Source organism: Cottoperca gobio, chromosome 11 (assembly GCF_900634415.1).
Source record: "Cottoperca gobio chromosome 11, fCotGob3.1, whole genome shotgun sequence".
NCBI classification, from domain to species: domain Eukaryota; kingdom Metazoa; phylum Chordata; class Actinopteri; order Perciformes; family Bovichtidae; genus Cottoperca; species Cottoperca gobio.
The window spans coordinates 1,782,020-1,923,711 of NC_041365.1; the positions used below are offsets into that span (position 1 = coordinate 1,782,020).

General features: G+C 42.3%; 11 protein-coding genes across 19 annotated transcripts in view; 7 read left to right on the forward strand and 4 right to left on the reverse strand.

Annotated features, from left to right (window-relative positions):
* The first annotated feature begins 21,663 nt into the window (after nt 1-21,663).
* On the forward strand, nt 21,664-27,161 carry LOC115016019 (coagulation factor XI-like). The gene is made up of 11 exons (XM_029443687.1): nt 21,664-21,724; nt 21,825-21,981; nt 22,398-22,507; nt 22,603-22,765; nt 23,459-23,577; nt 23,670-23,802; nt 23,937-24,040; nt 24,629-24,788; nt 24,970-25,068; nt 25,394-25,640; nt 27,045-27,161. Exons 1-11 carry the CDS (start codon nt 21,664-21,666, stop codon nt 27,159-27,161), a joined length of 1,470 nt encoding a protein of 489 aa, XP_029299547.1.
* Nucleotides 27,162-28,473: 1,312 nt separating this feature from the next.
* Nucleotides 28,474-31,306, forward strand: LOC115015948 (coagulation factor XI-like). 4 transcript variants are annotated; one of them, XR_003833044.1, is made up of 6 exons: nt 28,474-28,654; nt 28,745-28,938; nt 29,334-29,443; nt 29,538-29,700; nt 30,480-30,598; nt 30,685-31,306. XR_003833044.1 is itself a non-coding variant. In XM_029443608.1 (6 exons), exons 1-6 carry the CDS (start codon nt 28,594-28,596, stop codon nt 30,813-30,815), a joined length of 741 nt encoding a protein of 246 aa, XP_029299468.1. In that variant the 5' UTR covers nt 28,474-28,593; the 3' UTR covers nt 30,816-31,306. The 4 variants fall into 4 exon arrangements, 1 of the variants encoding a protein (XP_029299468.1); XR_003833045.1 differs by having other exon boundaries at nt 28,834-28,938; nt 30,685-31,305; XR_003833046.1 differs by having other exon boundaries at nt 28,869-28,938; nt 30,685-31,305.
* Nucleotides 31,307-41,555: 10,249 nt separating this feature from the next.
* mfsd2ab (MFSD2 lysolipid transporter A, lysophospholipid b) lies at nt 41,556-56,870 on the forward strand. The gene is made up of 14 exons (XM_029443601.1): nt 41,556-41,785; nt 44,952-45,074; nt 46,324-46,448; nt 50,532-50,655; nt 50,866-50,944; nt 51,035-51,210; nt 51,342-51,432; nt 51,717-51,835; nt 52,083-52,166; nt 53,715-53,798; nt 53,993-54,105; nt 54,200-54,343; nt 54,700-54,876; nt 55,037-56,870. Exons 1-14 carry the CDS (start codon nt 41,696-41,698, stop codon nt 55,089-55,091), a joined length of 1,584 nt encoding a protein of 527 aa, XP_029299461.1. The 5' UTR covers nt 41,556-41,695; the 3' UTR covers nt 55,092-56,870.
* Nucleotides 56,871-57,846: 976 nt separating this feature from the next.
* On the forward strand, nt 57,847-59,137 carry LOC115015951 (SOSS complex subunit C-like). Its single transcript, XM_029443610.1, has one exon. The coding sequence runs from the start codon at nt 58,028-58,030 to the stop codon at nt 58,337-58,339; it is 312 nt and encodes a 103-aa protein (XP_029299470.1). The 5' UTR covers nt 57,847-58,027; the 3' UTR covers nt 58,340-59,137.
* Nucleotides 59,138-59,602: 465 nt separating this feature from the next.
* yars1 (tyrosyl-tRNA synthetase 1) lies at nt 59,603-64,985 on the forward strand. The gene is made up of 14 exons (XM_029443600.1): nt 59,603-59,745; nt 60,621-60,687; nt 60,774-60,920; nt 61,015-61,190; nt 61,318-61,447; nt 62,148-62,228; nt 62,533-62,625; nt 62,700-62,835; nt 62,946-63,031; nt 63,114-63,249; nt 63,376-63,503; nt 63,636-63,829; nt 64,091-64,232; nt 64,343-64,985. Exons 2-14 carry the CDS (start codon nt 60,631-60,633, stop codon nt 64,451-64,453), a joined length of 1,617 nt encoding a protein of 538 aa, XP_029299460.1. The 5' UTR covers nt 59,603-59,745; nt 60,621-60,630; the 3' UTR covers nt 64,454-64,985.
* Nucleotides 64,986-65,047: 62 nt separating this feature from the next.
* On the reverse strand, nt 65,048-100,693 carry nhsl3 (NHS like 3). Of its 3 annotated transcripts, none has more exons than XM_029443585.1 (10): nt 100,597-100,693; nt 99,480-99,950; nt 72,538-72,696; nt 72,239-72,282; nt 71,955-72,093; nt 70,979-71,086; nt 70,732-70,886; nt 70,437-70,634; nt 66,898-70,336; nt 65,048-66,216 (listed from the first exon to the last, which is right to left on the reverse strand). In XM_029443585.1, the coding sequence occupies exons 2-10, from the start codon at nt 99,709-99,711 to the stop codon at nt 66,176-66,178; spliced, it is 4,515 nt and encodes a 1,504-aa protein (XP_029299445.1). In that variant the 5' UTR covers nt 99,712-99,950; nt 100,597-100,693; the 3' UTR covers nt 65,048-66,175. The 3 variants fall into 3 exon arrangements, with proteins under 3 accessions (XP_029299445.1, XP_029299446.1, XP_029299448.1); XM_029443586.1 differs by having other exon boundaries at nt 99,480-99,882; nt 100,597-100,638; XM_029443588.1 differs by lacking the exons at nt 99,480-99,950; nt 100,597-100,693 and adding an exon at nt 76,052-76,116.
* A 10,085-nt stretch (nt 100,694-110,778) lies between these two features.
* sync (syncoilin, intermediate filament protein) lies at nt 110,779-114,731 on the forward strand. The gene is made up of 6 exons (XM_029443590.1): nt 110,779-110,888; nt 111,961-113,507; nt 113,592-113,806; nt 113,929-114,136; nt 114,297-114,421; nt 114,499-114,731. Exons 2-6 carry the CDS (start codon nt 112,023-112,025, stop codon nt 114,545-114,547), a joined length of 2,082 nt encoding a protein of 693 aa, XP_029299450.1. The 5' UTR covers nt 110,779-110,888; nt 111,961-112,022; the 3' UTR covers nt 114,548-114,731.
* A 304-nt stretch (nt 114,732-115,035) lies between these two features.
* On the reverse strand, nt 115,036-119,974 carry rbbp4 (retinoblastoma binding protein 4). 2 transcript variants are annotated; one of them, XM_029443603.1, is made up of 12 exons: nt 119,725-119,974; nt 119,000-119,147; nt 118,762-118,907; nt 118,343-118,516; nt 118,045-118,163; nt 117,773-117,933; nt 117,549-117,675; nt 117,283-117,360; nt 116,895-116,971; nt 116,655-116,712; nt 116,439-116,549; nt 115,036-115,898 (listed from the first exon to the last, which is right to left on the reverse strand). In XM_029443603.1, exons 1-12 carry the CDS (start codon nt 119,738-119,740, stop codon nt 115,836-115,838), a joined length of 1,278 nt encoding a protein of 425 aa, XP_029299463.1. In that variant the 5' UTR covers nt 119,741-119,974; the 3' UTR covers nt 115,036-115,835. The 2 variants fall into 2 exon arrangements, with proteins under 2 accessions (XP_029299463.1, XP_029299462.1); XM_029443602.1 differs by having other exon boundaries at nt 119,000-119,150; nt 119,725-119,973.
* Nucleotides 119,975-121,148: 1,174 nt separating this feature from the next.
* tert (telomerase reverse transcriptase) lies at nt 121,149-129,416 on the forward strand. The gene is made up of 16 exons (XM_029443589.1): nt 121,149-121,464; nt 122,065-123,379; nt 123,444-123,633; nt 123,717-123,870; nt 123,977-124,144; nt 124,329-124,490; nt 124,580-124,681; nt 124,767-124,852; nt 124,997-125,113; nt 125,777-125,848; nt 126,498-126,686; nt 126,777-126,903; nt 127,455-127,516; nt 127,612-127,736; nt 127,830-127,967; nt 128,216-129,416. Exons 1-16 carry the CDS (start codon nt 121,249-121,251, stop codon nt 128,317-128,319), a joined length of 3,327 nt encoding a protein of 1,108 aa, XP_029299449.1. The 5' UTR covers nt 121,149-121,248; the 3' UTR covers nt 128,320-129,416.
* On the reverse strand, nt 129,029-134,086 carry LOC115015945 (sodium-dependent neutral amino acid transporter B(0)AT3-like). The gene is made up of 12 exons (XM_029443604.1): nt 133,942-134,086; nt 133,466-133,606; nt 132,824-132,961; nt 131,994-132,175; nt 131,796-131,906; nt 131,599-131,711; nt 131,397-131,525; nt 130,648-130,804; nt 130,267-130,477; nt 129,803-129,956; nt 129,534-129,696; nt 129,029-129,343 (listed from the first exon to the last, which is right to left on the reverse strand). Exons 1-12 carry the CDS (start codon nt 134,081-134,083, stop codon nt 129,131-129,133), a joined length of 1,854 nt encoding a protein of 617 aa, XP_029299464.1. The 5' UTR covers nt 134,084-134,086; the 3' UTR covers nt 129,029-129,130.
* A 4,585-nt stretch (nt 134,087-138,671) lies between these two features.
* The window catches only part of LOC115015937 (sodium-dependent neutral amino acid transporter B(0)AT3-like), a 6,705-nt gene continuing 3,684 nt past the window's right edge, over nt 138,672-141,692 (reverse strand). For all 3 annotated transcript variants that reach the window (XM_029443595.1, XM_029443594.1, XM_029443593.1), the window contains 8 exons: nt 141,489-141,599; nt 141,292-141,404; nt 141,090-141,218; nt 140,833-140,989; nt 140,458-140,662; nt 140,199-140,358; nt 139,949-140,111; nt 138,672-139,789 (listed from right to left, as the gene is read on the reverse strand). In XM_029443595.1, the coding sequence (XP_029299455.1) occupies nt 139,577-139,789; nt 139,949-140,111; nt 140,199-140,358; nt 140,458-140,662; nt 140,833-140,989; nt 141,090-141,218; nt 141,292-141,404; nt 141,489-141,599 (1,251 nt within the window). In that variant the 3' untranslated portion in view covers nt 138,672-139,576. The remainder of the gene's footprint in view (nt 139,790-139,948; nt 140,112-140,198; nt 140,359-140,457; nt 140,663-140,832; nt 140,990-141,089; nt 141,219-141,291; nt 141,405-141,488; nt 141,600-141,692) is intronic.

Below are 141,692 nucleotides of genomic sequence, written 5' to 3' on the forward strand. Positions count from 1 at the left end.
CTATTATCTTACAAACTCTCTTCACCATATTTCTTCCTCATGACATTTACGATCGGACCCTCAGGAGCTTCTAGCTCCCTACACTGTTTAGACTAAACTCTCAGAAGATTCTATCTCCCTACTATTCGTCTGTCGACGATTATAGTCTTTCACAAAATGTCATGAGGTTTGAATATTTTTGGGAGAGGTGGGAACGGACAGCCATCCAAGAGGGAATCACGCCGGCCTTTTACAGAGGGATACAAAGAAGCCGTGACCGTGTGTGTTAAATGAGTTATGCTGACACTTCTTGACTAAAGTCTTTTATTATTATTTATTATTCTGAACGTAATCTATCATTAGCTGGTATTTTGCGGCTCTGTTCTGTTCTAATCATTTCTGTCTGCTCCAGAATTACACAAAAAGTCTACATATCTGTCATCCACACACTTATTAAACATGTTTTCTCAAAAACATATAAGAGACAGTTTTCTACACTCTACAATTCAGCCTCCTTTAATTGACTATGATAGTGTGTGTGTGAATGCAGATATACAACCTGGTTCCGGAAGTGTGGATCCCCGTTGCTGGGGAGTCATGTTCTCTTGTCAGTCCTTTTTCTCACGTCAGTCCTTTTTCTCACGTCAGTCCTTTTTCTCACGTCAGTCCTTTTCTCACGTCCGGTCTACAGTCTGGGGTTCTGGTTTCACCTTTTTCTTCTCTTTAGCTTTCCTCAATTCAATTGGATTTTAATTGTAATTTACCAATTTGTCTGCTGGTGCACGGTTTTAAATTTAGGTGCGCTTTAATTGCCGTCCTGTAGGTGGAGGTGTTTAAATTTTGTAAAGTTTCTATAAACTTTTAGTTGTAGTCTCAATTTTGTCCACCAGAGGCATTTAGCTATCAACCGGATGTGGGTTTTTTAAATTCCCCCCGGATGAAGAAGGATAGAAAATGGAGGTTTCTTTGTTCTAAATTTTCTCTCCTTCCAGTTTGGAGAAAACTCGCATTTTTGGTTTTAATCACTCGGTCACTACATCACTTATGCATTTTATTTCCACCCAAAATGCTCCAGCATAAGACTCAAGGTTTAGTTTATCACAATTTACTTTCACATGCCTCGTAACCTCAAGTAGGCGGAATTAGCGACCCAGCATCACGTGGCCACCGTTAGCTGGTCCTAATCTCTGAGGCCTTTCACAAAAACGTCTCCTTCTTTCACGTTTTTCCAACTTAAAACTACTTCACATACACTCCACGGTTCTCTTTGATTTCACAACCGTCCCCCAGTCAGTTTGAACAGTTTTCACCCGTTCTACAAACTCCAATGCATTAGCTAAATATCAACGCTAGCTTAGCCTCGCCTTAGGCCTGCTTTAGTCACACTTTACTCACAACAATACAACAATACAACAAATCTTAACATGTTTTACACTATGCTTGCCGCAAAGGAGATGATATACAACATCTGAGACTATGAGGCGATCGTCATCGGTTCTCACGTAATTCAGGATTATAATCACTATCCTCCTTTGGTAAACAACACTAGCTTCTAAGCCACGCTTCCCTTAAGTCTTTGAATTAAACTATACCTATCTGCCTTCCAAAGGACTTCTTTAACATTAAACTAACTAAGCTTTCTTAGCTACCTTCCTTAGGTGTTTTCGTATTAAACTATATCAATGCAAGCTTACCATAAGCTTTATCCGGTACCAGACCGGACACCCACTCTGGGATTTGTTTGATTAATATGAGCACGAGGCCCTAACCAGACTACGCTGGAACCCTCCATAGGCTTTTAATAAATATCGTTAACACAAATAATATTTTCGATGCTTGCTCTTATCACTTGTATTTCAACATTCAGGATTGCTTTTTATCGTTTAACAGCAGTTGTATTAGCTATGACCGTCGAACATTGTTGCTGGCATTCATTAATAAGTTTTCCTAGTCTACCTGCAGTGAATATTTGTTTCAACCGGTGTTCACTCTCACCTGATCTTTTGCACGTGCAATGAATACCAGTCAACGATGCTCGGCGATCGTTCTTCACTTCTCCTTTCGGGATGCCCACCCAGGGACGCCAATTAAAGGGTAGGAAAAAGCTGAAGAACTCGGAGCTTAAATGTCGAATCAAAACAGCAATCTCCTGGTGTAATCTATATATTTATTTAACGCAATAAGTCAAACAAAGAAAATATTCTCAGCTGAGGACACATTTCGCGTCGCCGTTTCCATAGACCGCATGGCTCCAAGAGCCCCATCGTTGCGGTCTCACGGCTCCGCTCCAGGTGTGTTCCGAGACATTTGAAATCATCGCATCTAATACAAGGAGTAGGCGTTGACCTTCTCCTCATTGGTCCCAGTTTGGCGCCAACACGTTCCTCCGTCGGCAGTCAGGAAGTAATGGTTTGTTGACCCGTTCTCTTAAAGGGGAAGTGCCCCTATGTTTGTAATACACTCAGTGCAGAAAATACATAATTGCAGAGAAACATATTCGTAGTGTAGATATATATATATATATATATATATTGATTGAGGTAAACAAATATATACGATAGTCTTTCCAATATGGATTAATTTACCTGACAGCACAAACCTCGACAAAGGTGAACGTGTTGGGAAATGTGCTCATTTGCTGAGAGTTTGATTGATATCGCTGTCATACCTGTCGGGGAAATATGAAGTTAGAGCAGCCTGTTAGCGTAGCTTAGCACAAAGACTGGAAACAGGGGGAAACAGCTAGCATGGCTCCGTCCAAAGGTTCAAAGATAATCAGCCTATATGAAGTACTTAAAACGAGCCCCACCTTTACCAGCTGCAACATCTAAGTGACACATTAATGCATTATAATCCAATAATATGTATGATATGATAGTCTGCATAGTGAGTACTTTTACATTTGGTACTTTAAGTATATTTTGATGCTAATACTGCAGTATTCTTTCTTACTTCTTCTATCACTGCTCACCGGTTCCTGAAGCAACACACCTCCACCAGTTTTTACTCTCAGCAAGAAAGCACGTAAGTGTATTTCCCAAAATGCAAAACAATTTATTTCCCACAACAAGACATGATTGAGCATAAAAACATGTATTATAGAAGAAAAGAAGTAAACACGTAAAGATATAAACGTGCAGGGACTTGACTGGTTCACTCGATGTGTGTAAGGAGATTATTTATTGCACTGATTGCAGGTGGAGAGAAGAGATGATAAATGCTGACCCCCCCTCCCCCCTTCTTCCTGGGTCATACCTCCCCCCGCCCCTGACCTTCCAGACTGATCAATGCACACCTAGTCTGGGACCCGCCCATCAGTGTGTCCTGTGGTGTCTGGCCCGCCACAGGTTCGCTTCATGTAATCTGGGAGCCCTGAGAGGAAAAGTGACAGCTGCTACCCACTGGATGGTCTTGACCTCCCACACACACACACACACACACACACACACACACACACACACACACACACACACACACGGTAAGGGAGAGGATTGCCTTTCAGTCCAGATGCTCATTACATCGAGCTATTGCACACCGAGCTGCACATACACACACACACACACACAAATCCTGTTTGTTTTCTAACTCTCCACCTCGTCACCAGTGCTTCCCTGTTTTTTGTTTTAGGAGTCAGTTCACCCAAAATGCAAAAATAAGAAAATGGCTCACTTCCCCTTTTGTGGTATCTAGCAATAAGATAGTTTCGGTTTTATTTGTCCGAGTTTATCTGAGATAAAGATGGAGGTGAATGGAAACGTGTTTCAGTAATAAGCTATTTTTATTCCTCTAATTTGTCAATTTGCATCATTTTGGTTTTAGCGCATCATTCTCCACCGGGCTACACCGTCCATTCATTCATACAATTAAAGGAGCAGTGTGTAGGATTTAGTGGCATCTAGCCAGGACGGGCTCCCCGTGTAGATATGAAGCGCTCATCAAGCTAACACTTCTTAGTTTCAGGTGGTTCTACACTAATGAATGGTGCATAATGCATGAATATTATTTACACACTGCTCCTTTAAGAGCAGTACCCACATAATAAAGTGTGACCGAAAAATAATTTCCTTTGAAAAACTCAAGAGTATCTTTTCTTTCCAAAACGTTGTCTTTGTTACTCGATGACTGAATACGCTGTCACTTTTCTCAAGGAAAAATGAAAACTGTTGTCACAGCGAGGTATGTGGATTATCCAGAGTAACAAGGACACGTACAGCTGCTGAAATAGTTTTATGAAATGTTCTCTGCGAAAGCCAGAAATCGCAAAACGTGGACAAACAACTAAATCAATTATAACTACTAATATGCTTTGTTATTTGGTTGAAATGCGTATTTAAAGGGCCTGGAACCTTTTTTCTCAATCTGCTTCTTACTGTGTGTGACGGTCTCCTACATGCACACACACGGTTCTGACAAAGCTACGAGGAAAAGTTTCCTCAAATCCTTATTTTCTGACAATTGAGGGATTGCATGTTGATGTTCACTGACCTGTCAATCACACAGTCAGCTTTGGTAAACTCTTAAAGATTAAACTTCTAAAGATCTGCTTCATTACGACCCATCCGGACCCCTCGGGTCGTCTGGTCCAGGTCGGCTTTATGTCCCCAGAGTGAAACTATGTTTTGACGCTCCATACTTCCAATGCATCCAGACGTTTGGTTTCAAATCAAATAAAACTTTTATTCTTGTATCTTATACCTGTCTTATTTTATTTGAGCTTGTTTTAATTTTTTCGTTTTCTTGCCTTTTCTAATAGCATTTAAATGCCTTGTTGCAAAAATGTAAATAAATTTGCCTTAAAAACTCTAATAAATAATACCTAAAAAATAATTTGTCCAACTTTTGATTGTTGCTTGTGAATATTTAATATTATAGAGAAATATTTAGGACTTTTAGTTTAGCTTTAAAACTGTTTATATGCCCTTTCCAGTCATGTGTGGGCGAACATTTTACATTTAACCAGAAAATCAAAGCAGGAAATACAGCACATTATCAATTATTACTGCCTCTGACTACATCTATTATCTGTGTGTATCGTCCAGAGTCCTGTTTCAGTACCTAAACACATCTGTGCAAAAACAACAGCTGTGTGTAATAAAGTTAGAAATTGATTTTAATCAAACGGCAACACGGCTAATGATTGGCAGTTATAGAAAAAGCCTCAAAGTGGTAGAAAATCCATTCAGCCTGATGAGGAAACAACTGAACGCTGAAAACAGAGAGTGAGCGTACCTCATTGCTTTCACATGACACGAGCACACGTCTCTGTCATGTGAATAGACAGGTAAATCAACTCTCCCTTTGCCCCCCCCCCCCCCCCACACACACACACACACACACACACACACACACACACACACACACACACACACACACACACACACACACTGGCAGCACTGATTGACAAGCTGTTGTTACTCAGTTGCTCCTCTTCTTTCTTTAGTGACTTTTGATGCATTCTGGGTAGAAATCAATTGTGGAGGAACAGGCTGTCAGCACAGAATGTACCCCGGAGAGAAATTGAGAGAGAGGTAAAGAAAGAGGGTGTGTGTGAAAAAGAGAGCGGTGTATATATATATATATATGTGTGTGTGTGTGTGTGTGTGTGTGTGTGTGTCATCAAGCAAGGGAATAACAAGTGTCTGCAGGAGAGGGGGAGAAATGGAGGGAAAAGATGCAAAATAATGAATTAGAAGGGGGTGTGAAGAAGGTAGAGACGTAAAGGCATTATATTTGAAGGGAGTGAGAGGGGAAGAGGGGGAGACAAAGGGGGGGGGAGAAAAAAGAAATGATGGAGATTAAGGGAGGTGAAGAGATATCAGTTCACAGGAACAGACTTGAAGGAAACGATGCAATTATGTAACTGATATTTGGCAGGGGCTGCTTTATTGAGCATTCTGGAAGCATTGCACACTGTTACACACACACACACACACACACACACACGCACACACTCTACATATCCACACAAATCATAGTAAACAAATACAAGTCTGCTAACGTTTCTTCGTTTTGCATTCACATTATGTAACGTGAATGCAAAATGTCTTGCAAATGATCAGTGTGTGTGTGTGTGTGTGTGTGTGTGTGTGTGTGTGTGTGATATCCTACTGAGCTGATTGTTTTGAATGCATCTGCAGAGCGAGGAAGCACTTCTTGTTCTCTTATATCACAGTGATGGAACAGGACAGCTGTTTTGAGAATTAGTGCGTCATTTTCAATAAATCCTGTTTCCTTTTGGCAGTAGTGGAATGTTTACTCAAATACTTACGTACGTACGCATTTAAAGTATATGTATGTATATATATATATATATATATACATATATATATATATATATATATATATATATATATATATATATATATATATATATATGTACTTGAGTATTTCCCTTTTTATGCAACTTTATACTTCTTAGCTTTGGTTACTTTTCAGATTTCATATCTTTCCTGTGCAGTGAAAGCAAACCAAAAAGTATATACAGTATCATTGTATATAGACTATAGTCATCTTGGCATGTAGGTATATAAGCATATTGTTACGACTCGGACACAGGGAAGGAAGACTCAATTGCACAACTCCAGACACAAAGGCAAAGTGTAGAATAAACAAAACTTCTCTTGCAAAAAAACAACAAAATAACTCAAAACTCTCACAAGGAGGATATACAAATGTTTCTGAAAAGCACACGTCATGGCACACTGGTAGTTGCACATGATCTCACAAGGATATGACCAGATGAACTGACACAAGACAAAGGGAGACAGGACAATTCATACAAGAGGTGAGTGTGCACAGGTGGAAACAATCAGGGCCGGGGCAGACGCTGACGATGGTGGGAAACCACACAAAGACAGGAAGTAAACACAAGACATGACACCCGGGAGGTGAACTCTACAAAATAAAAGAGGAACACAAATCCAGAGTCATGACACATATAAGTCTGTTGCCATCAATGCCGTAGATTAAACCACCTAAAAGTATATAAAGTATAACATATACAACATACACAATAATGCAGCAGTATTATCAATCCAAAAACATCATATATATATATATATATATATATATATATATATATATATATATATATAAACACTGTTAGTAAGGTTTTGAATGCTGGACTTTAAGTAAAGGATCTGAATAGTTCTTCCACCACTGCCTTTTGTTCATCTGGACTTTTATCGATGATGCAATTATAAATATAAAAGGTGTGTTGAGCACATGTGGCCTCCAGCTGGTGATGGTCAAAACATTATAAACAAAGCATTCAGTCGTGTTTTTGTGATGGAAATGATCTGTTTCCACCATGTTTGGTAGAACAAGTAGCCAAATTCTATTTCAAAGACAAAATACTATAAAACATTTGCTCTTTAAAACATTTGGAGCTGTATTAACTTGTGTGTTGGGAAACAGGGAGCAGTAAAAACATGATGTAAACACAACATAGACATCTTATAAAGTTGTTATTGATTGATTTGCCTCTCTGTGTCTCTGTGTCTCTGCACAGCTCTTTGGTACATTGCATGAATGCTGCACCACCCACTGTGTCCCCGCTGCAGCAGATCAGGACACACTGTTCAGCAGAGAGACATCTAGTGGTGAGATCTCATGCTCCTCACTGCTGGAGAGCGAGCTCCACTGGCACGCCGGCCTTGAAGCTGAAAAATCTGTTTTGTCTGCATTCAACTCATTACATTCTTTTGACGTGTGTTTTTGTACATAAGGTAGAAAATGTGGATAGCACTGACCACAAGAGGGTATGTAGTTGTCAAGGCAGCAAAATATATAAATGTAAATTCCTCCATGTACATTGGGGCGAGAGCTCCGTTGCTAATTCATACACGAATGTACAGACAAAGAAGTATAAAGTGCAGCTACATCCTTGAATCTGCACTCCGTCTCCTGACAGGAATGAAGACCTCACATGGCTTTTGAACACAGAGAAATGTGACCTTGACGAGCCGATACAGAACAGTCTATGTATGTGCAGACAACAACATCTTGGCGAACACTTTGATGCAGAGCAGATGTCAAAGCAACAGTCTACACAAAAACAAGACCCCTTTAAAATAACACCAACACCATAAAACACCACCGTGTCTTCAAGTGGCACTGCTCACACAAAGCTGAGCAGTTGACACGTTTAAAGCTGCACCAGTCAATGTAGTCGACAATAGATAGTATATAGATATAGATAGTAGACAATGTGTAACGCGAGAGGGGAAATATCACCTCAATCGTCTCTTTGTAGCATTTTAGCCTCTTTGAACACATTGTTTGGCTTTTACAGCCCAGAACGTTCCTGTTTTTGTTCGTCTTGTCGCTTCAGGCTTTGTTTTCTGCATCTTCTCACACGTACCTGCCCAGAACCGAACGACGGGCCGACACAGTTAGACACTAGCTGGTGAATGTAGCGGAGCTTTTAGCAACTGAAGAGCCAGATGTTTGCTCAGGAGTTGGAGCATTGGTCTTACATTAGCTTGGTGGTCAGAGCTTCACATTAAAGTGGCTGCTAGACGTGTAAATATGCAACTGTTAGATAATAAATTCACAATATTTAAACTTTTTGCATTTCCCTAAAGTGACCAAAAAGAGTTCCTCAGAGTGTCGAATGCATATATTTACAGTAAATGGCAACATTTGAAGCAAAGTGTCAAAATGTCTAAAGATTTGGAAATAAAACAATTCAGTGATTTCTAATGGCAACTTTTGATATTTCTATTCACTGCTTTACTCATGTGGAGCAACAATTAAATGTTTTTAGTAGATATAATGTGATTGTTTGTTCAGATCCTCACCTGGACGTCGACTTGTTCTCTTTCTAATTCAGGTTTCTTCTTGCAGCGGCTGCTGAATGCTGCTCCTGTGCTGCTCTGGCAGCCTGGAGGCAAGAGACGCAGGGGTGAGTGGTAACCTACAGATGGGCGCCCAGACACAGATAGGCACACACAAACACACACACACACACACACACGCATACAAACACACATGCATACACACAAAAGGGCCCTGCACCAGAGATCAAAAGAAGGAGTGTGGCTTTGGCTTGTCAGCAGTGAAGACTGATAGACCCAGGCATCTGTGTTGGAGGAAGAGTGCGTCCTCTTCATCACATTCACTAAATGCAATGCTATATCTGGGTTTCCTGGAAAGTTGGGACGGATCGCATCATTTAGCAGAAGCTAAAATGCATAATAAAATAAACGACCCGCACGTGTTGCGTTTCCTGTATGTGGTTTAACCGACTGACGTGGAGTTTCCACCGCGACAGCTTTGAGACGGTTGTTATTGAAAAGGAAGCGAACCCCATCACTGCAGATTAAATGGGAAAGCTGCCGTGTGTTTTCTTTCTCCATGGCCTCTTGTTAGAAATGTACAAGCTATGAACACAGTTGCCCAACACAACAGAGGAGGATAAGTGGAGATGAAAGGAACCGGGAGAGACCACCTCGCCTCATAACTATTCCTAATTAAGATTAATTGCCTTTTGAAGAGCGAGGGTAAGTCCTATTGGCCCTGTGGGTTTGATTTCCCACACAACAACGATTCACAAGGAAACAAAGCTGTCGACAGAGATCGCCTCACTAGTTAGTATTGTCTCGCAGCGCACTGGAACACTAGCCCCAGTGCCGCTCTTGTAACTTCCTTTCATGGCAATTTGATGTTCTGTAATAAAGTATGCACAAAAACATTACTCGCATTTTCTCAAGCGCCAAGTTACAGGAACCTTGTTGTTGTGAGAAGTTGTGTGTGTGCGTGCGTGTGTGTGTGTGTGTGTGTGTGTGTGTGTGTGTGCAGCTGAGTACTCGATGTAAAACCATCAAGCGGCATCATGTGTGCACATTTTGAACAGCAAAGATGTGGATATTTAAAACTAACATGCTGCTCAAAGTGACATTTCTACTAAAAACCGATTAAAAACAGTCAAAAAAAAGTTCATTTGTTGTCTTTAAGCCCTGATGACGACATTTGGGTTATTTCCACCTACAGCGGTTTTCATTATGTCCTCTTGAGATCAAATTGTGCTGCATGTGGCCCCTGAACTAAAATGAGTTTGACACCCCTGCTCTAGATAGAAGTAAAACATTTTACTACACGCACACACACAGTAAGATTATTCTCATGTATATGTAAAGGCGATGGACCACCTTCTATCACAGAAGCTCTTGTGCGCTGGAAAGAGAGGGAACATCCACATTTCTTTTTGTCTAATGGCAGACTAATAACTGAACCTTTTAGGGATGTCCCAGGAGAAGTGTGGGTGTTCCTCATCATTGTCCAGCATTTGGCGTTAGGTGTCTTCCAAATGACACATAGTGAGTGTTCAGCGCCCACACAATCTGCTGCTGAAGACCATATATTCATTGGGTGTCTCTGGGTCCCCCACCTCGCTACAAAGACTCTCCTGTCACCCCTCATAAACTCCTTACCTCCCCCTCCGCAAGCACAGAAACAGCCAGCAATTGTCCGTCACCATCCCTGCTGAGGAAGACACAATGGTTATCTTTAACAATACCTCCTCCAGCTCCTCCTCAAATGTAACCAGAGTGCGGCAGCCGCTGTGTGCGTGAATGTGTGTGGATCTGCCTCTTATTGTCCGCGGAGCATATGGCCTTCTGACATGGCAGGCAGAAGGTCACAGTCTAAAGGAATTCAAAACCTTCTGGGAATCTTTATGCCTCCCTTTCCTTTTTTAACAAACTTAGTTATAAGGCACTCATGCTTGAAAGTGACACACACACACACACACACACACACACACACACACACACACACACACACACTGTGTGAAACAGTTACCACAAAACATTTGATACAGGTCATTCAATTGGACCTGATTCGGTTTGATACACACATGTGAAGCTCATAACTGCAGCCGAGTTACAGTCTAAGTCCTGCTGATATAAAACCCTTTCAATGCAGTGATGGAAGTAACTAAATACTTGTACTCATATACTGTACTTAAACCTGCTTTAACTGACTTTAAGAGAACATGATGAACCTGTTAGCACAGAGTTGCTTATTTACCCTTCCAGCAGTCACATACAGGACTGTCTCAGAAAATTAGAATATTGTGATAAAGTTCTTTATTTTCTGTAATGCAATTAAAAAAACAAAAATGTCATACATTCTGGATTCATTACAAATCAACTGAAATATTGCAAGCCTTTTATTATTTTAATATTGCTGATTATGGCATACAGCTTAAGAAAACTCAAATATCCTATCTCTAAATATTAGAATATCATGAAAAAGTATACTACTAGGGTGTTCAACGAATCACTTGAATCGTCTAATTAACTGGAAACACCTGCAAGGGTTTCCTGAGCCTTGAAAAACACTCAGCTTGGTTCAGTAAACTAAATCACAAGTATGGGGAAGACTGCTGATCTGACTGCTGTCCAGAGGACCATCATTGACACCCTCCATCAGGAGGGTAAGACACAAAAAGAAATGTCTCAAAGAGCAAGCTGTTCACAGAGTGCAGTTTCAAAGCACATCCACAAAAAGTCTGTTGGAAGGGGGAAATGTGGCAGGAAACGCTGCACAACCAAGAGAGATGACCGCAGCCTTAACAGCATTGTGAAGAAGAGTCGCTTCCAGAATTTGGGGGAGCTTCAAAGACAGTGGACTGAAGCTGGAGTCCAGGTATCAAAAGCCACTGTTCACAGACGTGTCCGGGAAATGGGCTACAATAGCCGTATTCCCATGGTCAAGCCACTTCTGAACTCAAGACAACGGAAGAAGCGTCTGACTTGGGCTATGGAAAAGAAGCACTGGACAGTTGCAGAGTGGTCCAAAGTCCTCTTTTCAGACGAAAGCAAGTTTTGTATTTCATTTGGAAGTCAAGGCGCCAGAGTCTGGAGAGGAGCAAAATCCAAGTTGCTTGAAATCCAGTGTGAAGTTCCCACAGTCAGCGATGGTTTGGGGAGCCATGTCAGCTGCTGGTGTTGGTCCACTGTGTTTCATCAAGCCCAGAGTAAATGCAGCCAAGAGATTTTAGAGCACTACATGCTTCCGTCTGCTGAAAAGCTCTATGGAGATGAGGAATTCATTTTCCAGCATGATCTGGCACCTGCCCACAGTGCCAAAACCACCAGTAACTGGTGTACTGACCATGGCATTACTGTCCTCGATTGGCCTGCCAATTCCCCTGACCTGAACCCCATAGAGAATATGTGGGGTATTGTGAAGAAGAAGCTGAAAGACACCAGACCCAACAATGCTAATGAGCTAAAGGCCGCTATTGAAGCATCCTGGGCATCCATAACACCTCAGCAATGCCACAGGCTGATTGCCTCCATGCCACGCCGCATTGATGCAGTAATCCGTGCAAAAGGATTCCCAACCAAGTACTGAGTGCATTAATGGACATTTTCAAATGTTTGATTTTGTTTTGCTGTTATAAATCTTTTTTTTTTACTTGGTCTGAGGAACTATTCTAATTTTTTGAGATAGGATTTTTGAGTTTTCTTAAGCTGTAAGCCATAATCAGCAATATTAAAATAATAAAAGGCTTGCAATATTTCAGTTGATTTGTAATGAATCCAGAATGCATGACATTTTTGTTTTTTTAATTGCATTACAGAAAATAAAGAACTTTATCACAATATTCTAATTTTCTGAGACAGTCCTGTAGAAACCATTCCCATGTACAGTGTGCTGCATGTTATATTATAATAGCTACTTTGGAGATTAAAATGTTATGTGATATTATAAATCACGATGCATTTTGGAGCAGCTTCAAAATGTTGCGTAAATGTTGATCACGAGGGAAATAAGCTGTTGGCTTTATTGTGATTTATGTATTTATAGGTCACATATAGCCTTTTTATAATGTCAATAAAAACATTACATTTCTATTAATCAGTGATAATAATCTGATGTTATTGTATTAAGTACATGTGTATCTGATTCCCTCTTCTTCCCTTCATAGTATTGCAAAAGCAAATAAAAAGTGACATCTTGAGGACATTTAGATTTCCAATCAGGATCATTATGATTTCACAGTCAAATAAAAAAGCTTTCCTCACATGCTAATCAAGTTTGAGCACTACTGACATTTTGTTTTTCCGTTCTCTTCCCTTTTTATTGATCATTATGCAAATGTTTCAGTGAGATTTTCAAAATAAATGTCTTCAGCACTATACAGAAAACTTACTGAACCACGATCCTAAAAACTCTGTGTATTGTGGTATGTGTTAAACTGTTACTTTTGTGTACCATTAAACCCTCACACACACACACACACACACACACACACACACACACACACACACACACACACACACACACACACACACACACACACACACACACAGACAAAAAGACTAGCCAGATGTAATCAGGAGCCGATATCAATGAGGAGCATCCTGTTACATCTTAACTGTGGGGCGGGCTGGCGGGGGACACTACCCCTTGGGGGAAGGGATTAGAGGTAGATAGAGAAATGCAAATGTTTCTATAATCTTGGCCCATTGTATGTCTAAGAAAACAAAGAGTTGAGGGTGAAAGGAAGACAAAGAGATGAAGAAAATATAAGAGAAGAGCAGATATTGGTGGTGAAATATAACTGTGGTGCTGAGTTTGGGTAAAGAGATGCTTTGGGTCGGGGGGGGAGTGATCAGACCCCAGGGAGAGGCTCTGACGGTGGGCTGTGGTCTCTCAGGTGACAGGCTCTTGCCTCAGGGGCTCTCCATGTGTCAACCCCGGCTAGTGACAGATGTGTCTCTCTCTAAAAGCAATTGTTCACCACTAATCAGCAGATGATACTGTAACAGAGGAGGAGAGGGGTTACAGTAAAACAAAACAAAAAGAGAAGAAGAAGAAGAAGAAGAAGAAGAAGAAGAAGAAGAAGAAGAAGAAGAAGAAGAAGAAGAAGAAGAAGAAGAAGAAGAAGAAGAAGAAGAAAGAGAGAAGGAGAGGAGAGGGGGTTTGTTTTTTTATATATCAGTCTAATACTGCGTCTGTAATCGATCTGGTTTATTAAAACCTGACTTTTATACATTATATGTTTAATAAGTTTTTTATTTGATCATTTTGAAGAACTGAGAACAGCTGATACTGATATTCACCGTGTAATGGAGGGTCACACACACACACACACACACACACACACACACTGCTCTTGATTTTATGAACCTTTTTCTATTTATTTATAATCTCATTATTACTTGACGCTTTGGCAATAATGTCCGTGTTACTGTCGCTGCAGTAAGTGAATTGAAAAAATGAATGGAGTTTGCAAATATTCATTTACTTGCAGGACTTTTATCTGCGTGCTGCTCTTCGGAGTATCTGTGCACATGTTTGCATGCAGCTTCATTAAATGTAACATTGCACGGCATGTCTTTGTCCCTGAATCTGCTCTCCTCCACTCCCCCTTCTTGCAAAATACAGTGACCATGATGTGTGTGTGTGTGTGTGTGTGTGTGTGTGTGTGTGTGTGTGTGTGTGTGTGTGTGTGTGTGTGTGTGTGTGTGTGTGTGTGTGTGTGTGTGTGTGTCTGTGTCTGTGTCCCAACCATGGCAGTAAATCCATCTGTACTCAGGCTGTTATTACCCAACCTTCATCCGGGTGTATTTCTCCCATGCTGACACATTCTTCACGTGAGGATGGAGGAGAGAAGCCGTATCCATGCGTGGGCAAATTGTGTGCACGAGTCTGAGTGTGTGTATTTTTGCATGCATGTGCACATGTATGTGATTATACTGTATGTGTTTGTGTCCAGCCGTGTGCGTGTCTGTGCATGTGTGTGTGTGTGTGTGTGTGACTGTGGTGATGCAGTATCCTCCAGGGATGCAGATCCTCAGATCAGACCTGTAAATCATAGTGATTGATCAGACTTCTGCCCCTCCTTCCCTCATTCCAATCCGATCCCCCTCGCCCTCTCCTCCCACTCCGAGCCCCCTGGTGATTAATCACTCAGTCAGTCAGACAGGTAGCTGTGACATCATCCAATACTCCCAACCTCCTCACCCCTCACCCCACTTAAAGAGACACACTGAGAATTGGCGCTCAGCTAAGTGATGACAACAGGGAAAAAATCCCCCGCTGTGCACCCATCAGTCCCTGAAGTAATCATATTTTACATTCTCCGTCCACTTTGTGATACAGAGCGGTGTAATGAAAAGAGAAGGTTTGCACTAGAGATGTTTTTATTGCCAAACGAAAAGGAGATCATTTATTCAGCGTTACAAACATTGTGCATGTGTTCTTCATATTCTGTCAAAGAAACATGTACAAGCAGAGCAATTACAGGGGATGTAACCCATCTGTGTCCAAAGACTCTTTCCTCTTGAATTGAATCTTGAAGAGTACAACTTTTAAATCTTTGCCCATCAAAAATCACACTTTTATAGTCAAATGTAGGATTTTTGAAGAAATGAGGGAAAACGCTGACATTGTGTTTATTAAATGTCTTCCATATGATTTTGTTTTTAATGCATATATGTGAATATCTTTGATATTCAACTTGTTATGAGTTCATAGGTACCAAATACTTGATTGTGCTCGTTTCTGAGATACTTATCATAGAAATTACAGTTTAACCCATTTTGAAAACTTCTTCAGATTTCTCAAAGAAAACTTCCAAAAGGAAAGTCAGACACAGTTATATTTCTGAGGATTCGGTTCATAACGGATAGTTTATAAGTGAAACGGACATATTTATATTACTTTATAAAGCAGAGACAGCACACACAGAGTAGTTGCATCAGCAGATATCTTGTATTGTATTGCTGTCTTGGTCAAACGTACTTGCAGCTGTAGTCATTTATATTCTTGCTATACCATTTTCAGCATTAATATCCCAATGTCCTTTGAAAAGAGGAGGTGTGCTAATGTAGTCGCTGCACACAGAACCAGGGTGAACATTATTATTACTCACCCTGATTGTGTTATAATTGCTTTGAGTGTAGTATGTTGTTTCTCCAGTGAAGGTCGGGATCCCAGGTGTTGTGCCACCTTTCATCTTTCCTCTTCAGTCACACCTGTTAGATCTCATATCGTTCCAGATATGAGAGATATATCCTGTATGCAAAAACACTTACAGTTTGTGTAATCTGAACCTGGAATAACTGCATCGCACATGAACGCTCCCAACGCCGGTCACCAGCGCGGGAACATTGACTTTTACTGCTCCCTGCTGGGCGCGTTGTTTTCCTGCACGCAAGATCAATTATGGCGTCAAATGTACAGGTCAGAACCTTCTCTTTTGTTCTGATCCAAGTGACATTTTAGATTTTGTTTTACAGGCTTTATTCTTTACCAACATGTATGTATAAAACATCTGAAATACATTTATGCAACTTTTTATTTGTGTCTTTTAAGTTCTTTCAAAACAGCCATTCTACATGTTATCAATGTTACACACACACACACACACACACACACACACACACACACACACACACACACACACACACACACACACACACACACACACAAAGGAGGGCAAACAAAACACAAAAACTAATTAATACACAAAAGAATGAAAATTACAACGCCTAAAACATTTTCCAAATGCACCCGAATGAATACATCATACAGTTCAACACATAGCCTTTGTCTTCCACAACCTTTTAATGCAGTGAGGCCCTTAAAAGTTCCCAGTCACACTTAAATTTCCCCTTTGTATTGTTAATTCTAGCTATTGAGCATTCAAAGGAGTCATAAATTGTCTTAATGAAACCTGTCAGTGTTTATCTAAACTGTGCTTTAGTGACACCCTGTGGTAATAATCTTTTATCACCGAGAGGACATCATTGAGGGGTGTCTGGTGAGGGCTGCTCTGTGCCTTCTCCAACACATATCATGTAAACATGTACCAATCGCCTCCTCACATTTCAACCCTTTCTACCTCGTATCAGGCCCTTATATAACTTAGTATAACAGTATATATATATATATATATATATATATATATGTGTGTAATCTGGAAATAAATCAATTTACTTCTAATATATCTTATTGCCCAAGCAGCCAGTACTGCATATGATTATTGTTGGACATTTTATATTATATTTATGTTACGATGTAGTGAAGGTGTGGTGTAGGAGGACCCAAATGCAGCAGGCAGACGATGATTATAATAACAAAAAGCGAGCTACACAAAGCTGAATACAAAATACAAAATACAAAATACAATCCGAGAAGGAGACACCAGGTAACGTCAATGTACGAACTGACAGACACTAATCACAAGCACGAGACACAGCTGGGAGAGAAAAACACAAGGACAGGAAGTAAAGCAAGACACGACACAAGGAGGAGTGAAACTTCAAAATAAAACAGGAAACAGAAAACCAATCATAACAATTTATTACTGTATTGTAGAAGGGCACCTTCGTGTGTTCCCTTTATGATATACATATTAAAGAACTGAACCTGAAATGCTGCAATGTACTTCCGTAGAAGATAATTCCAGTAATGCAATACAACAGAAACATGTATATCTGGCTGTGTCAGTCAACCCGTGTTCTGCAGATACGTTTATCCAGGAGAGACGTCTGATCATCAACTCTCCAACCTCCATGAGGAAATAATGATAATAATAGACATTTTTCTGTTCATTTTTTATGTGGATGCATCAGGATATAGCAGTGGAATTATTAGTAATTCTGTGTTATGTTAGATGTTCAACATATATTATTAAATGTGTGCAAAATGGAGTGTAAATACAGAGATTTGGAAAAAGAAAATTGATCCACAGTTCAGTCCACACTGACGAGTTTTGAAAAAAGTGAACAGTGTTGAGAAATGCACGTAACAAATGTTTTAATTAGTGCAAATGATTGTGTGGTTGTGTTGGCCTCAGCAACACAGACACACAGTAGGTTCCTCTTGTGGGAAAATAAAGATCTGAATAATTTATCTTATTTTAAACAGTAGCTAAAAATAAGCTCATAAAAATCGCCCTTGCTGCACCATAGTGTCCTTGGAGTCACTCAAGGTTTATGGAGCAGCTTTCCAGGAAATACAAAAAAACAGACAGTTTACGTGACAATTTTATGGACTTTTTTTGTCCACAACTGATACTTCAGAGGCACTCTCTTCAGAGGAGAGACGAGCGGTCAGAGACAGCAGGAAACATTAACTAGAATATGTCTGGAGTGGCAATAAAGATAATGGCTAATGATGTCAGATAATGGTTTACTCTCGGAGATAAGTAACCCACAAAGAATACACGTGTATTGGAGAGTGTCTGAATCATACCTGTCAACCCTCCTGATTATCCCGTATTTTTACTTCTATCCCGTTTTTCTCCCTTTTAGATATTTTCCCGTAATTATCCCGTATTTTTAACCTTTCAAAAAAAAAATAGGCCTAATTAAAAAAGTGTAAAGTGGCCTCCGGTAGAGCAGGTGCCAGTATTATATTTAACTTTAGCTGAAAAACGTTATCCGCCAGTAAACACACAGAAGAAGAAAACAGGAACAATAACACAGAAGAAGACGAAAACATATGATGAGAGTCACAGTGAACGGGAGATAGATGGAGACGCAGTAGTACCTGCCAAACAAGTTAAAACTTTATGTAAGTACCTGAACAAATGCAGTGGTGGGCCGTCAGGGCCAGCAAGGCCTTCTCTGCTGGCCTAAACATCATCAGAATATAAATTACATTTTTATATATTGTTTCCACAAATATGTATTAAAATATTCTATATAGTCTATTCTCTTTATGTCATAGCTTTCCTCTTGGTTGCGCTGCTTCCAGCCTCAGATGGAGATTTGGAGGTCTGGCCTTTATGTTAGAGCTTTTATCCAATCATATTTCATCATGTGTTGCCAGGGTCCAAGAGATCTGCCCTGAGGCCTTCAGAATCAACAGTGCGGGCGCCTGTCGCTTAAAGTGAACGGAGATCAAAACTGTGGCGTTAACCAATCAGATGTCGAGTTGGGGACACCGGGGCCAGCTAGAAGGCGTACGATAACGTCAGCACGTGCACGTCTTTTGATTGGATACGCACTATTGAGAGGCAGAGCTATGCAGAGCTAGCAAACTTTAAACAAGCTCATTTGTGTTGATTTCTACAAGTTGTTTTTTTTCAACCCACAATGGCTGAAGGAGGAGAAGAGATCGATGTGGTCGCAGATATAATTACAACGCCATTTTCAAGACGAACTTTTCAAGAAAAGATAGACATCGTGAGAAGAGAACGGCTAACCCCGACGCTAGCGGGCCTATCACAGCTGGGAAAAGGGTTTGTCCGCCATTTTCAAATCACTAACTATGAGCGGTACCCCCGGCTCACAGCCTCCGAGAGGCACTGCACATTGTACTGCTGGGAATGCTATTTGCTACTAAATGTTTCGTAAATATGAATATAACTCTGTTGTTAGGGTGATGCAACTGCGTTTCTGTCTAAATGTATAGTTTATATAGCCATGGCGTCATAATGATGGTATTAAGAGGGGGAATAATTCAGGTAGGACTGTGACTTCACAAGGAAGTCCTCGTCGGGGGAAACAAAAGCCACACAACTCATCAATCATCAAATAAAATACATAAATCTTATAAACATGTCTGTACAAGTAATACATACTTTAAATAAACATGTATTTCCTGAATGTATATACTCGCCCCTTATGTGTTTACGTCTACGTTATTTGGAAATTACAATGTTGACAGGTATGGTCTGAATGTGTGTCAGCGATGTAATGACGTTCTGATATGGAGAGAAGTTCTGACATAAATAATAGAAACACAGCGTGAGCGGCAGATATGACGCACATGCAGGATCTCACAGCTTACAACTCAACAGGCTGCCACTGAACATGCAAACTCCAATTTCCTTTGACTGTCCTTGTCTATTTTCTCCCAAGGGGCCGAGGCAAACATGCCGGGGGGGGGGGTTAACACCACACACACACACACACACACACACACACACACACACACACACACACACACACACACAAATATCACACACATGTGTCAACACTCACAGAAGAAGACTCGTCACAGTTTCCATTCCAAACATAAATAAACCCTCCTGAGAGCACAACCATACACAGTCAGCTGCAGATACTGGCTGAGTTTTTTTGACATGACTTACCTGTATCAGTGTCAAAATAACCTTTAGGGAGTCTAAGGTGACCTCTGGCTAAATCATTACTCGCTCACACCACAGTGACCTCCCACACAGCACTGAGCACATGATCCACTACAAAGACAGGAACATAATAGAGAGCTCAGTCTGAGATGTGAGTAGGATGATGTGGTGTGTGTTCATCAAGTTGTGTTTATAGATGTTGTGAAGGCTTCTTTTTATTGCCAGGGATGAAATAAAAGGTGACGGTGCTTCGAACAACCAGATGAAAGCAGTAATAGAGTGTAGAAATACTCAGTTACGAGTAAAGGTCCTGTACATGTTAAAAGTACAAAAGTATTAGCATCAAAATGTATAAAAAGTAACATTTGGGGAAGAATGTGTTGAATTATAATCATTGCTGCATTAATGTGTTCATCACTGTTAAAGGATGCTGAAGGGATCAATAAAGTTTTATCTTATCCTGTAATAATACATGATCAAGTATTTGTTGATTACATTTTGTATTATTAATCTGAATCTTCAAAGTAACTGAAGCTCTCAGATAAATGTAGTAGCATCTGACTTGTTTTAGAAATACTCAAGTAATGTACAAGTACCTCAACATTGTTGTTAAGTTACAGTACTTATAGATAGAATCAGAATTTTAATGGTCACACATGCAGAGCACACAGCACACACAGTGACATTTGTTCACTACTAGGAGCAGTGGGCAGCTAATGTACAGCACCCAGGGAGCAATGGGGGTGAGGAGGGAAGGGGGATGTTCGGTGCCTTGCTCAAGGGCACCACAGCAGGGCAGGAGGTGAACTGGGACCTCTCCAAGTAGCAGTCACACTCCATTTTTTAGGTCAGGTCAATGACTTGAACCAGCTACCCTACGGCTCACAGTCCAATCCCCTACTGACTGAGCCACCAACGGACATTACCAAACTTTCAGTTTTGAGTGCTGTTAACACTGCTTTACTGCCTGGCTCTCTCCCTCATCTCCTGACAGTTAAAGTCGGACTCTTCCACAATATTAAACACTCTTCACTCAGTGCTCTTTCTCCTGAAGTGTTAAACATGAGAAGACTCAAGTCCCACGGTTGTCTACGATGTAATTTAATAAAGTCAAAAGTATTCAACAGAATCAATCAGTTCAGCTGAAAGGACAGATCACCTGCACCAACGTGTATTACAAGTATCTGATTCTGAATATGCGGTAACACAAGCAATTCACACAGTAGAGATGCTCGGGCAGGACAACAGGGAATACACATTTCTGTATAACAAATGGGAACAGAAGAACAGAGACACCAGACATGTTAATTACAACCAATAACATCAGTCTGCTGATTGCCTGATAATGGTCACAGTGGCACCCTACTGTCTGTCAAATGCAATCAGACACTGGGACATCAAACGTGTATAACAACCGTGGAGAAAACACAGGGTCAGTGACTGTAAGGCCAAACAACTTTATGGGGAGGTTGAGGCAGGGTGACTTGAAAAGTATAAAGGTGCAGCAGGTCAGGGGAGAAGCAAACTGTGAAGTCTTCGGCCAAGCTGCAGTTGCAGAACCAGCTCTTTCACTGCATCTGTTTCAAGAATCTTTATTGGCTTCAAGAAGACTGACTGAGAAGATGAAAACATATTTGAATTTGGTGGTTCTGCTGTCTCTCTGCAGCCTCTCCTTGGGTCAAGGTAATACTCATACACACTATATATTGTAACTTGAACACTTATAAGTAGAAGCATGTATGTATATGTATATATATATATTTCTACATGTGCATTTCTTTAGACTGTAGTCCACAGCTTTTGGAGAATATGGATTTCCCGGGAAATGACATCAAATTGGTCTACTCTCCTGATACTGACCACTGTCAGCAGCTTTGCACCCAGCACCCCTCCTGTCTCTTCTTTACCTTTATCCGGGCTGACTGGACCAAAGATAACAGGTACAAAACAAGCAGTACACAAGTAAGTACAAATACATTAAGTAAGTAATGCTATTTTGTGAATAGTGACATATTTTACAGAAAACAGGAAAGTGAAAATAACTAAATATGTTTTTTGTGCTGGATACAAAAACAATGTAAATGAAAAAATATACATGCACATTATCATCGAAGCTCTTTCACAGCCATATATTCAAGTTATTAAACTGCTGTATTTGCTTATTGTGTAATTTTCATGGGTACTTAGTATTTTTCTTACTATTATTTGGGTCTATTTGTTTTTGTTGCATTACATTTGATTTAGCTAATGTTTTTATCCAAAGCGACTTACAATAAGTGCAAACAATCACAATTACAACTGTGATAACCCTTTTCAGTTTATAAAAAGTAAAAAAGAAATCTACCCTTCTCTGCAGGCACTTCTACTGCTACCTCAAGACCACTTCCTCTGGACAGCCCAATGTGAAACTTCAACTACAGGGTGCCACCTCAGGATTTTCTCTCAAAGCCTGCGCCCCAGAACCACGTATGCTTACAACAACCGTCTTAAACCATTATGAGAACTATAAGTGAATTAGTGCTGCATGGTAACATGGCTCCTTCACTCTTTCTTTCTCACAGAGCTTTGTCTGCCTAAGGTGTACAACAACGTGGACTTCCCTGGGGCAGACTACCGGTCTTTGTTCACAGCAGACCATGAGGAGTGCCAGAGAGCCTGCACTCAGGACCCTGGCTGTCAGTTCTTTACTTTTTATAATGAGTTCATCACAGCAGAGAAGTCCAGGTAAAACTGGATCACATAATGTAACATTGCTTTATTGTCTCCCACTAGTTGTTACCAACTGGCAACCTCTGGGTCTGAAAGTGAAGCCAATGTGGAAGTGCTTTAAACCTGAATTCTCTCTAATGGCCAGCAGGGGGCGACTCCTCTGGTTGCACAAGAAGTCTGATTGTTTAGAAGTCTATGAGAAAATGACCCCACTTCTCACTTTATTTATAACCTCAGTAAACATTTTCCTAATGAGATACAGTCTCAATCGCTAGTTTCAAGTATTCTTCAATGCAGCATGATGTTCATTTTGTAAATGTCCCATTTAGAGTAAAATACAAATAATAACACAGGGTATGATTTAGGCCTAGGCTATCTAGTGATTGACAAGTCGCTACCATGGTGTTGACCGGTCTTGGTGCTTTCTGTGTTATCGTCTAACAACTCGCGTCACTTCGGGTTCCAAAAGAAACAAGATTGCAACGCCCAAAGTGCAAAACTTGTGACTACATCCATTTCTTATACAGTCTCTGTTTGTTACACTCATCATCTGATGCACATGGACACATCAACAGTGGTGGAATCTGGAGGGTTTTAGGTTTAAGCTTTAATTCAGTTAATGAGATGGAAGATTTTGCTCTGGCACCTGCAGGGTGGTGATGTGGCACAGGCTCTATAATGCCCTAACTATGTTATTTCATGTTTTAGGTACAAGTGCCACCTAAAATTCAGCTGGTCAATACCTGTGACTCCCATTGTCAAAAAAAAGACTGGTGTCGTATCTGGATTCTCCAACAAAATTCTAGTAACTCAACAGTCTGAACCAGGTAAACAAGCAGTCATAGCAGAAGCATTATAAAAACATCCTGCAAGTTCTTTTAAACATGCTTTCTTATTGTTTTTATTGTGTTTTGTACAGCATGTGAGAGCAAGGTTTTTCCAAACACTGGCACACTGGGAAATGAGGTCATGTTTATTTCTGCTGCCTCTCCTGGACACTGTCAGGCATTGTGTTCTGATCATCCATCCTGCACCTTCTTCTCTTTTGTCAGGTAGTCAAATATATATATCAAAAGTATCTTAACTGTCCTGATGTGGTTAAATATTTGGTTCTCTTTTTCAGTCATACCTGTTCTCTACTACATGTTATCTCAAAATTAAATTTTTCTTTTCTTTTTTTCCTCAGTCGTGAATTCAGTTGTAACCTGAAGAACAACAACAATGAAATGGTGACCATGGCTAAAGAAGGAACCACTTCTGGGTTACCATCACGCTTCTGTCAGGATGACAGTATGTATTACGAATTAACGCTAAACACATAAAGGACATGCTTTCAGTAGACCATCTGAACTACTTTGGGTTTGTGGCTCGACTAAATCAATCATTTATAGGGATGGTTCAGATTGTTTGAAATTGGGTTGTATGAGGTACTTATACATAGTCAGTGTATTACCTACAGTAGATGGCTTTCACAACGCCAGCACAAATTTGGTTAGTGAACCCAAAGTCACACAATAATACAAACAAAATGATCAGCGCAGCGGTAGACCAGCAACTTCCATGTTCTGAAAGAAAAAAATTACATTTATCAAAGGAGTCTGGAAGTTTTGAAAAGAGGGCATAGCTTTCTGTTTTCTCAGCAGTTACACTAAGAATTAAAACCCGTCGCTAGAAGTCCAGATCTAAAAACATTAATGGAATGTCAGAAAAACCTGTGTAATGAAGATGTTGTGGCAAAGTTGGACTTTGTCAAGTTTTGTCCGTACATTGTTCAATATTTTCAGAAAATAAAAAGAATAATTTAGACATGAATGTTTATCATTTCAGTTTGTTAGTGAAGTGTTTCTGTAGTTTAACCCTGTTCCTCCCTGCTAACAGACTGGGTTAAGGTGGATCACGATGGAGTCGATTTCTACGGGTCTGACATTCGCTCTGAGCGGGTGAAGGACGCAGATGCATGTCAGAGGAAATGTAATGAGGATCTTTCCTGCCAGTTCTACAGCTATACCAATGAAAACTTCTTTGATCATTTGTTCAGGTACATTATTCTTTATGCAATAATGCAAACCTACACAAATGTCCATTTCTTAAATACACATATACCAGTAATTCAAGCAATACCTGGAAATCATGTAACATTTACTCAAGCACTATTGTAGCCCCACTATTTTTTGACAACAGCTGTACAGCGGACAACAGATTCTGTTTTTGTGTTCTAGTGGTCGCTGCTATCACAAGCGGGCCATCACCATGCCTGCTCCTCCTAAAGTTACCAAACTGGCCAATGTTGTATCAGGCTTCCAACTGAGGAACTGTGTGTAGAGTGCTTCACACAAACACGCACACACACACGTCTAATACTTGGTCTGTTGGTTGTTCCTTATATCATTTGATTGCTGTTCAAGCTGTAATTGATTGTGTGTGCAAAGAGCAATAAAACAGTAACAGCATCAGTTTCAGCCTGATTTATTCTTTTGAAACTCAGTATTCACACAGTCGTCTTTTAGCCCACTTGTAACAGGCAGGCGAGATAATATGACAGATTATAAAATTTGCCCACAAGATTCTGCTGGGTCCTTTTTAATAGCCAGATAGTCCGGTCCCTTAGGATCTCCAGCGAAGCGCTCCGTGGTCCCCTCCCAGTGACCCTGTGCAGCGGATTAGTCGCTCGGGAAGCCGGCTGGAGTATTCGCTCGGGAAGCCAACTGAGCCGCTCGGGATGCCGGGCAGGAGGCCGGGACTGGGGGCCGGACTGGGGGCCGGAGGAGCCGCTCAGGACACCGGCGGAGCCGCTCAGGAGACCGAGCACTGGGGTCTCGATAGTCGGGGGAACACGGGGATCTCGAGCGTCAACAGGGACATGGGGGTCTCGGGAATCGCAGGGACTGGGGTCTCGAGGGAATCGCAGGGACTGGGGTCTCGAGGGGCGAGGGAATCGCAGGGACTGGGGTCTTGAGGGGCGAGGGAATCGCAGGGACTGGGGACTCGAGGGGCGAGGGAATCGCAGGGACTGGGGTCTTGAGGGGCGAGGGAATCGTAGGGACTGGGGTCTCGAGGGGCGAGGGAATCATAGGGACTGGGGACTCGAGGGACAGAGGGAGCACAAGGGCTGGGGTCTCGAGGGACAGAGGGAGCACAGGGGCTGGGGTCTCGAGGGACAGAGAGAGCACAGGGGCTGGGGTCTCGAGGGACAGAGGGAGCACAGCGGCTGGAGTCTCGAGGGGCAGCTGGGGGAACAGCTGTGGCCTCGAGGGGCAGCTGGGGTCTGCAGTGGTCCGGCAGCAGCCGGAGCGGATGTCTGCAGTGGTCCGGCAGCAGGGCCGGGAGTCCGCGGAGGTCCGGGAGTCGGCGGAGGTCCGGCAGTGGGAACTGAAGTCTGCGGAGGTCCAGCAGCAGGAACTGAAGTCTGCGGAGGTCCAGCAGCGGGAACTGAAGTCTGCGGAGGTCCGGCAGAGGGAACTGGAGGCTGTCGCAGCCCGGCAACAGAAACAGGGTGCTTCAGAAGGTTCAGAAAGTTCAGAAATCGCTTCTCTTCGAGCATCTCCAGCTCGGTACTTTTCGGCAAATGCTATGTGTCTGTTCTTGAAATGTCTTTCGACATTACATTTTTTGTTGTTAGCTAATTTCTCGCCACGTATCAAGCAGACAGGTAAACCAGCATCGTTGGCAGTAAAAGCAAATGCATCTGTCCACGCAGAAATAAAACTCTCTTTTTTCCTCCGAGACTTTTCTTTTTTTAGTTGTATCCATTGTTAGCTTACCGAGTTAGCCGGGGGTTGGAAACTCAAGATTAGTCACCTGCAGGGAAAGGCGCCGCGCTCGTAGACGCAGTAGAATGTGATGCATATTTTAGTGGACGAAATGTAAAAATTCAATTAAATGTATTTCAGTGTCACATTATCACCTCGAACTCCAAGATAAGACGGGTTCCATTTGAAAGATTGTCCACTGTGCAACAAACAAATACATAAAAATAATGTTATTTATTTCCAGGTTTTTTTTTGTCAAAGCTTCAGGGAGCCACTGCAGAGGGGTTAAAGAGCCGCATGTGGCTCCTGAGCTGCAGGTTGCCGACCCCTGCACTAGACCACTAGGCCATCACCGCCCGTGTAAATGAGAGCAATAGAATAAGATCAGATTGCTTTCAGCCTGCTTTACTAATTTGAAACTCAGTATTCACACAGCCCTGTTTTAGCCCACTTATAACAGATATTCATTTAACTTACCGGCAGGCGAGGGAATATGAGAGATTATAAAGTTCACCCTCAAGATTCTGCTGGGTCCTTTTTAATAGCCAGATAGTCCGGTGCCTCAGGATCTCCAATGTAGCGCTCCAGGGTCCCCACCCAGGGATTCTGTGCACCTCGTGATGCTGGAGGACGCCCTCAATCTTTTCGGGCGAGACTGGTAAAGGGGTGTGCACTGGGTCCATAATTGACCAAATTGTTCTGTCACAGGATGTGTTGGGACACAAATGTATAACATTGGAAATTAGCACCAGTTGGTAATCACGTTGAATATCAGAGCTCAGCGGGTACAACGCAGGACAGATAATCAGCACAACTACGTACTAAATCCCAAGCAGACGAACCAGTAGGTAGTGATGGCAGTGCCATACTGAAGCTTCAATACGTGCTTCAAACCCTGAACTACAATTCCATAGAACCACTGTTTCAAGGCTGGCTTCAAATCACGTGACATATGACGTCCGAAGCAGTAAGTGCTTCATTGCCTCAATGAATCACCAGACTGGTTCGCGGTCCAATCAAGTGATTCACTGGCACTGCCTCGTCTCGATTCTGACAGGTTGAGACAGTCTTGAATATGAGCGTCTCAACACTTTATAACCGCTCTAAACAATGCACAATGTGTGGGTTGCTGTTGAGTTGTTGGTATTGCGTTTGTATTGGTTCATTATGGAGCCAGCCAACTAGCGAAACAATTTGTGTGCACTTCAGCATCATCTGTTCCTTGTGCGCAAGTAAATAAACCAAATTATCTGTTGAAAGAATTATGTACCTCAATAAAAATCCCACATCATCACACCCTGCGATGTTCCAGTAGCTCAGCTAGTAGAGCGGGTGACCCACATTCAAAGTCCTTGCCGGAGTGGCCCTGGGTTTGAATCTGATCCGAGGCCTTTTACTGCACGTCATCCCCCTTCTCTCTCTCTTTCCATTCTTTAACTGTACTATCATTAAATTCATAAAAAGCCCAAATAATAATCGCCCCTTGCCATATTTTCCCAGCACTCTCTACTCAATACACACATTCATCAATCTTTATTTTTAAATAGAACATGATATTCAGTCTTAGTGTGTGTGTACATCAGAGAATTTTCAAGGCAAAGATACTTTAAATCCACTGCAGCCTTGCACTTCACCAGGAGAGGTCAGTGTACCTGAAGCTTCGAGTAAGGAACCCATTTTCGAAACAATTGGTTGAAGTGCTTCAGTGCTTCACAAAAGCTAAATTTTCCCATCACTACCAGTAGAGGACAGGTAGAAGGTGTATCAGAACTAGGCAGATGCTCAGAAAGCAGACAGGGCACGTTATCAGTCCAGAACAAAGTGCTGAAGCGTCCCGCATGAATGAGGTTGCAGGAGAGGCCTAAATACTGGCTTGATTGGAGATGAGATGCAGCTGGGGACCAGGTGAGCTGATGAGGTGGGAGTGGCTGGCTGGTGGGGTGAGGTTGAGGCAGGGTGACTGGTAAAGTACAAAGGTGCAGCAGGTCAGTGGAGAAGCAGACTGTGACATCTTTGGCCAAGTTGCAATTGTGGAACCAGCGCTTTCACGGCAGCTGTGTTTCAAGAATCTTTATTGGCTTTGAAACTGAGAAGATGGAAACATATTTGAATTTGGTGGTTCTGCTGTCTCTCTGCAGCATCTCCTTGGTTCAAGGTAATACTCATGTACATTATATATTGTAACTTGACCATTTTAAGTGGCAGAATGTAGTATATATGTATTTGTACATGTACATTTCTTTAGAATGTAGTACACAGCTTTTGGAGGATGTGGATTTCCCAAGAAACGACATCAAATTTGTCTACTCTCCTGATGCTGAACACTGTCGGCAGCTTTGCACCCAGCACCCCTCCTGTGTCTTCTTTAGCTTTCTCCGGGCTGACTGGACCAAAGATAACCGGTACAAAACAAGGAGTAAACAAGTGATTACAAATACTGTAAGTGATGCCTTTTTTTGTGAATAGTGACACTATTCAGAAAACAGAAAATAAAATGTGAACTCTGAAAATGGAAAAGCTGGACCTCAATTCCTAATGTCACAAAAACTTTATTTAAAAATGTTTTGATGGATGCAAAATGTAATTTAAATGAGAAAAACAAACTTTCAGATTATCATCTAAGATATTTCATAGCTGTACATTAGAGATATTTAATTGCTGTATTTGCTTATTGTGTAATTTTCATGGGTATTTTTCTATTATAATTTTTGTAGCAGTTCATTTAACTTAGCTGATGCTTTTTGTCCAAAGACTAACAATGAGTGTGAACAATTGCAGCTGATGACCCACTTTCCTTTTCAGAGTTTTTATTTTAAATCTGCCCCTCTCTGCAGGCACTACTTCTGCTATCTCAAAAGCATTCCCTCTGGACAGCCCTATCTCTGGATTAAACTACAGGGTGCCACCTCAGGATTTTCTCTCAAAGTCTGCACCCCAGAACCCCGTAGGCTTCCAACAACGGTCTTAAACCATTATGAGAACTATAAGTGAATTAGTGATGCATGGTAACACTCTCCTTCACTCTCTCTGTCTCACAGAGCCTTGTCTGCCAAAGGTGTACAACAACATGGACTTCCCTGGGGCAGACTACCGGTCTTTGTTCACAGCAGACCATGAGGAGTGCCAGAGAGCCTGCACTCAGGACCCTGCCTGTCAGTTCTTTACATTTTTAAATGAGTTCATCACAGCAGAGACTATCAGGTAAAACTGAATCACATAATGTAACATTGTTTTATTGTCTTCCACTAGTTGTTACCATCTGGCAACCTCTGGGTCTGAAAGTGAAGCCAATGTGGAAGTGCTTTAAACCTGAATTATTTCTAATGGCCAACAGGGGGAGACTCCTGGTTGCACAAGAAGTCTGATTGTATAGAAGTCTATGAGAAAATGACCCGACTTCTCACTTGATTAATAACCTCAGTAAACATTTTACTAATGAATTAGTGTCAATTGCTAGTTTAAAGTATTATTCAATACAGCATGATTATCATTTAATTTGGTCCCATTTAGTGTAAAATGGATAATAAAGCAGGGTATGATTTAGGCCTAGGCTATCAATGTGATTGACAGGTTGCTACCATGGTGTTGGCCGGTCTTTGTGCTTTCTGTAGTATTGTCCTAAAACTTTAACCCTTTCACAGTCTGTTAGTTCATGAAAGCTAATTGTAGCATTTTGGTCGCCTTAAAATGTCGTCTTAGTTTGTATTTTGCTCCACCATCTCGTGTCACTTCGGGTTCCAAAATGGCAACGCCCCAAAAAATGCCAAACTCGTGTCTACATCCATTTCTTATACAGTCTCTGGTTGTTGTACTCATCATCTGATGCACTGGATGCAGCAACTTTGCTGGAACCTGGAGGTTTTAGGTCTAAGCTATAATTCAACCAATGAGAGGGAAGATTTTGCTCTGGCACCTGCAGGGTGGAGACGTGGCACAGGCTCTATAATGCCCTAAATATGTTATTTCATGCTCTGTTTTAGGTACAAGTGCCACCTTAACTTCAGCTGGTCAATACCAGTGAGTCTCATTTCCAAAAAGAAGGCTGGTTTTGTATCTGGATTCTCCCACAAAATACAAGTAACTCAACAGTCTAACACAGGTACACAAGCAGTCATAGCAGAAGCATTATGAAAACATCCTGCAAGTTTTTAAGCATGCTATCTTGTTTTTTCGTGTTTTGTACAGAATGTGAGGGCAAGCCTTTTACAAACACTGCCACACTGGGAAAGGACCTCAAGGTTCTTCCTGCTGCCTGTCCTGGTCAGGCATTGTGCTCTGATCATCCATCCTGCACCTACTTCTCTTTTGACAGGTAGTCAAATGTATATCTAAGTAATTTAACTGTCCTGATGTGGTTAAATATTTGGTTCTCTTCATCAGTCATACCTGTTCTCTACTACATGCTATCTTGAAATGTAGACACTCTTACTTCATAAAAATAATCAATTTTGCAGTAATACCTTCCATTGTAACCTGAAGGACATAAAAAAAATGAAAGGGTGACCAAGGCTAAAAAGGAAGAACATCTGGGTCAGCTGGTTGACAGTATTTATGACTAATAAATGCTAAAACTGTCAAAGGACATGCTTTCAGTATACTCTCTAAGATGGTCACGCCACAAACTCAAAGTAGTTCAATCATTTAAAGCATGGGTGTCAAACTCAAGGTACAATTATATCCGACCCATGAGAAAATATTATAACTGGCCCACCAGTTTTAGAAATTAAATCAATGCATGTACAACCACGGGAACATACATATTTTTTTAGCCAACTACAGGCCGATATCTAACCTAGCCTTTCTCGCTAAAATCCTTGAGAAGGCAGTTGCAAAACAGTTATGTGATTTTTTTTTTTTTTTTGTTTTCTTATTTATTTTATTTTTACATAATAGTTTATTTGAGGTTTTTCAAGCTGGATTTAGAGTTCATCATAGCACAGAGACGGCACTGGTGAAAGTTACCAATGACCTTCTAATGGCATCAGACAAAGGACTTGTCTTGTTATACCTCAGTGCTGCTTTCGACTCTGTTGATCATGACATTCTACTACAGAGACTGGAATATTGTGTTGGCATAAAAGGAACCGCACTAAGCTGGTTCAAGTCCTATTTATCTGAACGATCTCAATTTGTATGTGGTAACGATAAATCCTCCATGACAGCCAAAGTCAGTCTTGGAGTTCCGCAGGGTTCTGTACTTGGACCGATTCTATTCACCTTATATATGCTTCCTTTGGGCAATATTATAAGGAACCACTCTATAAACTTTCATTGCTATGCGGATGATACCCAATTATATCTATCAATTAAACCAAATGAAACCAATCAATTGGCTAAACTTCAAGCATGCCTTAAGGACATAAAAACTTGGATGTCTAGCAACTTTTTGATGTTAAACACAGACACAACTGAAGTCATTATACTTTGCCCTAAACGCCTCTGAAACGCATTTTCTAATGACATGGAAGCTCTGGATGGCATTAATTTGGCCTCCAGCACCACTGTAAAGAATCTTGGCATCATCTTTGATCAAGATCTGTCGTTTAACTCCCACATAAAACAAATCTCAAGGACTGCCTTCTTTCATCTACGTAACATTGCAAAAATAAGACACATCCTGTCTCAAAATGATGCAGAAAAACTAGTCCATGCATTTGTTACTTCAAGGCTGGATTACTGCAACTCATTGTTATCAGGTTTTCCCAAAAAGTCGCTTAAGACTCTTCAGTTGATCCAAAATGCAGCGGCACGTGTATTGACAAGAACAAGGAAACGGGATCATATTACTCCTGTATCAGACTGCAGGGTTACTTGTGGTTCCTAGAGTCTCTAAGAGTACAATGGGAGCCAGAGCCTTCAGTTATCAAGCTCCTCTCCAGTGGAACCAGCTCCCAGTTTGTGTTCGGGAGGCAGACACACTCTCCACATTTAAGAGTAGGCTAAAGACTTTTCTTTTTGATAAAGCTTATAGTTAGGGCTGGCTCAGGTTTGCCCTGGATCAGCCCCTAGTTATGCTGCTATAGGCTTAGACTGCCGGGGGACACCTCCCTGCTCTCTTCCTTCTCTTCCTCTCTCCTCCCCTCCCTCTCTTCTTTTCCCTCTCTATCTGTATGCATTTATGTAAATGTATGTTACTAACTCATCATCCGGGGTATCATCCCCGGAGTGTCTGTCTCTCATGTGGCAGGTTGCCACTGATGAGGTTTACGTCAGGATCATGAATCGTGACAGCGCCTGCTAACCTGGTCCTGCTGGACACCGGGAAGCCTTTTTGACATTTTCCTGGATTCATCCATACTTTCTCTTTTTTTCAACACAACATAATTTCTGTCAAATGTTGTATTTGTACTATGTTGTTTATCCTGTACATAGGACATCTATTGCACGTCTGTCCGTCCTGGGAGAGGGATCCCTCCTCAGTTGCTCTCCCTGAGGTTTCTTCCATTTTCCCCCTTTAATTATGGGGTTTCTTTTAGGAAGTTTTTCCTTGTGCGATGCGAGGGTCTAAGGACAGAGGGTGAAACAGAAATGAAACTGCCCCGGGACAAACTGACGGGACTGATGAAAAGGTGGAGCGGTGAAAAGAGCGGATTAGTGGGCAGGATGCGGGAGAAGTTGCAGCTGACTGTGTATCACACCGACATGTTTGATGCATTGACAGCATTCCAAGCCAAGCTGCCTGTAGGAGACTCGGATGCAGCAACGAAACTTTGGTCACTACGTGTTTCCAAACACTGACAAACCATATCCACCGCTGAGTTCCCGACTGCGCATTTTCTGACTTTGCAGCTCAGAAATTAAAATTGAACAGCTCAGCAATCCGCTTGCAGTTGACGTGGAAAAGGCACTTGTGAACATTCAAATGGAGCTGATTGACCTCCAGTAGAATGACACACTCAAGACAAAGTATGACTCTGTGGGTGCTTGTTGGGAAAATATTCAAAATAACACCATGAAGTCAGGATCAAAATAAAATAAGAGTTTTAATCTATATTCTTGTAAGAAGGAGCTGAGTTTATACTTACAAAGGATGATCAAACTCACACACAGGTTGTAATGCTGTCGTGTTGCTCAGAGAAGCAACTGTCCCTGCTTCAGACATGGCAGACATGCCAGGGGGGGGTTGGAGGGAGAGAGAGAGAGAGAGAGAGAGAGAGAGAGAGAGATTCCATTCTAAACATAAATAAACAAACCCTCCTGAGAGCTCAACCATACACAGTCAGCTGCAGTCTGTGATGACGCTGCAGCTGCTTTTGTGCAGTGTCACATGACGAGTGTTCGATCACCGGAAACAATCCACGTGTTGCAAGATACTGGCTGAGTTTTTTTGACATGACTTGCCTGTATCAGTGTCAAAATAACCTTTAGGGAGTTTAAGGTGACCTGGCTAAATCATTACTCGCTCACACCACAGTGACCTCCCACACAGCACTGAGCACATGATCCACTACAAAGACAGGAACATAATAGAGAGCTCAGTCTGAGATGTGAGTAGGATGATGTGGTGTGTGTTCATCAAGTTGTGTTTATAGATGTTGTGAAGGCTTCTTTTTATTGCCAGGGATGAAATAAAAGGTGACGGCGCTTCGAACAACCAGATGAAAGCAGTAATAGTGTAGAAATACTCAGTTACGAGTAAAGGTCCTGTACATGTTAAAAGTACAAAAGTATTAGCATCAAAATGTATAAAAAGTAACATTTGGGGAAGAATGTGTTGAATTATAATCATTGCTGCATTAATGTGTTCATCACTGTTAAAGGATGCTGAAGGGATCAATAAAGTTTTATCTTATCCTGTAATAATACATGATCAAGTATTTGTTGATTACATTTTGTATTATTAATCTGAATCTTCAAAGTAACTGAAGCTCTCAGATAAATGTAGTAGCATCTGACTTGTTTTAGAAATACTCAAGTAATGTACAAGTACCTCAACATTGTTGTTAAGTTACAGTACTTGAGTAAATGTCCTCAGATACTGCTGAAAACTTAATTTTAATGCAGATATGTTGTACATATTTTGACAGTATTTTCTTTTCTACATAGTTTTATTGTAATTGTCTTCTATTCTATATTTTTATTTCTTGATTTTTGTACTTGTTATGTACCAAACACTAAAGCAACGTCCTTGTACGTGAACATTTTCCTGGCAATAAACTGGATTCTGATTAGAAAGTGATAAAAGACCACAGTGGAATTCTCCATCTGACACCTGCGCCACTGGACTGTGTGTGTGTGTGTGTGTGTGTGTGTGTGTGTGTGTGTGTGTGTGTGTGTGTGTGTCATTGCTTGACACTTTACTTCATATACTTTACTTACAGTTTACACCTATATTTCTTTATTTAATATTTATATTCATCTTTATATTTTAACTTCTCATTTTGCTTTTACTTGTGTGCTTTCCTTTCATTTTATTGCACCTTTTTTAATTTCTTTGCCTTGGATTTAAGATTTTCATTGCTAAATCCACACTCCTGTTGTGCATGTGACAATAAATCCTCTCAATCCTTTGACTCCATTGTTGGATTGAACCTGAGATCCAAGATGTTCGTACTTGTTAGCATATGATAAAACATTATTAATCTTGATGTGAATCAGTGTGTGTGTGTATCATAGTTGCCCTTTACTCTACTTTCCACATTACCTGCTACTGTCCACGTGGTACACACACACACACACACACACACACACACACACTGTTCCATGTATAAGAACATACAGTACGTTATTGATCTGGCCTCATTTATCTCATAACCCTAGATACAGTCTGCAGCTTCACTGCTAACCGTGATATTCTGAAAGTTAAAGACGCAGAGATGAACATTCATGCTTTCAGTAAAAGGTCAAGCCTCAACTAATTCAATTACATTCAATTGAAAAAATGTATACAGCATAAAATCATAACAGGGCACTTTTCATAGAGCAGGTTTATCCCGCACTCTTTATAATAACTACAGGTGCCAAAGTTTCCCAGTGCAGAGAACTCAACACGTCTGTTCTGCGCTTAATTGAGCTGAATGTCAGAGCGCTCCTTTAAAGGAAGAGTTTGACATTCAGGAAATACAGTTTGTCACTTTAGATGAGAAGATTGATCTGAGCCTTCTTCACATGGTATCAATCGTCTCATCAAACTCTCAGCGAGTGAAAGTTGTAGTAAACTTTTGATTTGACACGCCGACGCTCTTCGTGTTATTCTATTTCAAACAAATCGAGAGACGAGTCAATGTGAAACTTCTGTCTTTCCTTAAAGTCTTCACAGAATACCCTCTGTGATTGTGTCTTAGAGTCACATGCAAATTGTCATTTCATGCATTTATTTTTTACGAGGGAAAAATAAAAAGGCAGTGAATTCAACGACTGTCATTGGTTACAGTAACAGATCTTAGTGCTCAAACCTGTAAGAGCCAGTTCCCAACTGTGGTTCTGACTTTCAACCAGACAAACTTGAAGTTGTTATTGAGTTCAGGTAAAATCAGGAAAGTCAAGTCAAAGTGTTTATTAAGTTTCCCTGTACAATAAAAACTCTTCCTTCCACTCTGAACGCCGTTTATGAGGGAAACACGAGCCGTAAAGATATAAATACGAGAAAAATAAAACACATTATGTACAATATACAAAGTCTTGCAGAATATCTGTGCAAAAGTCTAAATAAGAAGGGCGGGGTGCAGAAACTGTTGCTGGTTATACTTAATTATCAAACTGGATTGAGCGACGAATATCAACTGTTGATGTTTTCATCCTGTTTTTATCACTAAGCCGACTGCACCACATATTTGTGTTTTCCCCAGTGTGAGTTTTATCCTCTTTTCTTTCTCACAAATCTCCTGTTCTCATTCGTTCCTCTCAGAGGTCCCTGGAGCTTCTCTTGTACCTGCGACATCTCATCAAGATACTATGTGAAGACGCGCAGCACTGTTGACATGAAAAAGATCTCTCTCAGTGTGAGCTTTTCACCGTACGGGCATAGTCTTTGAGAACATCTCGGTCTTTTCTTCTCTTCCTACCCACCTTATGAACCTTGCTGTGCGGAGAACACACTTTAAAAAGACAGCGTCTCTCCGATTACAGTCTCCTGCTGTAGTGCGATGAGATCATTCTTTTGTCTGTTCTTGACCCTGAGACTGTAAGCCTTCATGATGCTTTGGATAATCTACATTTAAAGTTGCAACATTTGACTGACTTAAGATCCTTTGTATTGACCTGACGCACTGCTCCTAAGAGACACATATAGTTTATTACCATGATATCATATGATTTCCGGGAATTGATGCACAAAGCAGTGTGAATGCATCCAGCATGGCTTTACGTAAGTCTTTCTAACACAACTTACACCTGAGCTCTATTTGACCCTGAGCTGTGAGAGCAGACAGACAGGTAACATAAACACAGTGACATCATCAGTCTGGGTGAAATGTCCCCATGCCAACAAAGTCCTGATAACAGCCAGGTTCAATGTTCTGTCACTCAGAGCCACACAGACAAGAAATATGAACTTTGAAACAATCACCCCAGTTTTCTACAACATGGTGTGAAGTGCGGTGAACTTGCATTATAACACCTTCCTCTCTGTGGGTTTCATTCGCAGAAGAGGGACAAAGTTTTCCAGTCAAGAAACAGAAAGCTCTGTGGCTGAAGAGCACTGCTGCACTTTATTACCTCCGCTAATTTGTTTGTCCAAAAGATTAGGAGCCAAAGAAGAAAACATTACATTTGTGAGTGAATCCAAATCAGGGGGCCGAATACACACATTATTTTATAAGATAGGAGGACTTGGCCTGGTCAGCGCTCTTCTAGCTGTTGGAAACAACATGATATGACATCATCTTATCTACAATTGACCGTGCAAAAATAAGAGTGGTATTCCCCTAAATATGATAATATCTGTCTTAAACGATGAAGCGTGGTGGAAATGTCTTTCAAGCTTTGGCAGCAGTCGGATGAGCTGTAAACAGAAATACCAGAGGCCAAACTATCGGCCCAACAATGACCTCCCCATTGGTACGTGACTACTTGGCAGGACAGGCAGCATTCTGATGGGGATTTTATGTTTAAACCGACGGCCTCTCACGCTCTGCAGATGAGTTCACTGTCACGCTAGAAGATGAAACTTTCTTGGCGTTCTCCATGTAATGAGGAAAACGAACCCCACCCTCCCAAAGGAAGACTGCTCCTTTTGGTTACAGAAATAACAATACCTAAGTCCTGCGTCAGTTCACCGCCGACGGTGTTAAGTGTTAATTTAGCTGCAAGTAGTGTTGCATCAACACAAACTCATATGTATGAATGCGTGAGGCCGGGCGAGAGACAGGGAGCAGCTTTATGTGCAAGTCCCAACAGCTATAAAACAATTACAGAAGAATTCCGACCAAGTATCGCTTTAATGACCTGATTTGATCACAGAAATACAAGTCAAAGCTTAAAGGGATAGTTTTTGAAGTGGGGTTGTATGAGGTAGTTATCCTCAGTCCTATGGGTTTGAATGCACTGTTTTATTTGTCAGTGTTTTTGAAAATAATAATAATAATAATAATAATAATAATAATAATAATAATAATAATCAGCTTTATTTGTATAGCACCTTTCATACAAGAATTGCAGCCCAAAGTGCTTCACAGCAAAAACACAACAATTAGTAGAAGATTAGACAGAATAAGAGCATTTACAGTACAATAATCACAGTGTTGATGTAAATGAGTGTGAAATAGCATTAAAAATAGTATGAAATAAATGTTTTAAACTATCAGAGCCACATTTTGAAAGCATAATGAAACAATTGACAAATATCATCAGCTGGTTCCAACTTATTAGAGTCACAGTGGCTCGGACTGGGAACAATTGAACATCTTCTCTGAAACCCAGTTCATGGGAAAATACCTAAACTCCTGGACACAAGGCACATGACAACTCCCCCCAGTTTGCGTCTTCACGTGTGTGTGTGTGTGTGTGTGTGTGTGTGTGTGTGTGTGTGTGTGTGTGTGTGTTGCCCTCGCTCCTAAGTTTCCATCCCACCTGTAGCTATTTATACCCTGCTGCTTGATTGACGCATGCGAAGCTCGACCTATTGCACGGCCTCTGCATTCACCGCATTGCATTTCTCCCTCGGACACACGCACGTATGTGTTTGGCAACAAATACACAGACTCACGTGGCTCTACACGCACACACACACACACACACACACGTTTCACACTGAGACACGATGATGTATTAATACATCCCGTACATGTTACGGTTGTCAAAGGTGCCAATGTGTTGTCTATCAACTGTCTTTGTGATGCTTCAACAAGCGATGTTTTCCCGGATCAATGTTTGTTGATTGGTTTGTTTAATGTTTTATGTTAGTGTGACTTTAACAGCACAAAGTGCACACTCAAACACACACTCAAACACACATACACACACAAATAAAAGCTCAAGCCAAATGACTTGCGATAGCAATCGTTGTGTCCATGCAAGGTTTTCCAGTGCGACTGTGTCCCTGCTTGCACTCATTTTACAAAAGTCATAGCACCACAGGCCAAACACAAAACATTTGTTCGTCAATCTGAATATCTCTTCTAAGTTACGCCCGGGATAACACAGCAGCTCCTTTGGGGATACACACCCAAACAGTTTCTTGTACTTTTTCAGGTTGCGGAGCTAAAAGAAATGGGACAGGTAAGGTGATCCATGGGAAAGAACTTCGCTGGATTAAGGTTAGGTTAGGTATCTCAGCATGCACAGTGCAAATGGGAAGGGACTTTGGCTTCTCAGTTGAGGACAAGTCCCCCTTGGTTTAGTACAGCTTTGGGAGAAACAGCACATTCATCAGCCTTTAGCACACTGTGTGTATTTACTTACAAGAAATGAGACGCTTGTCCTCGGTCAAACACGTAAGAGCTCTGTGAAAACATGGGGACAATTACAGGGTCTCTAAGTGAGATGTGCTGGTTTAACAGTAGCACAAGTCATAACGGTAGTCATTGCAGTTATACAGAAACACATGTGTGAGGTAGCCCAAGTACTAAGGAGTCAGGACACGAGTCTGTCACACAGAATATTTCATATTTATCTAAAGTTAGCTACCATTGGCCACCATCAGCTCCTGGTCATATCACACCAACCTCCCTTCCTCCTGTGCGTAATTAGCCTTACAGACAGACAATGTTGTTATTAGCAGACAGTAATATTTCAACATGCACACTTGACAAGAGAACAGTAACTCTTTGATCCAAAGGCAACATAACACATCCTTTAAATCATCCACCTCCTCAAAGGTGTGGAGAAATTCAGACAGCGATAAGTGACATTTTAAAAGATGAACAGTCTCCGTGCACTGCTTATCTGCTTGGATGCAGTTTAAATTGTATTACTGTTTATAATACACTTTGGGCTATTTGTATTCCACAGTAATACTGCCACCTCAATTCACCAGCACAACTTCAGCCGGGCCATATTACCTTATCTAATCTGCAGCATGTTGACACACATTGATTTGTCTGTACCATTAGAGACTCACACCACGTGTACATTGGCAAGGTCAACTATCAGAAGTTTAATAATACAGTTGTGAGAGTCCTTCTTAGAGGTGTGTGTGTGTGTGTGTGTGTGTGTGTGTGTGTGTGTGTGTGTGTGTGTGTGTGTGTGTGTGTGTGTGTTTTGATGGGAGGCATCAGATTTGTGCGCTCATACCTCGTGAGGCCTGTTGAAGTGTGTGTGAAGGTGGAAAGACTGTGTGCATGCAAAGGCTAACCACAAGTAAACTTTGCAAATATCTATACGTCTCCTGCAACCCAGAGGTTCCTGGTGGACACAAAGGTGAGTATTCAAACTAGTGGAGGTGTGTGCATACTGCATATGTATACTGTTGGCATGTGTGCTCAGCCAAAATGGGAACATGTACATGCAAAACAGAAGACGCTTTGCAAATACAAGCCTGTAAGTCAGAGAGTTTGATAAACCAGCTCGCCGCATGAGAAAGCTTGTTGTTTGTTCTGCCACACATGAGGAATCTTGTGTATTGCTTCCATTTAGCAGCCAGGCTAAATGTGTGTCTGTATTTAAAAGATGTCAAAACGGTCACTTTGAACCGTCTTCATTGATGGTCAGTACAGACGAAGGTGGTCACAGCAGTATGCAGGACTTAAAGTTCAACTAGAGCATGACTGACTAGAGATAACACACACACACACACACACACACACACACACACACACACACACACACACACACAGACATGTTTATTTTCCAAAACACGCCATTTGATCTACTTTGATTGTTACATTCGGATCATCTGCAAAATATCATTGAGCAACTCATAAAATATATTTTGGGCTTATCTGTAAAACACAGTTTGGACTTTGAGCGTTATAGTTTGTATTTCTAATCGAGGCATTTAGTGTGTCACCTGTGTGCAATATTTTCCAATATATCTATCTTTACTAGGTGATAATATTAAAGTAGGGACATAATAGATGATCTAATAGATAATAGAGCTTTATTGCTGCAGGCAAATATAGGAAATGTACAGACAAATGTATTTTTGAAGATAATATTTATGAGAATATGAGAAGAAAAAAATCTTCAATAAAGATTTAATTATACAATTTGACAGTATTATCACTTTTTATTTTTTATTTAAAAGTTTGTTTATTGATATGCATTATGTAACATTTTCCCTAGAGGCAGTCATGTAGGCTATTTTGAGCGTCAGGAGCGTAAACAGTAAAGCTCAATATATACTGAGAATTTTAAAAAAAGTATTCTACTTTAAAGATTTCATTACACAATTTGACTTTGTATTATTTTGTTGTGACATTTTCGGATACTTGTCAATAACGTAAACAAACTTTGATGAAGCTCAATCCAAACAACTTTCCAGATGACATATCTTTAGCTAAAGTGGGGGTTTCTTATTTTAAGTTTTTATGACTGGTGTGATGATGAAGATAATGATGATGTGTATGAAGCATGACTGGGGCCATGGACTGAGCGCCGCCTTCAGGGGGGCGGGGTGAAGGATGGGGTGAATAAGGGTGGGCGGGGCTCTATTATTTTTTTTTTACTACCAACACCCTCTCAGTTTTCAAACAGAGTGGAGACCACGAAGATAACGTAAGGACGTGTTTCCTCAAACCTTACCGGACGACCTGTTTGATATTTCGACTTTTATTTTTCAAGTTCACTTAAAAAGAAATCAGATTTTTTTTTTGTTGCTATGGCAAAGGGAGAGGGGGGTGAACAATACACCAACGCCAGTTTATTAAATAAACCTGTCAACTCGGATGGTGTCAAGCTCGCCGGGAAGGTGAGTTAATTTATGGATTAAAAAAGGATCGTTTCCCCACGGTTTTACTATATAAATAGCCTCGTCAGGCAGCACAAGATGTTACACGAACAGGGTGTGCATGTTGAACAATTGAATGAATGGAGCACACCGGTGAAGTGACATTTCGAGGGACTTAGTCATTTACTTTAGCTATGCGCGTGTTGCTCATTGTGATATTTCTTCCCACGAGTTGCACAATATGTATCTCAAACGTGACTAATTGAATTACAAAATCAATAATATTATTGATAACAAATCAATTCAAATTCAGTCAATACATATCAACATTAGCTTCCAACCGCCAGCTGTCGCTGAATATCACGATACATTCTTCAAATCGTTTAAATCATATAAACTAAAGCTTTGGACGGTTAATTATAGTAGATTTAAGTCTTTTTTTTTTGTTCTTAGACTGTAATGAGAGAGGTTATTGGTGAACTAATTTACCCCAGCCACAGAGCTGTATATAAATCCCGAAAATGCTACTCTTCTTTCTAACTGCTGCTTTTTAAATATTAACGTTAACGTTAGCTAACGTTAAGTTAGCTAACTAGCTAGCTTGCTAAATTAGCCACATACACTGGAATTCTCATTTGCATAATCGTCTCTTTTTAATGAATTTTAAATGAGTTACCTGAATATTTGCATCGACATTTGAAATGTGTCTCTCACACAACCCGCTGTATGATGTGGTCGACTGATAATAATAATGATAATATGAGGTATCTAACTAACGTTACATCCTACATATTAGTTTATATTTGACTTAATGGCCAAGTAGGTTTGTTGTAGTGCTGCGTTCAGGGGCTTCTCTGATATAAAAGGGACTCCATCTCTAACACTTGTTGGCATATATACGTGGATATTATATCAATATAAATAAATACAAATGTTTTGGTACGTCTTTCTGTTTCAGAAATCATGTGACACAAGGCTTTGCATTGTAGTAGCAACATGTTATGTTATTTCACTAACAGAATCAGACTAGCCTAATCTGACTAGTTGTTATGAGACAGCATTAATCTATCTCGTTTCAGTGTTGACTGTCGTACAATTGTATTTACCAAACGTATCCTCAGTTAGTAAAGAAAGTGAATTAATTTGGTTTTCCGTGTGCATTTTGGGGTGCAATGTCCATATCTCCGACAGCTATAAATGCAACAGGAAGTACACACCAGTGCGACGTGTCATACACAGATGGAACAGGCACACGATCGTTTCTTAAAATCTCATCCAAAATCTGTCATTGCCAATATGAACTGTTTAGAGTTTTTTTTGTCAATGTGCAACATTGATCAAAAACGATTTTGCTACTTTTGGACTATTTAAAAACCACACATGTTTCAGGATGTGCATTAGTGATAACATATCTGTAGCCTACTGGTAACATTGATAACACAAGTTGTAGCCTTTGGAGTAGTACTAGGAGGCTATTTTTCATGTATGGTTTACAGAACACTGTTGACACCTCCTCATTAGAGATACTCTGTGTGAAGTTCTCCTCTACCGTAACTGATGTAATTAAGATGGGTTATGCAAAAAGGAGTGTTTTTTTAAGTGGATTGCTTTCAAATCGTGTAAAGAGAATGACATTAAGTCAATCCTAACACATTTCTAGGATAGCTACTAAGAGACTAGAGCGGGGCAGGCGTGCATTTGTATGCACACTGGTAGAACAGGTGTAGGATAATTATGCATTGTGAAAAAGAGTTGTACTCTCACACACTGTCGGCTAAAATATGTCCAGGTCATAGACCTTCATCAGGCATAGACAACTCTTTAGTGCCCACTTTACAGCTGTATGGTTTAGTATGAGGGGCAATGTGCTGCATTCACCACAATGGAGGGTGTAACTTAAATCACCAGGTAGTTCAACTGGTGTAATGCCAACAAGCCAGCCATTGTGTGCAGTCACTAAAGTTTGAATAATTACTTCTATGTTTTGATGGTCGGTGTTGGTTTCTCTTTTCAGTCGGAGAGCTTTTTGTCACCTAAACAAATGCTGGGTTAGGTGTATCAACAACACAGAGGCTGGTTCATTCAGCCACAGTGATGTTTTGGGCTGTGGTCTGATCTGAGATGAGAGCTGTTTTCTTCTCATGCATATCAGTGACATTTACTTGAGCAATACTGAAATGTGCCTGCAGTAAAGGTCATTTGCATAAGCTGGGGATGCTCTCTTGAAACATCTTTTTTTCCTGAGGCTATACTATTCGTCTTCCTCACCAGTGATGGCAATGTGTATAACCAGCTGAAAAGAGAACAAAACACAACATTTTGATTGGTCAGGGAAGAGGGTGTGTTTTCATCCCTTTTGTGGTTAGGAGTGGTCAGAGCACTGGTCAAACTGGTAGGCCATTAAGCCAGTTCAGGCTACTGCCAAGGTGCTGTCACCCTGGCTTTGTGTGTTTGTTTGTGTGTGTGTGTGTGTGTGTGACACCATGGTGTTGTCATTCCCTGGCAGTAATCAGCAGAGACTTGTGTTGCTATTAGTGAAGCTGTTTAGTGTCTGTTTGTTGAGGAAATTATTACATATACAGTGGAGAAGAATGAGCACTTGTTAGAAAACCAAGGGTTTCTTGTTTCCCAGTGGCTGTCCCTGACTTCTGCCAAATACTCTACATGGTGGTTAGCTCTTTGCCAGCTGAACTCTCTGCTCATAAGACTTCATTCCTTTATCAAGCACTGGAAAAAAACGTGTTGTGTTAATCAGACTAGTAAGAAATATACAACACTCAAGATTGGAGATTAAATTGTTCAGAAAATAATTGAGGAAGTTTCCTATTTATAAGCCTGGTGTGGATACAACTGTGTGCCGCTGTATTGCAGTCACCCTGTTAGGATTGAATAGCTGTATGTCGACTCTGCATAATTGTCACCCTCCTATAATTACAAGGGCTAGGCCCTGCCTAAGCCTGAAAAGGTTTGCAGGCAGCTGCAATTACTTAGCCTATAGGACATTTTCTCCAAAAGTAAGTTAATGTTGAATGAGTAATGTGTTTTAATGTGTTCGGCATTATCTTCTCAGTTGATAGACAGGTCTGCCCTGTCCTAATCTGGTTCTACTTTTAGGGTCAATGTAGTTGCAAATGTTATTAAATTAACTGTGTTTTCTTTTGGCTCTTTCCTTGTTTTTTCTCGGCAGGAGAACAAGAACAGATTGTCAGTCTGCAACAAGATATGCTATGCCATCGGCGGAGCCCCCTACCAGATCACAGGATGTGCCCTGGGATTTTTTCTGCAGATCTACCTGTTGGACGTAGCTCAGGTGAGTTGGTTGAGATTTGTTCAAAACTCTATGATCACACCTGTCCAGACATTTAGCGTCCCTTTTTATAACACAGCTTAAATATAGCCCCCCTGATTCCCTTACAAGACCACCTCACTGGGAATGGGAACATACTGTGCATGCAATAGTGTCCTTTCCATACTCTTTGCTGTCCCGCCACAGTACGTGTGGTGACATTTACAGACTTGAGTACAGGGAGTTATATGTGCTCCTTCCTATGACCTCAAATGCTCTCACTCATAAGGACACATACGGGACATTGTGACTGCCAAAGCTCAGCAACAAAGGGGCGATTATCCTGAAATGAAGAGGTGGAAAAAGTTTCTCTGTTGTTTCTATTACTGAATCCATGATGTGGCTCCACTGTATCAAAAAGGCTTACCGGGGCTTGTTCTGAAAAAAGTTGGGGAGGGGAATGATGGTAGCGCGATGAGGAGGGCTCGCTTTAATGGGCTCTGACACTAATCTGATTGTTAAGGCCAAGATAGCGTGTAAGTCGACTGCTTCCCAGGGTTTGGCTTTGTCCGGCTACCAAGATTGTTGATTAAGAGTCTATTGGGTGACACAGCATGGAGCAGATTGTACAGTCAGGAGTCGAGCATTCATCTTGCCTGGCTTCCAGTCAGGCTTGTTGCCTCTGCGCTGAATGAGCAGCAGACAGGCTGAGCTGCCAAGTGGCACCTTCACTACTTCTATCTTGCTAAGTGCTGCTTTTTGACTATTGACTTAAACACAAGATAACTAAACACTGCTCACTGTAATGTCATGTCGTAAAGTACCACTGCTGACTGCTCCATCAAGAAGCTCAACGGTTTAAATATACAACCACAGAGGCTATGTATAGTTTGTCAGCTTGGTCGTGACATTTAGTGATTCTAGTGTCGATGGTGTACGTGTACAATGCCTGGTGTAATCTACTTTTAGGCTAGCTAAGGGATCGAATGTGTACCCAGGGATCGTTAAAAAGTTTTGAAAGGTATTACATTTATTCATCTAAAAATAAGGCCTAATTGGTATTACAATGTATTAAATCAATCTTTCAAAAGTATTAGAAATGCTAAGACATGGTTTGTAGGATCTTATTCATCTTTTCTTGCAATTAAAAAAATCTCAAAATAATTAATAACATCTGTTTTACATCTGTCTGCTAGCTAGTGACGAAACAAGGAAGTGTTTTATGTTACCGTTTTTACAGTTGCACTAATCTTTGGGTCTACTCCTTTGGCAGCTGGATCCCTTCTATGCCTCCATTATCTTGTTTGTGGGCCGAGCATGGGACGCCGTAACGGACCCCACAGTGGGCTTCCTGGTCTCCCGAAGCCCATGGACGCGCATCGGACGCATGCTGCCCTGGTAGGTCTACATTTACATGTTCGAGCTTTTAAGTAGATCTGGGTAATTTTCTCTTCTTCCTCTTCCTCCTCCTCCTCCAGCTGTAATGTTTGAGTCTCTGCCAAACCAGTTCCATTACCTTGTTGATTCCCAGTTATGTGTCATTGAAGCACTTATTCGAAAATGCCTAATGGGAGGCTGCTGTGAGCCTCGCTGAGTCAGAGCTGTCAGTGGTAGTTTTCCAACCATACATTGTACATGTGTCAGTGTTTTGGGGAGGGGCTTTGTGATCTAGACTGTTTGAATTACCAGCGTCCTCTCCAAGGAGGGGTTACGATGGGTCAGGCTGCTGCAATTATTTACTTCCTCATTGCCCACACATTCAACTGTATCCATTCAAACTCCCCCGCACACAGGCTATACAATAATATACACACACACACAGATGTACAACTGCTGCGCTGCACTCAGGCTATAAGTAAGTCTATTGAAAAATGCTTTTAGTTGAACCTTTTTAAGCTGGACTACTAGAGACAAAATGCAAAAGCTGAGTCTTTCTGTTTTTTTTCTTTTTTTTTTAACCAAACAAACATAGGGTTCCTGCAGGCGCTAGTCTTTCACATTTCCCACAGCACGGCCTTTGGCATGACATTGACAAATATAACTTCTGCCTGCTACAGAGTCTGACACCTGCGGCCAGCACACAACTTTCTAGAAGGAATTCCTCTGAACTGTTTGTTTATTTGATATTTTGAAAGTACTCTCATTGACTGAGTTATTTTTTTAATTAGACATTTTAAAAAATGACACCTAGTATTCCTTGGTTTCCTTTCCTTCCAGTACACTTTGACCTATTCCTGTGAAATCCCCTTGTGAAGATCAACATTAATGTTAAAATGTTGCCTTGCATCTCCGTGTGGCAGCCAGGCTTTTGGGGGGTGGGAGGCCTGTGGGGCTTCATGTCACAGAAAAGGTTACTGACCCTTTTTCAGCATCTACCTCTCAATCTCCGAGCAGCCTTCGTGGGTTTGTCTCATGAGTTTTCTGTGTGTTCGTGAATATTGTACATATGTTAAACTGCGGTCCCTGCATTGTCAAAACCTGCTCACACTCCTGAAACTCTTGGCCCATGTTTTAGTGGTACAACTCTGTTATGTAAGAGAAGTATGGTGCCAGGTGTCAGTGGTAGCTGCTGGTTACAGAAGTGGCTACCAGTCTTCTATCAACACAGAAGAAATGTCAGAGCGGCTGTCCCTTTAGTATTTTGGAACATGCAGTACCGGTGATCCAGGGTAAGGGTGACACTTTGACAAGGCACGGTCTTAATGAGCACTGCAGGGAGACGAGTGTTAAATTAGCATATTAACTCCCTTTACAGCCTGATTTTAAAAAACAAAAAACAAAAAAAAACCTCCCTCGTTGATGATGATGATGATGTGTTTATCTTGTGTAAGGAGAGCACAGTTGGGAGATGACGCCAGTCATGATGAACGTCTCATGAGGCGACCTCCTCAGTTTCCTGTGTTAATGTTCTCTTGAGTGTGCCTGCATTAAGAAAACACCTGCATAATTAATTTAGAATGCAAAGGAATGATCATCCTGTTGCTGGTTCGCAGTTCCACAGGAGTTTCTCCCAGATTCCTCTTTGGTGATGAAATCAAGATATGGCAGATATGGGACATGTATTGAAATAGCTTCTTGATCACCCCTCTGAAAACTACAGTGCTATAAGGGCTTTTCAAATGATTTGTAAAAGCTATTAATGTCCACATAGTTGTCACTGTGAACATATAGATGTGCATCTCGAATCACTTTAATAAAAAATAAAAACATTTCAATTCATGTTAATAAATAAAATTCAGTTGAATTAAGTGTAATTTAACTTGTGTGTGTGGGAGGGAGGGGTAAGGTCAGGATATTATTGTCATGTTCAGCTAACATCAAGATGCTGATTTCTCAATCTCATAAGTGGGTCATGCTTGTGCGAAGCGAGCTGCATCTCATCCATTTGTTGTCAGAGATGGGGCATGGTTGGGTGGGTGGGGGTGGTATTGTAGGTGGAAGAAAGGATGGAGGAATGATTGACCTGACCATGATGTGGTCGAACGTGGCGGTCGTAAAGATGTGAGGAGATGGGTGCGGTGCCTGAGATCAGCGCAGAAACGCAGCCAAAGCTGCTCAATCTTAAAAGCTGCGTGTGCTGAAAGTGGGGGAGGGTGGGGGAGGGTGGACGAGTCAGGCTAGCTGCTCATTGGGCCAGCCCACAACACACCACATACGTCAGCCTATGAGGTGTCGGCTTTCAGCTTTGAGGGTCCCGGTAGGAATTTTAAAGATTGGCTGAGGAATTCAGGAGTTTATTGCAGTTCAAATTGTGGAGGAGTACTAGAATGAGTCGCACTGTTGCTGCAGAGCTGCTACAGTAGTCACAAGTGACAGTCTGCAGGTTTCCTGCTGTTACCTAAACATGCATTTCTATTCATTTCTTCAGACATTGGCTGTTGAGTATCCAGAGTTTGTATACTTTACCAAATACTGACTACTTGTCTTGCCTAATATGAATTAAGTAAAGTCTGCAGAAGGTTAGGAAGTGGATGTTTTACTTAACCGTTTATTTAAGGATTACATTTGACATAAAGCAGCAAATAAAACCTGAAGTCAAATTCTGAAAACCAGAATATTGGCTTGATTTTCATCTTCTATTACAGCTATTCAGTCCCCTGCCCAGCCCAATGAGGGCTGCCACAACATTGCATTATTGTTTTCACAGTTAACTAGGCACCAAACTAAAAGCTGTCACCTGCTAAGTTGACTTCCCCGGGTCACTTGTTTCAGAGGACATTTGAAGATGTTTTCAGAACACTTATATGTACTGTGTCAATGTACTTCTGCAAGTGTTGGCATAGCCTTGCAAACTCTTTTCAGAACGGCATACACTGAAAAAAAGAAGCTAGATTCAATCTTTATGTTTTTAATACCACTTCTTGTTGATCAATGTTGCCGGAATGAAGCTAAGAAATTCAAGTAAAGGCGTTTTCACTTTCACCATGCCAAATCTGGTCTTTGTTTGTGTCGTATAGCACAGAGGAAATAGACTCTGGATAAAATATCTGCTGTAACTTGCACACCACTCCCACAGTGACTTCACACGAGTGTACAGTTAATCACATTACAGGCTCGACAGAGTCTGCTGAATGCCGCACCTCATGACATTACTCTCTTTTAAAGACGTGTACTGTTTATCAAAGTTTGGCTTTCAGTTGATTGAAGTGGTGAGTCTTTTAGTGCTGTTCAGTCGTGGAGCACTTTGATCGGATATTAGTCAGTGACATGACGAGACGTAACATCGTTTGTATTTATATTACGGCATGCTGTTTCTTTTAATCAGTAGTGACACATCCTGATAAGGAATCACCTGATTTCCCAAAGAGGATAAACTGGTAAGCAGGATGCCCGGGTTGCTCTCTGCTCCACAACACAGACTCCTTTTCCCAGTCAGAGGTGTGGCTTCGCTCCCTAACTCGTATGTGATTGGAGAGATTCGATCTGACCATAGGAAGTTTCCTAGGGGGAAGGAAGTGACTAAACCATTTCCTAGTAAAGTGACATCATGCACATTGATAGGATGTTGGACATGTGAGGAGGAGGAGGAGGAGGAGTTAAGGATGACACTGATGTGTTTTACAGAAATACAATGACTCGTTCTTATATAAAGACTTTTCACATGCATAAAGTAGAATCGCCTCGTTGAACTGAAGATGTTCAGTTCATTTGCAGATGAGAAGACACGAGCACATTTGGGTTTTGTTATATACTCGCTTAGTCCTCCGTTTCAGCCACACGCACGAGTAAACGCTGTCTCTTAATGATAATCAGCGTGAAACACCAAACGGTGCTGTGGGAAAATTTGGCAACGCATTGAATGAAAGCCACGCTTCAATGGTTACACTTTGTTACATAGTGTGTGTGTGTGTGTCCCCTTTTCATAACAGCTGATAATTGTTTACAGAGCGAGAGGGCTTCACTCTCGAGTAGGATCACGTTTTCATCCACTGATGTTGTTGTTTTTGTCTCTCCCCAACCCTCCTTTCCGCCCATCTGAAGGATCCTGCTCTCGACCCCTCTGGCTGTACTTTCCTATTTCCTCATTTGGTACGTTCCGCCCTTTGAGAACGGAAAAGTCATCTGGTACCTCGTGTTCTACTGCATCTTCCAGTCCCTGCAAACTGTGAGTGCTGCACACGCACACACTCCCAGTGGCTACTCTGTTGTCCCGTATGTTATGTTAAGATGAGTCTAAGAGTTGTATAAATCTTCTCCTCAAACTTTTCACCAGCATGTTGGACAATAATACTTTAACTTGTCTTTACTTCCCTGCATGATTAAAAAAGGGAAGTTGCATTAATTATTCTCACCTCGTTACTCTTTTTCAAATCAGTGCTTCCATGTGCCGTACTCTGCCCTCACCATGTTCATCAGCTCCGAGCAGAAAGAAAGAGACTCGGCCACCGCATACAGTGAGTATCACAGTCGGGGTGTGAAAACATAATTTGTCTAGTGACACACCTCCTCAATGACTAAACAACTCCCATGTTTTCACTAATCAGGGATGACGGTGGAGGTTCTGGGCACGGTTCTTGGTACAGCTATCCAGGGGCAGATTGTTGGTATGGCGAACGCTCCCTGCCTCCCAGGACCCGGCGACATCGTGGCCAATCTGAGCAACTCCTCTCTGTCTGCGGCGCTCAATGACTCGGCGCCCGTCATTTCCCTCGATCACACGGTAAACAAACTTAGCTGTTAGTCATGTGCTTGACAGTAAAGGTCAATAACTGCTTTTCTGCTCCAATAACCAGAAGAATTCAGGTCAGATTTAGCCCACAAATAGTAACTGTCGTCCTCCCTTCCTCACAGAAAAAGGCCTACATGATTTCTTCGGGTATCATAAGCATCATCTATGTCCTCTGCGCCATCGTCCTCTTCTTCGGTGTAAAGGAGCAAAAAGGTGAGGCAATAATCTGTCAAACCGGCTCCGTCCTTCAATTTGGATACTTTTCTTTTACTTGAGTGAGCCGGAGTTCATGGCTTTCGGTGGCTAGTAAACACCCAGGGGTTCAACCTAATGTTCTGGCTCTGGTCCAATGGGGATGCACAGTTTCTGTTTGCTGTGGTATGACTGTGGCCTGACAGGATGTGTGAAGAACCATGGCAGTAGGAATACAAGAGTTAAACATGTATTCACGTGGATGTCATTTTGCATCTTTGCTCATTCTTTTCCCTTTTTACCAGATTCTTGTCGCCCCCGGTCGGAGCCCATGGGTTTCTTCCAGGGGATTAGGCTGGTGCTGGGACATGGACCGTACGTCAAACTGGTCATGGTCTTCCTCTTTACATCGCTCGCTTTCATGGTGCGTATAAAGACACACACAGAATTTTACTGTGAGCTTAGTACACGTGTGTGTGTATACAGTATGTCAATCTGTTTGTTACTGAGTCCAACTGGCTCTTCTTTTGTTAAACGTTGAGAGTCTCACGCTGGTTTGTGCTCCAGGACAGAGTTTATGTGGCGCCTGCCAGGTTGGCTGAGGTGTGCGTGTGTATTTGTGTGGTTTTCTTTTGGCAGCAGAATTTGACTCTCTGTGCTTCGTCCCGCAGCTCCTGGAGGGAAACTTTGCCCTGTTCTGCAGCTCCACACTGGGCTTCAGGAACGACTTCCAGAATATACTGCTGGTCATCATGGTGAGTACAAACACACAGGTGGCATTTTCAGAAACTCGGACAGATAAGCGCACTGTTCCCATAGCAATGACCGCATTTGCCTCACAATATGAAGCCTGGAGCAGACCATTTGTGTGGGATAAGTTAAGCCATTAGCTTCAGAGTGCAGACAAAAGCTTTCCTCCCCTGGGCAAACGCATAAATTGTCTTGAGTTACAAGGCTGTTCTGTACTTGGTTAGAGAACAGTGTCTCCTGGCTGGCCATTTCCATGATAAGTGTCCATTCTGAATGCCATCCCATTCCCACAGACGGTACAGGAGCCATGTTTGGTTATCCTCTCGGGTATCTCTCTTGAAAGGTTCCTCATATCAAAGAATCACCTCAGATCCTGACAGATATTAAAGCCTATTAATCCAAAGATGTGACGTGAGTTGCACAACTGTAGTGTGTGTTAGTGAGGTTGAAAAGATTACATGCTTTGATCCTGTACTTCATGGGAAGGATTATGGAGGCAAGGCAGTGACTTTTTCTTTTTTTTTAAGGTCAATTATTTAGTGAAATTACTTTTTAGAGGCTTCAACAGTGACAGCACCGACTGCCATAATCCTCACCGACTGATCCTGATCCTCACCCTCAGTGATTAGATGTGCTCAGATCTTATTAGATGAGTTAAACAAATCAGACTAACGGGCATTATATAAGGTCTTATGATTCAGACTGGTTGTCAGTTGCTGGACTGACACGGTGACGCTCAACTGTAATGACACATTGTGTGAGAGCAATGGGGAGTCCAATAATGCAGCAACATTTTGTCAGCGTGAGGCACGTTGCAGAAAGCATGGTACAGTGTTCTCCAGCACAAATTAACTATTGTGCAAGGGCTGGACAGTGTTTGTGTTAGAGGAGTAGCCGTGTTACTCACTTTCACTTGGCAGGAAGACACTGAGGTCGGTTGAGCTTCTTGAGGTCTGCTAAGAAGATAAAACCATATTTACTGATCATTGTCTTTGATTTGTGACGAAGAAGGCTGAGGAGGCTCATAAGGGAGAGGTTGGAGTCTGTGCAAGGACTCTGTTCAAATGCACACATGCGAATGGGAAGGAAATGAAATACTAAAACCACATAAGTGTGCGGTTTCTCTCTGCTTAGAGTTTAACCTGTAACATAAAAGGTTGCACCACTGTTTGTTATCTTTACACGGGGGGCCAAAGTGATCTAAGCGAGCCCCCTGTAGAGTCATAGGCTCACCCCCGTGGAATGTTGCGTCACATTGAGCTCAAATGTGTTTTGGGAAGAGCCGTAGAAACCATATCGTCTTCCACCTTCACTGTTGTGTTTGGCAGGTATGAGATGCCTCTGCCTCATACCTGTCATTTTGAAACCAAAACGGAAGTGTGAGCATTTTGGGAATGCCTCTAATGTCACGTTTCCTTTTTTTACTATTGCGTTTTGTAGCTCAGAGGTTTTTTCATGTTATTAACCTGTATTAATGAGCCTTGTGTGGAATTTACTACCATGTGTCAAAACCAAAACGGCTGGTTAACCAAACTTTGAATGTTTTCCCTCAGCTCTCCGCTACTCTGGCCATTCCCTTCTGGCAGTGGTTCCTGACTCGCTTTGGAAAGAAGACGGCGGTTTGCGCTGGCTCCTTGGTAGGTCCCACACTCGCGTCCAAACACCACTTAGTCGAGTGAAGCTTGTGAGATCGACAGGAATTAGGTGATATTAGAGGAGTTGTAGGAAAACCGCTCTGGTGCCATTAACAGATTTGTTTTGGAAAGTAAATCTCTGCATGGCAGCTAAACTCGTGTGCTTTAATGGGCTAATGTGTTTCTGTTCTTTCCAGTCTGTGGTTCCCTTCATGATCCTGGTGGTGTGTATGAAGAGTAACCTGATCGTCACCTACGTTGTCTCCTTTGCTGCCGGGGTCGGTGTGGCTGCAGCCTTCCTGCTGCCCTGGTAAGTCCTTTACTGACTCATTCATGTTTTCTTATAGGGAATACTAATATACAGTATGAAGCTAAATGTGACTTTACATTTTGATATTTCTCAGGTCTATGCTGCCTGATGTTGTAGATGATTTCCAAGTGCAGAACCCTGAATCCACCGGCCACGAAGCTATCTTCTATTCCTTCTACGTCTTCTTCACCAAGTTCGCCTCTGGAGTCTCCCTCGGCATCTCCACCCTCAGTTTAGAGTAAGTATTTATACACACACACACACACTCTACTATATCGTAAGTCATTCAAAACATTTTTGTAGGTGTTTCATTAGGTTTTTCACAATTCACTGGGACACAATAAAAAGAAAAGTAAGACTAAGCCAAATTTCCTAGCACCCAAATCCCACATCAAAGCAAGAAATTCCTTTTGCTTTCATTAGATAAGTACAGTAAGGCTGTAGTGCATGCACCACATGACGGACTTTACATCAGTGTTGGGCTTAGATCAGAAATGTAACGTCTTGGCTTAACTGAAAAACAATGGATTATCATAGTAGACATTAATACTCCATGTGAAGTTCTTCTTTTTAGTTATGTTTCTTCTTTTTCAGTTTTGCAGGCTACATTAGTAGAGGCTGCTCTCAACCTGCGGAAGTGGATATAACCTTGAAAGTGCTGGTCTCAGCCGCCCCCATCACTCTCATCATAATCGGCCTGGCCATATTGTACTCGTATCCAATCACTGAGGAGAGGAGGCAAGGCAACCGCAAACTGCTACAGGAACAGAGGTGTGTGTGTGTGTGTGTGTGTGTGTGTGTGTGTGTGTGTGTGTGTGTGTGTGTGTGTGTGTGTGTGTGTGTGTGTGTGTGTGTGTGTGTGTGTGTGTGTGTGTGTGTGTGTGTGTGTGTGTGTGATCTCAAACTAAAGACACTTTTTATTTTCTTGCAGGGACAACGAAGCAGATTCAGAAACGGAATCGACAGAACTTACCAACATGATCTAGCACTTTAGTAGAGACCCACGGACCAATCGGGTGATCAACTGGCATTTTGCACTGGGCGGGACCAATTTACCTGGGCCTGTCGGATTAGACATACACTGCCTTGTCCAATCACACTTCTGCTGTTAATTGATTCAAAACGTGTCATCGCTTCAGCCACGCTGAGGCCCAAAACATCATACCCTCCCTCTGCATTTGTGACAAATGTTCCAGCATGAACGTCACTCTCCTCTTTTGTTCAGTGAGACCTCAAAAGCCTTACTTTTTGTATAATATACTACTTTTGAGTACTGCGGGAAAAACTTTTGTTTGTTTTTTTTTTAAATATAAAAACAAAAAGGTTGGTCGCACAAAAAGCATGAAATGTGACGGGAACACGTTTTGTCGGTGCTACTCGCTTGGAGCTGATCAGTTTCCATCCTTAACACATCGAGCATTAATGACCTTGAACACTGCGCTAAAAACAACCTTATAGTTCTGAGATGTGAACATCGTGAGAAACTTGAACAAACTGTGATAACGCCTTAATATCAGAACTATTGAGTTGGTGTTTTGAACGTGTTTAAATGTGTTTTTGTAATTTTATAATTAATCATGATAGTTTACTGAAACCGTCCCAACTGTTTCCATCTTATTCCCATCCCACTTGCTTTTTATTTTATTTAAAGAAGCGTCATAATGTGATGTTAAGCGGCCGGACAATAACAGCTTTGAGCTTGTTGTTCCCCACCATAGTACTGAAACCACTACATTAGTAAAAGCTGGTAGTTTGCAATGACATTACTTGCATTATCGTATTTATAGGACCGCTACTGAAGATGGGGAAAAGCTTTAATTTCCTTAATACTGAGCAAAACGGTGACTAGAGCCGGTCCTGATTTAGTTATATCATTATTTAAATATTTATATAGGTTTTGATTTTACCGTATTTTGAATTCATGTGTGCTGAAAAGTGGAGCTTCTTGCAGTATTTACATATATTTAAGGCCTCTGAGGTTCTAACTGCATTAGAAAAATGAGGTTAAATGGGGTGCGAGTCAAATTTTACAATATTCACACGCCTTTTAATGCATGTGGCCTTTGCTACTAGCTTTGCTTCATATGCATTCAAAAAGGGAAGCACATAATTGTGAAAAGAAAAAGAAGATGGGGAAGTAAACTTGCTTGTCTTTTTTTTTTTTTTTTATGTTTTTCTTTTGTATACATGTGTGTTTATTGAAAGAACACCCATGATGCTTTGTGATCATCTCAATCCCTGTGAAAGTCTGGATTGACATATTTCGTATCCATTGATATGGAAAATGTGTACATAGTGTCATATGTTATACATACGGTTACATCTTCGACGAGTTGTTTCTGACAACTGGGTTAAATAATTGTTCATGTTTAATTAACTTTATGCTTTTTTGTGTGTTTCTCATTTTTATAGAGGTTCCTTGTATCTCTAGAGGATACTGTACATGCCAACACGGTGCCATTCTCACCCACTAACTGTCTAAATTGTCCACTGTAATCTGTCTTGTCAGTGTTTTCCTCTATGGACCTGTCAGTAGACTTCCCTCATGACTCTTGAGGCTGTAGCCAAATGTGTGAGCTTTAATCCAACAGGAAGACACAGAAGCCTTGTGTACATGCCTTGTGTGCAAATGTAAATATCGTATGTAAATCTGTAAATATATTTGTGGCTGTGAAATTAACTGTACACTGTTCGCTAGTTATTTAAGAAACAATTGTTGAGATTGAAAAAAAGATGCTGTTAATAAATACTAATTGATAAGTGTACTGTGAGCGTGTATACATCTCTTTACTTGAAACAAACTATGAACATACATGAGGATAATGTTTTTAATGTCTGTACACACTAAACATTGCAGATGCATCATGTGGATAATTAGCCATAACCCAAAGCCTAATAAAGAGATGATATCATTCTTCTGATATTTTATTAGGAACTTAAATACACGATCTTAAAAAGATATGGAGCAGCAACAATAATACATTTTAAAATGGCTGTTTCAAAATCATCATAAAAGGCAAAGAGACCCACAAATGGGGCCAACAGCTTGGAGAACTGTGTAGAAAAAAGGACTAATTTATGTCTGTACATTTATCAATAAAACCCAGCATGATCTGGAGAAATTATTAGCTAATTATTTGGATTACAGTTTACAAAGGTTGCACTTTCAGTAGAACTTGACAGTAGCTCCTGTGCCACACATTGTAAGCTACTGCCATCTAGTGTCTGGGTTTCGTCCCAATTTTATAAAATATTGGCTAAGTTACAGTAAATGTGTGGCAAATCAAACTATTACCTATTAATTTTGTTCCTGTATCATAACATGTACATTGCATTTATAGACACATTCCATTAAAATAATTTCAGAAAAACATGTTTATTTTAGAAAATAAAATGCTTTTAATGATGACTAGTTTGCCCCATGATCATATTATCCTATCCATTGTGTGAGCTGTTTTGATTTTAGTTAAGTACAGCAATATTCTACCACATATTCTGTGCACCACCTATGAATGATGATTATTAATATAGATACACATACATGTAATGTATGTAATGGTGGTATAACATAACTGAGTTTTTATCAATTTAATTCAATGACTACACAAATAAAGAGTTTGTGTAAATAGTATATCAATATTTTATACAGTTTATGACAAATACAGTAAAAGCTTGTTAGAAACCATGCGCTTTTATTTTGAAGGACGAACACTCAAGCCGGAAGTGTTTACATTCTGTTAGCCTTTAGCAGCTAGCATAAAACACCAACTTCATAGCTATTTCTGGCTGCTTTTGCCCCATGTCTGTCATTAACAAAATAAACTACAGAAACGTCAGCGGGACAAGCACATAACGTACAAAACATTCTAAGTTTTCTGCTTCATGGACTTTTTGAAACCTTTATTTTCTCTGCTTAGCTGTCATGGCTGCTAACCCTCCAGCACAAGGGTTTCAGAACAAGACCCGGGTGGCCATCCTGGCGGAGCTGGACACGGAGAGGAGGCGGCTGATGCAGAGCCAGTCCATGAACAACCCCGGAGCCAACATCCCTCTGTCGTCCAGACCCAGCCTGAAGGAGGCGAGGGACAGCGCGGAGCAGCAGCACATCGCCGCCCAGCAGAAGGCCGCCCTGCAGCACGCTCACGTCCACTCGTCCGGCTTCTTCATCACCCAAGACTCCTCGTTTGGGAACCTCATCCTCCCGGTGCTCCCCCAACTGGAGCCCGACATTTGACTCTGAACCTCCGAACAAATACTCACCAATGCCCGGCCCGGGTGGACACTAACAACAACTCACATGAAATACATATATCCTATTTCTTTATATCTTTCCGTTCTTTGTCCTGTTATGGTAATTCATGCATCCAAACAACTTCACTGACAGAATAAAATATATTTAATCGATTTTTGCAGGGATGTATATATGCAATCTGGATCCCCTCAAAGCCCTGCAGCCCCCCCTGTAATTAATAAATACATGCTGCTGTAATTGTAAAGTCATTATGTTTTTCTTCACTAATGCTGACTTTTACCTGATGTCAGTCAAACAGGATGGCCACCAATGATACATGTAGAGCTATAACAGTGTAACATCATATTAATAACACGCTTATCAGTCAAAGTTAGGCTTTTATTTATGGGAGGTGATCATGGAGATATAAATGTGATATAGGGAGGGAAATCATTTGCTAGGTGAGAGTTGGAAAATTAAACATTTTAAGAAACAGTATGCCATTGCCGTGTTAAAAGCGTGAAAGGCATGGCTGGATTACTAACTAGACAAAGCAGGCAACTGCCATAATATCTCTCAAAGGCTCCAAAGCCCCAATTAAATAATAATTAATCATTTGATTCATTGCAAAACTTAAGAATTTGCAACGCTAAGGCTGAAGATAAGGTGGGTCCCGCATTATTACATACCCATCTTGCCTCGTCTAGAATGTAGTAGGTCAACATGTAGTTTCAAGACTTTAATCACTTTATATTGTGCTTATGTGGTGCATAAATTGCGATTAATCCAATTAAATAATTAAACTTTGTATTGTCTTGCATTTACTATATAGCCTTTAACAGGGCCTTGGAGGTGACAGTTTATATACACAATAGTGTACTGTGAGTTGATACTGCATGTGTTTTTAATGTGTTTTAAACTCCTTAAATATTATGTGTTTTAAATGTTTGCATGTATGTTATCTGAAATAATGTTTTAAATGTTTGAGTTTACCACGCTTGAAACACTATTGTTGCTTTCTTGACCCTTGGAAAAGAGATTTCTTCTAATCTCAAAGGGATTTACCTGGTGAAATAAAGGTGTAATAATAATAATAATAATAATAATAATAATAATAATAATAATAATAATAATAATAATAATAATATAATGCACAGAGTACCGTAGGTCTAAAGGGTGCCAAACTATAACTAGTTGCACAAAAGAATAATTGTTCTCCTTTTGCTCCTGCAAAATAATTCTGTTTTGCCTGCATCCTAATCATAGGCTCTGCAGTCTGCACTCGATTGCTCTCCCCTGGAGTCTAACGTGAGTCGATAGCAGAGTTGATGCCGGTGCTGATGCAACACACTGACAGGTCCACCCGACTTTACTCACACACGTCTCAGTGTAAGAAGGCAGGTTTTAAGGTGAGTCAGCAGGTTGTAAAATATTGTTTTATATTAAACTAATATTACTATTAGATAACCTGAAAATGTAGCTACTAAATTGGTTCTGGTTTTTACCCGAAACATCTCCGGAGCTATGAAACGTTAGCTTCACATGGTTGTATTGCTAGCTAGCCAGATAGCCCTTTCTGGCTTGTTCATTCATTATCAGCGTGACGTTAAAGGTGAGCTGGTCAGTAGGACAGCTAGTATATTATCTTAAAGTTGACTGAATGTCCTATAACTGACTTATGGAAGAAACTGGCGATTCAATAAAACATTGCTAACGTTAGCTAGTAGCTTCCTGCTTTGGGCTGTCTAAGTATTTACTTTAAGCTCCAAGTCAGTTTAATGTCTACGTTACTTTTCTGAGTGGCTAACTTACTCGGCTCTAAATGCCCAATACATTGTCCTAACTGTTATAATCGTATGGTAACTTGGTGTATAGGAAATAGGTTAAGCTGAATTTTATTTTTTCATAAAATGTCAAAATGGAGGATGATTCTGGCGAAGGCGCAGTTTTGGTCAAAAGAGATTTTTGGAACACGTGTTACACATGTTACAACCTCGTCACACAGTGTGTGTCTGAGGTCAACATGAAACTGAAAGTGATTGAATAGAGTTTCAACTCGTATGTGTGAATAACACTGTGAACCTTTGCACTACACTAGAATATATTCGCTTTCTTCTCAAACGTTGTACATATTTCTTCCATTTGAAATAGTACTATTTAAAAACATTTTTCTATTTATGTTTCTTGTCTATGCACCAAGACACCAAAGCAAATTCCTTAGCAATAATCCATATTCTGATTGATTTTATAACAATGCTTACATTCCCATCTTCCTTGTCGTAAGGCTCTGCGCCATGGCAGATCAGCAAAGTCCGGATGAGAAGTTGCACCTCATTACTAGGAACCTCCAGGTTGGACATGCACACAAACATACTCACAGTGACTAAAATCATCCAGTAGCTTGGTCTCATTAATCTCTTGCACGTGTGTATTGCAGGAGGTCCTTGGAGAGGAGAAGTTGAAGCAGGTTCTCCAGGAGAGAGAGCTGAAGGTGTACTGGGGAACAGCAACCACTGGCAAACCCCACATAGCTTACTTTGTCCCTATGTCCAAGATAGCAGACTTCCTCAAGGCCGGATGTGAGGTGAGCGGGTCTGATTTAATCTGCACGTCCTGCTAAATCAAAGCTCTGGTCACCAGTGGCTTCATGTTTTTGTTTCTTCTTATTTTCCCCTCAGGTCACTATTCTGTTTGCAGACTTGCATGCCTTCCTAGACAACATGAAGGCCCCCTGGGAGCTGCTGGAGCTCAGGGTTAAGTACTATGAACAGGTCATCAAGGCCATGTTGGAGAGCATCGGCGTGCCTCTGGATAAACTCAAGTTTGTCAAAGGAACCGACTTCCAGCTCAGCAGGTCAGTAGTGCGGACAGTACCGGAGACCGTCTTAATTTGCATTTATTTAACTTTATATTCTCAGAAACAGACGTTGTCGCTGCAGCTTTAAACTCATGTTCTAGGTCTGTATTTTCATGTTCGTCAGAGAGTACACTCTGGATATGTACCGTCTGTCCTCCATGGTGACGGAGCATGACGCTAAGAAGGCTGGAGCTGAGGTCGTCAAGCAGGTGGAGCATCCCCTGCTGAGTGGCCTGCTCTACCCTGGACTGCAGGTGATAACACTGTTACTAACTAAAGAGAGAAGTAACTGCTGGACTCATCGCACTGCTGCTATAGAGCGGTTTAATATTACTCTGGGTGTCTTTATAACCCTAATGATAAAATTAATTAGTTATTACTCTAAGTACTGCAAAATGTCCACATATGGTGATTATAAATACAAAACAAAGCTGTTTTTAACCCTCTGAACCCCAAGAAGTTTCACAGTGTTTCATGCTGCTGTCACATTTTACTCACAGTGGTCTCATTTTATTTTTTAAGTCCTGCACCTCTATGGAAACAGCAAAGTCATGGCTAGAAGTAACTAAAAAACAATATTGTGTGTAGTATAACAAAATTATAATGCCGAAAAGAAAAAAAGCAATTTGAATTTCTGATATAATTTACATGCCCACGAGTGTTCCCAATATTGGAAACTGTGTAAACAGCGGATATTTTTGGCACGTGACTGTTGGGCTCAGTCGGGTCATTGTGCTGAGGAGCACAGCATGTAATGTTTTTAACAGCATCGCGTTAATGCAAATGATTTGTTCTGGGTGGAATTTTAAATGAGAAATCTAGAATAAAGTGCTCGTCACACATGATTTGTTCAAAGACGGTCAGAAATGTAAAAATGTTTAACGTTTCTTGCTATGGTAATTGTGAAGATTTAAAAAAAATAAAAATAAAACATGCCTTTCCCTTTGCCTTCAGGCTCTGGATGAGGAGTACCTCAAGGTGGACGCTCAGTTTGGAGGAGTTGACCAGAGGAAGATTTTCACTCTGGCAGAGAAGGTACCATCTCCCTCCATCTTTGTATATTTAGTTCAACCCCTCTCTCTTCCAACATCACTGACCTCTTACGTAATCTCATTCATTTTCAACACACACCCCTCGGCTCTTGTGGAACTTGATTAATTTAGGAATAACTGTGATATTGTTGATAGCACATTGATTATTTTGGACTTATTTAAAATGTAAAATGACTCCAGGTGCATTAAGTTTCAGGTCTTGACATAAAAAAAACCCAGATAATTGTTTTCAGAATAAGACTTGTATAAAATATAAAATGTAACTGTAGCCTCTCCTCTGTCTCCAGTACTTGCCTTCTCTCGGCTATGCCAAGCGTTCCCATCTGATGAACCCGATGGTACCAGGACTGACGGGGGCGAAGATGAGCTCCTCAGAGGAAGTACGTCACAGTAAAAAAAAAAAAATGCTTTTAATGCTTGTGGTCAGTCATAACATTATCTCTTTCGGCTGCAGGAGTCAAAGATCGATCTGCTGGACTCTCCTGGAGATGTGAAGAAGAAGCTGAAGAAGGCTTTCTGTGAGCCAGGCAACATCGAGAACAATGGAGTCCTCTCCTTTGTCAAATACGTCGTCTTACCTCTACGTGGAGGTAAAGAAACTCCCCGTCGAATCCACCGTCTGTTGTCTCGGCTTCAGACTTTTCCTCCACTTGTATAAAGAATATATAATGAGTTGATAATTGTTATCATTGCGTTTCAGAGTTCTCCATCAAAAGAGACCCGAAGTGGGGTGGAGACAAAACCTACACTGTGTTCGAGGAGGTGGAGAAGGACTTTGCTGAGGAGGTAAAGTACATAAAGTATATCCCTGCTAAAATGCTTAATTTCCCTTTTGTGCTCTGATGTAACTATTTGCTCTCTCTGGTAGTTGGTCCATCCTGGAGACCTGAAGGCCTCAGTGGAAGTATCACTAAACCAACTACTGGAGCCGATCAGAAAGAAGTTTGAGTCGCCCGAGCTCCGCAAACTCACCAACACCGCCTACCCCGACCCCTCAAAGACGAGTCAGTATTTTACCCATCATCCCTCTCTCTCATTGTAATAAAGCGGTGTGACGAGTTCTGCACAAATTGGGACGTCAACTCGCTTCATGTGAAGACTTAACATCGTTTGTGTGTGTGTGTGATCAGAAGGAGCAGGAAAGGCTGCCAAAGCAGCAGGAGGAGGAGGCGGTGGTGGAGGAGGTGGAGGAGATGATGATGAGCTGGCCCCCTCCAGAGTGGACATCAGGGTGGGCAAGATCATCAGTGTGGAGAAGGTAGGACGGTGAGATCGTCACTCGATGCCTGAACAACTGATCGCTGTAGCGTTTCTTCAGATGACGCGTGTCCTCTGAGCCGCGCTCTCTGTGTTCACATGAGTTTCTTTTTGTTTTTTCTTCAACTTCCAGCATCCAGATGCTGATTCGCTGTACCTGGAGAAGATTGACGTGGGGGAGCCGGAGCCGAGGACGGTGGTCAGCGGGCTGGTGGCTTTTGTTTCGCAGGAGGATTTACAGGACAGACTAGTGTTGGTGCTGTGCAATCTGAAACCCCAGAAGATGCGAGGCATCGAGTCTCAAGCCATGCTGCTATGTGCCTCGATGTGAGTGTTGTACTCAGGATGTCTGGGAACAAATCAGCTTGTTTAAGAATTGTTATTTTTTCATAGATTTGCCTTTTTTGTGTTTACATTATTACAATCAGTTGATTTTTTTTAAATATAAAAACTCCGTCTTATACACACATTACTCTGCTTTCATGCAACACCGCCTTTTCTCAGCACCCCTACGCACTGAGTCGAGACTGAAGTATAATTTATCAAATTAAAAATCTCCTCTTCTCTCTCTGATTGGTTGATTTCTAGTGAAGGGGATCCCAGGAGGGTGGAGCCTCTGGATCCTCCGGAGGGGTCGTCGCCAGGAGAACGGGTCTTTGTCGAGGGATATGAGACGAGCAAACCAGACGACAGACTCAACCCAAAGAAGAAGGTGTGGGAGAAAGTACAGGTATGTTTCAGTTACTAATAAATTAATGTTTTTTCTTCACAATCCAATTAATTCAAATACGAACCAGTGTGTTGTCATTTCTTATTGTAACACTGTCCCGCCTCCTACAGGCCGACCTGAAGATATCAGGCGAGTGTGTGGCTCAGTGGAAAGACCAGCAGCTGATGACTGCACTCGGACAGATCACATGTAAGACACTGAAAGGAGGCAACATCAGCTAGATGACTTTCACCACTGAAGCTGCCGCATTACAAACGAGAACGCTTTCATCAACACATTGGCATTACACCAACGGTCAAACTTCATCTGGGTGTTTTCTTGGAGAATGATGGGACGTTGATGCCAAGTCTCAGATGCTTCAAAAATCAATTGCCTTGCTTTGACATTATCACAAAATGTAATTTTTAAAAGTGTACGACAGAATGTCCTATGATTCATTACCGTTTCTATCTTTCACCTGGTGTTGTATCGTGTTCCTACCACTCTTAAATATACAATACAGTTTCTGCAGAGACGTACTGCTACTCGGATAATGAAGGGTTACTTTATTGGATGTTGCAGATCAGATGTTTTAAAAGCACTTATTGTTTCAGTACTTTTCTGGGTTAAACTGTCAGGGCAGTGTTATAAGACATAGGCAGTTGCATTGTGGGTCGTGTACAGAAATCAATATCTGGACATTAACTGTCATGTAATCCAACGATGCATCATGAAAATAAACGCTGGCTGAATTCTGTGTTCTGCAGAAAATAACTGTGTGTGTGTGAGAGATACTGTATGTTTATGTATGTTCAAGAAAAGAAAGCTGGGAGCTGTATGTTTTAATACACTTAAATTTTATTTATAGAAGTAATAACTGTACATAATTCTTTATAATCATCAAGACGTTGATTTTTTTCAGTATAATTCACTCACCAATGATTTTGCTGGGAGAAAGCATTTTGTGCAAATAGTGATGAGCTGGATTTGTCCACCATAAAAAGCCTCGGGCCAAAGCTTTAGACACAGAACATGTAATAAAAACACCAAGTCTACTCCAGTGTATCAATCATCCGTAGCCCTAAGAGTGGTTTGTCAGATGAAATAGATTCTTAAATATTTAATATTTGGTAGGAAAAAGGTGACTGACAGTGCTACAAGTGGAAACAACCACACATAAATAAATAGGATGCTTGTGTTACTGTTGACCTAAAAGATTTCACAGAATGTGTTTAACTAAAACCCAAGAAGAGATTGTGCAGATTGTGTAGAAGCGTCTAAATTGACATTTTAGAAGCTGCTGTAATCAGATGCGTTTCTGTGTTAATGGTCTATAATCTGAAGCTTTACAAAAGTGCCTCTTTGCCTAATTGACAAAATAATACGCAGCATCCCTTTTTCTCAAATACTATTCCAAAAATATCTATCCACGATAAATGTGTGTGTGACGATTTGTTTTTACTTTCCAGTCTTGGTGATTAAAAATGTCCATTTGTCCTCCAGCGGATGCCGTCGTCAGCTTCTTCTGACAACTTCTTAATTATGTATTATATTACAACAGGCAAAAAAAGACGTAAGAGACAGTAAACCTCTGTACAGAAATGCTTTGCAAATCCTTTTCTCTGAGCTGCAGTGACCACTACCTAATTCTACCTCTGGGATGCGAGCTCACACAAGCCAAATATTTACAGTTCAGCCAATGTACACCATTTCACCCTGAGGGGCCTTAAGAAGAGATAAACTATAGCTTAGAAAAATACTCCAGAATAAAGCTTTCATATGAAATTGGGAGCGACACATTTGTTTTTGCATAAACATGTAGGAAGGCCATTACAGGCTAAGGCTTTTTAGACTTAACACACCCAACTCTGATAGTGGAGTTCCCCGTCTCTCAGTGATATCAGTCCTTGCTGTGAGTTTTCCTTTTACTTGCTTGTAGTTTTTTTTTGTTCCTCTGGCATCTTTCAAAACAGTGTTTCAATTGTGTCCGCTGTCACTCGTGTAGCTGAAGAGGGAAGGAAGGAGGAGGTTAGACATGAGGGCATCGACATAATACAGTTACAGGAACACACGTAAGGAGTGTTCTCTCCCAATCTAATTCAGTCACTGAGACATGATCACAAGCTTCAGGTTAAGGCTGATTGAAGCACATGCTTGCACATTTTAATGGGCAACAAAGCTGAAGGCAAAGCCAGCAGCATTTGCGTTGCGTTTGTGTGCAAGGGGAGCTTGTTTGCAGTATTCTCTTGTTATGCAGAGCAAAATATTATGCTCTTAGAGGCATTGTGAAACTGCTTAGCTGTTCAGGATCATGGTAATGCTAGAATTTGCATTCTGCGTTTTCATGACAAGAATAGCACGTAAGCTATTGATTGATGCTAGCACTGAATCAGCCTTAATGAGTTTACACTCAGCTGCAGTACGCTGAAGCACACTGATGAAGGCTGTCTGAAAAAAAGGATGTTCACTCAAATAAGTTATCTGTGACGCAATATTTGTTATATTGTTCATTAACAATACAAGGAAGGGATTCCAGTATGTTTTAGCGTCATTTTAAGAGTTTTAAGCATATTTTGATCATTATCGGGGTAATATCGTGAATCACAATTATTTTGGCCAAGATAATTGTGATATGCAATTTCCATATCGTCCCATGCCTCATTACAAACAATGTCGCTGCTCTTACTTGTAGTCTCCGGAGGTGATGTTCCACTGATATGTTGAGCTCCTCCTATCGCTCCGTTTCCTTCAACACTGACGTCCATCTTTGCTGAACAGGAGGGTGGATTATGTGAAGGACTGATGCTCCCGTGGGCTGGTTTCTTCGCTACTGGTGGAGGAACTTTGTCCAACTTCACCCCGCCATTGGTATAAGCGGTGGCCTTCAATTGGTCAGACACCTGCATGAGCTCGACCGCCAAGCTCTGCTTCAAAATCACCTGAGCTTCAGGGGTGGAGGCAGCTGGGGCCTCTATCACAACCTTTTTTGTGCTCCTCGAGAAGATAAAGCTGGCCGTAGAGGCTGGGGACTTGAGCATGTCGCATCCCTCGGCTAATTTCAGGGACAGAGGCCCTTGTTCCCCGAGAGAGCTGTAAGTGGATCTCACGCCCAGTCGGGATGGAAGACCGTCCCTTGAAGACATGGCTGCCGTTTTCATACGTATGGCTTCCTGTAAGCGCATGGAAGGGGTGTTCAGTGTCACAGAGGATGTCTTTACTGTCTGAGGAGGAGACTTTAGTGACAGAGACTTGCGGATGGGCTTCTGTGGAATGTTCTGAGCACCTGGGATTGAGACTGGGCAATTCTCCTGAACTGAAGCTCCCTGGTTTGTTGTTTTGTCCTCCGACGGAGCTTTCACCTGATCTTCCGTCATGTTGACTGATCTGAGACGAACCATCTGAAGCAGGGAGGGGGTCACTAGAGGTATGTTAGCGTCCTCTTTGGGAATGGGCGCACTTTTGTGGCGGGAGAGGAGATCCTTGCTCCTGGAGTTTTTGTTTGGTACACTGGGCTGCCTTCTGAAATTAATCCCATGGGTTAAACTCTCTGCTGTTAAAGGTGGTGCCACTGGGACAGTAACTGGAGGTTGGGTGCTGACGGGAGGCTCAGAAGAAGACAGATCTTTAATTTTCAGAGAGTCTCGCTTCAGGAAACTGCTGGGAGGAACCAAAGCAGAGACTGATACCGGGTGCTCTGCTATTGTAATGGGTGCAAAAGGGGCTGCCTCCACTGGTGGAGGAGGGTCTGAAACAGATGCAAAATTCTGCATTGGTTTGCAAGAAATCTCATCAGCGGTGTTAACTTTTGAAACTTGCACAATAACCTCTGGTTCTGTGTCAGTTACTGTTTGTGGAACAGCATTGGAAACATCTGGAATTTGTCCATCTACAGATGTTACAGCTTTACTTGAGTCCTCACTTTTCTCTCCAACTTCTTCTGTGGGTCTATTTGGGACATCCAGCTCTGTGATACAACTGTCCATCACATTTGGCACACTGTCTGTCACAAAGGGTGGAGGAGGTGGAGGAAAGTCAACCTCATCTCCTCCATCAAAGACCGAATCCCCTTCCATAGGAGGCGGAGGAGGTGGCCAGAAAGACTCTACAACGTGGATCTCCTCCTGCACCCTCTGTAACTCATCTGGTGGCGTAGACACTGATGAAGGAGGCGTCTTTCTTGAGGGAGGAGGTGTAGGGTGGTATGCCGGGGGAGGGGTAGGTGGTGGTGAGGCCTTACTAATTTTGGGGACCTCTACGGAAAGCGGCTGCATGGATGCAACCTCACTTTGGTCCATCTCATTATCGCTCTTATCAACTACAATTATAACCCCATGCTGTGACGAGGTTGTGTGGTTCTCAATTGGTAAATGAACTTCTGTAGTACTGCTGCTCACTTTCTGTTGCTGTCTATCCACTGACACCACTTCCTCTCTGTGCTGTACTGTCACGGGTTTCTTCAAGACAGGAGGAGGATCTTTCTTTGGACTTTCGCGGTCTTTTACCACAGAGCTACTACTCTGCTCTTGTTTCTGAACGTCTGCACTTGCTTCCATCCTCTCTTGTTCGTTACTTGGACATTCCCTATTCTCCATCTCCTTGTCAACACCTTCAGGACTTGTTTCTAACAAAGTCTCCGGCTTTACTTTGCTTTCTATGACAGATTTGTCTATAGTTGATTGTTCAATTAAAACGTGGATCTCGTTGATGGTTTCAGTCTGGGTTCCTGCTTGTTTAACTGTGCTGTTTTGTATCTGCGCTGGGTTCTGGGTTACTGTGCTGGGGCACGGCCCACACAGGAGCTGAAAGGTGCGTCTGTTGTGAACCCATGTCTCCGGAGGAGGAGGACATGGCGCTTTGACTTTGGGGGGTGGCGGGATGTTCAACAGCTCTCTGACTTCAACTGCCAAAGTCGAAGAAATGTTATTCAGATTGAGTTCTTTTGCTGCAACAGGTAGAGATCCCTGTGGAGGAAGGCTGGGGCTACATCGGGAAACATCTGTATTGACAAGCTCAGATGTACCTGACGATAGAGAGGTAAGTGAGGAGGAAGGAGAGGCTGCTGAGGATGAGGCCCGAGACACTGATCGCTCAGGTTTGACAGGTTTCTTTTTCTGTTTGTCAGGGGAGGTTGGGGAGATCCCTTTTTGGGACAGTGTTGGAGTGCCACTCTGACTGGAGTAGCCACTGGAAGGAGACATGGTCCGTTCAAATTTTCCCCCTTCTGAGGGAGTTTTCTGTGGGGAGTAGCTGCTGGATTCTGGCTCTGTTGCTCCTCCTGCCTCAGTGGAAGAGGCCTCTGTGGGGCTGGTGGAAGCATCTAGACAGCTGGACCTAGTAGAGCTTGATACAGGGAGCTTACAGGCAATAACTGATTTTATCTCATCCTTTGCTACAATATTTTCTTTGGCATTTGCACCATCTCCAGACACGGAGTCATTGAGCTCCACCAGAACCCTGGAGTTGCTCCTTATCTTATTACTATGCAGAGAGTTTGTTCTCCGTGGAGGTGGCGGGGGTTGCTTGGTCTTCATAACCGACAGATTGCGAGTGAATTTCTGACTGGTCTTTGCATCATCCCCAGCAATCACTGACCCTGAAACATCAGACTCAGACCCTTGACCTGTAACAATAATTTCTCTTTTACTTCTGGAGCTGCTAATCATGCTTACTGAGCTACGGAGACTGACAAGGTCTTGGTCCCCATTAGACTGCTCTGTCTGGCTTTCCCGGCCATTCAGACCCGCTCTCAGTGAGTTACCACTACGCGGGCTACCCTTAGAGGATACGGGCGAGGAGTTTGAACATATAGTCTTTGATGACTGTGATTCGCTCCAGTAGGACCCCGAAGCTGATGTGGACATCAGTGTGGAGTCGTTTTGAAAACTGTCAGTTTGGGAACCATCACCATCTGATCTTCTGGACATCGAAGGGCTGATGGACAAGTCCCCGGACGCCAGGCTGCTTTTGCTTACGGTGCGGACACTAATGCCATGGTGTACACTGCTGCCACGCGTCCGGCTGCTGCTGCAGTCGATCTCTATGACTTCAATAGAGGATGGCAAGATCGCATTGGGGATGATCGTTGACAAGTAGGTGGCCTGAGGAGATATGGACATCACTGGGCCCTAGATAACAAAAACACAGAAATATGAATTTGTTACAAATAGTCAACACAGAATCAAGTCAAATACATTAATATCCTTAACTAACTGATTTCATTCTTACGTGAGGTTCCTGGAGGAAGCTTAACATTGTTGAAGGACAGAAGGAGGAGGAAGTGGTCAGGCCAGGTACTGCAAGGGACTTGGGTCTCAGGTTTGAGGTGGGGCAGAGATAGGAGCCAAAGCCCTGGTGGTTGATGGGCTGCTCATCTTGGTACATTGCCTGGAGGTGCTTCCTCAGCAGCTGTTCATCTCTGGATGCCTGTTGTTGAGTGGAGAGAGGAGCATTCTTAAGTGATAAAATAAACCCAACACAAAACTTGTAATGCACGTTAAAATGATTGTTAAAAACAGTTTACCTCCAGCTCTGAAAGATGAACCCTGGCTCCCTCCTTATTCGCTACTGGAGTCCCTCCATCAACCGTAGGAATGATAACGACACCTGATTGGCTGTTACTGAGCTTTCCGTCGTGATTATGGGTAGAAGCAAGCTGCTGGAAGCTTCTGTGCAATGCTGGTAAAAAGGTATATCACTGTCAATAACAAGTTTACCACAAAGGATACATGACGTCTACTGGTTTAGCAAAGACGATGGTGTGGACATACCGAGCTCTTTCTGGACCTGGTTGGGTATGCCCATGATGGTGGTCCTCCTGTTCCTCTTCCTGCTCTTATCTAATCGTTTCACTGGATTCAGAGGCTTGAATGTTGAACCTGAGGGACGGATGTAACACTGTCTTATTACTCTAATTAAATGTAAGGGTTATTTTTGCAATGAAAAAGCTGTATTCGGCACAGGAGAAGAAATTGTGGAGATTATGGAATCATTAATAATAAACTTTATTTATATAGCACTTTTCTTAACAATGTTACAAAGTGGGTTACACTTTAAGAAAAGAAAACCAAGCAAGGCAGATGAAATGATAATAAGGCCAAAAGACATGAGAACAAGTGGAAGTAAAGACAATACAATTAATAAGATCAGATAAATAGGAATAAAAACAGTATATATATAACTGAGACGAGATTTAAAAGAAGCTGGAGAGTTTGGGAGTAACCAGCAAGGCTCCATCTGCAATGCACTTTAATGCATTTCAACTCAGTCAAGTATTTTAGGGAACTGGATTTTAAGAAGGATGATTGAAATATGGACCAGAATACCAATCACACTTTTTTTATGCACACACAGAACGGCATACTGTTCCTACTGAGATATGCAGAGGCAGCCGCAGTGCTGTCTTCAGATACTTATAACTTTTGAGTATTATCCACATACTTGTGTGTGTGTGTGAAGTCTCTTTTGCTTTCATTTCCCACCATAACTGCAGAGGCACCAAGCAGCTGGGAATGAGACGTGCATGCTAAATAAGCTTGCGTGCATGCTTTTGATTTGTCATAAAGCAGTAAACCCAGGAACAAAGCTCAAACTGCTTTCACAAGCAGAAGCACTGTGATTAGCTCTTACTTCACTAAGATAAACCAGATATGGATGCTTCCGTTTGAAGTCTCTCCCTCTCTCACACACACACACACACACACACACACACACACACACACACACACACACACAGCTGTGGCTTACCTTGGCGGGTGAGCACAGGCCGCGTCGACACAGCAGAGGTTACTGTGGTATCAGTACTCCCGGCGCTGGATCTCGACTCCGGAGAGCCACCTCTGTCCTTGGAGCTGATATCCCGCTCCTTACGCAGAGTGTCTGTGGACTGCAGGTGACACACACACACACACACACACACACACACACACACACACACACACACACACACACAGCAGTTGTTAGTTAGGTGGCATTGTTTGTGTGTAGGAAGTGAAGGAAAAATGACACACAAATCTTTTCGAGACACTTACAGCAACGCTCTCATCGTCGAGTAAGTTGACTCCATTCGTGTGTTCTGTGTGAAGCAAAAAGACGAGGATCAAACACAGAAGATGGATGAACTCCAACCATAATCATGTATATACAGTATCTATAATCAGAGATGTAGTCATAGATGAAAAGGTGGGTAAACTTAAAGCTCCGGCTGGTGACCTTCATACAGAAAAGTGCAACTGGCAAACCAAAAGAACTAAACTGTACATTTTAAAGTATAAAATATAAATATCTGACTCTACAGTATGAACTAATATGTGTTGGTGCTGCGTCTCACCTTCCTGCTGTAGTATCTTGAGCCCTTCCTGGGCCTCAGTGTGCAGGTCCTCCAGGTACTGTGGCCTGCTGCCCTCAATGAACACATTTTCCTGGTAGTGCTGGGAGGTCCTGTAGTGGACGGTCAACCTCTTCTGCTCTTCATTCCCTTTCGGGCCAGCTGTGAGGATGGCGGGAAAAGAGAGAAGAGGACAAATGTAATTGGGCTGTTGCTGTTGTTTTCTAGAGCATGTGCTTCAAGGAGGATTAGAGTCATTTCACTGTAAAAAGGCTGGGATGGGTACCAGGTTAACACTGATCTTAAATGTCATTCGACAGCATCTTATTGCACTTCTTCCTAATTACTGTGTGTCTGTCACTTTGGACCAAAAACAGCACACTCCAAGCCGTTTAAACCACCTTTCCGCAGGTACTTCCTCTTAGGAGACAAACATCTACACACAGACTCCACAGGTGTCCCTTTGCCAAAACATTGATCAGCTTTACTATCTTCTGCACCGACACTTGTGTGTGTTTATTTGTACACCTTTGACACAGCGCACTCTTCAAAATCTCCTCAGCCGAGCGGTCTGTGCGGGGCATTCGTCCAAACCTGACCATGCTGTCACAGTAAACTATTGACTGGTTAATCTCCTACAATATCTCTCTTCCTCACTAGTCTAAAGAAGATTAGATTATCTGGATTGTCGGCATTTATAGATACCACTGGATCCCCTACCGGGGATCTCCTGCATGGGAACTGGGCCAGGCTTTGCCTTCAGGATGGCTTCACTCGATGTCAAAGGATGGCCAAAACAGAAAAGTTGTAGAAGTACTACTAGCAGTCAATATAGGCAAAGCTAGCAGGGTCAGTTATACTTAAATACAGTGTGCAACAGCTGGTTAGCTTTATATTCTATTGCCTTGAGTATGTGCTCACAAACAATAACATTTGGTTATTTACGCGGTGGAAACACTCTCATCTTAAATACTGTTGTATTATTGGCTAACAAAGTCGTTTTTAATGTGACCACCAAAGACAGTTTGACTTTTGTTGTCCACCAATCAGAAGGTCGGTGGTTCGATCCCGGCCCCCGTGGTCAGTACACCCCAAATTGCTTCTGATTGCGGCTCCTGATGAGCAGCTGGCAGCCTTTGACACCAGTGTGTGAATGAGTGAATGCTGACTTGTGTTGTAAAAGCGCTTTTAGTGGTCGCAAGGACTAGAAAAGCGCTATGTAAATGCAGTCCATTTACCATTTACCATGTTATCGTAGACAGCATCTAACTATTTAATATTAATGGAAGTTATCTCCGTTCATTCAATCGACTTTAAACTTGCCGGGTGTATAGCTCAGGACCCAAGGAAGTGCATTGTGGGAGCAGCAACACCAGAGGCCAAGAAATCTGCCTGTTTCTGAACGGGCACTGCACTAGTTATTGCAAATAGGTATTGGAAGATAAATTACTAATAGAGGGAAAATGTGTAAATTAAAGGCAGTTTTATACAAATGGAATAATATTTGTATTCTTTGTGTTTGTGTTTCACTTTTGGCTGTGCAGGCTATGTAAGTTGTATATTGTCAGTTATTAGCTAATCAAAGGTCAATGCATGGTGTCCGCTTTCCCTCCTTTTGTCACTCAACACTGTGGCTCTCAGTCTCACCTGGTAAGGGAACACTGTGCGAGTGTGAATGTACATACTGTACGTGTGTGTATGTGTGTGTATGTGTGTGTGTGTGTGTGTGTGTCTGTGTGTGAGGTATCAGACACTCCTACCCCTATCCTCCCGCATTCACACAGGTGAGGCCGCCCAGACACAATGCCCTCTCCTGTGTGTGGCTGTGGGAAATCTCAGGTCATTGTGAACCTGGGACTGTCTGATGCAATCCAAGGAACAGAGACAAAGTTCATTACAGACGGGCACCACGGAGTGCATTCTACTCTCATGGTTTCTCCTACCACAGCTATGCAGATGACACTCAACTGATTCTGTCTTTTCCCAGATCTGAAACAAAGGTGGAGGCACGGATCTCGGCTTGTCTGGCTGATATCTCTCGGTGGATGGCCGCACATCACTTGAAACTCAACCTTGACAAGACCGCGCTCCTTTTCCTTCCAGGTAAGGGCTCTCCCATCCAAGACCTTACCATTAACATCGGCACCTCTGTTGTTTCCCCGACTCTGACTGCAAGGAATCTGGGTGTGACGCTGGACAACCAACTGTCCTTTGGTCCCAACATCGCTGCAACAACCGGCTCCTGCAGATGCACTCTGTACAACATCAGGAGGATACGTCCCCTACTGACTCAGAAGGCGACGCAGGTTCTTGTTCAGGCTCTTGTCATCTCACGCCTTGACTACTGCAACTCCATCCTCGCTGGACTGCCTGCACGTGCCATTCGACCTCTACAGCTGGTCCAGAATGCAGCAGCCCGACTGGTCTTCAATCTACCCAAGTTCTCCCACACTACACCGCTTCTCCGCTCACTTCACTGGCTACCAGTGGCAGCTCGAATCTGCTTCAAGACTCTGGTGCTGGTCCACCGTGCTGTGAATGGATCAGTCCCTTCCTACATCCAGGCCATGGTCGAACCATACACCCCAGTGCGTTCACTTCGCTCTGCGTCGACCAATCGGCTCGCCACTCCCTCACTACGAGTGGGACCCAGATTCCCCTCAAACAAAACCCAACTGTTTGCTATCCTGGCTCCAAAATGGTGGAACGACCTCCCCATTTATGTGAGGACAGCAGACAGTCTTCACACCTTCTGCAGACTGAACACTCACCTTCTTCAACTGCACCTCGGCCAATGAAGAAAACTAAATAACTGTTCTTTGTATGTTGCACTTGTATTGGTTTGGCTTATTTATAATTTGTATTCTATTGTTTCTGTATGTTGCACTTCAAACTGGCTATTTGAAGACATTGTTCACTTATACGATTGTACCTATTTGAAGCTATTGTACTTACAAGATTCTTGCTGTTCGGAGTTGTATCTCCAGGATTGTTTGCACTTTTTGTACGTCGCTTTGGACAAAAGCGTCAGCTAAATGAACTGTAATGTAAAGTAATTAAAAAGGTTGTGCTCTTACTGCTAGTTGTGATTCACTGGAAAAGCAGCACTTCATGAGCTCCCGCCGGACCACTACGGGAGGTTTAAGGCTTTTGGTGGATTCAGACAATCGGCAGAAAAGTCAGTTAAGCTCTTTATCTCTTTAGAGAGGACCCCCATATTGCCTTCAACAATAATTCTTGTCTGTGTGTCTGTATGTGAGACAGAGAGACAATAAGCAGCGCACAAAATCAGCAATTATCAAGTCTTTACACTAAAGCCAACAACATTTGACTAATCCATCACTTCATAACTACACCCGTACTTTTTTAAAAGTATATTAATATTGGAAAAAGATCAGCTCAACTCCAGAAACCTCCATCAAAGCAAAGCATTACTGTCGTATGAACCAGCGTTCAATTCTGTCAGCAGTTTGAAGTCAAAGCTCCTCCAAGTTCCTCCACGTGAGTCGGCACTCACCCTTCTTCTTGAAGACTGACAGCAGAGAGTGGAGGCTCTTCCTCAAGTAGACCACCATGCCTACACCAGCGCCATAGCAGATACAGAATCTAAATATTGTGGTGAAGCAAAGATAAAGTCCCACGTGTCCTCCGTCTGTCAGTGTTGAAAACAATAAAGAAGATCCAAAAGCTGAGGATGTAAAAAATGATGAGAATCCTGACAGCCTGTCTGTCTGTGAGTGACCGTGGACGGCTTGATGTCGGATGGGGAACTCTCTCCTCCTCCTGCAGAGTGTGTGAGTGACTCGAGAAGGACGAGCACACAATAAGATCTGCCAAGCAGCCCGTCCCAGCTGCCTTATCCCCGAGTCTGATACCCCTCCTCCCTCCTCCTTCTGCTCTCTCTCTATTTTGCTCCGTCGCTCACACTGGCTCTCTCCATTGCAATTCCTTCTCTATTGTCAAATGAAGACACCCCCCCCCAGCAGCAAAACGGCTGTCAAAGTGTGGCTTTCATGAGGCATCCACCCCCACTTTACTCAATGGAGACACGTGTGACTGTGTGTGTGCGCACAATGCACGCATGTGGATGCCAAGAGCCTGGAGAGATAAAACTTTCTGAGAAAGAAGTGACAATTTAAGAAAAATCTGACGAAATCATCCCTTTTAAATGACGCTTCAGATTTACCTTCAGACCCCCCCTGAGGGAGTCCGACCCACAGGTTGGGAACCACTTTTTAATGAGTGAGTTTGTACGGTTTCTTTATCTTATACAACAAGGTATTATACATGCTTGTTGAAGAGATTGTATAAAAAAGAAGAAGAAATTAGTATATTTTGTTGTGAAATACCAACTTTATAATTACTAAAATAACTTAAATGGAAAATATTCCTAATTCAGAATGCAGAGATGTAACCTTTCCTCATAGCTAGATCCTCAAAACAATAAATACAAATAATATTGTGGTAAATAAATCAGGAATGAAGTGCATTCTCCAGCTCCGGCCATAAAGAAATGTATTTTTATTGGCACGTGTGCAGCACTGCAGGCTTACCTCCTTGTGCTTTTTGTTATCAATTCTAATAGTGGCTATAAAAACAGCTAAGCCTACAATATAATCATGGTGATTTATTGTATGGTTATGTAGTTATATTTGTCAGTGTCCTTTCCCTAATGAAAGCCTTCAGCTCCATGCATCTGTCTGACGCTCTGTCTCATTATCTGAGAGCTACAGGGGCTCCATTTGACAGCAGAGGTTGTGTCCTCACGCTGAAAAGCTAAACAACTATTTCAATGCACTGAAATGTCCTACCCTCTTCACTGCATCACTTTCGCCACTGCCCCCCCCCCCCCCCCCTTCTGTCGCTACCAATGTCCCCTCTTTGACATCTTTCTTACCCTCTGCCTTTCTCTTCCTGTCTGACACTTTGCCTTATAGCCACAGAGTTCTAGTTGGAGTTATAAATAACTGAAACAGCCTCGGATCATCATCGCCGCTCTCATGACACTGTGTGTGTGTGTGTGTGTGTGTGTGTGTGTGTGTGTGTGTGTGTGTGTGTGTGTGTGTGTGCGGATGGGTTTCTATGCGCCTACTGATATTTCCTGACAGACTGCAGCGGTATGAAATACAACACTGCTATGAAAAAAAAAAGAAAAGGCTGATTCTGTGCCAAACAAACAACCGGTGCTGTGTTCCAGGGTTACTTCCCCACTGAAGAAGCAGCACTTGCCCTCTGAATGGATGTTTATTCCCAATAAAGTGGCACGGCAGGGGGCTACAGCTGGCCCGTACACCCGGACCAGCTGGAGGGTAGTAACACAATTACTCACATGCGCACACCCACCATCCCTCCTCACACTGCACCAACACAGAACTCCTGGCGCGGGCGGGGATATTTCTTCTCCAATGAAGACATCTCCACCCCAGAGTTCAGGGTCAGCCTGCCCGAGCCGGGGCGCAGCCTGGCAGTGACTCAGGCCTTCAGGAGAGCAGCTTTAGACATGGGAGTCATGCCAGAGGATTAACTCCTCCAGGGGCCCCTCATATTTATTTCCCCTCCATCAGCACTTCTCATACTCATTAGCTCCTAATCCATATTAATTAGTGCCAGGACAGTTTACCAGTATGGGACATGTGGGAACTTATGTGCATAAGAAAACCTGCTTTTGCTTTGCAGTGATGCGGCCCTGAAGTTCCAAACACTCCCTTTTTTCTTCAAAAATAAATCCCTTCCACACCCAGTCCCTTTTATAGCAGACCTTTTACTAAGTGCCAATTTTGGGGGTCTCTGGCCCAAGCCTGTGTACCCCCCTGTTGTTAACTAAGACCCCTCATATCAATATTCATTAGAAGGCCTAAAGAGACACCATCTGGTGTTGGGGCAGAGGGGAGGGGGGCTTCAAAATGCCTTTGATTCAGCGCACGAAACACACAATTCCACTACATAAGCAAAATAAAACAGAGGAACGTACCGTATGCTCACTTCATGCTGTGTTTGGATCCACGAGCTTCTCTCTTCATGACACGATAAAATACATTTAAAAAGTGCCCCTTTAAACCCAAACTAATGAGATTCATTTGCATTTAGCTCTTCAAGACAAAGTCACCCACCATACCTAATGCTGCTTATGACGTAACCAAACGTTTTACAAACTAAACAGACCATAATCAAACACCACTAACATGTCAGTTTTACCAGAGCAGACACTCTGCAGATAAGCTGCTCTACACCAACACTGCCATTTCTTGTTCACACACACACACACACACACACACACACACACACACACACACACACACACACACACACACACACACACACACACACACACACACACACACATATGACTTCTTGCTCCACTAGAGAGTGCTGTATCAACTCTGTCTGGACTGCAAATATGAGACTGCAAAAACAACAGGTCATTCGATGAGAGCTGCAGATAAACAGAGCCAGTTTGGACAGCTAAATGTAAAATATGAGTCCCAGTGGACTGACCAAGCCCAGAGTCTGACGCTAACACACACAATTATCGGAAAATGTAATACCGTGACCACATGATGAGTATTAGCTCATCTCATGTCCTCAGCTCAACCTCTCATTGGCTGCACAGGGCAGGAAGGATGTAAACAGAGACGTCTGCGAATAAAAAGAGAAAAGCTGTTCTGCCTTTGTTAGAAACCAGGTGAGCATTCTGGGTCATGAGAAGCAGCAGGGTGTCCACTTCATGCCCGACTGCACTTGGAAACAGCCACTGTGTGTGTGTGTGTGTGTGTGTGTGTGTGTGGTTGAGTGCGTACATGCTGGGTTCATTACAAAAAATGTGGGTGCGGGGGTGGACAGAGCGGAGACTGAACAACATCGGTAAAAATGAAAATAGAAGGAGCAGTGTTTTACACCAGGTGCCGGGCGCACCTGCAGAGCCTGGACGGCTTCACACAAGGTCACAGCTGTTGAATACACAAGACGCTTGTTCAAGACAGAAGCTTGAGACTTTCTCTTCCTGTCGGTTTCTTGTTTCTGGGAGATTTACTGTAACAATGCTAAAAACATATCTGCTGACATTCTTTGCTATGAGCACAATGTGTTCAACAAAATCTGAAACTGGGCGTTTATTTAGTATACACATATTCATTAGTTAATTAGTTTTTGATACTGTTCCAATCTCAAAATACAATAATAAATAATAAAAAAAACTGTACATATTCTATGTCATGTTTTATATCTGTGAATGTACATGAATGTTATTTTATAATTATTTTATATAAATGGAAATGAGCACTGTCAAACCAATAAATATATTTTTTAAATAAGAGCAGTTTTAAAAAGGCAAAATAAATATCTAAAACAGCTAGGGCACTCAATGCGGATGAAAACACACTTACTGCGCTCTAATGAGTATTTAAAACAGCCGGACGGTGTGTGTGGGATTGTTCAAGTTAAATCACAGAAGCCATGTTAATGCTAATGATGGAAAATACCAACAGTGTGACCCATTGATTGACCCATTGTCTTTTACTTTAACATGTGTTTACACTCCACAGCATCTCTAGTGGATGTACAGTGGAGTCCTATATAGTGGTGTTTTTGTCTGCTGACCACAATGTCTTCCTCTCCCAGTTGCTCTTTCCATCCCTTTAGATAGAGGTAATGAAACTGCCAGAGTGCAGGAAGCGAGGGTTAAAATGTGACCAGCAATAAACCTCGCTCCAACACACACACACACACACACACACACACACACACACACACACACACACACACACACACACACACACACACACACACACACACACACACACAGGTGTCATTATTCAGCTCGTTGCCGCACCCCTGATTTGTATTCTATGGCTGCTGTGGTGGACTTGAGTTATGAGCTGCCCTTCAATGACTGGTGTAGTATTAACCAGAGAGAGAGAGAGACATGCACATATCTAGTGGAATATTTCTTGTTTCATGTATCCTGTATCTTGTTGTGATAATATCTGACACGTCTGTTCAGGAGGCGTGCACAGAATGAAATATGTCCTGCGAGATCAGACTGTATCTGTCTGATGAGAGATAATAGTCGTTGAGGGGGCATAAAAACAAAACATACAGAATGTAAAACGGGGTGATGACAGCATGATAGGTGGAGACAGAAAAGCATGAGGAAGGAGGAGGGAAGGAAATAGGAGGAGGAGGGAAGGGTACAGGGGGAGAGGAAGGACATAAATCAGCGAGAACAGAAACTGTCACTACGCATGAAACACTGCATTTTCTGATTTCCTCTGGGTGGGTCCCAGAGGGAGTGAGATACAGAGAGGAACACGAAGAGGAAGAGGGAACTGTGGGATTATGAGCAAAAACTTGCAAAACTTGTATTTGTGGGCACTTATTATACAATATTATGCTTTTTCACTATAAAAATAAAGCCATTTGTCACATTAATATGTAAAATATCAGTTATAAGACAAATAACTTTGACAAAGTCGAGGTTTGTTCTGTGGGCAGATTAAAATCGGATTATGATAAACAAATCAAATAAAGCGATTGCATTATTTTAGTTATGGTAAATAAAACATTTTTTCTCAAATGTAATCTGGTTTTTGTGCACAGTTGCAGATAAAGATCAGGCTACACTAATATCATTATAAGTATTATACTATTTGTAGAATTAGATTACAGTGGTGGCTGCGTAGGATTGTTTCCGACTCATGTGATCCAAACATTTCCAATAACTCCAGAGCGTTGTCCGAAAGAGAAAGAATACTAACTCATCTAATAAGATGAATCACTTTAATAATATTGAGGATGTGACAATAGACATACAAAGCTTTGTTCGAAACCTCAATAGAGGCTTTGAAAGGAAAGAAAAAAGACATTCGGAACAGCCATTGTTTAAAATATTATTGCTGTTTATTTATTTATGTAATGGTGAGAGTCAAGACATTCAAACGACTACTGTTCCACGACCAGGTTTCGATAAATACAAGACAGAAAGACTTCAGACGCCTTATCCTAATTCAGGTTTAGAAGTATGGACATTCAGCATAAATTGAACTAAATCAACAAGCATGGCTCCTTGATGTTTTCCTAACCTGTGTCGACTGTGTATTTGCTAATCGTGATCTGAAGCAGGCTTTTACACCTGAGCTGACTGATTGCCCTTCAGGACCCTCAGCGACGAAACACAAACACGCAGCTCTACTAAGCCGCTGCGGCATCGACTGTGCTTAAAAATAGTAACTGTCTCTTTCTGTAGTTCTCCCTCTCCCATTTTCTCTCTCTACCCCTCCGATAAGGGGATTGTGGGTATTTTTCCTCATGGAGGATGAGCTGTTTTTGCTTCTTGTCGTTCAAACTGGGAGCTCTGCAAACACCGACACAGATGCGTCACAGTCGAGACACAGAGGATCCACTTGTTCTACAATTATACACAAGATGATGAATCTATTTGTTGCCAATTAGTGTGAGAGTGAACACAGGAGTCCTCAGGGTGACCTTAGAAAATTAGGAGGGACAGAGTTGACAGAGTCGTCATTTATTTTGTATGTGTTTCACACAGACACACAACAAAACCTCTGAAAACTCTTCCTCTACATGAACTTGCATTAGTATTCAGTACATTAACACCACCCAGGTGCTGCAGGTTATCCACGGGCATGTCTCCTTAATGGTGAACGGACTCCTTTAGTATGATTGATGAGTTAATGAGAGACCTACAGCTTCCGCACAGACTCGTCTCCGAGCGGGACAGGACACGCCCGACGCCCTCAAGTCTTGCTCTTTTGTCGGACCTAAAGACCCTCTTGAGAAAAGTCTGAGGACTCGATTGTTGTGAAGTGAAGCAAACTTCAAAAGCACAGTAAAGAAAAAAGGGCACATCTTACCATATATAGTCTTATATTTAAGTTGTGAGTCACAGAATAGACTAATTTTAGTTTAAGGAATAGTTTGACATTTTGGGAAATTTACTTTTCTGGCTGAAAGTCAGACGAGAAGCTCTAAGCTAGATCCATTAGCTCAATTAGCTTAGCACTAAGACTGGAAACAGGGGGAAAGAGCTAGCCTGGTAACAACATCCACCTACCAGCGAAGCTCACTAACTAAGACGTTATATCTTGTTTCCTACTAAAATTAAAGAGTATTTTTATGTCCTACCCTGCTTCCAGTCTTTATGCTAAACAGCAGCTAAGCTAACAGGGTTAGCTGTAGCCCCATAGCTAGCGTTTTTGTTTAGGGGGAGCTTTTAAAGAAATGTCAGCAAACTACAAGTTTTGTTTATTGTGAGTTCATCTGTGTCACTCTTCAACTTTGACTCTTTGCATCCAGGTAAATATGTAATAAAATACATGAATACATCAAGTGACAACAGGAAACCCGGAGTATGCCGTCGCTTTAAACAATTACAATCAGCCCCCGGGAGTTAAATGGAAAACTAATCATCAGTTGGGTGATTGTGTGCATTTAATTTAAGGAGCTCAAACACGGAGGATGAAGAGGACGATGTGAAATCTCTCATACGGAAGATATGAGGCAGTCCAGGCAGTTTAACACCAATGATCTTACTGCCCACTTTAAATATATGTTGCATCCTATTGTTGTCGACTATTCAGAGATTACCAAACCAAGTAATAACAGAAAAGGTGATGACTCTACCATGGAGCTGGAGAAGAGCGTCAACAGTTGAGTGTACAGTAACTAGTTGAGCTTCTGGTGGAAGTGCATTCAGCAGTTGTCACATCAAGTACAATATAAAGGCTAAGAGCAGAATCACGCTCGTGACGTGAGACTCAAACTGATGGATGCAAACTGAGAGAAATAGTGAACCTACTTCACAGTCTCAGACTAAGACCTGTGAGGCCTGGATTATCACCATAAAACTTCCACTGAGATAAAGACGTCTGTTTTACAGGAAACATCCAGCAGCCCCCCCCTCCCCCCCCCCCGCTTTCTGAATTACTATAAAATGGAAATGTCACAGTCTGGTTTGTCTCATTAGCGAATCAGAATGTACGTCTGCATTTGACTTCCCTTTTAACCAAAATGTCATTTACATCATTTAATGCCCTCCCCCCCTCCTCTGGAGGTTATAGTGATTGTAAAGATTTCCAGACATGGACATTTCTGAGAGACAATCATCCCTTGTTCTTTTCTGCACATGGACTCTGTCTATTATGTGATGCAGCTACGCATTGTGGAAACACATGGGATAGAGAAGCTGTTCAACGATGGAACATATAAAACTATGCATTCAGGATGAAGCGCTCCCTCTGTCACCATGTTGATGCTTTTTTATCAACATCAAGTGTGCTGATGAGGACTGAGGAGCTGAGTTTAGATGGGAAAACATCCAAAGTGCTGAGCTGTGAGGTGCAAGTGACTTTAAGTTCATTTGAATCACACTGAACGCGTTAGGCTTGAACAGATGCTCCCTGTTTTCAATGCACCACACATGTAACACACTTACATGCACAGGCAGCGAGAGCACTAGTTTGTTTATCAGCAGTATAAGTGTGTGCATGTGAGCGTGAGATATGCAGACATTGAGGGTTGTGTGTGTGTGTGTGTGTGTGTGTCTCCTGCCCACATACAACAACATCTTGTTTTACCAATTGTGAGCTTTCATGAAAGCCTCAGAAACACATTCCTCCTCATCACTATTCCTCAGTGAAATCCCATTATGCACGTCCAATGAACTAAGCTCCCCGTTCGTAAACAAGTCGGAATCCATTTTTGACTGAAGTAGTCGGAAAACGCTTAAATCTGCGTGAAAAGACGACAGCGTGTTCGAGTAAATCTGCTGCCAAACGCTGAAGTGCAAACAGTCGCCGGGGCGGGCGCTGGCTCGACACCATCTGCTTGGCACACAGATGACATAACTTGAGTTGTTGAGGTTAATTATAGCTGGTGCCATCAAAAATATTACACTGATTGACACGTATATAAATACAGCAATGCAAAACTGCACACTGTACCTTTAAGTGAAATACTCATTGTGTCCCGTTTTAGTTCTTTCTGAAAGCGGGTCCAAAATTCAAACTTGTAATTTAAATGTTTGCATGCATTTTTGTGCATGTTACTATTAATATAATAAAAAACACTGGCGACACTGAACAGCTGGTAATGTTCAAAGTTTTTAGATTGTTTTGTTTAAATCAATCAAAAAACATTTACGTTTTGTTTTACGAACATATTTAATCTGCAGCAAAGAACACCAGATTTATTTTTATCAGTGTCAGAAAAAAAACTCTGAATGAGAACTTGAGACGACCACTAAAAGCCATTTTGATTGATGGATAACTTCATTTCCGCGAGGTTTATTCTTAGGTTTGATGCCGGCCTTTCTTCTCCATCAGCAGGGCAGGACATGCTGAGCTAAGACTGTCACAAGTTTCAGATTACAGATTGGACACAGTGATTTGGGAAAATGAACATGAGCAATAAAAGATTTTGATCTCGTTTCAAAAGGATAAATATCAAATCCAAACCGTGTCCAGAGTTGAAATAATGACCTTTGAATGATAAGGTCACACGCAGGTCGGTGTGTGTGTGTGTGTGTGTGTGTGTGTGTGTGTGTGTGTGTGTGTGTGTGTGTGTGTGTGTGTGTGTGTGTGGCATGTTCTGATGCTTTAATTAAATGTAGGTGGCGATGCAGGAAGTTACAGAGGGATCCACACGAGTCCTTTTCTAAAAACACGACTATGCTTTAACAAAGTAGTAATTGATTTTCCTGTCACATCATCTACATTTGAAAGTATTTAAAGCTGCATTAACTCGTATACGTTCAGTTGACGTAGCGCAACATTAGCATTAGTTTGCTGCCACGTTTACGGCCACATGTTGAGCACAAGTTCAACACAAACAAAATAAACATCCGGGTCTTAAGCTGCTAAATCCTCAACAGCTAATCGCTTACATCTGCAGTGCAGTGTTTATCTTTTAACGTGTTTTTTAACAGCTGTCTGGAAACACGGCTAACGAGAGAAGAGCTTGAGGGTTAAACAACCAAAACAAGGAGCTGAAAGACGCTAAAAAGAGCTGCGGAGAACTGCATAGTTTGTTACTACAAGCGAACCCCTTTGAAGTTACACGTTTCATCCACTGTTTGTACAAAAGTGTTGACTAGTGCAGCTTTAATTAAGGATGTGTAATAAGTGGTGTAATGTATTACTGCCTCAGGTTTTTTTTTATGAGTAATTATCCCAACACTGCTCCTTACCGTCGCTGAAATAACAGGATTTCTTTCAGCGTACGTATAATTTGGGTCAAGTCTTTCACATACACTTTCTTTTTATGCATGCTTGAGACTCGCTAACAGGTTGCGGATCCTTTAATAATAATAATAATAATAATAATAATAATAAGCTTTATTTGTATAGCACCTTTCATACAAGAATTGCAGCCCAAAGTGCAAAAACATAACAATTAGTACAAGATTAGACAGAATAAGAGCATTTACAGTACAATAATCACAGTGTTGATGTAAGTGAGTGTGAAGTACCATTATTAAAATAGCCAGAATTAAAATAGTCCAAAATAGCAGATAGAATAGTATAAAATAACATTGGCACACCATTCTTGTAAATGTTTTAAACTATCAGGACCATATTTTGAAAGTATGAGATCAACAATGGGGCCCATTGTAGCCCTTCAACTGGTTTTCTCCCATTACCACTTTAGAAGAATGAATCCTTACTTTAAGGAGCTCTGGAGAATTCCCATGCTACATTTAGGACCAGAGTTTGCAGACGGACCACAATTGCATGCTGCTTAAAATATCCTTTAAGTTAGAGGAAGAAAACAAAAGTTCCTACGGCTAAAAGGGCACGAGAGGACAGGGTAGAGGAAGAAGGTAACGATCCCCTTTCATCTCCAAACAACACTGTGGCGACACTTTGGTGCAACAGGCCAGAACAAGAAGTTACAGCTGAAAAAAATTGATGACGACAATTATCTTTAAACAGACGTCTAAAGCACAGACAAATCAGGACGCTCTAGATGGAGAAGAAAGGCAAACAGATGTTGGTGGAGAACAACTCCTGTGGTAGGAAATGCAGCTTCAATAAGAGCAGAACAGAAACAAAAAGAAAGGGAATGTTATATATCTGTGTGTGCGTGAGAAGCAGAGGAGAGCAGTGTGACGCGCAAGAGAACAAAACATAAAAGATCAGGGTTGGAAGGCGAGATGGGGCGAGGCGCAGGAGGGATAGATAGCAGAGACGAAAAGCCATCTTCTCTTTATCCACAAATGTTGCCTAAGCTCTCTGCAGGGAGTCCACGACTTTGACAGTGGCACACAGTAAGTGGGATCATCAAAGGAGGACCAAGAAGAGAGCGTCTTAGCCCCAGTTTACAGAAATCAAAAGGCTTAGACGAGCCTCACCCAGCAGGATAATGGAATATGGAATATCACAACCCGCACAAGACAGTCGTAATGAAAATGGTGGGGGAAATCTGCCGGCAGCCTTGTTCTCGAATTATACACAGAACTATACAGCGTGTTCCTCTTTTCTTCTCTGCACTTTATATTCTCCAGACTCGAGTCGGCTTCTTTCTGATCTCCCTCCCTAATTCTGTCAACAGTTTTCACTTTTCTTCACACCTCAATCCTTCCTTGTCCCATTTTGCAGTCTAAGGGTTGAACTCAGTGTAAATCTCATTGTGTTTTCATGCACATATGCCCTCTTTGGAACGCTGTAAGATAAATAACCAGCCAGCAGTCCGAGGTCAAGAAGATAACAGCGTAAGGAGAGGAAGCAATATTTTAACAATATGTCCTAGCTTTTAGTTTGAAATTCATAGTGATACTAGTTTATTAGATGGATCATTCCGACGTCTGATCTTAGTGCGGAGACACACTCCAGCTGAGGTTCTCCCTGCAGAGTGGACAGTTATGAGAAGAGAATATGAAACATCTGGAGGCCCATCAGTTACACCACACACGCTTATAGAACCTCAAAAGGGGACCAAGAATGAAAGGATGACAGCGCATGTGTGTGTGTGTGTGTGTGTGTGTGTGTGTGTGTGTGTGTGTGTGTGTGTGTGTGTGTGTGTGTGTGTGTGTGTGTGCATGGCTCCCTCTGCGTCACTGACCACCTGTGGATGAAGTAAAGTGAGCTCATAGTGAGGTATGAATGGGCATCTTTGTGACTTTGGAGCTCAGCGTGCAACATCTCAACTCACTGCTCACCATGTTGTGTCTTCTAACAGTTTGTTAGCAGAGAAACTCGTGCAAACTAATCTTTGTAGTCAACAATAAGAACATTTCCCCGTTTTTGAGAGACTCGTTATATTTTCATTCATCAGTCGATTGATAGAAAATTAATCTGCAACGATTTGAACAATCATTTCAGTCACTTTTCAAACATTCTCGTTCTTAATTGTGACACTTTACTGCATCTGGATTATATGTGAGTTCATTATCTTTGGGTTTTTGGACTTGGATGGAAGATTTATTTTGCATCCCATACATGGACACATTAACTTCCCCCTGTAACAAAAAACAGGGGTTATAACCCTATAAAATAAGCGCGTGGGGAACGCGGTTCGGATGACTTTGACCAAAAATACAGAAAAAGCAAAATATTCCATGTGTGACATCCAGTCGTTTCTCAGTCTGTTCACTCTTGTATTCTCCAACATAATAACCTCTCAGGTGTTGTGAAGGACACAGGCAGGGGGTCTGATTTGGAACATGTCCAAAACCACAGACATGACACATATTTCTGGAGCACATGGTGACGATGGTCAGTCACTGAGTTCACGTCCTGCACGTTTCATCAGCCTGCGAAACAGTGGAAGCTACGTTACTGCGGCGCAGGGGGGCGCAGGGATACTGGCTTTAACACTTTAGCTATGGTTCCCTGGCATATAAATACAACTTTGAATATTTCATCACTTCATCTCTCTTCCCTTCTCTCTCTCTTGCTCAATCTGCCTTCGTTTCGGGGCATTGTGTAACAAAAACGCAGCTGCAATCACCCCCCCCCGAAAAAAAAACAGGAATCGAGCCTCATTTGAAGAAGTTGTGTGTGTGTGTGCGTGTGTGTGTGTGTGTGTGTGTGTGTGTGTGTGTGTGTGTGTGTGTGTGTGTGTGTGCGGGACGGGTGCTCATGCGCACGGAAACGGGCTGGAATGTAGGAATGCATTCACACCCCAAGTTTCTGAATAAACTCCCCATGAATGAGGCGGTGAATCCAGACACACACACACACACACACACACACACACACACACACACACACACACACACACACACACACACACACACACACTCGACCACATACACATCGACCACCCGAACGGAAAATGAAATCAAGATGTGTTTGTAAACACGCAGAACACATTCCTTATCTGGAAACAACTTAGTCCCTCTTTTATTTTGTAGGATGAATTTGCCTATCGAGACAATTATAAATGAGTGTGTGTGGTTGCTGCAAAATACAATTAAGTCTAAGTCTCGGTCTGATTGTTATTGCTGTTCGGTTCCAGCTAATGTTCGTCATATTTCATGCTGTCTAATGACAATGATGGTAATATTCTAATGCACCAACTCCAAGTAATGGTCATATGAGATGCACAAAGAGGCAGATCTATGGTAGGTGTGTGGTGGACTCTTCAAAAGTCTTTTGCACTACTGCTTATCACACATTACTTAAAACTGCAAACTGTGATGACACATGTAATCAAAGCGCTGCCTCACTGACTCAGCCTTTTGGATTTGGTTCATTATTGTTTGCTTAAAAGTAACCTGATAAAAATAAAAACGGTTACAGACTTACATCAGTTTCACTTAGAAATGGTTTCTTATGTTCACTGGCGAGCCAAGGTGTCAGTCTTTGCAGCTTCGAGGCTAGAGTTAGTACAAGCGGAAACTTAAAGTTCTGTCACTAATAAGAGTCAGAAGAGAGACGAGGTGGAACTATGTGAGAAACACAGACAGACTAAAAACAGTCCTGGGTGTGGACGGAAAACATGAAACAGAAAGTCTGACAAACTGAACATGTCAACAGCGGCTTTGTGGAAGACAAATCTCAGTGGCAGAGCGTTATCTGACGATCTGTCTGTGTCAGTGCGAGCTTGTGTTGAACCCGTTTGTCTGGTGTTTTTTGTTGCTTCAGGGTCTCTTAACAGAGACAATGATCAGTGTGGGACAGGCTCTATGTTTCCACTGCGGGTCTACTGCTCAGGCAATGATGATACCCACTCTTAGGCACGGGATCACTATGGTTCTGATTGTGGAGGTTTAAGGGAAAACAGCTGCAAATTCTCAGTCGTTCTTCAATCCTCGACTCGTCTGTCAGCAGGAGAAACAAATCACCTGAACCAAAAAAGAGAAGAAAAAACCCCTCCTGCCCACACACAACCCTCTTCTGCACACGTGTGCAATAACCAGGGAGCCTTGAAGCTGACTAAGGTGAAGTCAGCATGGGAATATTGTCACTCTGCATCTAAAAAAGCTTACTGCGGGAACTAATGCACAGGCAAATGACCACAAACCCACAAGCATACAAAGCAAAGCACATAAGTAATCTCAACGCTTCTCTAAGTGGGAACATTCACAACTAGAAAGGCCACTCGGAGAGCGCGGACCTCCACCAAGGCCTGTCAGGTGTTAACATTAGTGAAAAATCATTCGGATCCGCTGCACAATTCATTTAGTTCTTCCTTGGCCCACGCTGCACCCTTACACACAGTTTAATGAAAATCGGGCGAGTGGTTTTTCCGTAATCTTGATGACAAACCAACAAACTGAAACGTAACCTATTTTACAGATCTGAATAAAGTGCAACAGCCTTTCAAGAACAACTCTGCGAACATCCTGCGTTCCTCTCACCTGTGTTCAGTTTGTCTTGATGTCCGAACACCCAGAAGCCTTTAGTTTTGTGGGGGCTCTGGGACAGGAGTGCAGAGAAGTTTTTCTCTGCCTGGACCTTCTTCTTCTTCTTCTTCTGGACGCTGTTCCCCATTTTGGGGCAGTCCTGAAGCCCCTAAAGGGCGTCTGTCACCTCATCGTCCTGTGACATTACATCTGTCTTCCTTCTCATAAGACCTTCCGACAGCCTCACGCTCTCCAGCATGAAAACACAGTCAAAGTCAATAACGTGCTCCTGAATCCCTTGAGTCAAATAATTCCTTCTCATTCAGTCCTGCTGACACACACACACACACACACACACACACACACACACACACACACACACACACACCTCGGTATAGTGAATATGTGCTAAAGACCCACTGACGCTGTTCCTACAACACAAACAGCAGTCATCACACACAAAGATCCAGCATGCAAAAATACAACACTCCCATCAGCACTTCCAGTCCCGTACATCCAGCTGCTGGAACAACGGCAGCATCCTGACAAGCTCACTACCAAGTGTGTGTGTGTGTGTGAGTGTGTATGCATGTGTGTGATTGTGTGTGCCTGCAAGTGCCCCTCCCACTCTCTGCCTCTGTGATCACCGAGCTCCCGAGCTGAGCGTTCATACAGCTGAGCATTCTCACTGCTGGAGACAAATATACAGATAGGCACACACTCAACCTCATAATACACATCATCTTCTGATTCACACATGTTTCTGTCATCGTTAAAGCTTCTCTGGAGTTCTGCATCTCCCATTATTTCCTCTTTTGGTGAAACAGTGATCAGTTGTCTTTATTTTAAACCATTATGAGCGCAGACGACAGATCCTGTCAGCAAAAGAGGGTAATGGAGAAAACTGACATTCCTCTACAAAAGTCACACACACACACACACACACACACACACACACACACACACACACACACACACACACACACACACACACACACACACACACACACACACACACACACAGAGCAGTATGTTTATGTAAGGAGTTTGATGTAAAACACTGAGATAAAGGCAAGAGTGGAAACTGAAAACAGCAGAGAGATGCTCAATAATTCAAAACGGTCTTCACACACAGGTGCAGCTCTCCTGTCTGGCACCTCCTTGAAATTTCTCAAAACACACATAGATGAAAAGTAGAAAGAGCAGGATATGTGCCAGTCAACCCGGTGTGACAGATCAAAGCCTATTTTGAGATGAGAACATTCCTGCTACGCCTGACAGAAATACAGATGCTGGTGCCAGATGGGTGAGTCACAGAAACAGGGACGATGGGGGATTTCAGAGAAGCAACATTACTTTAAATCTACCAGAGCACTAACACAGTAATGTGAGACAATATTCAGCAAACATAAGGAAGTGAATATAGACTGGGGTTAGTGATTACAGTAAGTCATCATCTTCCTCATTCCCTATCTTCTGTTTCCGTCTGCCTCCTCCTTCCTTCTATCCCTACAAGTGCTGATAGCTAATAGTGTTGAACGCTCCCTGAACGCCATGATGACTTGGCAGGGTACGTCCCACAATGATGATGTCATGACCCCTTTGCCATCACTGAACGCTCCCAGAGGTTGCAGATCGATAACAAACATCCAGAACAAGGGCCGGAGAGAGAGAGAGAGAGAGAGAGAGAGAGAGAGAGAGAGAGAGAGAGAGAGAGAGAGAGAGAGATGAACACCATGAAACTCCTCGTAGAAACAAAATGGAGGAAGAGGGGGGGAGTGAAACCACACACTCCTCATCATGGTCACCCTGATCACGTTTCACACACACACACACACACACACACACACACACACACACACACACACACACACACATACACACACACACACACACACACACACACACACACACACACAGAACTGCTGGAAGATAAAAAGCCTCCAATAAAAAGCAGATTTACTGACTGGGGGAATCGTGAGGAAGAGGGGAGATGTGCTGGACCACTGAGCATATTTACAATCCCTCGTCTTTTCTAGAAGAGGAATTGATTTGGTGTGTGAAGAGCAGGAGGAGTTTCTGGGTATTTCCAGAGATGAAGAAGAAGGCTCTGTGTGTAGAGGGAAAGACAGATGAAAGATATGAGAGTGCAGAGTGTAAAATGATCTGCAATAAAGAGAGATGCTGCCTCTTAATGCAGCCGCACCAGAACCACACCCAGTACATTTGTGCTGGTAGAGTGATCCGAGCTCACTATCTCAACTGTAATAGAGCTACGAGAGTGCACTTAGTGTGTGTGTGTGTGTCTCTCTGTGTATGTTGGATGCTCTGTACTCAACCAGCTGCAATACAACGTGCCAGACATGCCCTAGATACATTTAAATATGAGTTTGATCAAAGTGTGTGTCACTGTCAGGAGAGGTTTTAGGATTCGACAGCTGCGGGGAACTCAAAGGAGAGCAGAGCGTGTGCACGTACGCATGCGTACATTAAAGGACATTTGTGTTGAGGAATGCCGTTGTCAGGGTGACCATCACCAGGGCCTCAAAACAGGATTCACTGAATCTACCTTTGTAAATGTTCCTGTGTTCTTATAGTGGTGTGTACCCGAGACGAGGCCGGGCTGAGAGAAGTGGCAGGAATTAAGTTTTAAAGAGTTACAAAATAAAACACGGTTATTATACTTCGACCTGTTTGGCCCGTGATAGCATCTTTTCTCCTTTGCACAATCATACAGCTTCATTTCCACATGCAATGAATCTGCCAACATCAGCCCAGCACTCCCACCTTGTGGCAAGGTTGTGCTAAAACCCTCAAGTTCTTAACGTCTAGATGCAGAGCTGCAGACCTGCACAGTCAGTCTAACCTGTGCCGCCTACAGGCAAGGGAAGTGAGCGGTACAACTGCAGATCTTTCTTTGTGGTAGCTGCTGTTTGTGTGTGTGTGTGTGTGTGTGTGTGTGTGTGTGTGTGTGTGTGTGTGTGTGTGTGTGTGTGTGTGTGTGTGTGTTTGTTTGTGTGTGTTTGAGGTATTTACTCGCAAAAAAGGAAAGAGTTCTGTTAACTGCAGCATGTTTTCTGCTGAATACTGGGATATGTACAAAGTTCACACAGCTCTAAATGTCACTGAGAGTCCTTTGTCCTTCTGGTAAGTCAAAAGAGTGACGGAGGTAAGGGATCCTATCCAAATATGATTTGGACCGAAATATATTACTTGCTTAGAAGTGCTTGTTGGCTGACTGAACCACCTCAGAACCTCCCACTCCTCCACTTTAGATAACAGTTCAATGGAAAACCCAGGTGGCAACCTCCAGGTCTGAAAAGTGCCTTAAACCTGCATTATTGTATATATCCAGCAGGGGGCGACTCCATTGGTCGCATAAAGAAGTCAGATTGTATAGAAGTCTATGAGAAAATGACCCGACTTCTTACTTGATTTATTACCTTAGTAAACATTTTCCTAATGAGTTTATGGTCTCAATCGCTTGTAACAAGTCTAATTCAATACAGTGTGATGTTCATTTAGTAAATGTTAGTCCCATTTAGAGTAAAATAGACGATAAAGCAGAGTATGATTTATGGCAGGGCTACCTTGTGACTAACAGGTTGCTACCAGCGTGTTATCCAGTCTCTGTGTGGTCCGTGTTTTGGTCTTATAACTTTAACCCTTTTACAATTAGTTTTTAGTTAATTGTAACATTTTGGTCAACCAACCAATGGGTGACGTCACGCTATCTTTGTCCACTTCTTAAATATAGTCTATGGTAAAACTTCTATATCACTCTTTGCCTGTAAGTGTAGAACTGAACATGCCTGAATTGCTGCTGCTGTTGCTTCCCCTGTTGCGTGGGATGGTATGTGTAGGACTTCGCTAAAATGACAGTTCTTGTGAAGATTCTGCAGCTTGCTAAATATGAATTTGTGAGTTTGAGATGCAAGAGGCCACCAGTCAGAGGATAAATCATAGCGTTGTCATGTGAATTCCTCAGCTGCTTTGTCATCGTCTGGTGTATTATTCTCTTCACACAGAACAATTAAGAAAGAGAGAACGTGCAGCTGGATCAGGTAAACATCGTCCAACAGGTGTATCTGTTACAACAAGTTGTGTAACAGGAGCCACACACACACACACACACACACACACACACACACACACACACACACACACACACACACACACACAGCCTTTAAGGGTAAATCAGTTGTATATCTCTCCGTGTGTATACAGACTCCCACTCACTCAGTCCCACGCTGACGTCTTCCAGCTGCTTCCACGCTACATCAAACACACTCCATGTCCTATAAAACAACCCATTAGCTCTTATTCCATAAACAATACCTCTGGAAAAGAGCTTTGGATGTCGATCACAAGTCATTTCAGTAACCTCTTGTGAGTGTATCCATATGTGTTATCTGCACGGGTTCTCAGAAGGAGTATGTGTGCATGATTCTGTAACGAAATATGGTAGAATTATATACGTGCTCCTCGAATGATCAAATCTCAAGAGTGGGGAAGTCGTTCATCCGACTTCGGTGTGTTCAGGAGCTTTAAGTCGTAATGTGGAAACAACATGGAATCCGACACCACATGAAAGCAGCACAAACACACTCGCAATGTTAAAACATCATTTGTGTATCCGCCCCTTTGAAGCGGATCCGCTCCAAAATGTAAAGAGGTCGTCCTTACCCCCGCGCTCCACCCTTCCACCAAGGTTCATGAAAAATCGTCCGAGTATTTTTTCCGTAATCCTGCTGACGGACAGACGACCGTACAAAAAAACGTAACGTTGTTGGGCGGAGGTAAAACGTGTTCCACGTGCACGTGGGTCTGTGGATGGAATTAATTCTGATTAAGACAGAACACTGGGGGGTGGTGACCTCAATTCTTATCACGTTAACTCATTAACTTCATTCTCCCACTTTGCTGTAACACATCTCTGCGTGCTGCTCCACTGTATATCCAATTCTAACCCTACACTAAACGCAGCCCGAAAGACTATTAATGTTTCTCTCCAACACGGACACTATTGTCGTGTTGCTGCCTCACAATGCCGTAGCCTGGGAGACGTTTACCTCACCGGCATGGCTTCAGGTCTACGGTGATGGATGAGGGGTGGAGGTATCTGCTTACCCAGGTACAATTACCTCGCTTATCAAAGTGTTGTGTGTGCGTGTGTGTGTGTGTGTGTGTGTGTGTGTGTGGTGAAGGATGTTCGCAGGGAACATTGTGAGGTTGCATTAAACTTTCACACTCCTCCCTCTCTCTCCGCCGCATGCCTTTCTTTGCCCTCCACTCGCTGCCTTCACCCTGTCAAACTGTAGTAGCCCTGAGTTGTGGCCTGTAATAGAGCTCGGGCTGTGTACGAGGTTCTCTATGTAATGAGATGTTTGCTCTTCAATTACTCTACTCGGTCTGTAATCTGCATTATAGTTTGTGAATCTACACACCCTGACTGTGTTTTGTGATGTGGCAGCCACACCCACACCCCCCCCCCCCCCCCACACACACACACACACACACACAGACCCGTGCAGATTGAGAGAATCAAGCAAAGAATGGGATTCATTACAAACACACTCACAAGCCCTGCATTTAAAACACGTAAACACAATGACTACACACTCGGACAAACACATGGAATCCCAGGGATTGTGCAAAATGACCTCACCGCTCAGCCATCAGCCAAAGATGGGCTGTGCTGGACAAAGCAGGTAGTTGCGGGGGCTCTATACGCCCTTGTGTGTGTGTGTGTGTGTGTGTGTGTGTGTGTGTGTGTGTGTGTGTGTGTGTGTGTGTGTGTGTGTGTGTGTGGAGGTGATGTAATGAGCGCTGGCGCTGGGTTGGCGCCGCCCTAAGCCCAGCAATATGCTGCTGACACACAAACAGAGATACCCTCTGATACAGAGTAGCACTCGGTCACACACCCTCACTCAGCAGCACTGTAGATGTACACACAACTTTAAACACACGCTGATGACACAGTAATAAGCAGTGAAGGCCAACACACCCCCAGCAGCGCTGAATAGAGGGGCATTAAACCATCTGAGAAGCAAATCAAAAGTAATATGAAGTAATGAAAAGGAAAGGACAAATCTGAGAGAAAGAGAAAAAGGTGTGTGTTTGTGTGTGTGTTTGTGTGTGTGTTTGTGTGTGTGTTTGTGTGTGTGTTTGCTGAGAAGTCGCTCTAATTAAAAAAGCATTGAGAGAGTGTTCCTTAAGAGTCCCTTCAAGGCTGAATGGGGCTTTGTGATTCGTTGTAATCTCTCTTCTTCATCGCATAACTCTACATCCAATCTGGCATCCAGGCTCCCGTGCACGCACACATGCGCGCTAAAAAGACCTTGACACACACACACACACACACACACACACACAAAAACCGCTCTGATTCACGGCTCTCAGGAATTCAGCACATCAAAGAGTGTTTTTTTTTTTATAGAAGAGAAATCTCTGTAAAATATAGCCGGCAGTCTGCGCTGGACTGCAGAGCTCTGGATCGTGGACAGGCAGAACTGAGCCAATTATGCAGGGAGGAAGACACAACCAATGTAAACCCAACAACAAAGACACATCATGAGCTGCACGTTACTGCAACGGGAACAAGAAGAAGGCGTCAATTCACTGTGTTTTCTGTTGTCATTTGAAACATCACGTCAATTGTCGCTACATTACGACAGATATGCACCTTAAGTTCAGATCAACCTTGACAATGGGAACAACGATAGATGTGTCTGGAATGGTTTCATTGTCATGCATTCACTCGTGAATCATCATCAATTTGCATCACTGCTGCTGAGTAAGAACTGGTATCATATGAACTGAGGCAACACATTGTCTAAACTTTCTTTTTGATCCATGTGAGGATTTCTTAATGCACTACATTGTGCATAAATGTTACAGTTAGAATTCAGACACTGAATTGAATGAATTAGTAGTGCACTAAGGAGCAATGTCAGTGATTCCCAACCTGTTTGGCTTATGACCCTTTGCTTATGGGCCCCTTGTCACGTTTCAGACATTTTAATGTTGTAAGTAGTTCTATGAAGTAAACACTTTCCCTCTAAACTTCTCAAATAGTTCTATTTATGATTCATAACTGAGGTCAAATTATCCAGCGTTTAACAAACAAAGCAAAGATTGGAGAAAAATCAAAACGAAAGAGAAGAACTTTGTTCCACTTCCACTTTAGACCCCTTAGAGTTATTTTGTGACCCTTCGGAGGGGCCCAGCTCCTAGGTTGGGAACCACTGGCTTATGTCAACACAGTGAGTAGATGCCGCTTGTTTCTAACGCAGTCACAGAGTCTGAAACAGCAAAGTGAAACTAGTTGGATAATGACACTGGTATCAACAGAGGACAGGACAGGTCGGGACTTGTGTCAAATAGAAACTCGTATGCGATACTTTTGATTTGTAAACCTTTTGCTTGCAATCAGTCTGGTCATAGACCAAGTAGTTAAACAAGGGGACTATGCAAATGTGTTTAAGTGTGCACAGTATCTGTCTGTGTGACAGATTTCTGCTTTGTCTCGTCAGGTTTGTAAAGTCACCCGGCGGGTTCAGGGAGAAAGAACAAGACAAAATAAACCAATAATTTAGTGGTGGGAAAACAGGCTTCTCTCACTCTCTGTAGTCTGTCGGAGACAAAGCGACAAAACACAACAAGACAATCCAAACCTAACAATTTGTTCACACACACACAGGTGACACAGAAAGCAACAGCTGTTCACGCCAGTGAAACAAGAACCAGACGCCTTCAGTCCTGCAGCGCAAGTTGACTGAGGCTAACTTTGAAACATCCGCTCAATGCATTTTGGAATATTGTGAGAATGAACACAAAACAACTTTGTTTTTCAACTTTCAACCAACAGTGAAGACGTCTGCAGTTACATTAATCTCATGTGGTCATCAGACAACACACAAACTAAAACAATATGCCAGCTATTGAAGTCAAAAGGAAGCGTTATTAAAAGAAAACAATTATCTTGAAATAAACACAACCTAAAATGCTGTAAGACAGTAAAATAATGAAGTGAAAGAGCCAAAGTCACTATTGAATCTGCGATGCCTGGCTGGGTGTTTGTATTATCTGCGGTCTGTTTCTTGGACATGCTTGACAGCGGTCCTCTTAAAGTCTAAAGAAAATGCCAAAACATATGTTTCCCAGACATTCTTAAACTTTGACCACATTCTCTGCTGGGGAATCATTAGCCCTCCTACTAGTTAATCTTTGCTTTTAAATGGAGTCAGTGTCTGTTACACATCCAGCATTCACAGTTCTCCATAGACTTTACAAAACCACAATGTAACGCATAATAAGGGATCATGGAAGTTCTTTTTAGGCGGAACGAGCACAAAAACCACAAAAGCCCAAACAAGGTCTGAAAGACTAAATCTGGATTTCCAAGAGTTGTTGGATAGTTACTACAGTAACACACACACACACACACACACACACACACACACACACACACACACACACACACACACACACACACACACACACACACATACATACACACACACAGAAGAGAAAGGGATGGCTTTGGAGTTGGAACAAAAACAGGAAATGGGGACTGTGGGTAATCTCTGTGCTGCCGACCAAGCAAACGCATCAGTAAACAGAAAGGGGGATTAGACCCCTGTGTCAGTCTACGTGTGTGTCACTTTTGCCATGTTACACATGTACAGACTGATGTCCTGATGATAACAACATCCCCATTCCCGTCCCATCTTAATCCCAAAGTCAACACATTTATCTGAAACATCATGACCGTGCAGTCTGTGATCATGACAGACAAAACAAGACGGAATTATTCAGTAGAGGAGCTAAACAAGCAAACTGTGGCTTCGAAAACGTTGCCGTAAAACCAAAACAATGAGCTGAAAGACAATAAAACGCTGCTAAGAGCTAAGAGGAAACTGCAGGGTCGAGTGGTAATTCTCTGTGGGTTCGTCATTTGATTTGATTGCGCATATTAATGATGTAATTATATTAGTGCAGATTATAAAATATGCTTTTACATGTTCATGAATACAGACTAAACTACAATGAGTCTGATTGTGTGCTGCATTTTGTGAAAGATCACTGAGTCTGAACTGAATTTTGTCCTCAAGTTAGACAAAGTTTAAGTGTAACTCACCTTTTGCAGGGTCATGATTCTGAAGTCCCAGTTTGGCGTCCGTCACACCGATGCCAATTCTGTTCAGCCCATTACCGAGGCTCTTCTTCCTCCGGCTCCCCTTCAACCAGCTAAAGGCCTGTCCCAGGGTGCTCCCCGGCTTCTTCTGCCCCCGCTGAACCCTCGCCTCCCGAGCTAAGATCTCAGTGACGTCCCTGGGTACCAGGTCCCCTGTAGACCTCCTCCGGGACATCTTGGAGGTTGGTCCTGGGAGCTAAGGCCCGGTACCTCCACCAGTATCAGTGTGTCTTCTATGGGGAACGAGTCGCAGGATCTGAAACCTCCCTGCTCTCCAGGGTTTGATAAACCCCTCTGTCCCTCTTTGGCCTCACTCAGTGTCTCTGTTTTTTCTGTCTGTCACCACCTGGGACAACAATGAGATCAGCAGGATGAGAGAGAGAGAGAGAGACGGTGAGATGGAAACACTGAAAACTAGGATAAAAATGAAACCCAGAGAGAGGACGGAGTGAGATGACAAAGCAGAAATAAGATGGAAAAAAAGAGCCGATTCATTAGAATAGGGAGATTACCTGGGAAAAAGTCCAACTCACATGGAGTTATTACAAAATAAAAAGGAAACATTCCGAGGTTATCAGCCTAAATGTGTATTAACAATGTATCAAGAGCGTTCCCACATTGTTCTACTAATGTTTTCCCTCCACTCTTCTGCCCCCACTCCCCCCTTTTTCTATTCTCTCATTTTCGTGTATGTAGAGGAGAAGCCCCAGGGAGGCGAGCTGGACCTCTGCAGAGTCTGTGTGTGTGTGTGTGTGTGTGTGTGTGTGTGTGTGTGTGTGTGTGTGTGTGTGTGTGTGTGTGTGTGTGTATGTATGTGTGACATGTGGTTCACATCAGCAGTATAGTGAGTATGGGTGAGTTGAAGAAGAGAAAGAAGTTCAATTCAATAAAACTAGCAGTGGAAAAATACTTGCATACACAATTCATACTTTTTAGAGACACATTTAAAGAACTTAAATACGTACACGCACTTCATCTGCTTCCTCTACGTCACGTTAGCAAACAATACAAGATATTTGCTGTAAAACAGTCAGACAGGATATAACTATATACAACTTACTCAGCGAGCGAGCAGTCCTCTCCTTCGCTCCCCTCTTTTTTCTCAGCCTGAGAACAGCTTTGCGGAGCATGTGTGTGTGTGTGTGTGTGTGTGTGTGTGTGTGTGTGTGTGTGTGTGTGTTTAGCAGAGTGAATGAAGCTCCATGCTCTCTCAGTCCCTCCCCCTGTATGAGAGCAAGCTTCTCCTCCCACCTCTCACAGTGTTGTTAGGAGTTAGCCACACGTTCCAGCGCTGGTTGCTTCTTCTCACGTTCCAAACAGCATTTTAGAGTCCTTCACTTGAGCTGGGTCATTTGTAGTTTCTTGTCCTGATGTAGGCTTTTCCTTTTTCCTTTTCCCCCCCAGCCTCATTTCAGGTGCAGTCGCCCCTGTCTCCCTCAGGAGTGGAAACCCTGGGTCATGAAGCATCATGGCAGATAGTAAAGAAAACACACACTTTGACAGAAAGCCTGGCGTAACTGAGGACAAGTAAAAGATAAAACATACATTAAAAAGGACATCTGATGACTAAGTTCCCCGGGAAACTACTGAGCAGTCCAGTGTTGGAAGGTGGCCTGGCAAAGGTTCAGCTGTTTGCAGAAAAGAGGGAGTGGCTCTATCCTGTCACTGTGCAGCCAGGTGGAAACCTGATGGCCCTTTTTAAACATGACACACACACACACACACACTCCCGAGTCACTAGGGGCCAGTTACCTGAAAGTGTTGTCCAGGTGTACTCAACCTCAGCAAACACGCTCTGCCACTGAACTCTAAAGTGAGTTTCAAATTGCACTGTGGTGGGGACGAGACAAGCTGACATCACTGTATGTGGGGGGGGGGGGAAGAGACATTTGTCAGAAGTGGGTGGGGTGCATATGTGTGTGTCGCGGGACTGGTTCATCTGGTTTAAATGTGGAGGGAGGGGAAGCAGGAGTGCCTCAGCCATGGGGGAACACACTGAGACATGCCTGTCTACAGTCTGCAATACAATTAGTCAATCAGCAACAAGAGCATTCGTTCAACTTGGGCTGGATTCAATCCAAATCAAGCATTGTGGCGATTAGCACAGTGTTGTCCGGCGGTGTGGGAATGTAACTTAAATGGCCCTTTTAACACCAAGAGACTGGAGGATGATTCAAGTATTTGTGATCCCTCATGGTAGGGTTGTACAAGATGATCTGATATATGACTGTCATTAACCTCCTTCAAAACCACCAAAAACAAAACAAACCACACATTTTAATGTGTGTGTGCATATAATGTGTGATACAAACAGATTGACAAGGATTGCTTCCTTTATCAGTGAGCTGTGGGTCACTGTCCTCACTTAGTTCCTGTGATGAGGCAGCTAAATTACCTGTCCGTTGAGATTCCTGGGCTATTTCTGGTGCACGACCTAAAGATATCACTGTCAGTACGGTTCGTGTCTGCTGCAACTTTAATGGCCTTCATTCCTGAAGTAGATCCCACACTCTCAGTGCTCGTCGACAGCCTCTTGTTACATCTCAAGAGCAAACATGGAGAATCGCACGGATCATCTTCAGCCAAGAGTGGATTCATACACATGGAATACATTCACGGATGTAAAGGCAGATTCTCTTTGTTAAGAAACAGTTAAATTCATTACTGTTCAGTCAGGGATGACTTGAGACATTTCTGTGTGGGATGAGGTCTGTGAGTGTTGGGGGAATCCATACTGTGTGCGTGTACTGGTGAGTTGGGAGGGGTTAAAATGAGTCATGGTTTAGTTCACTCATGCCGAACAGATTGAAATGTTTTAGCGTTTCCATGGCGATACAATCGAAAACAGCCGCCCTCTGCATGTCTGCGAGGGAGCTGCAGAGCGTCTGTGCATTTGCAGTAAGAGGTACAAAATCATTACCCGCCAGAATGAGCCTACTGGGGAATGTATCACCAATGCTTCCCCACTCTTTCTTTTCTCTTCCATCTTTTCTAGCTCAACTGTTAGCTTCCTCTGCTTGCTATGTTAACACGCACACACATATTCCTTTCCGTACTCCTGCTAAAAAAAAAGAAGAAGATCAAACTAAATCTATGATGAGAATGTTAATACTTTTGTTTGGAAGACAGATACAAACAATTTCAAATAGTTCTTTGATAAGTTATAAGGCAACAGGACTGCTGCACACGTTTTAGATCCAGCATTTCTCTGTGTAGTTGAATCAAACTTAATTCTATATAATCTGAGGAAGAGCACAGAGTTCTGTTTATTCAAGAACACATGATTACAGAGACATGCACGACCTTTTATGTATAGGATGATGAATATTGCAGAAAATAAGGCAGTATCTGAAATACTGTGTTAAACATAGCCACGACACAATCTTATATCACAAATAAAAATTGTTTTATATCACAATATTTGTATATACTATGATATAATAAATGTTCTGGAAATGCAATTGATTGATTGTATTAGATTTATGGATAACATAACTAGATGATTATGTGTGTTATTGGCTGATCCAGTGAATTAAACTGAACAACACTGAGAGGCTACAACAATGCTGTCATTAGGCATACTGGTGCTTTGAGCTAAATGCTAACATCAGCATGCTAACATGCTCACAATGGTAATGCTAACATACTTTAGCTAGTAGGCCTATAGTGGTTCCAGTGCTCATCATCTTAGTTTAGCATGCTAACATCAGCATGCTAACATTCTCACAATGGTAATGCTAACATACTTTAGCTAGTAGGCCTATAGTGGTTCCAATGCTCATCATCTTAGTTTAGCATGCTAACATTCCCTAATTACCACAAAGTACAGCTGAAGCGGATCTCATTAGTTTTGCAGGAATTTTGTCACCAACATAGTTTTGGACAATATGAAGATTTGACCAGATGGGAAAATGAATGTCTTCAAATATCTTGCTAATTTAGTCAATAGTTGGCGAAACTTTTCACTAAAAACGACACAATGTGAACCTGATCAGGGGTCATCAAAGTCAGTAGGTATCATCCTCTGGGGACCATGAATGTGAGCCACAACGCCAGCATGACTAAAATTCAATGTACATTATCACAATCACGAAGAATTCCAATATTAAAGCACTATTGTTATAATAATGTTATATTATAATATCTGCACCAATGTAATGGAGTGTAAGAATACAGCTGATAGAAGGGATTAAAAAATAGATTTACTGGAACAATCAGGCACCTTTCTCAAGAAATCTGAGGCCTTGAGACTGACCGACCTCACAGTAAACTCACAGCACCAACACAGCAATGACAGTGACATGAACTTTCTGTCAACGACCAGAGTGTATGTGTGTGTGATTGTGTTAGATGTGACTGAAAGGTGGCTGCAGGCAGGAAATCCATACTGCCGGTTGGGATAAGCCCAGCGCTCTCAGACCAGCATTATCATTCCCGACTTGCCTTTGTCCGGCCACAGACACATTCTTTCTGCACCGACTGCTTCTCTCTGTCCATTCCTCTAACGACTGAAACTACATTTGTTTTTAAAACACCAAAAAAGGTCTGAACCGAACTTCTCTGTTGTTGTGTTCAGATACCTTTTAAAGTACGTTGAAAGCGCTGAAGAAGAACCAAACTCTCCAAAAGTTACATTCCACAGTTCACTATTTATACCGTCGAGGCTGGGAGAGATAGAAAGAGAGGTGAGAGGAAGAGAAATGAGGACAGACAGAAAATCAAGGCATGTAATAATAGTTTTTTGGAGAGAAGAGGGAGAGGTTCCAGGTTGAGACTCAGCTGTGAAACACACAGAGGGGATTCCTCTGTGCAACAGAGACAGCTTTGTCTCACCAGCCTACGACTAGAATAGATGCTGCAGTCTCTGTTGGCAGTGAGTTTTGGTTGGAAAAGGGGCAGGGAAAGACAGAAGGAACAAAAGTATAAATCAAAGTAATTCAAGAAAGAACAAGAGGTAAAAAAAAACGATCTTTCGACCCCACTGCACTTCAGTTCTCCCTGTCCAGACATGTAGGTGCCCTTGGTGGTAGGGGGAGACACTCACTGTCCCTACCACATTCCTCTGACCTGCCTTCAATGGAGGCACAAAAACACGAGGTTATAACGTTGTAAGAGCGGGAGGGAGGTGTCCATTTCATTGCCTTCAAGAGAAAAAAGGGAGAAAGTGGAGGAAATATCATTGAGTCATGTCTCCAGTGAGAGATGAGGACAGGAAAGAGAAAAAAGTGGGTTGAACCTGCTGAGAATGAAGCTGTAAGAGTTGGCTGTTGTCTGTTTTATGGTGCCTCTGGGGAACAATTTTGACCAAGAGCCAGACGGCCCGAGACAAAAAAGGGCTAAAAGAAGGGTCATTTTCTTACTAGCTTCTAAGTTCTACCCTAAAACAAAGCAATATCCTCCAAACACTGCAGTTTCCCCACACTCTGTCATTCCAAAAGACAGGTGTGTACATTGCCAAACTGTAAACTATGTTCACTTCTGTCACTGATGACTTCTTTTTGAACAACTGCTGCCGCTGAACTCATATTTACGGCTGTAGCGCTTTGAACTTAAAAGCTGTAAATGAAGATACTGGAGGAATTGAATTGTACTGTCGACCCTAAATCAGTCGCTCTATCCGTCTGATACTATCTAGGGAACGGGTGGTGTTTCTTCTGCTCGGACAAGTTGAAGCCGGCCGGTTGATGGTTCTCGCTTGAAGTTGACGTGACCCTTTCTGGACTTACAAACACAGACATAAATAAAATAAACCTTATAAATGGTCTATGAACAGCTACACTGGATCTTGTGTTTTCACTTAAAGATACAATAATAAAAGTGATTAAGAGCAAACAAGACAAAGCCCTGTGCGTCCGATGTTCAGAGTGCACAGTGTAAAGTACTTCTCAGAATTCAGGAGGGTTCAGAGCCAAAACACGCTGGCTGTGTACGGAGCCATCTGGCCAATTCATACACACATGAAGATCCACACGCAGACTTAAACACACAATTTAGTCAAATATAAACCACAAAGAAATAGGATTAGATACACGATACTTTGGATTAAGAACAACCTTGTTTGTTGCTTTTTTGTTTGACTACAGTATTCAATTGTCTTATTATTATTTTGCTTTTCTTTCTTTTTTTTGTGTAAAATGTTTGTTCTTATTGATTTAGCTTTATATTTATCCTTCTCATTTTTATGTACTTTTTACATAATTATTTAACGCTGTTTTTATAACTACTCTGCACAAAACATTAGTCAACAAAACCAATGTTCTCTACTGTAAAATGTAAATGTGCACATACAATATACACTTTTATTAACTTCCATACATCCTTTTGTGCAACATGTAGGCTTTTCAGGTAAGAAAACATTGCACATGTTATGGTAAGGATGAACTACTCCTAAAAACATGACATGAAATATCTTTGCAGCAGGAATTCCTGAGAGGGTGTGGTTGCTGCTGGGTTGTTTGGGACCGGACAAAAACAAGCCACAAGTTTCCATGCATCCATCCAACCATCTCTCTCTCCTTCTTTTTCTCTTTTTCTCTTTGTCGCTCCCTTTCTCCATTTGCAGAGAAACTATCTGCCTGTTTTCAATCTCTCCGGGGGGTCGTTTTAAATGAGGCACTGACGTCACAGCCAGGAAACCTGAGGTGACCTCTGTCGAAGCTTTATTAAAATAACAGGATTGGCACTCGCACAACATCTAATTAAGAGAACTGAAAACAGAGTGGGGATTCTCTCTGGTGAAAACAACAAGGATGAAGAACATATTCGTGCAGTCAAACTCTAAAGCTGTTGGGAGTGTGCAAGAACATATTTGTTCTTGCAGTAAAATGTATTTTACTGTAGTAACCAATATGTACATCCCTAACATTAACTGTATTAATCTACCCACACTGTACACACATACACACACCAGCCAATGACTTGTAGCAGTAACAGCATTAACTTTACATCTAAACTTTATATGTTTGGGTTAAGAGCACGCTTCAGGTGAACAGAATGTCCTCTTGTCCCTTTGTGATAGATGGCTGTGCTAAAAGTGGCACCAGTGGGTGAGCCTCTACTGGAGAGAGATGAGTACGATCAGGGGAACGCTACAATGTATACTGACAACTGAGGATAATATGTTGGTGTACTTACTGGAACCAAGTGAGTCTAAAGCTATGCTAGCAGCTCTGTGAGGCTCTACTGAGCTACATGCTAACACATCTAAGTTTAGTTTGTTAACATTTGGTACTGAAATCTAAAAAGTACAACTGAGGCTGATGAAAATGTCTTCCAGTCATCTGATGATGGCGCTAGATAAGGGATTACAATTCAACCTGAGGGGGACATGAACGTACGTCAGGACAATCCATCCAATAGTCACTCAAAACCACAAATGTCAACCTCTTGGTGGCGATATTGGATAAGTCAGGGGATCGTCAAAGTCGTAGGGTACATCGTCTGGGAACCATGAACGTCTGTAAAAGAAATTGTGCCAATCCATCTTGTAGATATTCAAATACTTCACAGGTTATGTGAAAACTTTAAGCGGGTAGTGGCGCTACACGATAAGTCAGGGAATCACCAAAGTCATTAGGATCTGTCCTCGGGGCTCCGTGGTTATCTGTACCAAATTGCATGCCAATACATCCAATAGTTGTCAAAGACATTTCAATGTAATGGTATCAGAAAGGGCAGAAGGAAAGTTCAGGAGATCAGCACAATCGAGACCATGAATGTTTGTAAGTCAATCCATCAAGAAGGTGTTGAGATATTCCAGTCTGGACCAAGATGGTGGACTAGATCAATAGTGTGGTTTAAAATTGTAAAAACATTTCCTAAAACAAGTGAAGAATACATCTGGCTCTTGCGACACTGCATCAACGAATACTCCCATAACTACTAATGTAAATCAAAGATTTGTATTGAAGTAGGAGGATTTATGTCCACACACACTTACACACACACACACACACACACACACAGCCTGTCCAACACAAACACCAATACACTGACGTAAACCGAGTCTGTGGTTAAAGAATGACAGATTAACATGGAATATCTCCACAGATTTAATTGTTGCCGCAGAAGTCTGTCAAACATGAATGAACCCGCAGTACGATTCTCACTGACTGAGCATGTGAGCTGTCAGTTTATCTCCCCATATCAGTTGTTTTCATCGGCAGCGTCCCTTCATGGGAACGGGTTGTGACTGTGTAAAGGTGATTTCACTGAACAATAACCAATTGTCTGGAATGCAATACTAAAAGACGTCGTCTCTGTTCGAAAAGAGGTTTTGGGTGAGAAAGAAAAGCTGTAGCTGCTCTGTGTCTTTTTAAGCGTGTATGTAAATAGAGGACATTCTTAATCCAGAACAGTGGAAAAGCACACTGAAGAAGGACATGGGGGCCCCCTCCTTCATTATATTAAGTGATCCCTTGAGACCAGGAAAAGCCAACTGATACAAACACTGGGTGGCTGACGACAGTAAGAAGATGGTGGCTGACAATTATGTAGCAGAGGCACTCTCTTTAAAGTAAACACCCGATAAGGTCACTGCCATTAAAACACACTTAGCCGCGGTGAGACAATGCTTTATGATGCACGACATGACAGACGGCAGGGAACAACGGAGGGAGAGAACAGAAGTTTGGAAAAGTGCGTTTGTTATTGGTAAAAAAAAAAACCCAGACCAACTGAGAAAATGTGCTTGGGGGAAATTGAAGAAGCAATGTTCTCTCCGACCATCATAAATAATTGTTAAGGTGTCCTTGAGCAAGACTCTTTATCTCTCATCTCAGCAGTAGAAGAAGAGTGTGTGAGATAATGGAGGAAGTTTACCACTTTATGTACAATGTACAGAAACCTTAAGTACGTTTTTCTTAGTAGTGCTCCTTTAAATGTTTTTTATTTATTTTTTTTACCATTAGTACAGATTAAAATCATTTGAATGCATCTATAAGAAACAATACATGCGGGCTGGTGAATCATATTTTAGGTCATTTATTATGTGCAACCACATTTTGCCTTAAAGACACACAACGCAAAATCTTAAAAATCCCCGAAGGCCGGACGTGGTGCGATCACCAAAAATTGAATACGACCATGAGTGCAACCAGCATGAAGCCAATGAAGCACATTAGTCTTGGACAAACAATACACAAAATAGTTTTGTTTTGAAAGGCATATGTACTACAAGGAGGCACTTAATGTGTCCACCAGTCAACACAAGTGTCAGAAAATCCACTAAAACAGATTTTAGTGAAGAACACATGTTGTTTTGTTCAATGAAAGTCCGATTTTGAGCCAAGAAATACTGAACTTCCAGCCTTAAATGGCAAAAAAATGTTTGAAATTCAAACAACATGAACCACAATATACCAAAGGAAATTAGTGAAGGAAATAAAATAAAAACATGGATGAGTTCAGCTGGATGGGAGAGATTAAAGGATGGACAGAGAAGAGGAGGAGGAGGACACACTGACAGGACGTTCTGGTGAGTTTGGACAGTACAGCACATTGGAGCAACACACCAGTCCTAATAACTGTCCAGCATATGGCCTTTCTCAGTGGGACATTCAGTCTTCAACCACAACGCCCCCTTAAATATTTGGTTTCCCCCTTGTCCTACTCTACACCCACACACACACGCTGATGATCTCTCCTTTCTCTACCAAGGAAATGTTTGGTAAAGTCCCAGTGGCTGTGTATCAGCACAACAGGGTTGAAACAGTTAATCCCTGAATATAACTCAACGTAAATGAGCGTCTCTCTCTCCCGAAGCCTAGACTTGACAAAACACAGAGTCCCAGCGGTCAACAAGGCTGAATTAGGTAAACATTACATCTATTCTGGAGCACAAGGGACGTAATCTTGTCATGGAAACACTGAATCAGTATCTCATCATTAGTTTGAAGTGCAAATAAAAGCATATTTAGTAAAGAAAAAGGATCTTCAGCAAATTAATCTTAGATCATGTTGTTGACTTTATATCACATGCAGGCAAAACATGCTTCTCTTTCCACCTCTATGTCTTTGTGTAAAGCAGGAATTGGCCTTCATTTGAGAATATAACCAGATAGACGAACGCAGAGAAAATAGTATAAAAAGTATAAGTTAAGGTAATAACGCTATAATGTCTGTCAATCTAGTTAATAACTAGATAATACTTATAATACTATCAGAGCTTAAATCACTATTACATGCATTGCTGGTAGAAAAGCCTGCAGACAGACTGAGTTGGGAGGTTGAAACGGTTTCTTGTTCAAAGTTAAACACTCAACATTTCCTCTTATGTTAACTTTAGGACGAGTTCAATGAGGCCATCTAGTGGTGTCTGGCTGTAACATGTGTATATGTGGGAAATGAAAGGTATGAAATATGAAAAGTAAGGCAAAAACATAAATATAACCAATCAAACGGCAAATTAATAACAAACTGTCTCTACATAAAAGAAAGTCTGTTTTGGAAATGTCAAGACACAGGTCCAACAGAACTCTGTTGTTCAGTGATCTCCACATTTCACCATCTCCTCCTTTATCTCTGGAGCATTTCTCCCCGTACATCTGTCACATCTTGTCATGTCTTTGACAGCCCCGTCTCATCCTCTCTGCCCTCTCCTCAGACGACAGAAGACTACCTGGTGTCCATTGTTAGGGTCACAAGTTTAGGCTAAAACCAATCCTCCCTCGGGAAGAGGCCAGAAAGGCGAGGGTGCTATTTAAAGACTTTTAACACTCGATAATGAGGAGGCACGGGTGGAATCCTGGAGCCATATTCCCTTTCATCATAAACACACACACACACACACCGTAAACACCCTCCCCCACACCCACCTCTATAATAAATGCATCCAGCTGTAACTCTAGCAATCTGGTGTTAGAGGTAAGAATCTAAGAGATGTCAGTATGTTACAGGAGATGATCCTTCCAAACGTCTCTCACCTTCAGTTTAATCTGATAGTTTGTGATATTTTGAATAGTTTCTGACCATAAATAAACAGTTTTTAAACTACATGTGGCCGCCAGGTGTTCAGGATCATTCCTAAAAGGCCTGTTTAGGCAGAATCCTTTATGTGTCTCGGGTTGAAGCAGCCTGCTGTGGCTCCTCTTTCTGCCAGCCCAGTGTTTATTAATAAACCTAAACAGAATTGAGGTAGTCATGGTCACACATAGCAGCACACTGACTGAGAGAGAGAGAGAGGAGGCTGGGTCAACCGTCTTTACTCCCCCCCCCCCCCCCCCCCCCCTCTCTAAATCCGTCTGCACACACTGCTCCCGCTCACTCTTTGCCGCTCACTTTGCTGTCGTTTGAACTCATTTCTAACAGACTCCTCGTGAGGATAACGCAGAAGAAACGAGCACACGCGCAGAGGTGAGTACAATTATGTTTCATGTTTGCGCATGACGCCTGTGTGTAATCAAACACAAACCGTTCACGCTGCTTTCAAACATTCAAATATCTAACTGTGAAATAATTTAGCAGTTAAAAACTAAAACATGTATCACGTGAAGCTTAAAAGAAAGTTGTTGTTTTTATGCTAAATATAAGATAATTAGTGAAAGTAAAGTGTTATATAAATATATATATAAGGCCAGAGCTGTTTTTGGGAGGTGGAGGTCTAAAGGAATGTGACTTGTGCCCATGTACTGCAGCAAGACAGCTGACGACTTTCCCAGAGTGCTAGTCAGCCATGCATAGCACAGCTCTGTCCAGTCCTGTGGGTTTCAGTACTCACCATTACTTTTTAATGATCTGACCTTGTTTAACACAACCACTGGAGCCGCTTCTTGAATTTTGCTCTCGGAGCTTTTTGGCGAATAAACAGCTGCTATTAAATAAATCACACTTGTCTTCCATGCCCTTTCTTACATTACTAATCTCTGCCAATGATTAGCCAATGACAGTATTGGGTCAATTTGATCAATTTACTCTCTGGGAGTCTCTGGACAGTTCTGGCAAACACCTCAAAGGGTTCAATTACAACTCCAGTATTCACCAGGGGGGGGGGGGGGGGGAAAGAGTACACATGCCCATCCATCGGCACGACGACATGTTATGATTATCTGCTCTCAACTGTAATCTGTGTAATGCCACTTATCGGAGCTTCAGATGAAAGATGTGCTGTATGTGTTTATACAAGTAGTGTTCATGTGAATGCATGAACAGGCTTGTTTTAGGTGTGCGTCTGATTATTGCCATGTATTCAGTTGGTCCTTGGGGCATTCAGCCCTGCAGGACAGCTGCTGCTGCTAGCATACCCTCTGCTAAACTGCCCCCTTGCACAGCTCTACTTGTCTGCATGTGCTAATGACATCAGCATGATGCCAAAATACAAACCCAGGCCTAGTATTTGTGAAATGCAAAACGACTGCCAACACCTACAGATATCATGTTTAACATGCATTAGCTAGGCTGTCTAACGTATTCATGTGCTTTCGTCAAGGGATGGGACGGTTGTGAAGGAGACTTCTACATTGGAAGTGGCTACAAGACTAGGTTAAACCGATGGAGGACGATAACATTTCATCTACTGGGTTCAAGCCTCTCTTCATTGAAGAAGAAGAAGCAGATCCGGACCTCATGGAGCAAAGAGAGTGCAACACGGCCCAGTCTGGACTCACCTTCGCAGGAACACAGCTGAATCAATCGGCTTTAATGAAGCCATACTTACAGGAGATGGGTGGCTTATTGAAGAGCTGTGAGGACCTCACCGGTATCTCTTTTGGCTCACACTTCTCAGCAAGTTACAATCAAACAAGCCTGGCTGAATCAACTCATAGCCACAGCAGAATGGAAGACACAATGGAGAGCTTTGGGGAAACAAGTATTTCTCCCCAAGCATATCTTTCCACAAGCTACATAGACACACACATGGATGGGTCTGGAACAGAAGACCAGCCAGCGCAAGGCAAGTCGCACGCCACCGTCATTAACAGGTGTGAAGTGACCACAGAAGCTTCTGGCCAAAAAGAAATGCCTCTCACTTCAGCGGGAAACCAACTGAGCGAAACCATGGTGGAGTATGAGGGTCAGCTGTTGGGGATGTTGGCCATGCTGGAGAGCTGTATGGAAGAGTCTGGGATGGACTTTGAGCCCCAAGGCTGGGCTCCAGATGCGAGCCAAGAGTACGTGCACATCAGTAAGAATCCTCATCGGGGTACAACACTGGTGCCCGTTCAGCAAGAGAGGCCAATGAAGTTGGAGACCCAGCCAAAGCAGTTAGAATCCTGGGCTGGTCAACACGTCGGGGGAGATAACGTTTCCGGGGAGAGCAGAAACGAGGAAACAGTGGGTTCACCAACACATGGAAGCCAGGGAGGTTTCTCAATGGAAACACTGGAATGGCAAGACCAGGAGGTTCTTGAACCTCAGTTCAGGTTTGCAGGTCCATCAATGCCATTAGATAGTACAGAAAATGATCCCATGTACTGTGAGGCGACAAAGACAGGCTATATGTCTACCAGTGAGCCAACTGGGATTGAAGTAGACGACACTGAAGTGTCAGCTGAAGAGAAACAGGAGCTCAAGACGGACACCATGGATCTGGGATCTGGCATGAACGAACTAGGCGCACTAGGGTGTCAGATGGAGGAGTGCATAGAGGAGGTGCAGCGGTTACAGAAGAGGAGGAAGGAACTGCTGATGGAAGTGCTGGAGTTGAGAGGGAATAAAGACAGAGAGGAGGCAGAGGGGAGCAATGAAGAGGAGACGGAGGAGCGAATTGATAGCAAAGTGGCAGAGCTGATGATCACACTGAAGATGGAGGAAGAGGCGAGAAGACAGGAGAGGAAGAAAGAGATTCAGGGCGTCAGAGAGGAGAGAGCAGGGGAGGAGAGGAGGCTGTGGAAGGTGAACCTGGAGAGACAGGGGCTGTATGAGGAGCTAAGAAAGCTGAAGAGGAGGCTGTTTGCGATGGCGAGGGACTGCGCTCACAACCAGGCTGCCCTGAACACACAGCAGCATGAGGTGGAGCTCCTAAAGAGAGAAGAGGTAGGAAACTCAGCGAGGAAAATCTTAATCCGTGCATCACATTTTAGGGGAAACCTTGACTTTAAAAAATCTCTTTCTTCCCAGGAAAAGCTGCAGTCGATGGTGCTCCAGCTGACAGAAGAAGGCTCCCATCTCAGGGCAGCTCAACAGCAACAGCTCTTAGACCTACAAGCACAGCTTCATGCCCAGATATCCAGTCAGACCTCCAACACCCAGGACGAGCTGAACCAGTGCAGGAGGCACTCCTGTGGAGACATCCAGCAGTATCTGCAGGGTGGGCTGAAAGCGCTGGAGAACAGGTGCTGTCACTGTCTAGTACTGGTTGTGCCTGACTGAACATCATGTGTTTATTTCTCTTACACTTAAGAGTCTAAATCAAATGTATGTTTCTCATTCATCTGTCATTGGTTGTCTTGTTCAGATATGAACCCATTTTGCTCACATTGCTGAAGAGAAGGGAGGCAACAGCCGGAGCACTGGTGAAAGCCAAAGAGCAGGGCCAGGAGCTGAGGGCGCAGCTGAGACCCCTGATGGAGGAGATCCAAAGGCTGAATCTCCAGAGAGCTTGCTTGGAGGAGAAACTCAAACTGATTCACTTACAGAGGAGAGAGGATGTGGGGCAGTACAAGGTAAGCAAGGTGGCAGGTGAGGGTGTAAACTGGGAAAGGGGAAGAAAGACAGACACTCGGGGGGCGGCTTAGGAAGTAGACAAACTGTCCTTTAAGTGTGCATCAGTGTAAGGCAGGGTCACCTGATGAGACGATGCAATACACTGTGCCGTCCGTACAGGAGACGGTGTACTTCCTGGAGGACAGCAGCAGAGAGCTGAAGACAGAGTTAAAGATTCAGAAGAGAAAAACCAAAGAGGTAGAGGATCTGAGAGACAGCTTAAACAAACATCTACTCCTCTACAGGTAAGATTTGTTATTGTGCATCATACTTCATATAAAACCTTTAGGGAATAGCTCTAATCAAAACGGTTTTCTTACAGGGCTGCCATTGAGGAGCTTAACAAGTCTGACGATGAGGAGGAAACATGAAAACAACAACAAAAATCAGTCCTGTGATTTAATAACAAGCTGATCATTCTTTTTTATCTGCAACATTGTGAACTCCAAGATTCAATTAATGCACTTTACACACATGCTGAGAAGATGAACTCGAACACATTTTGTAGAAAGGTGTTTTGTTATGAATAAAGGCTTTGTGTTTGATGTAATCCAAGTGCGACTGACGAGTTAATGTCCGTGTGAAGAGTGGAGAGGGGTTCATGTACTTATAAGGGCAACGTGGCTGAAGACCTAAACAGTGGGACACGGAGTAATGAAGTGAGAGTACGTTGGGCAGACAGGAACGCAGCGAGCTGTCACTCCAGACGCATTAAAAAAAGCCTGAGCAAAGTGTCGTAACGTATAACCGACTCTCGTTAAAAGGATTGTTCAGGGTTGTTTAGACCGAGCTTAGCGAGATGCTCATTAATAAAACATGCACGTAACAAATTCATGTTGAGAGATGTTGACCAAGCCGATCCAAAGACCAATGAAACACATTTTATTAAGAATGCACTCACTGTACAATTACAAAATATTGAACATAAAAAAAGTTCAACCACTAATCTATATCACAACATTTAAATGGTTAATGTAAGACTACGGTGAGGGGAGGCGGGACCACAAATGGACACTTCAAAAACACACGTTTTTTTTGTTTGTTTTTCTTTTCTAAAATTGTAATTTCATTTAGAAGCAGCTGGTGTGAAAATCCAGAACAATTAGGTGATGACCAAACTGAAGCAGGGAGAATACGATGCACTTTTAGGATCATAGCCTGCAAACAACCTCCATCAAAGTGTAAGTGTCACATCTCGTTAGAAATCTTTTCTGCAACATTTGCAGAGGGAGCTGTGTATACTCTCTAACGGCAGGTTACTGCGAGTCACCACTTACAGTATGATCACCATCTTAGGTTCTAGAAACGCATTTCATTTATCATTGAAAAAGCATTCACTACATTTCAGGATATGAGGGAGAGCCAATTTGATTACAAAAATATATCTTTTATACGCAATGAGAAAAAACATGAGTGAGAGTCTTCAGGCAATAAGTTACTCAGTAAAGGGGGGGGGGGGGGTTTTCACTGTGAGTATTTCAAAAAAAGGGATTACATGATTATTGTTTTTCTTGTATTTACAGTGATTTACAGCATACGGTGTCCCACGGTAGAGAAGAAGAAAGGAAGGTGGGAAGGAGTAGCTGCATGGAAGTACAGAGGTGGCAGTTGGCAGTTTGCGATGAGCTTGTAGGTTAAGACACACAGCAGGTAGAAGAGTTACACTGTGGCTTCAGGGTCTGTCGAACCTTCTGGATCCTCATCGTTGTAGATGTTCTCGGCCTAAAGAAAGGAGAATCAGTGTGTCGGTCATTCAGCCACATGGCAGGTTGTTAAGCGGCATTTTTTTGATTCCAGGACGACCACAAAAAGATCTAATTTCGGGGATTAGGACAACTACATGCTCAACTGCTGACGTCTAACACAGTACATGTGTTACAGGACAGACGGACGTTGTAGTAACGTAACAATGTTCTATAAAGTGGAGGAAGTAAACACACAACTGGGTTGGTCCACTTACTGTTCCTCTCTTCTGTCTCCTCACTTTTCCCTGACTGAATCACTCTAAATGATATTAAAATAAATCGATCTTGGCGGATATTATCTCTTTGCAGTCGTTAGCTGAAATGTCAGGAACTTCTGATCACATGACCTTTCACTGCACGTTCATCGTCGTCTGCTCTGATTCAAGTTATCTAAACATGTAGCTGCAAAATGCATCATCTTCTATATTCTCCCACAATAAAACAAAAAGAATCAGTCACGTTCTCTGCCTGTCCATATCTAACATGCTTTAATAAAATGTGGTTTCAGACATCTTACCATTTGCCAGACTTGCATAATGTTGTCTTCAGACACCGAGCAGATGACCCAGGGCTCGTTGGGGTTCCAGGAGAAGTCAGAGATCTTGGCTGTGTGGCCTCCATGGATAAACTAGTAGATAGAAGAAGAGCATCATTATTATCATGATACACGCTGATGTGAACATTAATAAAGAATATGAACTTCCAAAATTCAGTCGTCTTCAATAAGACTCACCAGAAGCTCAGGTGGGCCATCCTCTGCATCTTCAGGCGACTGCTCCTCTCCGATTTTACTACAGAAAAAGAAAACAGACAGAAGAGTTAAACTTGGTACCAAACAATGTTACATGTATGACCCCGCATGTCCACACTGGCTAACGTGGCAGGGGATCAACTCTGGAAACCGCAACCGAGCCTGAACACAACACAAGCTGAATTTGGAGGACACTGGGGGGTAAGATGTTGAGTTGGTTACCTGAGGTCCCAGACATTGAGGCGCCGGTCTGTTCCACTGGATGCCAGTATGGTCTCATTATGAGGTGACCACTGAACCTACAACATCAGAGAAATCGTATTAGGTCAGCGCAGACGTACAATCCTGAAACTCTGAAGATTTCTGTCATGACCTTTTGAAGTGTGTGTGTGTGTGTGTGTGTGTGTATAAAAAGGTTATCATGAATCCAAAGTATCAGAATCAGAAAGTCTTCCAAGCACCAGGAAACAGTTTTGTCTGAGAACTACAACTTAAAATTGCATCATTGTTCATATTCATCCATTGTCTTTTAACGGACTACACAGACTTGCACACAAGACTTCCCGCTTTCCTTATTTCAATAAAACGTCATGAGTGATAAATATCCTACCTGGAAGATCTCGTCCTTGTGTGACTCGAAGGAATGCAGCTTCAGTTTCAAGTTTCTCAAGTCCCAAAGAGCCACAGTCTGTGAGAGCGAGAGAGAGACATTAAACACGTCAGGCGATAACACTGCAGTTACAAAACAGCACCGATAGAAATCAGTATTCATTTAGTCTAAACGTTATTGAATGCTCAGGATATCACAGGGTTACATCCCCTGCTGTGAATTTAACTTAATAGCAACAATTAACTTGAGGTGGAATATTGCGTTACCTTGTCTGCAGAGCCGGAGGCCAGGATGAACTCGCTGTACGGGTTGAATGACAAACAGTTGACCTCTGCTGTGTGAGCGTCGACTGCGTGGCTGGGTTTGGAGGTGTTGTTTGAACGAGTGTCCCAACTGAGGTGAAAAAATGACAATGATGCAAGATCACAACACGTTTGTGGTGGACAGTTTGATGCGCTTGTCAGATTTGACTTAATAATAAGCTTCTTACATCATGAGCTTCTGATCGTCTGCTACAGATCCAAAGAGCGACTCGTGAAGCAAGTGCCAGGAGACGTCTTCCACCACAGCAGTGTGACCCGTGAAGATCGTCTTCGCCTCGACTATCTTTCCCTCCTTTGGCACGGCACTTATGTCCCACAGACATATTGTCTACAGATTAGAAAAGATGAGAGATTAGAACCCATTTGGTGACGCAATAAAACTCCCAAAATATGGGAAGATACTTGAACACAGTGATGAAACTTGACGTTTCTCTCTTACATGGTCATCTGATGCACTGAGGAGAGAGCCAGACAGATTTGGATTCCAGGAGAGACCATAGCCTTCTTTCTGATGGCCTCTGAGACGAAGGTCAGGGTGACACTCGCCAGAAGCGTCAACTAATGAAAGGAATTAACTGTCATTTATTTTGTTCACAGAATGACCAAAAGCAGATATGCGGTAATGAGGTCGTGTTGAATAAAATACTTTTTAGTAGGTCAAAAGGTTTTAGCCCACTTTACTTTCAAAACAACATGTCACATTTAGCAGTGTCTTGTGCTGTGTGTCATCAACATACCAGGCTTGGAAGGGTGCTTGGTGTAGTCAAACACCAGCACTTCTGAGGTGGGGGTCTTGGTGGCGATGATGCAGGGGTTCTGGGGCATGTAGCGGGCGCGGTTCACCTCTCCTTCATGGTTGATTTTGATTTCTATCTCGATCTTGCCGCTCACTGAGCCGAAGCCTCCAAACTCTGGAGGGAAATACAAGGAAATACTAAAGTCACAATACGGAGGCGATACTATTTCAGTCTGAGGGCAATTTTTTTAGGAACAGTAAGTCAATTCACCTTACAACACAAAAAAAGCCATATCCAAGGAAACTATGTTATACACATGAATTTGTCTCTTTTTTTAAAACACATGGACCTACTATAAATATACAGCACTAGAAAAGTCTGCCTGTATAGAATTCACACATATTTAGCAGATCTCCTACCTCCTTTTTCACTGTCGTAATGCGAGGCTTCAAACTGGGCATCATCATTGGGTAGCTGAACGCTGGCAATGACCAGGTGATTCTGCTCATCAGATGTGTGAGTGCCCAACACCAGCCGGTGCACACTGTAGTCCTTCCCCTCTGGCCTGGTCAGCATAACAAAAAAAGCTTAATCATTAATGCTTTTCACACTTATTGAAAGAGTCCATGTTGGTATGCATGTGGAAAAAGCGTGTACCTGGAGACGTCAGGCAGCCACTGAGCAGTAAGGCTGGGCCACTCTAAAGCGTGGGTCATAACCAAGTCATACAGGAAGGGAGTGTTTTTCTTCCAGATCTTGTACTCTTCATTTATCACCCTCTCCTCAACAGCATCATCAAATGCTCCTGCTGAGAGAGGACAGCGACAGAATGATGCAAACGAAAACAAAAAATTGTTGTGGAACAATCATTGATCAAACACTTGACTGAGGGTGCAAGATTACCATTAGGGAAACTGCCAATGTATCTCAGCGATAGTCAAGACATTAATCATAGTTAATGCATGCTCTTATTAAGTTGTCTTTGCAGACGACATGTCTTAGCGTGACTAGTGTTCAATGTGTAGCGAGTATGGGAGCATGTTTTCAGAATCATCACTGTTAGCTCACCAGGCTATCATGATTATGCTCTTGCTAGTGTTAACATACACGTTCACTTATTATAACGTTAACTGTGTCGCGCTGCGGCCTCACTTACAACTAGGATTTGTAATACAGTGCCAAGTAGTGTGTAAACAAGAAATCAGAAGTCAAACGGAATTTGTTACAGCTTACACAATGAAAATGCAACCGGCTTTTGTTATGACTGATTACGGTCGGCTTCGGCGCTACGGTAGCTAGGTGCTACCCAAGCTAGCAAGGTAGCTAACGCTGGCTAAAACATGTCAGATTACAACTGACCACAATAAAAACCATCGCCTTACCTTCCTTGTCCGCCATTGCAGGTTTATTAAGTAGCAGATAGTCCTCAGAGACTTAAGGATAATTGAGATGCGGAGCCAAAAATCCTTGTCTCAGGTCCTCCTCTGGATTGCCAGCAGAGCCCCGGTGTTGTTAAAGCACAGAGTGAACGATGCTAAGCTAACAGCTAGCTGAGCAGCCGATTGTGAGAGACTTGGGTGCATTCGCGCGCTCTGTCCAAGCGGGAGGGCCGTCCTCCCACAAATCAGAGCGCGGAAGCTGTGCTCGTGCTGACCAGCAGAGGGCAGCAGGAGGCTGCGTGATGCTGCCTTCAAGTACCTACATGAGCCAGTGGGACCATAGACTGTAAATCCTTCTCCAAAATATTAAAACAGACATTCAAATAAAAATATATATTCTGTGTTGAATGCTCATAGACACTGGACCACCGCCAAATATCACATCTAATAAATGTAAATGTGTTTATACAAACAAAAAGGAATTGATGCACTACAGATTCTATTGTGACATCATCCCATTTAAATACTTTTTTATATACCTATTCTTTATCGTGCATGCCTTATATCTTGCTTATCTTGTTGTTAAGACTTTTTCTCTGTTTGTTATTTGTCTAATGACTTTGCCAATTAAACTGTTTACTTATTTATTATATTATTATTATTATTATTATTATTTATTATTATTATTATTATTTATTTATTATTATTATTATTATTATTATTATTATTATTATTATTATTATTATTATTATTATTATTATACTTTGTTTTTATTGTATGTGGCGTTTCTTTACTTCCTCTTATTGTTGTACAGTCCCTGTGCTGCTGTAACAATGCAATTTCCCCCATAGTGATACAGGATCATCTTATTTGATCTTGTTTTATCTTATAATATCTCTTGAGCTTTAAAAAAGGGATTCATGTTAATATGCCATATTCGATTAGCACAATGTCTTACTGTGTCGTTCAAACAAGGAGTGTCTTCTCATATTTTTTTATCTTATAAATTATAATGAGTCTTATTATTCTATTTAGTCTGCTTTATTTCTTGTATTCATCATTTCACAGATCCTGCAATGCAATGCAATGCCTGTTATTGAAATTGAGGTTATTATTATTATTATTATTATTATTATTATTATTTTAATAAATTATTTTGGTTCAATGGCCAATTATTTCTAGGCCAGACCAAAAATGTTTACCGTACAGAACATTTAAGACATTTTAGAAAGATTATTTCAATAATGTTTTTTCACTGTTTTTCTTTGCACACGGAACTGTCAATTTCTTACAACTTTTCATGAAAAAAGACAACATGCCTTTTCTGGTTGGCTATTGGTCAACTGTGAATTTCCGGTGGGAGTATGACGCTATGTGATTGGACAGTTAGAGTAAACTGATCTCTTATTGGCTAAGGATGACGCGGGCCCTTCAACGGCAAAACAGCTCAACTCCTGCTTGCTAACCAATGGTGTTGTATACTTTCTACCACTTCCTAACTAATAACACAGATATTTTGCTGTCGGTATGTCTACAACTGATTTATCTCATACGCTAGATATTCTCCGGTCACTGTATCAGCACATACAGACACTGGAGGAGTTTGCGAGCAACATTGTGTTCAGAGAAGGACAGAGAGCAGCTCTCATTGAAGAGTCCGACACAAACCGCTTCAAGTCCTTCGTCCGGGGTGTTTTTGTGTGCTTTGACACGGAACTACATCAAGTGCCAAGCTGCAATCAGGTACCTTTAATTAAAAACTATTTATGTCAGTTTCGCAGAGTTGACACTTAACTTAACGTGAAACTATGGAACAGTAGCTAAAGCTAGCTCTCGTGCTAACTGTTATTATGGTTTTAATGGTATACGTTATCCAATGGCGGTGCATTGGAGTAGTGTTCTACATAATATAACATACCATACCATAACATGTTATCCCACAATTTGGGTTATAAAAGAGTTGGACAAAGACGTGCTGAGGCTGACGTGCAGTTAAACTGTCATCAAAGGTGGCTGTAACTATATATTACTCGTACAGTTTATTATGTCAAAGGATACACAAATACACACATATCCTAAATATAATTATAAGGAGAAATACATTGGTCAGTAGCTGCGTCGTAGATAATAAAACTTGCATGCCAAATTTACAAGAGATAAGTCTTGAGTCATGATATATTGTGGATGCACAAACTACTAAGCTGTCATGTTTATAAGAGACTGAATTTGATGTTTTTTTTATTCAAAAAGGAATGGGACCATGTCAGAATTTTTTATATAACACAAATGAGAGACACTTAAAGCTACATTTAGATTCTGATATGTATTGTATGTGTTCCACAGATCTGCACTCTACCTGAACTGCTGGCCTTTGTTCTTAACAGTCTGAAAAGAAAAAGAAAAAGAAACATTTTGGCACATGGCTACAATTTTCTGGCCCTGGCTCAGGAGGAGCGGGATGCAGACCACTTCAAATTCCAAGGAGGTCTAACTCAAAGTGCCGCCTACATCTATGGCAGTGACCTGTGGAAGAAAGTCGCGGTACGCCTCGGCACAGACCTCACACGGTACCTGCTGGAGAGCTGCTCTGTGTATGTGGCAGTCCCTCCTTCATGTGTGTTCCAGGTGTGCGGCGCTCCTATCTATGACAGGGTGTCCATGTCTACTGCCTCCAGTCGGTTTTGTCTCAAGCCTCGGTCCAGGACACATAGCGGTGCTCAGTTAGCAAGGAAACGAGGTGCAGTGACCTTGAAAAGGAGACGGTACGATGAGAATCCTGCAATCAGCAAGACGAAGAACAGAGGGGATTTAAGTGTGAAGAAGCGGAAAAGAAAGAGAGAAACTGATCAGAAAGATGAGGAGGAGACTGTGACTTGTACAAGAAAGAGGAGACGGGTAGGGGAGCAGGAGCCCACGCAGCAAATGCAACAGGTTTGCGATGACACTGTGGAGGAAAGGCAGCCAGTGTCTGTAGAACCAACACAATCGATAAAGCCTTTGGAAAATGGCACTATTGGTTTTAAACTGACTGTTGAAATGCAAACAACCACAATTCCCTCGGAGGGAGGACTCAGTTGGAGATCGGGGATTTTCCCCCCTTTGCCTCCCTCGCAATGTTTTATCCGCACGCTGGGATTCCTGTACGGGGGAAGGGGCATGCGTGGCTTTCTTCTCAACAGGAAGAAGAAGAGCGCCGATGGGTGCAAAAGGCTTCAAGGACAAGATTTGGTACGAACAGTCTTCTTTCAGGGACTGGCGTATCTAAACGGGCTCAGGAAGAAGCCAAAGAAACTCCCTCTGCGCTTTTTTAACATGGTCCCCAAGTTCAGTCAGCTATTGCGTCAACACAGGAGATGTCCCTACAGCAGAATACTGCAGAAGATGTGCCCAGTGGTGGAGGAGAGGGGTGCAGGACAAGGGGAATTAAGCTCCCTCTTGCCTCAACACTGTGCACCTCATCGGGTTTACCTGTTCGTCAGGGAATGCCTCTCCGCCGTGATCCCTCAGGAGCTGTGGGGCTCTGACCACAACCGACTTAATTTCTTCTTCAGGGTCAGGTGCTTCTTGCGTAGTGGCAAGTTTGAGAGGCTCTCACTCTCTGAGCTGATGTGGAAGATGACGGTGAATGACTGCGATTGGCTGAAGATCACTAAAACAGGTAAGCTTGTCAACTTATTTTCTCTTGCTTTTTGTATTTTTGGCTGAGCCACTTTTATCTGCAGGCAGGGTCCCGCCCAGTGAGCTCTCATACCGGACACAGATCCTGGGTCAGTTCCTGGCTTGGCTTCTGGACGGCTATGTTGTCGGCCTGGTTAGAGCCTTTTTCTATGTCACTGAGAGTGTGGGCCAGAAGAATGCCATCAGGTTCTACAGACAGGAAGTCTGGGCAAAACTGCAGGACTTAGCCTTCAGGTACACACAGACACACTCCTGCAAAGGTTTATACTCATGCAGTCATGGGACACTTAAGCTCAAAAGACATTTGTGTGATTTAGAGGTCACCTATCCAAGGGTCAGATGGAGGAGTTGACTCCGGCTCAGGTGGCGTCCCTCCCGAAAGGTACAGTCATCTCCCGCCTCCGCTTCATTCCCAAGACTGATAGCTTGAGGCCTATCACACGAGTCGTCGGAGCAGATGCCAAGACGAGGGTACATCTCGATAATGACATTTCTCTCTTACAAATCTGTGAGTTGCATGTTATTATTACATGTTGTGAGCGTGTGCATTTAGGACATTTATTCCCCCCCCCTGCAGCTCTACCGAGGGTGTGTACGGGACTTGCTGGACATGCTGCGGGCCTGTGTGCGCTCCACTCCGTCCCTCCTGGGCTCCACAGTGTGGGGGATGACAGACATCCACAAGGTGTTACGCTCTCTGGCTCCGGCGCTGAAGGACGAGCCTCAACCCCTCTACTTTGTTAAGGTCGGTTTTCGTCTGCCAGCGTGTTTATGTTACTGGCAGCGACTGAAAAATGTCAGTGATGTCATCTTTGTACATTCATACATGTTTGTAATAATACTTCTACAAAAAGCATTGTAATGTAGTTTTAGCACACTTCTTTAAACATTTTCCTCCTTCATTCATTCCGTCTTTCTCTGCATTGAAGGTGGATGTGAGTGGAGCCTATGAGAGTCTGCCTCATGACAAACTCATTGAAGTGATTGGCCAGGCTGTGACACCTGTCCAGGATGAACTCTTTACCGTCCGCCGCTATGCCAAGATCTGGGCGGATTTCCACGAGGGCCTGAAAAAGTCCTTTGTTAGACAGGTACCGTCATATACACACACACACACATCGTGTATACAGTATGCTTGTATAACCTGAATGGAGGGTTTCTAATGTTTTATTTAATACAGGCAGATTTCCTTGTGGATAACATGGGATCCACCAACATGAAAGGCTTTTTGACGTCACTGCAGAAAAGTGGAAAGATTCATCACTCCATCCTGGTAGAGCAGGTGGGAGTGACTTCCACTGATGTTTCTTTAAATGAGAAGTTTCTTCATTACACCTGTGAATTTCATTTATGTTCTTTTCTTTCAGTATTTCTGTTCAGATCTGCACGGCAGAGAGGCGTTGCAGTTCTTCACCCAAATGCTAACTGGCAGTGTTGTACAGTTTGGAAAGAAGTAAGCATTCCCAACATTAACTAGACTTACATGTGAGCAGCTTGTGATCACGTTTACAAATGACATACAAAGATCAGTGTCATTTGAGTTTAAACATCATCACACACATTCACACTTGCAGTATTTTGTCTCTCTGCGTTTCAGAACATACCGTCAGTGTCGAGGGATTCCACAGGGGTCGGTGGTTTCCAGTCTGCTCTGCTGTCTCTGCTACGGTCACATGGAAAACTTCCTGTTCAAAGACATCACTGAAAAGAAAGGGTACAGCAGACTTCTGTAGATCAAATCAAATCAAATTTATTTGTATAGCCCAATATCACAAATTATACATTTGTCTCAGTGTGCTTTACAGACTGTACAGGTTACGACACCCTCTGTCCTTAGACCCTCACACCGCACAAGGAAAAACTTCCTAAAAGAAACCCCATAATTAAAGGGGGAACAATGGAAGAAACCTCAGGGAGAGCAACATTACATTTACATTTACATAAATGCATACAGATAGAGAGGAAGAGGAGGAGAGAGGAAGAAGAGGAAGAGAGCAGGGAGGTGTCCCCCGGCAGTCTAAGCCTATAGCAGCATAACTAGGGGCTGATCCAGGGCAAACCTGAGCCAGCCCTAACTATAAGCTTTATCAAAAAGGAAAGTCTTTAGCCTACTCTTAAATGTGGAGAGTGTGTCTGCCTCCCGAACACAAACTGGAAGCTGGTTCCACTGGAGAGGAGCTTGATGGCTGAAGGCTCTGGCTCCCATTGTACTCTTAGAGACTCTAGGAACCACAAGTAACCCTGCAGTCTGGAGCGTAATGCTTCAGTTGGTTTATAAGGTACTATGAGTAATGACACATCTGCAGCAGCAGGGGGCAGTCTGTACCTCCTTTTCGATTTACTGGATGTGTTACTCTCCTCTCTCAATGTCCTGTAGATGTTTGATGAGACTGGTGGACGACTTCCTTCTGATCACCCCGGACCTACGCAAAGCACAAACATTTCTCAAGTATGACACACACACACACACACACACACACGCACACGCACACACACACACACACACACACACACACACACCAAGTGTTTCACACATTCCTGTTTATACGACAGAAGAGCTCTCAGACAACATTTATCTTTTCTCTCATTTGTCTTTTGTTCTATTATTTAGACAACAGGTGTCATGTACATACATTTAATTACATACTGTAGTTGATGTTATAGATTCTCTGTATGTATAAGTATTTTTGAAACACATTTGAGATGATGAAACATGATTTTGCTGCTCAAAACTGAAATGAACTTTTAATAATTACTATTAAGCAAAAACAACGAGATTTCTTGCGACGGGCTGGATCTGTTCTGATGATATGTAGATGGAAGAATGTGTTACTGATGTGCTGGGACTTATTATCCTTAATAAAAATCTGATCTGAAAACAGTATCACCATCACTGCTTCTCTGACATGTGTTGCTATGGGAAGCAACAAGCTCAGGGAAACATATACATGATGCATAACAAGTTTAGTTCCCGGTGTAGATGATTAATTTTAAAGGTGGTACTATCTGTTTCTGGGAAAAGGTTGAGAGACTCAGACTTATCACATCAACATGCTGGATTTTTAATTTAACCGCTGATAACGACGTCTCGCATGCAGGATCTTACTAGCCGGGGTGCCACAGTACGGTCTGGTGGTCAACCCGCTGAAGGTGGTGGTCAACTTTCAGGTGTCGGGAAGCGTTACATCATGTCCCGGCATTCGTGTGCTGCCCCCTCACTGCCTCTTCCCCTGGTGTGGACTATTGTTGGACACGCACTCACTGGACGTCTACAAGGACTATTTTAGGTGAAGCATCCCGTCACTTGTAATCTTATTGTCTCAAGTTATTGTGCTTTTTTACTATTGTTGCTTTTTCTTACTTTCCATCCCTCACAGCTATGCAGGCCTGTCTTTGCGCTACAGCCTAACGTTGGGCTCCTTCCACTCAGCTGGAAAGCAAATGAGGAGGAAACTGATGGCTATCCTCAGACTCAAGTGCCATCCCTTGTTCTTGGACCTGAAGGTCAGGGAAATAACCGTGCCTGCGTTGAAAAAAAAACCACTTTAATTAAGGAGCTTGTTAAGTAACAGCTCCTCGAGCACAACGCAGGACTTCCACTGATCCAAAAGGATGTTGAGCCCACAATATGTTACAATAAGCTGCAAGAGAAACGTACATTCGCTGTAGCTAAGGGGCTGCATGAAGGTAGAAACATCTAACAATGGTGCGTTTATCAACAATATCGCAGCTGACCAGCTGGAAGTTATTCTCAAACATCAACAAGGCGATAAATAACGCTTGTAAACTTGTCGAGTTCCACGATAACAGAGTTTATGACTCCTCCTATATGAAACCTAATGGACAAACAATGTCGCTGATTGATAGTAAATATCAGTAAATTGTTACAGGACAAATAATCAAATGGATCAGGGAACCGGAAATATAGCTCGATAATATTGCCTATGTAATGTATCATGTACACATATTGAAGAAGGTTATTAAAGTTTATCTTTCATAAACATTTGATCGCCTTCGTGCTAATCATATCATAATGTATACTTTTAACTTTTCAGACCAATTCTCTTGAGGCGGTCTACAAGAACATCTACAAGCTGGTGCTGCTTCATGCATGCAGGTGAACACACAGATCTGACTTTTCTTCTCCCAGAGTGCAATCTTAATTATGTACTTGTAACTTGGTATTCTCTTTTGTCTCCTTCTGTTCTTTAGGTTCCATGTGTGTGCCCAGAGTTTGCCCTTTGGTCAGACGGTTGCCAAGAACCCCGTCTACTTCCTGCAGATGATATTAGATATGGCCGAATACGCCAATCGGCTCATCAGGCTCAGCAACAAAGGCAACATTTCCCCTAATATATCTGGAAAAACAAAACAATTAAACAATATCAAGTTCAAAACTTATTTTTATATCATTCCCTTTTTTTTTACAGGAATGATTTTAGGCAGTAAAGCTCAGACTGGCATTCTGCAGTATGAAGCAGTGGAGCTGCTTTTCTGTCTTTCATTCTTGCTTGTGTTGTCGCAACATCGTCCTCTCTACAGGGGTCTGCTCCCACACCTGCACACACGTATGTACCCTTAATAAACACACACGCGCACACACACACACACACACACACACTCGTAAAAACAAGCTTCATAAGGGTCGCTCTTTGGTACAACTCGATCTTACATGTAGAAGTCGGTTTATTAGTTTATTACCACCTTTTTACATTTGATTTAACAGGTGCTATGAATAGTTCAGGTGGATGAATTTCTACAGCCTCAAATATATATAAAAAAAAAGCATCTTTCCGTCGTCTGCTGTCATTGACAGGGAAGCGTCGTCTAGAGCGGCGTCTGGGGGATCTGAGGCTGGCCAGAGTTCGACAGGCCACCAACCCCAGGACTCCAGTCGACTTCTTGGCCATCCAGAGGTAGACTACCAGCGAGGTCCAGCTCCCAACACAACCACGAACCCCTCCGCAGCTCATAGGTGTAGACAAACGTTAGAGAAGCTGGACTAAATAATGACTTTTGCCTTTTTATTCTCCGAAAGTCCTTTTTGAAAATGTGAATGAGCACTGTGACCTTTACCCAAACTGTCCAAACTACGACGGTGCAAAACTTTATTTGATGTCAGTGATTTAAGTTTATCTGATCTTCAGTGTGCCAAAAATAAAAATGAAAACTTTCCGTTGCACAGTTCTGGAAAGAGGCTATAGAGAGATAAAACACCTACGTGATAAACATCAGTCAACAACACGTCCAATAAAACAGCAACCAGCACATCAATAAAGATGGATAATTGAAAACCATCCAGCTGCTCTACTAGACTCATGTCACAGGTTTTTGTATCTCTGGACTTTGAGTTACACTTTGTGGTATTTTCCACAAAGAAGACGTGACCGAACTCGGACACATACGTTCTCAGAAATATTGTCAGCCCTCACGTTAGTTAGTCTTTATCTCATGCAATGACGTTTTGTGACCTCGCTGTGTGTTTCAATACCATGTGTTTTATATTAAATGTTATTTACAACATGTAAACTGCACAATGACTGTTAAATAAATCCAGTTTTGTTATTGAGGAATGTGAGTTACCAGGTCAGGATAAAAGTAAAACACGAGAAACCAATAGAAACGTCTATATTACAGTTCAGCATGACTACATGTCAGCCGTCCGGTGAAGTTCCACCGAAGCATCGACACTGATCAGGAGGATTGTTTCAGTTTCTGTGGAGTAACATTGTTACTGGTTCTCCTGTTCCCGTGTTTCAACCTCAAATCCTTCATTGCAGTAGGGATTAAGTTGAGCAGGAGCAGAAGACTTCTTGATTCCACAGCAGATGAGTTTGTAGAGAGCCACCAGAGGGATGGAGATCACAGGTAGTACACAGAGGAGGATGATGATGGCAAACACCCAGTCTGGATACGGCTTCACTTCAGTTTGTGGGAAAAGTTCCTGAAGAGAAAGACAAAGAAGTATCAAATGTAATATATAGAATAATGTTACACCATCACATTTTAAAATCACCATTAAAAGTGCTTAAAACCTCTAGATCTGAGGGTTATTCTGGGGTTTGTCACTTCTCGTGACTCCTTACACATGCATGTAGTCATCTGATCGATAGTTAATATATAATGTTGCTTACGTAAGCTGGGTTCCATGTAGGATAGGTTGGGTGTTTCTGTGCCTGGACGACCACGTAGGCGATCAACACCACCAGGAGCAAGAAAGGACTGATGAACATCCAGCATGCCTTCCAGAAGATGTTGGGCTTCTTCCCAGTCATGAAAAAGATGTCTTCACTGAAACTGTGAGAGGAAGCGAAGGACAAGAGGAAATGTTTCACACTCTGGGATCTAAACTGTTTATATAAATCTTATAACACAACAGAGTATCAAAGAAGACGAGAGTTACGTTTTCATTCCATAGACATAAACGACTCCAGTAATCTCAAAGAATGCGATGATGAGCAGAGGTATGGAGCCCACGTAGCTGTTGAAGATTTCAAACCAGTAGTTTCCCGAACCCAGGGTGAAGATGAGAGCCGTCAAGAAGGCTACCAAGCAGACTGATCGCTGAGGACGTGAGACAAAGAAAATGTTCAGAAAGGTGAATCAAAGGGGAAACTGTATCCCTTTGACTTTAGAACAATGTAAAAGTTGTTTGCTTTAACTTATAATCATGAAGGAAATGTTGATTGCACAATGTAATGGCTATGGAAGATGATGACAGCGTTGGCATGTGGATTGGTTCCCTATGAGAGACGCTTTCACTATACAACTCGGGTACGATCTTACAGAAAATTAAGGTTAAATTTACGGGACACAAAAGAAAGTGCGTCAACCAAAACAGGAAGAGGATAGATCGTATCGATTTGCAGGTACCTGTTACGAGTTCATGAGGGATCCACTTGGGAATTAGTTTGAGGTCGTTGATGGGCGTGAGGACTCCCTCTATGTTGCCAAACATGGAGGAGAGACCCAAGCTGAAGAGCATGACGAAGAACAGTATGGCCCATATCTGCGAGCCCGGCATCTCTATCACTGCTTCGCTCAACAGAATAAAAGCCAAGCCGGTACCTGAAGCACTCTGGGGGAGGAAGTAATGAGGAAACATGAACTGACTGTACAGGTTTGTCTGGCACATGATGTGCTGAACATCAGAGAATGAACGGGGAGGCGAGAACAGAAAACAACCAGGAATTTAGAGGAAGCAGAATGAGACAAAAAGAAAGCAATACACGAGATGGGAAACAATACCTGGTCAAGAAATGTTTGCAGGTCACAGGGCCTCAGGTCCAAACTTGCCACGTCACCTGGAGATGAACCGTTCAGATACTTTAACCAGTGATCGTAGTTCTCCACTGTTATGTTCTGGTCTGAAATCTCAAAGTGGTTCGTCAGAGCCAAGATGTTTCTGCAGATGGGATTACAGAAAAGATCTGCCTCATTGGTATCCGCAAGTAAAACAGAAGTTTCCACCCGTTTCATGCTTCTTGTGTTCTGCACGGTGCACAGTCCTGTAGCTAGCCAGGTCTGTGCAACCCCCGTTCGCTCCGTGCTGACTACAAGAAGCATGAAACGGGCATTATGCTGCATTCGCATGGTATCAGGCAGGCCGCAGACGGACGACCCCTTCTGGATGGCATGGGAAAAACAGTTAAACGAAATGGCGGGACGGCAAAACGAAGAGCAATTATTCTAGTAGCTAGCTGGGATTCTTGTCGCACGTCGCCTTCCCTATCTTCAAAATGCCCAAAACAAAGCAAGGATTTCAATCTCTGATCAAAACATTCCCGGTGTCGTTGCACCAAAATGATCAGACCATGCTTTCTCCTTGTTTGAGGAAGCTATGTAACTTCCAATTGTAAAATCCATAACTGAGGATGTTAACTTCACCTCAACGTTACCTGGAGTTTCTGCTGCCCTCGCCTAATTTTACCATGATATCTGCCCGATTCCATATGAAAGAAACATTAGAACTACATAGAATAAGTGTGCATACGTACTCCTTATTACAGGAGTTGTAGGCGGAGGTAGCTTTAAATCCCAGGATGGAGAAGATGGAAATGGAGGCGTAGAGAGATGTGGCACTGTTTATTACTCCCACTAGAACAGCATCCCTCTCACAGTTGTTTCTAATGGACACAAAACAGAAAGAAAGTCACACACAAACCATCTTCATTTGACTGAGGGAGTTGTAGTCCTTACTTCTCTGCATTATAGCTGGAGAAAGCTATGAGTCCTCCGAAGGCCAGAGACAGAGAGAAGAAGATCTGGGTGAAAGCGTCCAGCCACACCTGAGGGTTCTTCAGTATCTCCCACTGCAGCCAGCAGGAACACAACACATCAGGTCACTGTGTCACAATCTTACAGCACTTTTAGTAGCAACACGTGACCAAACTCACTTCAGGAGTGAAGAGGTACACCAGTCCATCAGTAGCTCCAGGCAGAGTGAGGGCACGGATCAGGAAAATAGTCAGCACCAGGTAAGGGAATGTGGTGGTCACATACACAGCCTGAAACAGGCAAACATGAGATACAGCGTTCATTAACTTTATACATATTACAGTTTTGAAATACGTTGTTTCACCATGAAAACAGACCTTCCCCATGGACTCGATGCCTTTGATGAAGCAGATGTAGACCACACACCAGGCGCTGGCCAGACAGACGACCAGCCACCAATGCAGAGAGCCGCTGGTGTCGATGTCAGGTGTGATGTTCAGGGTCTCACGGTACCAGAAGTAGTTTGCTGGTGTGCTCTTCACACACTCCACATTAAAGCCTTTGTGGATCCATGCACAAGTGAAAGACACGGAAAACATGCGCTTAGATTAATTTAAAATGTGGGAAAGACTATTCATCACCGTGAAACTGAAAACACAAAGGAAGAAAGATTCATACTTGAGTCTGGATTTTCGTTTCGATACATTACAAGGTACAGACGGTGACGAAATGTGCAAAAGTGCACTGAGTGCAAACGTTTCAGACCATGTTGGACTTTCCTCAGTGCAAGATGAGTCACTCTTTATGTGGGTTACTCCAAAGGTGCACCTAGTCGTCAATCATCTAGGGCTTAAGTTGACCAACGTGAAGCCAAGTGCCAACAGGTCAGGTCATTTTATATATAAATATATACGTGTGTTTGCTTATACACTGGGGGTTTGGATCCTCTGGTGCAGATTGACAGGTATTATCCAATTCCTAATTTAGGCCACTGGGGGGTAGCATTTTAAGGTAGATGGATGGATCCCTTTGAGCCATAAAGAAAAAAAGGAATCCAGTAGTTTTCCTATGAAACCTGACCTGAAACGCCACGTGGTGCCTGATGTCGTCCTCTCGTAACCTGTAACTTTATTATAATGTATGCTAGTTTCTCAACTGTGATGCTGAACGTATGAAGAGCAGCGAACGTGACCGACGGGGGTTTTACCTGTGAGGTTATCGTTGAGTGGACACTGGCTCCAGGGCAGGGGGTTTTGGAAAGAGTGAAAGAAGTACCAGAGCACCCAGGCCAGGAGTGTGTTGTAGAAAATGCTCACCAGGAACGACACCAACATGGAGGCAATTCCTACACACAAGAAATAAATGATAAACAACATTTGCTATACCACAAAGACATTCATAGTCTGTTATAAGGGCATTCATAATGAACTCTAATGCTTCATGATGCACGGGGTTGTAATAGATGTAACTGTTGCAGCGGCTGCTTCAGTTGTTGATGGTTAGAGCGCCCAACTCATTGCTATCATCCCATATTCCATAACAAAGGTTGACAACATGTATTTTCTCCCTTTTGAACTCAACATATAGGTTTAATTCTTTAAGCTTCAGTTCCTAAAGCATACACGTTTGCATATTAATCACTTATGATGCAGCATCGATTATTTTAAATGCATGAACTACGAAATACTTTCCACCAACAATGAGACGCTATAATAAAGCAAGCATTATTATAGATGCATCAACATGTACTTCACTTATAATATAGCACGCTGAGTCCTTGCTACAGCTGATTTGTCGAGTTGTGTATAACTATATGTCAAGTCAACCTCTAGTTTATAAGACCACCCACCGACTCCACCCAGTAGCGGTGAGATGGAGTTCCAGACACCGATGCTGCCCATGCGGAGCCTCTGTCCTATAGCCAGCTCCAGGTAGAGCAGAGGGAGACCCTCAAACACCAGCGCTATCAGGTAGGGGATGAGGAATGCACCTGAACACATGAAGTATACATTTACCTCACAGCTACACATCAGCCAGATCGGACCAGAAGTCTTTATCAACATACATGTAGACACTAGTGACTAGTAGACGCATGGGTTTCCAAGTGGACAAAAACACGAGTGGAGTCAGACTAGTAAAATCACACAGATCTTAGGTACTTATGTAGGTAAAAAGGTGTCTAATTGATCATTAAACTGAGGTCAAATTGAGCCTCAGTTGAGAATTAGGATTCTCAGATTTCATAGTTCACTAGAAACTATGAGGAAGTAAATGTGTGATGTAAGATTGTGGAAATATAAAGCAGCTCATATAAAAGCATCTCACCTCCTCCGTAGATTTGGCACAGGTAAGGAAAACGCCAGACGTTTCCAACTCCCACTGCAAAGCCAATACATGTCAACAGATACTGAACCTTGTTGTCCCATTTGGGTCTCTCCTCCAACCCAGAGTCTTTTGTTTTGCTCATCCTCAGCTGGCAGAAAGACTCAGTACAACTCCAGTTCTGTTGCAAGGATGCAACTCTCCTAAATGTTCACTCCCCTCTCGTCCTCTGGCTCGCTCCCACACGTGGGCTGTCCTTTAATGTCCTCTAAGTTGCAGCTTTAAGTCAGGGGAACAGATTTTATTGTGTTTGTTTGTTTGTTTTTAAACGTGAGTGTGCTAAGACTCCCATTAATGGATAACCTGGTGATGCTGTTTCAATGTAACACTAAAGAGAACCGTTTGGATGCAATAAAAAAAAGACACCATGAACGTTGTATCGTGACAGAGACGTTTCTTTATTCAAATAACCAAACTGAACTCGTACAGCAAACTTTATACATTGAAATGGAAAAGGTTATTGTTTAACAGAGAGGGAACGCACAGAGAGGCGTACAATGAATGAATAAAGTGAAACACGTAGTTACAATTGAACTAAATTGTATAAAAGAATCAGAAAGAAACGAGTCTTAGTCCATGTGTCAAAGACAACGCCACCAAGGTTACATTTTAGCACCATCACTCGTCCAGACAAACCTTTGAGAGATTTACAATCCTGAAATCTTTTCTTGTAATAGCTGGATGACCTGTTTAATATCTGGCAACAGTTCTCTTTACGCTTTTTACAGAGGCCTGAACAGGCGAAGGGGAGAACACTGACCGACCTTGAGGTGCTGCGGCAGAACTGGGTTTTTAAGTTCTTATCTGCAGCTTACAACACATCAGTCGGTAATAATAAACCCATCACGACTGCATTTCCTGCCTGTGACTTTGAGCCAAGGTTCACTCTGTTCTCCCTTTAAACCAATAACCTACCTGTGTTCCATGCTGCTTCAGTTAATTAAAGTTTTATTTGATCTGTACCTTGATACCAGTTATTCCTGCTGCGAGTCTTAAAGTACCTTTTTGTTGAGTTGCACAATAACAATTACAAGTTGTATTGCGCCAATAATGATTCCTAGTGGTGGCAGGTGTATTGCTTTAAATCATAGGTCTGGGATAAAAAACTTTATTCAGATTTTTATTATTTTTTTGCTTTGTGCATTCACATTCCCTCCTCCGCTGTGTTTTGCAAAGGGAGGGACTTCGCTCCCGACACCTCGCACGGACCTCTTCAAGCCCCTTCTATACAGTAGGGGGTCCCTGCTCCACGCTACACCAGTTTGGGGGTCCTTGGCCTGAAAAACGTTGAAGACCCCTGCTTTAAATGATTCAAGATCTTTTCCAATGGTAACATGAGTAAGTTAATACAATTACAAAGAGAAGACAGAAACGATTTGACCGTTACACTGTAGATACTGAAAAGTTCATGTTTATTCTAAGTATGTATTTGACGTTATACCTGCCACACAAATCATATTATTGTTAACATTGTTGCTTAATCTAGCGCTCCACCTCACTTCCTCATATCCAGTGTCTGTGTGAGTTTCCTTCAGGTGCTGCAGTCCACAGACATGCAGGTGAGGTGAGTTTCTAATGTGATCATATCGATGTCAGTGCTGTCTGTCTGCATGTGGAAGCACCAAGACAAGCCGTCTCATCATCCATCCTGTTATCCTTCCACTGTACACAAGGAAACACTGTCTGCTAAAGCACAAAGAGGGAATTTCAAATTAGAAACACTGTAACTTTAGAAGAGATTTTAGATTTGACAGACGTCTGAAGTCTCATATTGGTGTCAGATAAACCTTTGGATACACTTTTGCACAATAGGAGGATCAAACAGAGATGCCTACAACACTGTCGCTGGTTTTATGCAGCAAAAACATTCTCACTGTGTGTCAACTAGCTGCAGCTTTATAGTTTATAAGGTGGCTCCTGCCGTATTATCTAATCACGAGGCCCAACCATGTCCTTGTGTTGAACTGTAATTTCAGACTTTCATTCATTCAGTTTAGTCAGTTGTGTGTTTAATACCTTCCCCACACATCAAACACATTTCAATTCGTAACAGATTGAACGATGGATGATGAGATCTGGGGCACACAGCTTCATTTCTTTTTCAGGTGCTTCTTGCGCAGCTGCAAGATTGAGAGGCTCTCACTTTCTGAAGTATCAAGCAAACGATTCCACAGTCTTATCATTTCACATTTCCGCCTTATTGATCCAGGGATCCAACCCATTGCACAACCTAAGTAGGAGCTAAAAAAAAAACCCAGCATGCAGCTCTGTTCTGTATACAGTCTGCTATTTTACATTTCACAGCTCTGCACCCCTGCAGCTCTACTGAGTGCGTGTATTTCTGTCATCAACTTCTGTAGATGTAATAACACGTGTGCAGCAGCAGAGGGCAGTGCTTCTGTACTGTAGCTCCTCTATCTGTGTCCTGTAGATGTTTGACACAAAGCACAAACATTTCTCAAGAACTACACGCACCAAGTTGTTCCCACATATCACTGTTCAGACTATCATGACTGTAGGGAAAGTCAGACAGCATATTCATCGGTCGTCACTTTCTTGACGGTAAAATTGTTACTGGAAGCCAAACAAGACACATTTGACTCTCTTCTGCATTCTGTTTCTCTTTTGATCAACAAATAGCACTTTTGAAATAAACAGATAAAACCAATTCCATGACTATAAGATAAAACAAAAAAAACTAAACCTCAAGGCTGAAGGGTTACCAGGGGAAGCCCGGTGGCAGAAAAAAAAGGTAAACAAACTGCACATGTGTGTTTAGCCTTGCATATTACATGTTACACAGAAACACGACATTAACATTAAGGACTGAAGAAGGTTCATAAAAACACATGAAATCAGAAGTTTGTTCACTCTTTAAATATTGCATCATGTTGCTTTTGACAAAAACAAGTACATTTGATTATTTAAACAATTACCTGTCCTCACCTATATAAGGCAAGAGCCTGGAAGATGTTTTAATCAGGCCAGTCAAAAAGGTAAAATAAAAGCCCACACTTGTACACAACATGATTATGGCGTCATCATGGTAACTTGATATGTAGCTGCAAAGTTCTGTTCAAAGCCTGGCAGCTGAGCTTTACACAGTGTGTAGTCAATTTATAGATTCATGTTCAAGACGAGGATGTGAGGAGATGAAAGCAGGGAAAATGGACTCTGGATGAGACATAGAGACATGATGCATCTTTTTAGTTTCCAGAGCTGAAGATTTGTTTCCAGTTAATTGCAGCAGGTCCATTAAGTGCTGCAGATAGACACAGATTTAACATGATGCTGAATATTTTTTTATTTAGCGGTAGTAGGATGTTGCTTGGCGGGGTGCCACAGTACGGTCTGGTGGTCGGGAAGCGTTGGATCCTGTCCCGGCATGTTCCGCCCCCTCACTGCCTCTTCCCCCCGGTGTGGACTGTTGTTGGACACGGACTATCTTAGGTGAAGCATCCCATCACGTCTAATCAAACTTCAGATTTATTGTCTCAAGTGTGCATGCAGAAGTTATTGTGCTTTTGGGCGTCTTTATGGTTTCCTGTAAGCTGACCCTAACCCCCTTCTCCTGCACTTTGTACTAATTAACGGAAAATATTCTCAAACAACAACAAGGTAGTAAATAACGCTTGTAAACTTGTCAAGTTACAGAATAACAGAGTTTATGACTTCAAAACTTAATGGACAAACAATGTTTGTTACAGATTAATAGTAAATATCAGTAAATGCGCACAGGAAAAATTGTGAAACGGAATAGATAATATATAGCTAGTTGATATTGCCTGTTATGTATCATGTACACTTATTATTTTCCCAAAGTTTACCTTCCAAAAACGTTTTTGAATTTGCACGCTAACACATCCGTTTCCCCAATTCCCTTGAGGCGGTCTGCAAGAACATCTACGAGCTGGTGCTGCTTCATGCATGCAGGTAAAGACAGTAACTTTACGTTTGACCCTTTGTTTCTCTTTTGTTTGCAATCCTACTTATGTACCATAATCTTTACTGTTGTAATGACCGTCTGTTAAATAAACGCAACGGGCTCTGCGAATATAATTAGTTTCCATTCACCACCAGAAGTATTGAAATACAGTTCAGGTAAACACACACCTTTACACACTCTTCAATGTGCTATTAAAGCAAGCACAGGGAGGGTTATCAATCAATAACTGAGCTGAGAACTGATTGTTCCATCTTTTATCTCAGAATGTAAACATCTGAACGGGCTCGTCTCTGTTTTCACTTCTGTCTTCATCTGTGTTTCCTATTTCTCTTTAGGTTCCATGTGTGTCCCCAGTTTGCCCTTTGGTCAGACCGTTGCTAAGAACCCCGTCTACTTCCTGCAGATGATATTGGATATGGACTAATATGTATATCAGCTTACCAGGCTCAGCAACAAAGGCAACATTTCAAGTTTTTAAATCTGTTTTAAGTTCTCCAGGACTGATTTTAAGCAGTAAAGCTCAGACTGGCATTGTGCAGTACGAAGAGGTGGAGCTGCTTCTCTGTCGTTTTTTGTTTTTGGTCATGTGTTCGTTGAAAGATTTAATCATTACAATTTGCCTAGAAGGCCGATCCCTTTAAATGTGGACTTTGTGAGAGGTGCACCCAACCCAGTAAATCCACATACGACACGATCTTACATGCACACAAGTCATTTTACTGCCAACTTTAATTCCAATTTACAGGAAAGAGTTCAGGTGGATTATTTTTACAGTTCATCATGAAAAAGAAAAAAAGTCTTTTGATAAGGTGGGAACTGAGAATTTCCCCCGACGTCACATTATATACTTTATATTACATTATATACTTTATATTACATTATATTACCGAAAGTACAAATATTATTTTTTGGGCATTTGTGCCTTTAATGATAGTGATTTAAGATTAGGAAAGGAGGAGAGAGAGTCTTTGTATATGCGGCGCCCCGACAAACCTTTTTATTTTTTTAATTGTCTCATGACTCGAGTGATTTGGATTTATCTGATCTGCCGTGTCCCAAAGAAATACATGTAGAGTGTCAGGAAAGAGACTTTAGAGAGATAAACACTGTCCTATCTCATATAGAACATCTAAGTGATAAAACCTCATTAACACACCGTATAAAAAAGTAACCACCACACCAATAAAGATGGATCATTGAAAAGCTGGATCATTGAAAAGCAGCCAGCTGCTGTTCTACCGTGCGCCTCATCTCACTGCTTTTTGTATCTCTGGACTTTGATTTACACTTTGTAGTAGTTTTCCACCAAAAACACATCACGTCACTTGGAAGATCCTTTGTATGTAAATAATTCACAGAAATATTCAAATGGTGAGTTTGATGTTGTTCAGTTTTTTTATCTTATTTTGAAAGGCCTTTCTATGAACAGCAAGCAGCTTAAGATTTGTCATGACATTTAAATTAAGTGTTAACGATGCATTAATGTTCAATTGTGAGTTACCAGGTCAGGATAAAAGTAAAACACGAGAAACCAATAGAAACGTCTATATTACAGTTCAGCATGACTACATGTTCCACCGAAGCATCGACACTGATCAGGAGGATTGTTTCAGTTTCTGTGGAGTAACATTGTTACTGGTTCTCCTGTTCCCGTGTTTCAACCTCAAAGCCTTCATTGCAGTAGGGATTAAGTTGAGCAGGAGCAGAAGACTTCTTGATTCCACAGCAGATGAGTTTGTAGAGAGCCACCAGAGGGATGGAGATCACAGGTAGTACACAGAGGAGGATGATGATGGCAAACACCCAGTCTGGATACGGCTTCACTTCAGTTTGTGGGAAAAGTTCCTGAAGAAAATGTATAAAAGAAGAAATACTTTCTAGCATTTTTACTTTTTGGTTTTTGATTATAGCAGCTAAATATTCACTGAAACTTTACTTTTAGGATTTTTACAGCACTATATCTACAGTATATATATCCTATTATAATACCCTGGACTTGCTTACGTAAGCTGGGTTCCATGTAGGATAAGTCGGGTGTTTCTGTGCCTGGACGACCACGTAGGCGATCAACACCACCAGGAGCAAGAAAGGACTGATGAACATCCAGCATGCCTTCCAGAAGATGTTGGGCTTCTTCCCAGTCATGAAAAAGATGTCTTCACTGAAACTGAATACAAGGAAATGTTTCGCATTCTGGGAAGTGTCATAAGACTACAGCGTAACACTACAGAGTATCAAAGAAGACAAGAGTTACGTTTTCATTCCATAGACATAAACGACTCCAATAATTTCAAAGAATGCGATGATGAGCAGCGGTACCGAGCCCACGTAGCCGTTAAAGACCTCCACCCAGTAGTTTCCCGAACCCAGGGTGAAGATGAGAGCCGTCAAGAAGGCTACCAAGCAGACGATCGCTGAGGACGTGAGACAAAACGTTTGTTCAGAGACGGGATTCAAAGGGGAAACTATGTATCCCTTTGACTTTAGAACAACATAAGCTGATTTGCAGGTACCTGTTATGGCTTCCTTTGGGATCCACTTGGGCACTAATTTGAGGTCGTTGATGGGCGTGAGGACTCCCTCTATGTTGCCAAACATGGAGGAGAGACCCAAGCTGAAGAGCATGACGAAGAACAGTATGGCCCATATCTGCGAGCCCGGCATCTCTATCACTGCTTCAGTGAACACAATAAAAGCCAAGCCGGTACCTGAAGCACTCTGGGGGAGGAAGTAATGAGGAAACATGAACTGACTGTACAGGTTTGTCTGGCACATGATGTGCTGAACATCAGAGAACGAACGGGGAGGCGAGAACAGAAAACAACCAGGAATTTAGAGGAAGCAGAATGAGACAAAAAGAAAGCAATACACGAGATGGGAAACAATACCTGGTCAAGAAATGTTTGCAGGTCACAGGGCCTCAGGTCCAAACTTGCCACGTCACCTGGAGATGAACCGTTCAGATACTTAAACCAGTGATCGTAGTTCTCCACTGTTATGTTCTGGTCTGAAATCTCAAAGTGGTTCGTCAGAGCCAAGATGTTTCTGCAGATGGGATTACAGAAAAGATCTGCCTCATCGGTATCCGCAAGAATTTCAAACAGGCTTCAGAATGACATAGAATAAGTGTGCGTACAGTACGTACTCTTTAACACAGGAGTTGAAGCCGGAGGTAGCTTTAAATCCCAGGATGGAGAAGATGGAAATGGAGGCGTAGAGAGATGTGGCACTGTTTATTACTCCCACTAGAACAGCATCCCTCTCACAGTTGTTTCTAATGGACACAGAACAGAAAGAAAGTCACACACAAACCATCTTCATTTGACTGAGGGAGTTGTAGTCCTTACTTCTCTGCATTATAGCTGGAGAAAGCTATGAGTCCTCCGAAGGCCAGAGACAGAGAGAAGAAGATCTGGGTGAAAGCGTCCAGCCACACCTGAGGGTTCTTCAGTATCTCCCACTGCAGCCAGCAGGAACACAACACATCAGGTCACTGTGTCACAATCTTACAGCACTTTTAGTAGCAACACGTGACCAAACTCACATCAGGAGTGAAGAGGTACACCAGTCCATCAGTAGCTCCAGGCAGAGTGAGGGCACGGATCAGGAAAATAGTCAGCACCAGGTAAGGGAATGTGGCGGTCACATACACAGCCTGAAACAGGCAAACATGAGATACAGCGTTCATTAACTTTATACATATTCAGTAATTGTCAAGGATGCATGTGGCTGCTTTTGAAATACATTG

Excerpts from the sequence above, each read along its gene's own strand:
- LOC115016019 (XM_029443687.1), top strand. The coding sequence starts at position 21,664 with ATGAAAACATATTTGAATTTGGTGGTTCTGCTGTCTCTCTGCAGCCTC. Across the intron at positions 22,508-22,602 it reads AGCCTGCGCCCCAGAACCAC|AGCTTTGTCTGCCTAAGGTG; the intron begins GTATGCTTACAA and ends TCTTTCTCACAG. Across the intron at positions 24,041-24,628 it reads ACGCTTCTGTCAGGATGACA|ACTGGGTTAAGGTGGATCAC; the intron begins GTATGTATTACG and ends CCCTGCTAACAG.
- LOC115015948 (XM_029443608.1), top strand. The coding sequence starts at position 28,594 with ATGGAAACATATTTGAATTTGGTGGTTCTGCTGTCTCTCTGCAGCATC. Across the intron at positions 28,655-28,744 it reads CAGCATCTCCTTGGTTCAAG|AATGTAGTACACAGCTTTTG; the intron begins GTAATACTCATG and ends ACATTTCTTTAG. Across the intron at positions 30,599-30,684 it reads AACTCAACAGTCTAACACAG|AATGTGAGGGCAAGCCTTTT; the intron begins GTACACAAGCAG and ends TGTTTTGTACAG.
- mfsd2ab (XM_029443601.1), top strand. The coding sequence starts at position 41,696 with ATGGCAAAGGGAGAGGGGGGTGAACAATACACCAACGCCAGTTTATTA. Across the intron at positions 51,836-52,082 it reads TTACATCGCTCGCTTTCATG|CTCCTGGAGGGAAACTTTGC; the intron begins GTGCGTATAAAG and ends TTCGTCCCGCAG. Across the intron at positions 54,877-55,036 it reads AAACTGCTACAGGAACAGAG|GGACAACGAAGCAGATTCAG; the intron begins GTGTGTGTGTGT and ends ATTTTCTTGCAG.
- LOC115015951 (XM_029443610.1), top strand. The coding sequence starts at position 58,028 with ATGGCTGCTAACCCTCCAGCACAAGGGTTTCAGAACAAGACCCGGGTG.
- yars1 (XM_029443600.1), top strand. The coding sequence starts at position 60,631 with ATGGCAGATCAGCAAAGTCCGGATGAGAAGTTGCACCTCATTACTAGG. Across the intron at positions 61,191-61,317 it reads ACCGACTTCCAGCTCAGCAG|AGAGTACACTCTGGATATGT; the intron begins GTCAGTAGTGCG and ends CATGTTCGTCAG. Across the intron at positions 63,830-64,090 it reads ATGCTGCTATGTGCCTCGAT|TGAAGGGGATCCCAGGAGGG; the intron begins GTGAGTGTTGTA and ends GTTGATTTCTAG.
- nhsl3 (XM_029443585.1), bottom strand. The coding sequence starts at position 99,711 with ATGTCCCGGAGGAGGTCTACAGGGGACCTGGTACCCAGGGACGTCACT. Across the intron at positions 72,283-72,537 it reads CAAGATACTACAGCAGGAAG|AACACACGAATGGAGTCAAC; the intron begins GTGAGACGCAGC and ends TGCTTCACACAG. Across the intron at positions 70,635-70,731 it reads TTCATCTTTCAGAGCTGGAG|GCATCCAGAGATGAACAGCT; the intron begins GTAAACTGTTTT and ends ACTCAACAACAG.
- sync (XM_029443590.1), top strand. The coding sequence starts at position 112,023 with ATGGAGGACGATAACATTTCATCTACTGGGTTCAAGCCTCTCTTCATT. Across the intron at positions 114,137-114,296 it reads AGGATGTGGGGCAGTACAAG|GAGACGGTGTACTTCCTGGA; the intron begins GTAAGCAAGGTG and ends CCGTCCGTACAG. Across the intron at positions 114,422-114,498 it reads AAACATCTACTCCTCTACAG|GGCTGCCATTGAGGAGCTTA; the intron begins GTAAGATTTGTT and ends GTTTTCTTACAG.
- rbbp4 (XM_029443602.1), bottom strand. Across the intron at positions 117,934-118,044 it reads TCAGTGCATCAGATGACCAT|ACAATATGTCTGTGGGACAT; the intron begins GTAAGAGAGAAA and ends TCTAATCTGTAG. Across the intron at positions 117,361-117,548 it reads CCTCCGGCTCTGCAGACAAG|ACTGTGGCTCTTTGGGACTT; the intron begins GTAACGCAATAT and ends TCGCTCTCACAG.
- tert (XM_029443589.1), top strand. The coding sequence starts at position 121,249 with ATGTCTACAACTGATTTATCTCATACGCTAGATATTCTCCGGTCACTG. Across the intron at positions 124,145-124,328 it reads AACCCCTCTACTTTGTTAAG|GTGGATGTGAGTGGAGCCTA; the intron begins GTCGGTTTTCGT and ends TCTGCATTGAAG. Across the intron at positions 124,853-124,996 it reads GTTGTACAGTTTGGAAAGAA|AACATACCGTCAGTGTCGAG; the intron begins GTAAGCATTCCC and ends TCTGCGTTTCAG.
- LOC115015945 (XM_029443604.1), bottom strand. The coding sequence starts at position 134,083 with ATGAGCAAAACAAAAGACTCTGGGTTGGAGGAGAGACCCAAATGGGAC. Across the intron at positions 131,907-131,993 it reads GCATCGAGTCCATGGGGAAG|GCTGTGTATGTGACCACCAC; the intron begins GTCTGTTTTCAT and ends TGCCTGTTTCAG. Across the intron at positions 131,712-131,795 it reads TGTACCTCTTCACTCCTGAA|TGGGAGATACTGAAGAACCC; the intron begins GTGAGTTTGGTC and ends TGCTGGCTGCAG.